Here is a 102,811-nt window from a genome sequence, read left to right on the forward strand (position 1 = left end):
ACTTTCTTGTCTTGCACCATGTGATGTTCAACTGGTAAATTTTTCCTAGTGTTAATGTTCACAGTGGGTGCCTTTGGTGGAATAGGCGGGAGTGTCCTCTGTGGTAACATGGCCGACAAACCAGTAGGAATTACATTGGGACATTTGCTTTCTGGTCTTTTAGATAGATTCCTCCATTTTTGTTGGTTTGGGTGAATTGGGGTCAGTTTCCTGTCTGGCACCATGTGATTAACTGGTAAATTTTTCCTAGTGTTAGAGCTCACAGTGGGTGCCTTTGGTGGAATATAGGGGAGGGGCTTCTGTGCTGACATGGCCGACAAACCAGTAGGAATTACATTGGGACATTTGCTTTCTGGTCTTTTAGATAGATTCCTCCATTTTTGTCGGTTTGGGTGATTTGGGGTCAGTTTCCTGTCTGGTACCATGTGATTAACTGGTAAATTTTTCCTAGGTGCCTTTGGTGGAATATGGGGGAAGGGCTTCTGTGCTGACATGGGTGACAAACCAGTAGGAATTACATTGGGACATTTGCTTTCTGGTCTTTTGGATAGATTCCTCCATTTTTGTCGGTTTGGGTGATTTGGGGTCAGTTTCTTGTCTGGCACCATCCTAGTTTTAACGGTCACAGTGGGTGGCTTTGGTCCAGTAGGGCAGGCTGGTTTCTGTGGTAATGTAGGTAAAAAACCAGTAGGAACTGCACAGAGACTGCTGTGTCCTACTCTTTTAGATTTCTTCCTCATGTCCTCTTTGTTTTGGCCAGCGTTTGGTGTGATTTTTGGCAGGTGTGTTTCTTCTTGCCTTCCCGCATTTGAGAAATGATGTAGCTCATATGTTACATAAGTCAGCCAAATCGTCGATGTTTTACTGCTTTCACCAGATGCACTGGATTTTTCTGTCATTTCAATTCTGTTTTTTTCCTTCCTTTCAGACATTTTAGGCATGTTTTGGTTGGGTGTTTTTCTTTTGTTTGGTTTTTTAAGTGGTTATTCCCTTGTGCTAAATGTTGCTTTAGTACAGATGTTCTGTGTAAAACAAAGTAATATGTGTATATAAGGTTTGTCTTGTATTTAAGCCTTTTCGCATTCTATGATCAAAGCCACATGCACTGTGATGTCATGAGGCAGGTTCCTTTGATCTTCTATTATTCCATTTACATAGTTAACAACACTGTAACTTGTTTATACTAAATTGTCAAAGTAGTTTAATTCAGTTCAATTCAATGATCTTACCTGGTATTGTTCTTTAGATACATTTTGATCAAAATTTGCTTTTATGATTTAAATAGATTTTTTAAATAATAATAATTTTTTACATATTAGTGATATTATCTGCATTATCTTTGTGTGCATTTAAATCAATGTGGGTACATTATAAGTCTTGGGCATTCACTTTCTTTTAGTTTACTGCAAATTTATATAATGTCCAGCATTGTGCATATGCATATGCATTGGCCAGATGAAGCCTATTCGAGAGCCCTCGGAGCGCCTGCTTGCTGCTGTCCTGAAGTCAAAGTAAACTTTGTCATCTCCGCTATATACAGTACAGAGACGAGACGACAGGGCTCCAGTTACATCAGTGCAAGTAAACAAATAATACATATAAGATGAGTAAGAAAATAAATATAAACTTTAGAGCAAAGGGTAAAGGGATCAATAGCAATTTAAAATTTATAATTTTGCAGTTTTTATGATTTAAAGTCTCACACACACCGGGTCTGTCCAGTGTCCTCCCCCGCCACCAGGTGGTGATCAGTTGACAGCTCAGCCCCTCTCTTTACCCGAGTGTCCAGAACATATGGTCGCAGGTCTGGTGATATGATTACAAAATCGATCATCGACCTGCGGCCTAGAGCGTCCTGGTGCCACGTGCACGTATGGACACTCTTATGTTCGAATAAGGTGCACAGAAGTCCAATAACAAAACACGGCTTGGGTTCAGATCAGGGAGGCCGTTCCTCCCAATCACGCCCCTCCAGGTCTCACTGTCGTTACCCACGTGAGCATTGAAGTCTCCCAGTAGGACAACAGAGTCTCCAGGGTGGAGCACCTTACAGCACCCAACCCAGGGACTCTAAAGAAGGCTGTGTACTCTGAACTGCCACCAGGCACATAAATGCAGATGACAGTCAGGATCCATTCCCCAACCCTAAGGCGCAGGTAACAAACCCTCTCATTCACCGAGAAGAACCCCAACGTACAGGCAGCAAGCCGAGGGGATATTACAAGGGCGTAGATTTGGCATGGACGGAAGGGACATGTCCCCACCAATATCCAGTGATTATTGAATCGCTGGATATTGAATTGTAATTTTAAATGGTTTAAAAGCATGTAGAATAGCATATGTATGCAAGTATATTTGTCCCCTTTTATCAAGAAGCAAAGACAAAAAGGAAAAAGAAAAGAAACAGGGCAGGGTTCGGTGGTTGAATCATCCGTCCCCACCAATGCCAAAACCAAATCTACGCCCTTGGGATATTAGAATACCCACCCCAGCCCACCGCCTCTCACCAGGGGCAAGTCCAGACTGAGACAGAGTCCAGCCCCTCTCCAGGAGACTGGTTCCAGAGCCCAAGCCATAGAAGTTTTGCATTACTATAGCATAGCATAACAGTTTTGAACCACTTATTGCTATTCATTATTACTAAAGGTTCAAGGATGTATAAGCCATCACAATGAGAAGCATATAACACACGTTTCTTTTTTTTTGAGATTTTTATTTATGAATTTAATTTGGGCCAAATTATAAAAAGTAGTTGCCTTAAGGGCACTTTAATATTGTAGGGGGTTTACCCTACAATATAAAGAGAACCCCAACAATCACATGATTCCCTATGAGCAAGCACTAGGCGACAGTGGGGAGGAAAAACTCACTGTTAACAGAAAGAAACCTCCGGCAGAACCAGGCTCATTGAGGGACAGCCATCTGCCATGACTGGTTGGGGTATTTTATTTAGTGCTGTCAGCGTTAATCTTGTTAAAATGATGTTAACTCCATAACTGCGTAAACGCTGCAAATCTCCGTAAGCGAGCTAAGGCGGATCGGCCCGTGCATGGGGCTGCATGGCGTCCAAGCGTTAGTGCGGTTAGCTCGTTAACGCGTTGACGCCTTGCAGCTCGATGCACGGGGCGATCCGCGGTAGCTCGCTAGATTAACGAGATTAGCGCTGACAGCACTAATTTTGTTCAATATGACTGTTCTTATGTCACTAAACTCTTTTGTTAACGTGGCAGATGATAGTTTGACTGGGAGCTTAAGGTTACGGAAGAATCACGGATGTACTGCAGCACATCAATGCATACTTCCGTGAATTGTTTCTTTAAAAGTTCAATGTCGATTTCTTCATTCAGAATGCATTTAGCATCCTCAGCAACTCCTTCTGCCTCTGTCTTAAAGGTATTTGATGTGTCTTCAGGTGCATCTGAAGTGGCTACCTTCTTTTTATGAAATCCTTTTATCACCGCTCTCTTGAACTTTTGGAAAGGTGTTTTCCCTTTTGGTTTTTCCTCATGACTCTCAGAAACCATAGATTCCAGTTCACTTCCAGCACTGACATCCTCTGAGTGGTCCTCACAGCTTGACAAAGAACTGTCAGTGATCGGTTGACCAGCCTTTGTGTTGTCAAGTTCGTCATGTTCTGTTGGCAAGTCTTGAACTGTCTGATCCGATAATGTCTGACTGGATGTTTTCTGTGTCATGTCAGGGGGGTTCTCTGACAGCACTGGTTGTGACAACTGCTCTTTCATAGTGGCAGCATCCTGCGTAGCCTCATCATCAGTCAACGTTGACTCAGGAGAGGCACTTGATTGACAAGCACTTTCATCGTCAGGTGCCTCTGAAGAGGTGGTTTTCTTTTTGTGAAATAGTTTTTTCACTGCTCTCTTGAACTTTTGCAAACGGGTTTTCCGTTTTGGTGTTTCATCTTGACTCTCAGAATCTGTCGATTGCAGCTCTCTTCCAGTGGCTATTTTCTCTTTGTGAAATCGCTTTGTCACCGCTCTCTTGAACTTTTGGAAAGGTGTTTTCCGTTTTGGTTTTTCCTCATGACTCTCAGAAGCCATAGATTCCAGTTCACTTCCAGCACTGACATCCTCTGAGTGGTCCTCACAGCTTGACAAAGAACTGTCAGTGATCGGTTGACCAGCCTTTGTGTTGTCAAGTTCGTCATGTTCTGTTGGCAAGTCTTGAACTGTCTGATCCGATAATGTCTGACTGGATGTTTTCTGTGTCATGTCAGGGGGGTTCTCTGACAGCACTGGTTGTGACAACTGCTCTTTCATAGTGGCAGCATCCTGCGTAGCCTCATTATCAGTCAACGTTGACTCAGGAGAGGCACTTGATTGACAAGCACTTTCATCGTCAGGTGCCTCTGAAGAGGTGGTTTTCTTTTTGTGAAATAGTTTTTTCACTGCTCTCTTGAACTTTTGCAAACGGGTTTTCCGTTTTGGTGTTTCATCTTGACTCTCAGAATCTGTCGATTGCAGCTCTCTTCCAGTAGCTATTTTCTCTTTGTGAAATCGCTTTGTCACCGCTCTCTTGAACTTTTGGAAAGGTGTTTTCCGTTTTGGTTTTTCCTCATGACTCTCAGAAGCCATAGATTCCAGTTCACTTCCAGCACTGACATCCTCTGAGTGGTCCTCACAGCTTGACAAAGAACTGTCAGTGATCGGTTGACCAGCCTTTGTGTTGTCAAGTTCGTCATGTTCTGTTGGCAAGTCTTGAACTGTCTGATCCGATAATGTCTGACTGGATGTTTTCTGTGTCATGTCAGGGGGGTTCTCTGACAGCACTGGTTGTGACAACTGCTCTTTCATAGTGGCAGCATCCTGCGTAGCCTCATCATCAGTCAACGTTGACTCAGGAGAGGCACTTGATTGACAAGCACTTTCATCGTCAGGTGCCTCTGAAGAGGTGGTTTTCTTTTTGTGAAATAGTTTTTTCACTGCTCTCTTGAACTTTTGCAAACGGGTTTTGCGTTTTGGTGTTTCATCTTGACTCTCAGAAGCCATAGATTCCAGTTCACTTCCAGCACTGACATCCTCTGAGTGGTCCTCACAGCTGTCTGTTGACCTGTCAAGTTCATTGTTTTCTGTTGGCAAGTCTTGAAGTGTTTGATCCAATATCGTCTGACTGGATATTTTCTGTGTCATGTCAAGGGGGCTCTCTGACAACTCTTTCATAAAGGCAGCACCCTGCACAACTTCATTATTAGTCAACATTGACTCAGGAGAGGCACTTTCCTCATCAGGCGCCCCTGAAGTGGCTATTTTCCTTTGGCTAAATTGTTTTTTGAATGCTCTCTTGAACTTTTCCAATCGTGTTTTCCCTTTTATGGATTGCAGTTCACTTCCAGTGGCAATTTTCTTTCTGTGAAATCGTTTTATCACTGCTCTCTTGAACTTTTGAACGCCTATTTTTCCTTTCGGTTTTTCATCCTGACTCTCAGAATCCATGGATTCGAGTTCACTTCCAGCACTAACAACCTCTGCATTGTCCTCACAGATATTTGTTGACAAAGAGCCATCAGTGATCAGTTGACCAGCATTTGTCCTGTCAACTTCGTCATTTTCTATTGGCAAGTCTTGAACTGCCTGATCCGATATCGTCTGACTGGATGTTTTCTTTTTCATTTCAAAGGGGCTCTCTGACAGTACTGGTGCTGACAACTCCTCTTTCATAGTAGCAGCAGTCTGCACAACCTCATTGTCAGTAAACATGTTTTGAGACTTACCACTGTTCACGGTGTCTTTACCTGAGTTGGGTGTTGTCTGACTAGATTTTTTCTTTAATATGCCACAAGAGCTCTCCGCCAGGCGCCTTTCAAAAAACGTTGGCAAGTATTGTTGGATTTCTTTTTCAACAAACTCATCAGCATTCACAGAAGAGGCATATTTGGCTTTCCAAAAGTCTTTATGCATTTTTAGCGAATAGAGATCTCCTGATACCTTCTGAAATACCTCTGAGAAAACAGTGTTTTGTGAATCATCAATATACTTGTTGTTGTCATTGCCCGATTGACCTGCATTTGTCCTGTCAAGTTCATCGTTTTCTGTTGGCAAGTCTTGAAGTGTTTGATCCAATATCGTCTGACTGGATGTTTTCTGTGTCATGTCAAGGGAGCTCTCTGACAACTCTTTCATAAAGGCAGCACCCTGCACAACCTCATCATTAGTCAACATTGACTCAGGAGAGGCACTTTCCTCGTCAGGTGCCTCTGAAGTGGCTATTTTCCTTTGGTTAAATTGTTTTTTCACTGCTGTCTTGAACTTTTCCAATCGTGTTTTCCCTTTTATGGATTGCAGTTCACTTCCAGTGGCGATTTTCTTTCTGTGAAATCGTTTTATCACTGCTCTCTTGAACTTTTGAACGCCTATTTTTCCTTTCGGTTTTTCATCCTGACTCTCAGAATCCATGGATTCGAGTTCACTTCCAGCAATAACAACCTCTGCATTGTCCTCACAGATATTTGTTGACAAAGAGCCATCAGTGATCGGTTGACCAGCATTTGTCCTGTCAACTTCGTCATTTTCTTTTGGCAAGTCTTGAACTGCCTGATCCGATATCGTCTGACTGGATGTTTTCTTTTTCATTTCAAAGGGGCTCTCTGACAGTACTGGTGCTGACAACTCCTCTTTCATAGTAGCAGCAGTCTGCACAACCTCATTGTCAGTAAACATGTTTTGAGACTTACCCCTGTTCACGGTGTCTTTGCCCGAGTTGGGTAGAGATTTACTGGGTGAGCTTACTTTCTTGTCTTGCACCATGTGATGTTCAACTGGTAAATTTTTCCTAGTGTTAATGTTCACAGTGGGTGCCTTTGGTGGAATAGGCGGGAGTGTCCTCTGTGGTAACATGGCCGACAAACCAGTAGGAATTACATTGGGACATTTGCTTTCTGGTCTTTTAGATAGATTCCTCCATTTTTGTTGGTTTGGGTGAATTGGGGTCAGTTTCCTGTCTGGCACCATGTGATTAACTGGTAAATTTTTCCTAGTGTTAGAGCTCACAGTGGGTGCCTTTGGTGGAATATAGGGGAGGGGCTTCTGTGCTGACATGGCCGACAAACCAGTAGGAATTACATTGGGACATTTGCTTTCTGGTCTTTTAGATAGATTCCTCCATTTTTGTTGGTTTGGGTGATTTGGGGTCAGTTTCCTGTCTGGTACCATGTGATTAACTGGTAAATTTTTCCTAGGTGCCTTTGGTGGAATATGGGGGAAGGGCTTCTGTGCTGACATGGGTGACAAACCAGTAGGAATTACATTGGGACATTTGCTTTCTGGTCTTTTGGATAGATTCCTCCATTTTTGTCGGTTTGGGTGATTTGGGGTCAGTTTCTTGTCTGGCACCATCCTAGTTTTAACGGTCACAGTGGGTGGCTTTGGTCCAGTAGGGCAGGCTGGTTTCTGTGGTAATGTAGGTAAAAAACCAGTAGGAACTGCACAGAGACTGCTGTGTCCTACTCTTTTAGATTTCTTCCTCATGTCCTCTTTGTTTTGGCCAGCGTTTGGTGTGATTTTTGGCAGGCGTGTTTCTTCTTGCCTTCCCGCATTTGAGAAATGATGTAGCTCATATGTGACATAAGTCAGCCAAATCATCGATGTTTTACTGCTTTCACCAGATGCACTGGATTTTTCTGTCATTTCAATTCTGTTTTTTCCCTTCCTTTCAGACATTTTAGGCATGTTTTGGTTGGGTGTTTTTCTTTTGTTTGGTTTTTTAAGTGGTTATTCCCTTGTGCTAAATGTTGCTTTAGTACAGATGTTCTGTGTAAAACAAAGTAATATGTGTATATAAGGTTTGTCTTGTATTTAAGCCTTTTCGCATTCTATGATCAAAGCCACATGCACTGTGATGTCATTAGGCATGTTCCTTTTATCTTATCTTTCAACATTATATGATAAAAGTCACATGCACCATGATGTCATGAGGCAGGTTCCTTTGATCTTCTATTATTCCATTTACATAGTTAACAACACTGTAACTTGTTTATACTAAATTGTCAAAGTAGTTTAATTCAGTTCAATTCAATGATCTTACCTGGTATTGTTCTTTAGATACATTTTGATCAAAATTTGCTTTTATGATTTAAATAGATTTTTTAAATAATAATAATTTTTTTACATATTAGTGATATTATCTGCATTATCTTTGTGTGCATTTAAATCAATGTGGGTGCATTATAAGTCTTGGGCATTCACTTTCTTTTAGTTTACTGCAAGTTTATATAATGTCCAGCATTGTGCATATGCATAGGCCAGATGAAGCCTATTCTAAATCTATTAGTTTAGAAACTCTTTCCCACTTTGCCTATCCTGCAATAATAACAAATTAAATCATAGATAAGAAATGTTATTGTCCATATCCTCCTGACTGTTTTTTTTAATCCTGACTCCACTAATGTAAATTACTCCTTTTGACTGTAACAGTTTAATTGGGATTTCAATCATTTAGGTGACAAATACTAGATGGGTAATTCATGTCAAATTATTTTCATATTCAGTTCACATTTATTTGTGAGCTGGTATAGTTGAAGTTGTTATTAAAATGCATCTATAATTCATCCTTGCCACTTTGCACTGAAATTCATTCTGCGTCTTTCAGGCAGTTCAGAATAGGAAACACATAAATTAAACAGTGAAGTATAGTATAAAAATGTGTTTATTTCTTAACAATAGACCCAGAGTAATACATGCATTTATTTTTAATGCATTTATTTCATATTCTCATTCATATGTGCAGTTAGTCCATAGAGGTTGAAGAATTTTCTTGATGTTCTTGAGTGGATGCTTGTCAGAAACAGTTCATTTCCTATCTTGGTGAAATGAACTCCATCAGGTACAAAGATTGTCTTGTCAAAAAATCTCAAGCAGGGATGTGCAATAACCACTCTGTGAAAGCAGTCGACAGCCTTTCTAATGCTGGCGTTCACAGTCTTCCTGTCCTTGTTGATCTTCCCTGGACTTCCATATCTCCACACTTGATGCTCGTTAATGCAGGAATATACATGACAGAATGACAGAATAACAGAAGAAAGCTGATGAGCAGACATGAGTCCCAAATCGTTGCCACCTGCGTGGATTACCAATATGTCAGGTGGGCTCTCTCTGGATAGTTCTGGATAAAAACGAGGAAGGACGCCTCTCCAGCGGTTGATTTTGCAACTAGGAAAACTTGTACAGTATCAAGTACATACATTTGATTGTATGTAAGTGTGACTGAGACTCCCAGTCAGCGTCCAGCTTCAGGGAATCAGTTCAGATGTTAAAACCAGTGTTCCTGTAACTGTCAGATGTATGTGACACAGCATCAAGTGAGATCATTTTTAGAAATCGAGATCTGTGAATATCTAGGTGAAAATATCTTACTTACAGGTGTCTAAAAATATCTGTGCTATTTACAACAACATGTCTGAGTTTATTCTGAAATTAGCCACTGACCTGTTGTAAAGTGTGTTTCTTTTAAAATCAAGAGGAGCCTTTTAACACTGGAAGAATGATCGTAGCGTATGCGTGTCTGCCCCCAACTCCTCCTAGACACATTAATCATTCTGGATGAAACTTACTACATAAACTGCCCGAGGTACCAGGATTATCAACAAGGATACAGCTTTTGGAGATTAATTTTTACACCAGCCTGATCTTGAACCAAATGACAACATGCAATATAATTTATAATTTTGAATATAGTGGTCCCTCGCTATAACACGGTTCATCTTTCGCTGCCTCGCTCTTTCGCAGATTTTTTTGTACAATTTTTCTTTTTTTTTTTTTTTACAGGGCATTGTCAGTCAATCTCAGGCCGTGTCTCCTGCACAGTACAGAATGCGTTCAGCTTGTTAAATTTAGATAAATCTTCAATCGCTAGCAGTGTGACACTGAAGTGCTGTACTGTATATTTGTAAGTTTTCTCCCCAGCAAACACAACAATGTCGACGAAACGTTTTGCACCGTCAAAGGCAAACGCAGGTGCCTTTGGTTTCATTCTATAATACTGGACTTATTTTTCTATGAAGGTTTGAACTTTGTGTTTAAACAAGAGAGAAAAGTGTGAAAATGTTCGTGCCTGTCTGAGAAAAGTGTATAAAGTGTGTAGTGACGGGTTTTTTACAGCCTTAAAACATCTATAATAATTGTACAAAAAAATGAAATAAATAAAGTTGGCTTCTTCGTGGATTTCACCTATCGCGGGTTAGTTTTGGAACGTAACTCCCGCGATAAACGAGGGACCACTGTATTCCTATTCCTTTTGCCCCAGTGTTTCATTACCTTTCTGTTAAATCTGTGTTTGTTCCCTCATTATCATTGTTTCCACATTTTTCCCCACAATCTTGGAATCTTTGTTAACATCAACAGTGCACAAACTCTCAGCAGGCAGACTGCTGCTCTGTGATGTCACAAACATTCTACAGACTTCAGGTGTTTGTTATTTTATAAAGTTTAGATTCATTGGTCACTTCAATGTATATATATCTCCATATCTAGGGTAATATAATTAAAATAATAAAACATAACTTGATAAATTAACATGTCTTTTGCCTCATACATGATTGAAGCAAACAAAATTGGTGTAATTAAGTTTATGTAAATGAGGCTAAATAAGTAGCCCCATATTTGGAGTATAAATCAGCCCATTCCAACTCATGTTTTCAAAAATGCTTAATTCCAACCTCTGATTCTTGGTTGTTGGGTGTTATGTAGGTGACTTTGACTTTGAACCCCTTCCCCTGCTACATCTGACAGGGAATATAAATATGACATGGCTATGCTTGCTGGGGTGCCAGATCAGATTCCTGAAGAAAACTAACCTTCAGAGGCCAAATACTTGCCAAACTGCAGGGAAATACGGTCAGATGGATTTAATTATTTTACACTCACACATCATATTCGTGGTATTAAAGCTCTTCTGCGGTCCACTCTAAAATAAAGCAGAAACAGCTTGTTGTTCGCCCCCTGCTGTCAGGGTGTCGGTTGAGCAAACATGACACTCGTTTCATTAATAACTTAGCAGATGCTGTAAAAGAACAATCAAGCACTTTTACGACTTCAACCTTTTTTCTCACTATGAGGAACCCTGTAGTGACGTGGAACCAGCAGGATATCACTTCATCACACTAATACATGTAGTGTGAAGAAGTGAGGAATTTGAAGAGGCTGTGAATCATGGGATATGATGGGAGAACAAAACAGCATTTTAAGAGACTCGAGAGAGCTCATCTGCACACATACAGCTTTTTAAAACCTTATTTTGGGATCAAGTCAGTAAACTTAATCAGGTCTTATCAGGATTGACTGGTCCTTATATACATGCAGGTTTGATGAATCACTGGCCACTGAAATTTAACTATATTTAGGTAGAGAGTTATTTAATTTGGCTTCCAAATAAATGCCCAAATAACTGCCTGCAGGCACTTTCTAAAGGAATTTGCTCCCAAATGTTTTCAGACAAGAATAACAATTATTTTCTATATTTTAAGTTGTCATACATAAATTAGGCAGTGTAAAATTCATGAATGTTTAATACAGAACAATTAAAGGACAGCGTTTACTTGCACGAAAATACAATAAAAAAAAACTCAAAAAAGGGATTTCAGATCAAAACAAGACATTAAAAATATGAAAGAATATTGCTACTGCCTCCAAAATAATCTTTATGATGCTCTTCACCGTCTTCATCACCCTCTCGCCTTTTTCAGTACTTTCTGTAAAGAAAGAATTGAAACATCTTGAGTGAGCTCAATTTGACACAACACTGAAATTTCTAACTCCCGTAAAATACTTTTAAATTATCTTTAATACTATAAAGAAGAAGTGCCAGCACACTGAGGGAATAACATTAGAGCTGTTTTATGTAGTTTCAATTACAATGATTAAAAGAAAAACTTATAACTTATAAACTATGATAGCTTTCATTATTTTACAGTAACAGAAACTACCTCGCGTCGATCAATTCTTTAAAAGCCTTTGAAATGCTAACATGTGATTTGAGTGAATGATTGTGTGTGCAGAGAAATAAACTTTTTTTTTTGGTTTATTTTAATATTAAATAATGTGTATTTTCTGCTGTAAGGGCTGATTTATAGATCAGTTATTCAATCAAGACCCCTTCAAAAAGGGAAAAAAAATGTAGTTTGCTCTTTTACATTTAGTGCTTTACAGTTATATACAGTGATGGAAATATTTAAAATAATTAAATCTCTAATTTTAAGGTTGTTTAATTAAACGGAGAGACACAGAACCAAACGATTAATCGGGAATCAACAGATTATCTAATGGTTTACTAAAGAATAGTAAATCTCTAATCACTGGTTGATTAAATGATTGTGTTGTTGACGCAGTGCTGTGGACATAAACCAACCTTGGAGACTGCTCTGACGTGCTGAGCTCTGATCGTCGCGGATTTCTCCTCAAACGCTTTGGCCTTCGCCTCTTCAGCCAGGCTGTTCAGGAACAGCAGTGTCAGCAGTTCGATCTGAGCACACAAGAGCAAAAACCAGCTGTTATGTAGCGTCACTCATCTACCGGTCAGCTGCGGACAAAGCGATCGCCTACCATCGCCTCTGACGCCGGCCTCACGTTTATGTTGCCCTTCGCCTTCGTTTTAATTGTACTTTTCAGTCTGGGCGCTTTGTTCAGCATGTCGATGAAGTTTCTCTGTGAAACAAAAAAGGCACACCCCACGAAAAACGTTTGTTTATGTTTTCTAATCTCCCGCTTGGTTGACTTCCGGTGTAGATTCTTCTTCGTGGTCTTATTAGCCGTTTACCTCTTTACTTGTTTCATCCGCGCCATCTAGAGTTTCATACTCATTACTGCGCAAAGCAGTAAATGCTTTCTCACCTTGTATATTAACATACCAACACATAAATAAATAGATAAATAAAAAAAAGGGGCAGAAGATTTAAGGCAAACATGACAAAATATTAGGGTTGAGACTTTGACTGTTTAGATAGATAAAAGTAAAAGTAACATGTCCATGGTGGAGATCTTATAATTTGATGTAGAGAAGTTTATAAATTCAACAATAATAAAATAACATAATGAAAAATGAAGTTAAAGAATTTTTAAGTAAGTGAAAAGACTGGCATAAAAAAAATATGTACAGTACAGGAAACAGCAGCAAGAAGATATAATACATACATTTGTAAATGTGTGTAGAAAAGTATGTCCTGATAGGTGTGTTCACCTGTCACAAAAAAAATCTGTTTGGTTTGTTTGTTTTTTATATTACAGTTTTTCTGTTTTTCTTTTAATTTTAACTAATTTTCTTTTTTTTACCTCTACAAATGAGGTATCTTCTGTGTAAAAATGCACAAATGTGCATACATTTCCAATAAAGAAGCAAGCTATATATAAGCTATATATACTGTGTGTTTTGCTTGGCGTACCCGTAAGAGTCAGGTCTCAAATATAATACACTTGGCACTGGGGGGTTAAAATATGTTGGGGAAAAAAAGTTACAATAAATATGTTTAGAAAAAGGATTAACATGGTTCACATTTTGTCTGAGGTCAAATGTCATTTATACAACAAGTGCATGTTTGAATATTTTGTGCAGGGATTAGTTTCAAATTCATCAGTGGCACAGAAAATGTCCTGCGTTGCAGACTGGCAGCGATTCTACAGGGTGGGCCATTTATATGGATACACCGTAATAACATGGGAATGGTTGGTAATATTAAAGTCCTGTTTGTGGCACATTAGTATATGTGAGGGGACAAACTCCTCAAGATGGGTGGTGACCATGGTGGCCATTTAGAAGTCGGCCATCTTGGATACAACTTTTGTTTTTTCAATAGGAAGAGGGCCATGTGACACATCAAACTTACTGGCAATGTCACAAGAAAAACAATGGTGTGCTTGGTTTCAACGTAACTTTATTCTTTCATGAGTTATTTACAAGTTTCTCTTTGTTCACAGCCATTGACATGTCGAAGAGGTTAACACGTGAGGAGCGGATCGAAATTGTGTTGATATCTGGTGAACGCAATAACCGGGTCATTGCAGCAGATTTCAATGCAAGACACCCTACGAGACCACCCATCTCCCATGCTACAGTTAGCAAACTGCTTGCTAAGTTTCGTGAAACTGGTTCAGTGTTGGATTTGCCAAAATGTGGACGCAAGAAAACTGTCCTAATGAAGAAACATCAGTGGCTGTCCTAGCTTCATTCAGCAAGAGCTCACAGCGTAGGACTCGCCGCATGTCACTGGAGAGTGGCATTAGTCGAACATCCCTTCGGCGGATATTAGCTACTCACAAATGGCACCCTTACAAACTCCAGCTACTGCAGCATCTCAACGAGGATGACCCAGATCGGCGCACAGAATTTGCAGAATGGGCAAAACAAAAATTGGAACAGGACCCTCAGTTCACGCAGAAGATTTTGTTCAGTGATGAGGCAAACTTTTATGTGAATGGTGAAGTTAACAAACAAAACCACCGCTATTGGTCTGACACTAACCCACATTGGATGGATCCCTCCAAGACTGTTGGAACAACAAAAGCGATGGTTTGGTGTGGTATATGGGGTACAACGATAGTGGGTCCATTCTTCATCAATGGAAACCTCAAGGCCACTGGATATTTGAAACTGCTACATGATGATGTGTTTCCCTCTTTATGCACTGAAGCTGGCACGTTCCCTGAGTTTTTCCAGCAAGACGGTGCACCACCACATTATGGGTGCCAGGTCCGAGCATTCCTAGATGAACAGTTTCCTGGAAAGTGGATTGGTCGTCGTGGGCCAGTTGAATGGCCCCCAAGGTCTCCCGATCTGACCCCCTTAGACTTTTATCTTTGGGGTCATCTGAAGGCAGTTGTCTATGGTGTGAAGATAGGAGATGTGCAGCACCTGAAACTACGGCTACTGGATGCCTGTGCTGGCATTTCTCCAGCAGTGTTGCTATCAGCAGTGTTGGGAAGGTTACTTTTCAAATGTATTCCACTACAGATTACAGAATACATGCCCCAAAATGTATTTTGTAACATATTCCGTTACGTTACTCAATGAGAGTAACGTATTCTGAATACTTTATTACTATTACTGAAGGTCCGCGGCGGACTCTGGCTAATACCTCGGGTTCCGTGTCGGGCTCGTAGCTGAAAAATAGCTTTACTTTGTTGTTTGGGTCAACTTTGCTTGCGAGTGACAGAGAGAGGCGTTGAAAGGCTGCTCCAACGGAACTTATTGTTTCAGAGGAAAACACGAACACAGTGTACAGTCGAGTCTTAATAGCGTACTTACAACTGGGCTCGTCAGGCACTCTTCTTGGCTGCAGTGGTTATTATTATATTTACATGCTTCCAGCTCCCGTTTCTGCTCGATGACAGCTCGTACTTTCCCACTTTTCTCCCTCCTCGCGCTCACAGACACATAACGGGTATGGCAGTCCATTCTCGCTGCAGCACGGACTACACTGCCCATGAGGCTACATTCTTTAGGGCTATGTCTGTAGCATTCTGCCTATTAGCTTAGCACAACAACAACAACAAAAGGCGCTCTCTCACCCAGGAAACAAACAGTCGCAGAGAGCGCGTCACCCTGTAACCATGGTAACCATAACGCTGCCGCCTGCAACAACAGAACATAGCTGTCAAACAAAACCCAAACAGTCCTGACATTGGTCCTGACCCGCGACAATATGAAACAGGAAAATACCGCCGTGTAATCCATTTATTTCAACAAAGTAACTGTATTCTGAATACCACCTTTTTAAACGGTAACTGTAACGGAATACAGTTACTCATATTTTGTATTTTAAATACGTAACGGCGGTACATGTATTCCGTTACTCCCCAACACTGGCTATCAGTGTGTGAAGAGTGGGAGAAGAGGGTTGCATTGACAATCTAACACAATGGGCAGCACATTGAACACATTTTATGAGTGGTCAGAAACTTGTAAATAACTCATGAAAGAATAAAGCACACCATTGAAACCAAGCACACCATTGTTTTTCTTGTGACATTACCAATAAGTTTGATGGGTCACATGGCCCTCTTCCTATTGAAAAAACAAAAGATGGCCGACTTCTAAATGGCCACCATGGTCACCACCCATCTTGAGGAGTTTGCCCCCTCACATATACTAATGTGCCACAAACAGGACTTTAATATCACCAACCATTCCCATTTTATTACGGTGTATCCATATAAATGGCCCACTCTGTATTACATTTTCATGCAGTTGCTACATCCGGTGATTATATTTGCTAAATAATATAGCAAATATAATCAAATAACTCCATTATCTGTGTTAGCAGTTCAGTAGGAAAGCGGTGAAATTATTGCACAGGAATGAGAGATGGACACGCAGGATGACAAAATTACAAACTGTAAATCTAAACCAATCAGCAGCAACGTTAAAATTAAAACCACTGGCATAATAGAAGATCCTTAGGGGTCATGTTTGAGGCACTTTTGTTACCAGGGAGATCCACGGGGGATGGGGGTTGGTGTTGCTTTTGTGGCTTATCTCAGTGCATGGAGAACCTTGAAATGTTTAGGGAATTCACAGCACTGGTGTATCTTTTGTATGCATTAAACATTTTGTTTTTCTCAGCCATTTTGAGCTGCTAACAAGCACAAACACAAAGTTTTCATCATTATTCTGTTGTCAAAGTATAATTTGCCCCATACTTACCCCATACAAAATATGAGTAACTGTATTCTGTTACAGTTACCGTTTAAAAAGGTGATATTCAGAAATAAGGGGATTACGCGGTGGTCTTTTCCTGTTTCATATGTTAAGCTATGCCCTCTCTATTTTTGCTAATTCCACGCCGGTGGAAACCTAAACACGCATTAAGAGGCTCTAATGCCTGTGTCTCAATCTCGCGGTCCATGTCACCCCTACTTGGGGCCCGCTTAATGACTTGAAGAAATATTTTTTAAAATTATTATTCAAAAAATTATTTAATATGAAGGCAATAGGCAGAGTGTTACAGGCATAGCCCTAAATAATGTATCCTCATGGGCAGTGTATTCCATGCTGCAGGGAGAATGGACTGCCATACCCGTTATGTGTCTGTGAGTGTGAAGGAGGGAGAAAAAGGAGAGTCGAAAAGTTCAAGTTGTCACCAACCAGAAATGGGAGCTGGAAGCATGTAAATATAATAATAACCACTGCAGTCAAAAAGCCCAGTTTTAAGTAAGCTATTAAGACTCACTGTGCACTGTGTTTTCCTCCGAAACAATAAGTTCTATCGGAGCAGGCTTCAACACCTCTCTCTGTCTCTCAATAGCAAAGTTGACCCAGACAACAAAGTAAAGCTAGTTTTTGGCTACGAGCCGGACACAGAACCCAATGTATTAGCCAGAGGTCCCTTTACTACTGTTCGGAGCCGCGGAACTGTTTTATATGCGCACAGAATTGTTTTCTGCCCCTTCGGACAGGTGCGTTAACATTTGCCTCTGAACAGGAAGTTACCTGGATGACAACGTATGCAGAAGTTCTCACTGAAGCAGGAAGCACACTCTGCCTTGCACCCTGCAGGCCAATAGGAAGCAACATAACCTGTTTGGTTTTTAAAATTTAATTTTGTTAGTAGCACAGAGAAATCAATTCAGACCACATAAGTGATCTGAACCAGATGAACACTGTAAACCTATTGAGCCCTCAAAGTCCTACAACTGATTGAACACACTGGGCTACATGTTGAACATAGCGGATAGAAACAAAGTACCAATCCTATCAAGCTAGTATCGAGCCAATACTAACACCAGAATTAGTATAAATACATCAATATTTTGATTGATCTGCCCACCCCTAGTTTTAGTTTCATGTTGGGATTTCTCAGACTTCTTGCTTGTATGCACACATGGGATTACTTCAAAGCAAGTATTGTCTGTATAAATACCATGCTTTCTTCTCACATTATCAAGGCTTCAGAATCTTGAGTCCAGAAACCCTTTATGGCAAGCTGGATGAGGACCTAAACACAGGATTCACAGACACAGAAGGATGAACTTAAAGTGGCAGCTTCATTGCGCTGTGCAGATACTCAAAAACTCACGAAGAAATAACCTAAGATAGAAACTAAGAACTTAAACACTGGAACACTAGGAGCCAGGAACTGCAAGCAATGGAAACCAGACTCAAGAAGATACTCACGCAGCACGTGGGGTAACGATATGACAACAGAGAAAAACACAGGGCTCAAATACACCAGAGAATAATGAGGGAATGGAAAACAGGAGGGAAAAAGCTGGGACTAATCTGACATAACAAGATGGGAAGGAAGCAAAAGTGAAAACACTGAACACAGGACATGAGACCGTCAGACAGAAACAGACTAAACTTTTTAAACAATACAATATGTTACAGATTTTACAAATTTAAGAAATAACACTAATATATACAAATAACTCAATTATAAATATCAACAATTAACAGAGGTGAGGTCACGGCGTGTCGCTGAAATGAGTTTGTCCGTGTCAAAAATTAGTTCTTTTGAAAATTTGTACCCATCTGTGTCAGAGTGCCCTGCAAGTTGCGAGCTATGTGTGAGGGCGAACGTGTGCAGGAGCTGTAGAGCAGATCTCTTCTTTCACCATGGCCACTGCCACCTTACCTGCCCGCAGGGATTTGAGCCTGACGTAAAGCTGATGTGGTGCACCCCCCAAAGTTATAGTTTTCCCTTTCTCAGAAGAGTTCAATGCAGGGCTCATGTATATTCCCAGTGTTATACATTTCTCCTCTAGCTCACTGTGAGGTTGGGGAATGGACACACTGGGGTGCATGTGTTCAGAAACAGAGCATGTGGACCCACCGAGGGGACAGAGGACACGCACCCGGCCAGTCCTGCACTTTCCAAGTGTATATGGTAACCCCTGCTCACACTTGTCAGAGATCAGGAAGTGCCCCATCAGAAAGAGACTCAGGAGCAGCCTGTAATGAGTTAAAAGAAGCCTCTACTAAACCATTTGATCTCATCCTTCTTTTGGCTGCCTTTTAGGGGTCACCACAGTGGATCATCTCACCCCCTTTTTTTTTTAGCATCCTCCTCTATCATGAATGTCAGTTCAATTCAATTTTATTTATATAGCGCCAAATCACAACAACAGTCGCCTCAAGGCGCTTGAATGTCCTCCTTCACTACATCATTGAATCTCCCGTGTCTTCCTTTTTTCCCCCCTCCTGCCTTGCAGCTCCATCTTCAGCATCCATTGTTGAATTTATGCACTATTGTCTTCTAATTTAAAAACAAGTAGAAACTCATTCATCTAAAAGAAGCCAGATTTTTCTATACAGTCCAACAGTTATGACTAAAGTGGATGGATATGACTAACTTTATTAAAGTGCTTGTGTACACCTTCATCTGGACATGCTTGTATGTTAGCTATTAATTTCCAAGGTTCATCTGTGGTTCAGTTTATGCCTCACTAAAATACTACTCTTTTGAGGACTAAAATCAACACAAGAGCCTGGGGCAAGTATGGGGCAAATTATACTTTCACATTTGACAGCAGAATAATGATGAAAACTTTGCGTTTGTGCTTGTTGGAAGCTCAAAATGGCTGAGAAACACAAAATGTTTAATGCATACAAAAGATACACCAGTGCTGTGAAGTCCCTAAACACTTCAAGGTTCTCCATGCACTGAGATAAGCCACAAAAGCAACACCAACCGCCGCCCGCCATGGATCTCCCTGACAACAAAAGTGCCTCAAACATGACCCCTAAGGATCTTCTATTATGCCAGTGGTTTTAATTTTAACATTGCTGCTGATTGGTTTAGATTTACAGTTTGTAATTGTGTCATCCTGTGTGTCCATCTCATTCCTGTGCAATAATTTCACCGCTTTCCTACTGAACTGTTAACAGAGATAATGAAGTTCAGAGAATTTGATTATATTTGCTATATTATTTAGCAAATATAACCACCGGATGTAGCAACTGCATGTAAATATTATAGAATCGCTGCCATTCTACAGCTGCAGGACATTTTCTGTGTCACTGATGAATGTGAAACTAATCCCTGCACAAAATATTCAAACATGCACTTATTGTATAAATGACATTTGACCTCAGACGAAATGTGAACCATGTTAAACCTTTTTCTAAACATATTTATTTGTAACTTTTTTTCAACATATTTTAACCCCGTAATGCGAAGTGCATTATATTTGAGACATGACTTTTTTAGGCTTTATTAGTGTGATTTTTTTTTCTTTGCCTGGTAAACCTAAATAAAGACATTTTTAAGACAAATAAAGCTAGATGTAGCAAATATTATGCAAATTTAAAGGCATATATGCAAATTACTTTTTTATTATTTCTTTAAAAATGTGTTTGAGCCGCGTGTTAACACCATAGGGAATGAGTATTCAGTATGACCATGTATATCTTTAACTTGATGAATAAGAATTGATCAAACAATAGTTTTGGTTTTTTTTTAACTCTGGGTTCAGTTTTTTAGAGTTCTGGTAGCATGGTTGCGCCAAGCACAACACACAGTAACTACAATGTCTAATTAAAAGTGGAAATTTTATACCTGAGCTGGACAAATGTTTGTTGTTGTTTTTTTTGTTTTTTTAGTAAATCGCAGTTAATTAAAAAATAAAGTTAGTTCTTTTTTTATGGTGTACAACATACCAAACCATAAATATATACAGGTTTAATGAAGCCCTCTTTTACTGTGAAATACACTCCTTTTTTGCGTAGTTTGTGCAGCCACACCAGATCTACACAACATATGTATCACCGCTGGAAAGTGTTTGCAGCACATCCAGCAGTACTGAAGTTAGCTGGGCAGGGCACAGAGCTCAACTAACGTAGCAACACAGTCATTTCCTGCCACACATAACTTCGTAACCAAATATAAATGCAGCTGTGGAAATATCTCAACCTGGCCTTGAGCTGAGGACGCTTCTCGAGGCATCCCGAGTTCAGGTGAGTGTATTTATAGGCACTGACAGCTAGCAGGCTAGCTACATACACTGCTGGAGCTAGCAGGTTAACTTTAGCTGAATGAATGATTTAACTTATCCGACTGTAAATTGGTTACAGCCACAAAAGCAATGCCAGAGTTTAACATTATGACAAGTAGTTTAATATCTGTTTATACAACTTGCGGCTAGTAAAGGACTGAAAAGCTAACGTTAGCACAACAGTAGCCTAGCTGGGTGGCTACATTAGCTCTGCCAAACAGAGAGGCCTTTGTTGTTCTATTTGCAGACCGATAAAGTCACGAGAAGTATGCTGGCCTGTCTGTTGCTTGTAATTAGGTATTTAGGCTTTCAAAGCTACAGTTATTTGGGAAGTAATGTTCAAAGGGGGATATTTGCCCTGAAAACAGTTTCGTGCTATATGCGAACGAGGGCGTTCCCAGAAGTGTCAGCAGAGCAGCGCATGCTAACTTGGGCTGCATCCCCATGTTTTTGTCAGTAAATCTGTTTAGCTTGTAGCATGCATGTCCCATCAGATGTGCTGTGACTCTCTCCCTGCAGCATGGCAGACTGTGGAGAAGTGGACCTCTCAGCAAACGCCCTGCGACCCTCTAAGCTCATAGAGGAAGTGGGAGATGCTGCCTCCACCAGCTCCAGCACTACCCCGGAGTGTGCCATCTGCCTGCAGAGCTGCGTCCATCCTGTACGCCTCCCGTGCTGCCATGTCTTCTGCTTCCTGTGCGTGAAAGGTGCCTCCTGGCATAGCAAGCGCTGTGCTCTCTGCCGACAGGAAATCCCTGAGGACTTCCTGGAGCGGCCCGTTCTCCTGTCACCTGAAGAATTGAAGGCAGCGGCTTCTGGGTTGAGCCGAAGCAGAGGGGTAGGAGGTGAATCCTGCGGAGACTATGCATGGTACTATGAAGGACGCAACGGTTGGTGGCAGTACGATGAGAGGACAAGCCGAGAGCTAGAGGAGGCCTTCGCCAAGGGCAGAAAGAACACAGAGATGCTGATTGCGGGGTTTCTTTATGTGGCTGATCTGGAAAACATGGTCCAGTACCGCAGAAATGAGCATGGTCGCAGGCGCAAGATAAAGAGGGACATTCTAGATATCCCTAAAAAGGGGGTGGCGGGATTAAGGTTAGACCCTGAACCTGCCTATGTTCCTGCTTTACCTGTCATTGCTCCGGCAGCAACAGAGCGTGTCAGCTCAGCTGATGGATCGGACTCTGCTGGCCAATCGCAGTCTTCCTTTCCTGTTATTGTGCCTTGTCCCCCTGTTAGACCTCAAACACTCCTGGGGCGTCATCATCTCACCAGTCCTCTGTCTCTGGCACCTTCGACCCTGGAGGCATCTTTTTCTCAGCTTCTAATCAGCCAGCCTGAGGGTGAAGAGGTGGAAGGAGATGACGAGCTGCAGACGTATGAATTTGCATCTGGCAACAGTGAGAGTGAGGACGAGAAGGAGTGCGAGAGAGATCGAGCAGAATCAGTGGCACGAAGAAGACATAGGCAGAGACCGCTAAGAGAGAGCCAGCCAACCAGAGTCCCTCCAAGAGGCAGGCCTTCCAGCTCTACACTCAGTCTCCGCTCACGTAGTCCTGATGGGCAGTGCACTATGACAGAAGTGTGACTGGAACATTTGAAAAGTTCTCAAACTCTACTCAGTTCAGCAAAAAAGTTTAAAAACCAGTATGCATCTTCAAAAGATCCCATGGAAGGAGCAATACCTTTTGAATGTGTTGTTACCTGTGTCACTGGGTGGCTATTAACGTGTTGATTGATGTGCCAAACATCATCCTGAAATTATTGTTGGAATAATTAAATTTCTCCCTCCACTTTAATGTAAACTTCATTCTGTCGGTGGCCCTGTGTCTGTTGAGCTGTGTTCAGACCAAACTCATGAGAATGTAGAGAGAAGTAAAAGCGAGAAGAAGGATTACAGGCAGTAGCTGGAATCAGGTCCTGCAGTTTTGAGAGAGTTTGGAGAATCCAGTTTGAATCTTAGCAAAATTTCCACTGAAGTTGTAATGCAAGTAATTCAGCTTGCAGACATGCATACTTTCCCCAGTTCATGTCACCTGAAGCAAACTAGCATTTTTACATAGATGTTATATGAAATTGCTACTTGTGGGATAATGTAATAGCTAACGTCATCATATCACCTCTGATATGGGTTAATCTCTCATGTTACCTTTGTTGTACTCCTCTCTCATATGAGCAGAAACAACTAAAACCTTAGAAAGGAATAACATTTTTTTAAGGTCGTTGTTATAGTTGTAAACAGTTTTCAGTCTGCAGTTCATGGCTCAGTGGTGGTTATGCAACAACAGGCTTGTTCCTAAAACAAAAGTGAGGTGCTTTGGAAAGTTATCCAGTCTATAAACCACCACAAGCTCACTGCCTTATCATAAGATGTGACAGCGTAATACAGCCTCTTTGAAATTCAACGATTCTCTATTTACCAATTTTATGAGCTCATTGTTAATGTGGCTGATTTATGTGTATCTAAATCTTTTCTCCATTTTTAGTTATGGTTTAAAAAAATCAAGCCTAAATGTAGCACAAGTTACAGAGGATTGAAACTGCTTACTTGCTGTGATGATTAGGGTTTTTTTTTTTAAAGCTTAATCGGGATCTAATTATTAGCTATTTAAATTTCAGTTTGTGTGTGTGTGTGTGTGTGTGTGTGTGTGTGAGTGTGAGTGAGGAGGGAGGCCATGTGTCCCCCTGGTTTAGTGTGATAGTCTTATTTAATAGTGATGTGTTTTTTCTTTTGTTGTGAGCACTGTTGGGTGTTGAAAAGCTATTGGCAGAACCACTGGAAAGTGTTGGGTTATATATGTAGAGAGACACATTTGGATTTCTATTTCTTGTCACAGGGCTACTATCAAAGCTTTGGCATTGACGTGTACTTGAATGAGCTCACACTGTCCTCACAAGCTCTGTCACCCTCACGACGCCTTCCCTCCCCCTTGGGCTGTTCTTATTTCAGCTTTTAAGGTTTTGCTGTACCTGTCTTACTGAAGTCTGAATGTTTCCCTTGTGTTTTTGTCAAGTTATTAAAATTGTTTATCTGTGATTTAAAGTCACATGATGGGGGTGTTCATTTTCTTTTATAATGGATGAATATGTAATTCAGTGCATTAGAGGATTGTGGGATGACTGGAAGCTCTGATCCATGGACTTGTTTGCAAGGAGTGTCCTGGATTTAATCTGTTTCAAGTGCTTCAAGAGTCCACAAGATGGAAGTGTTGCTCAGATTTCTGAAACCTTTAAGCAGCTCCATACAGACTGGGTGGTTGAAACCTTGCCCATGACGCAACTAAGAGTATTTTTGTGCCTATTGTGAATAATAACATTTTTAACATTGGAATTACTAACTCAAGCATACATTGTACTGGAAAGTGGCTGAATTCAGCTGCAGTTTTTGTCAAAGTGAATACTTGAGTTTTTATTTAACATTTATTTGTTCTTAAATGCTTAAGAATCTTAAGTGGACAGAAATGTTCAGTTTGTGTGTTTAAAATCATTACTGCCTTTTCTATAATCCATGAGCAACACGGGAATTTATTTGTATAAATTCTGGGTTCCCTGCACATTTTTCAGTAAAATGGAACTGATCCAATAAAAAACATCAACTTATTCACAGCCTTTAAAAGGTACAAACAGACTAACAATTAACACCACTGCACTCCCACTGTATCTCCATCAAAGTATTGCTCACACTTGGTTTGAAGCATTAGTCTGTATGCATCACTAAAGGCTGTGACTTAAACACTGGGCTCCAGACCATTCTGTCCTTTGGATTTATTTATATGATGCTCTGAAACCCCACCAAAGCCGCTGAGCTGCAGCATTTGCCAAGTGAAGAAAACCGCAGGCTTGATGTGTGCAGTTGGACTGTGACTTGAATTAGAAACATGGCTCTGTGGGCCAGACTTTGTCCTGTGTCTTTTCAGAGCTTTCACAAAGCTGTGTGCACTTTTTATTCAGTTGCGATGGTGGCCAGATGTCGTGTTTCTGTTCCTGGGTAAAATAATTTTCATCTGCAGCCTGGAAAATAAGTGAATGCAATTTTTTTTGTTTTTGAAAAAAAAGCACATCTTCATTTTTTCAGCAGTTTTAGAAAGCGTTCAGACACAATTTTGTATATCGAGTTGTAAATGGGTAAAAACTTCACACTCAGTTTGTAGTTTTTAGTCATGTTAACAGTTAAACAAAACAAACTTCTAACCATGATAAGTGACTATGTAAGGTGTGTTTTGTTTCAGGAGGTGAGCAAGAACTAGCTGTCACTCTAAAAGGGCTTCAGGAGTCCTCTGCAGAGACAGGAAAACCTGCTCATAGATAACCACCATCATACAGGCCTTTATGGCAAATAAGCCAGATAGAGGATACCCTGATTGGAATACAAATGACTTGCCATTCATATGTGTTGGCAGGCTCCATCCTGTTTCTGGCAATACTTAGCACTAAAGAAATACAAGAAAAATATGGAATCACCACATTTAGAGAATGTTCATTTAGCTGTTTGACTTTATGAAATAAACAAAGCCAATATGACGAAAACATTTTTGTATTCAAATGCTGGACATTCTGACTTCATGAAAACTCAGCGTTTTGACAGAACTGTAAGAAATGTGATCAAATGAAAACCAGAAAACAGAATGAAGATAAAGCATGGCCTGTGAATGTTCAAAAGTTAATCATAAATTCGTATTGGCTGAAGATTTTAATCTGATAAAAACAAAAACATCCATTCTGGCTGCAAGTTTATCCATCAACTGCTCTTTGAGAAAGTTGGACTCAGTTTGATTGAGAAAATTGCTTTTATCATTAAAGTCCATACGTCAACCAGGGGTGTCAGGCTTTGATGTTTTTCTGTTTTTGTTCATAATGGTTTAACTTTGGATCTGGACAGAAATATTCCATTAATTAAAATAATTATATATAATAGTTGTTCACAGATCATCTACCTCCATCTCACCCCATTCCTAGCTTCCTATTCTGTCACTCTGACCTTCTGCAAGTCCTCCTTCACTGCATCCATGAATCTTTTCATCATCGTTTGCCCAGTATATCCACTGTCCAAACCATCTCAGGATGCCTCTCTAACATTCCTACAAACCGCTCAACCTGAGCTAAAGTACTCATTTTTAATCTCGCAATCTTGACTGAACATCCTCCAAGTGTGGTGACTGCAAATTGTTGCCAGGAGTTGCATCACCAAGCATCTTCAAGCTGTGCAGTTCAGCAAAATGCGCAGGGATCCAGCTAAAGAGTTTCTGAAAGTGCAGTTATCAATATAGCAGTGAGCCTCACTACAACACTACAGTTGAGTGCATATCAAGAAAGTGTGCCTGAATCCTGTGGTGCCAAGAGATGTACCCCCCAAAATTAAAGCTTTAAATACTGCGTAACATTGACAGATGGATGGTAGACTGGGCCTTACCACCTTCTGAGGTCAGTATATTTCCTTTTCTTTTCCCTTTTATGTGTATTGCAAAAAATAGTATTCATCAAAGTATCACGTGTTGCTGAGAAGGTAGTTTATGGTGAGTTTTATGATTTTCTTGTTCTCTAAAAATAGCTTCCAGCTGTAGCTGACAACCAAACCAATACAGTAAATCAGTTTTCGACATAACTGAAACACAACGCCTGCTTGGAACCGAGAGGCTCCGCAAGCTCAGGAGTATATCTATGGGTGCTTGTCACCACAGCCAGTTGCATTCACATTACATGCAATTTGATCTATTGTTTCTATGAAAATATTGATTCCAGTAGCTTTAAATTTTTTGGAGACCTATACCTGAACACAGCTGATACTTGTCTTGTGTGTGTTCCATTCATTTACACATGAAGGCTAAACTGTGTCAAGCACTTAAAAAAACTTGCATTACCTCACCACTGTAGCAGTGTATTCTTTTCTGACTGATATATTTTTGTACACGTTGTTGTGCAACAGTCAAAACATCATAAATATAATCACTGAACAACTGATGTGATGCACATGAATAATAACGTATATCTTACATCTTACATTGCAAACAGAGACTGTGTTTAGATTGAACATATATTGAGGAACATCTGCTGGGGCGGAAGATGAGATGTGGCAATAGCGTGAAAATAGCATGAAGGACAAATGAAGAAGAGCAGACATGATGTTGACGAAGAAACAAAGATGTCTTTCTGAATTCATTTTTTTTAAAAACCTGACTGTGAGTCTCATTGCATCCATGATGAGAGGTCATGGCTACTTCTGGTCTGGGCATGCACTATATGATATGGCCATTGCTGAGTGCAGGCAGACAGACAGGAGACAAGCCTGCTATATGTTTTCAGACACGTAGCTGCCCTCTAACGATCTCATGTGAACCTCATATGCTGGTCAAATGCCTTCTGTAGCCTAACTTTTCACACTACATAAAATACATACCCTGTCTCCAATACATCCACAAATAGTCTTGTCATACTCACATCTCTCGCCACCCTGAGGCCCAAAGTGGAGCATTGTTGTTGTGGGGATTATTTCTAACCTTATTTTGTTGAACATGGTGGATTGGTTGAGTCCATTAAATACAGGCTCAGGTTTTCTTATACAAATTCTATTGCATATTAAAATGTTTATTTTGTAAGAGAATAAAAAATGTTAGTACACTGTTTAGACTGTTACAAGAACCATTAGTATGTGGCCTCTGTCTTGCAGCTGTGCATGATGTGTCTATGCATATATGCACAGTAGGTCATCAGTATTTCTAACCATAATGCAGAGATTCACAGACAAGGTACCTCACTCATGCAGGAGCCAAGAATGACTTCACTTCTACTGTAACGCTCATCGACCTAACACCATTAGCCTATCAAGTAACATGCCTCACTAAGCCCAGTGCTACTGAACCATTTATAACAGTGACGTATCACATTATTACTATGAAGATCGTAAAGTTTATATTATGAGTCTTCTCCATTTCTAAAAACAGTTTAATGTGATTGCACGCTGTATTTTCCGTTTGGTGTCTATGTGCTACCAAATGAAGGCTAAAGGGAGAACTAGACAGGTTAGTACTGAGCTGACAGTTTAAGGTACTGATATTAGCTTTTGCACAGGAAGAAATGTTCTTCAGAGATCTAGCTGCTCTCTAGTTTATACAGTGGGGGAAATAATTATTTGATCATCCAATGAATTTGTAAGTTTGCCCTCTTCTAAATAAATTAAATGAAAAATGAAAGTTTCATTTCAATGGAGAGAAACACAATATCAACCAAAAATCCACAAAGTAACATAAAAGTTAAATAAATTCATCTCCCGTGCAAGATTGTTCCTTCTGGAGTGAGAATGATCATGAGAAAGGTGGTAGAACACTCTAAAACTCCCCTGTAGCTTGTTAATGATCTAATGACATTTGGGATCGCAGTGACCAAGAATACCATTAATAATACACTAGACTGCAATAGACTGAATCTGACAGTGGCTGCAAGGTCACTCTGCTTGTAGGTGAACAAATAAATGATTCAGACAGAGCTTGGAAGAAAGTGCTGTGGTCAGATGAAATCAAAATTGGGCTCTTTGGTTTTAGAAATGCTAAGTATGACCCAAAGAACACCATCCCCACAGTCGAGCATAGAGGTGGAAACATGCTTTGGTGTCGTTTTCCACTAATGGTACAGAACGATTTTACCAAAATCAGGGGCCAATGGATGGAGCCATGTAACATAAAATCTTGGTTGAGAATCTTTCTTCAGGGGAAAAAGTCCATGACAACATTGTACCAATGCATTACTGCAGTCAACAGCAGCAGCCAGGTGCATGTACCTGCAAAACAGGTGATATTCCTTGGTGATGTGTATGTCCAGGAACATTTATCTGACGCGAACATGGGCACATGAATGGGCCACAGGCCAGTCCTGCGGCCATGTTGCCGCTCCCAGCTGACCTCCAAATTAAAATTGGTCATTCGTCACACGATAAATGGACCACTATAGTCACCTCTGCCAAGCAACACCAGCTAATCCCACGAGAGCGCCCCGCTCTTGTTTTGAAAGACGACCCTCGTGGGTCGTCTTTCAAAGGGGAGATATTTGGGCCCCATTCTATTTTAATGAAATTGGAATTTTCAAGAACACTTTAGGCTCCCCCCTGGCTGTCCTTAATGGTCCAACCTCTTGTACTGCTGCACTCATCATCTGGCATTTGAGACGGCTGGTTCAATGGACAGATGCAGGCACACTGACAGTTTGGACAGGTGGACGAAGATAGAGCAGAACAAACTGTGACACCAGCTCCAGTCTAACGGGACATTTTGTGCCATATGGTTAAAAGGAGCACAAAATGGAAGCGTAGAGCAGTGGAATTTGAAATTACACCTCTGGCCTAACAGAGTTGACCCTCAAATTCATAATTTAGGCTGTCAACACTCCTGGGAGATGTACAGCAGCTTTGAAATCCATTTTTTGCGTGTTACCGATACAGGGATTCGAGAGGAGCAGGCTCAGCAGCTGCTGAAAATGTGTGAATTCTTATCACCCAATATCTTTGAGAGACAAGAAGATAACTTTATTTACACATGTGTGACAGAAAATTTCAGGTTCGCATAGATCTCTGAAAGAGCATTCAGCAAAAGGTCTGGAAAGATTGAACAAAACAGGTGTCAGTCGAACACTGCTTGTTTCTGCAGCTGTGCGCTCACGTGTGCAGTGGCAGGTGGATGCCAATGAGAGGACAGAGACATGCTTGTTGTTTGAGACATGCAAACATTTCTTGTCTGTTAAATTTTAACACGAGAAATCCAGCTATATAATGCAATGAGAGAGCTTGTGAAAACGGCTGTAAAACGGCTCAGTTTCAGCTGATCTGTCCTCCTTTACACTTATTTTGGCCCTGCTGCTCTCCTGTTCACAATTTTGTGAGATGAACTCACAAATTAATGACTGTCAACTATTTTGAGTCTGTTGCAGGAGCAACTGACACATGCTGGGGATTTCATTGAAGACTCCCCAAGCCCAGCTTTAGAGAGGCGGGACAGGGGTGGAGAGCAGAGGACAGAGGACAGGTGGATGTGGCTAAGAAGTGACAGGAAGGAATGTGAGATTCTCACATTCTTCAGACATCTAAGAAAACATTATGTCATCAACCAGGGACTCAGTGAGATATATTTAACACTTGTAATAGGCATTTTTCCACAGCGGAAATCCTGGCATGCGTTCTGTGGAAAGGTAACATTAAAAACGACCACATTCCTCTTATGTGACCCAGTTTCTTGGTCTTCTTGTTGTGGGTGCTGAAAAATTACTGGAAAAAAAGAACTAAAACCGGCACATGTGCACATAGAACATCATCAGTCCTCCTAGAGGGATGGAAGACCATTTCTTCTAGATAATCCCTGTTTTAGATGAGCTCTGGCATTAAAAGTCATCACATGTACAGCAAAATAGTTGTGTGTGCAAATTATGCGTATCATAGATCATTTTAACCATATTCTGATTGGATAAACAGAGGTGTTTTAACAATATTGATGCCTCAGTTCCATCAGGAAGACATCTGTAATTTTATTAATTACACCTTCGCCATCAACTGGTAGAGGGAGATGGCTGCCCCTCCCTGAGTCTGGTTCTGCCGGAGGTTTCTTCCTGTTAAAAGGGAGTTCTTTGTTCCCACTGTCACCAAGCATTTACTCATATGGGGGTCATCTGATTGTTGGCGTTTTCTCTCTATTGTATGGTCTTCACCTTGCAGTAAAGAGCATCCTGACATGACCATGGCTGACTGTGATATGCTGTAAAAACGATGCCTAAGAGTGATGCTTCTAGCAAGCAGGATTTATTTTTGAATAAAGCTAATATTAACTATAAAACAGACTATAAGTTGCTCCTATAAAATAAAGGCTCAGTTTTCCAGACATTGATTTAGACCAGTTGTAGATTGGTCTGTAAAACTTTTTTTTTTCTTTTACCTTTTCTTTTTAGTCCAAGATTACGCTCAGTCCAAGTCTGGAAAAATGTCTGAAAGACTGATACACGTGTTTTCTCTTAACAGAGGTGAGGATAGATGTAAATGTTTGCAATCACTGCCACAGGTTCGATTCTCTAAGGGGGTACAAGTGCTGCCTTGTCTGGGCTGCTCCCAGGATCTCAACACACACGCATACACACAATAGCAAATCATTGAAAAGGGCAGTTCAGCACTGTACATGTGTCATGAATGAATGTGTTTGGGCAGGACTGCACTTTTATAGCATATAATAAAAGTTGCATAACTCGTAAAGTAGTTGCGTAAAGTAGAGACTGTCCGAGGTGTGATGATGTAAAACTAAAAGTATCTTTTAGTGGGCGTTACCCCCTTGGGTGTGTTAACTTGGTTGCTGACGTCAAGTAAGCCAAGGCGACACTTCAGCTGTCTGCTCCTGTGTTCTCTTCCTTTCTCCCCACTGTCATGTGTCTGCTTCTGCTCACATGAATAGCCTTTCCAGTGGAGAGCATGTTGTGCCAGGCTCTGCCATGCTGTGTCAGTCTGATAGCAGTGTCTTTCATTCAAGGAGGCAGGGATAAAAGGGGAGCAGGCTGGACTAGGAGGGTGAAGAAGGAGAAGACGTACATGGCAAAGAACACTGCTTTTTCACACTTTCTACTGCGGATTTCCTGTTTAAAAGCTTGCTTATGCAGGTGGGAGGTCGAGTTAGTAGGGGGCCTGATGAGGGTAGCGGAGATGGCCAGCTGTCATGCAGCATGTGGAGGTGCCAACCTGTAAGACGGGCTGTCATTTACTCACACAAAGAACCTGGAAGCAGAGGCGGGAAGACCAATGAGCAATGCTGTAACAGGGATACAGGAAGAGAGATGTAATTTTGATACCAGACAGAGGAATGATAAGGGGAACTATTATGATGTGCCTAAAAAAGCAAAACACACACAGACACACATAAATGAACCCAAAGAAAATGAGTGAGGGGCAAAATTATGTCTCAGATGAGCAGTTAAAACCCCGAATCTAAAGGCATTTCTACCTGAGGAGGCAGAAAAGGAGATGAATAAGATAAAAGATAAAGAGCTAAGGAGACAGAGAGAGGAGCCAAAACTCCCTTCCTGCTCTTTATTTATACTCCTAAAGACAGCAGGATAAGATTTCTGGCACCAAAACACACGTCACGCTTGCTATTTCTGTCTGAGGTGCCACATAGCACTGAGAGGTTGGGTGACAGGCATGAAGTGAATCACAGGCCCAAGAGTCTTCCACGCACCCATGCAGCTTTTTAAATGACATTTCACACTTCAAATACCCTGTATAATGGGGCAAAAGGCGTAGCAGGGCACGAACATATGTGCATACGTCTAAAAATTATATTGGTTGGTGCAGAAACTGTGTGATATGAATGCTTTTTTTATGTAATGCAAATGTTCTTTCAGCGCCAGTGTGTAAACTTGTGAGTGTGTCAATGTGTTTCCTTCCTCTGCCCCAAAGCAGGTGTCAGGTACCCCAGAGGTTGTTGATGGGAGAATGATGAGGTGAGAAACACAAAGCATGCAACGTCATCTCTGCCTGTGCCGCACACTGAATATCCCGATAACGGCAAGTAATGTAACTGCCCTTGAACGGACGCTGCACGGTGTTTATGTGCTTAACAGCATCATAATTTCACGTTTTTTTTGTTGTTGTTTTTTTTAAGAACATGATTAAACCCAACAAATCAAAACTGTGTCATATGCCAATCTGGAAGCTGTAAAATGTAATCACATAGCTTGTTTCAACTAGCTTATGTCACGTTGAAGATGGCGGGCAATTAGCTCATTTGCAAAGCCGCCTAGCTCTGGACGAGCTGCCATCTCACTGGCATGCTGAGATTGGATATCAGCAGGCATCAGCGGGCAACGTCCTGCAATATGAGCCAATATTAATGGAGTGAGACAATGCAATCCTTCAACGCAGAGAGAGACGAGTCTTTAAGTCAAAGTACTGTCATATTTATTACCAAGAAAAAAATACATTAAAGGCATATTATAGTCATTTGTCACAGCTGTTATTTCAACATCTTAAATATATTTTGACAATATGATACAGTACAACACACTGTTGTTGACAGTTAGAGGAGTGGCCGCTGGGAGAACGGAGAACGGTCGATAATACAGCAGCCGTAAAGATCGAACACATGGGCATGCACCCTCAAAACAGGGCTGCATGCTTCGTCACATTACACAGAAAACACCTGAAATACAAAAAAAAAGAAAATAAAGAAGTTTATAGATACGATGCAGGATTACAACAAAGCCGATATGGTGATGTGTTGGCAAAGTTTAGGCACAGAAGGATTTAAAAGCCACAGCAGCACTGGAGAATGTAGTGGATGTGTTTTATCTCACAACAAAAATGAAGCATTTGTGTGCAGCGCTCTTGTTTGATAGAAATTATTTACAAAGAAAGAGGAAGGGAACAAGCTCAGTTCGAATGGAACTATTACATAATGACGGTCTCAGTAGGAAGAGAGTAAGAAATAAGAAGCCGGTGCTTCATGGCAGGGCTTGGGGTTCTGGTCATGGGGCTAGGGGGGCGAGTGAGTGGGCTTGGCGGGCGGTAGATTGGGCCTGAGGGGGCGGTGATTCTGGCAGGAGGGGTGCGGCTGGCCCATCTGGAAGGAGGTCGCTGGTTGGCCGGCCGTGCAGGGCGAGAGAAGCTCTTCTTAGGCGTGGCTGGTGACAACTCAGCTTGGTTTGTCTGGTTACGAACACAGCGGTACGCGTGTTAGGGTGTATTACAGTTTTTTACAGGTTTATTGAATTTATAGTAAAAAAAGAAGCAGAAATGTACCTACCTGCTGTGGCTCCTGTCTGTAGGGTTTGTATCCTGTTCTGGGATTGGAGCTGTACTCGTGTTGGATCTCCAACATGTCCAGCAGTTCAATGAGTCCTTCATCCCTCAGCTGGCCATAACGAGCCGACTCCTGTCCTGACAGCGTTCCCCTATGGATTACAGAGGGAGCACTTGAAACCCTGTGCTCCATTTTGGGCTCCGCTTGCTCGACTGTAGCCTTTCTTGATTTCTCTCGAGCCAGTCCTCCATCTCTGTCTGCCCCACTGTGAGCCCTGGGTCTAATCTTTGGGCTCCCTGCCACCTGTGATCTCCTCTGAGACTGCTGGGGACCAGACTGGGATCCTTTGGAACTGCTGTACCCTCCTCTTTGATCCTTGTAGTTCTGCCTTCCAGGGTCTAATGCTAACCCCCGATCTTGGCTGGGCTCTATCTCTGCTGTCAGCACGTCAGAATCCGTTTGGCACTTCTGGGTAGGCACGCGGGTGGGCACCCTGCCGGCGACTGCAGCGGCTCCCAGAGTTCTGCGCTGACAGCTGGGAGTGGGACACTTTGCATCTGGAGCTGGCCCCCGATGGGTAACCACTCCAGATTCTGTCAGCATTTTACCTTCGTTCTCCTGCAGCATGGCTCCAAACTTCCTGAGAACAGAGGGGCTGCTGCATTTCCTGTCACCCATGACACCTGCACTGAAGGACTTCCTGTCCAGAGCGGGAGATTCTGCGGTCCCTTGCAGGTGCGAGCGTGCTTGCACAGAAGGAGCATCCCTTTGTCCAAGAGGGGGCTTGGCTGAGTTTTCTTTGTTGGGGGAACTCTCTCTGCAGGGGTAGTTTCTCATGTGAGACACTCTGTTCTTTCTGTTTTCAGTCTCCTCGAAACTGCCGAAAAACTGTTCTTTACCAAGCCTGGTTCGGCACAGAGAAAATAACTCAAAACAAGGCACAAAAATCATCTCAGACTATAAAGAGTTGATGAAAAACATATACAGCCTCTTACCTTTTATCTCCAGATCCTCTTTCGATCTCACCCTGGCATGCAGCGATGTCCTGGCTCACTTTGATTGTGTCACTGAAGCGCTGAAAGAGATCAGAAGTGACATAAAAATAACCCTGTATCAACATGCTGCTGTTATATTTGCTGGAAGATCATTGGCAAGGTACCCTCTACTGTACCTTTACCAAAACTGAACCCCACCACTCGATATAGCATAGCTCAATCTATTCTTATCTACTGTACTTTCATGTTGCACTTGGCAAGTTGGCTTTCTTCTCCACTGCTGTCAGGTATAGGGACAGAATGTGAAACTAGCTCCTATCTGGCAGCTTGTCTGTGTAAGCAGACTTGCAGGGAACTGTAATCAATATGCTCCTGACCAAAGCCCTACTTATACTTTTACTGATCGGGTTCCTTCGGACGTGCAAATGCCAACGACATGAGGCACATGGAAGGGAAATAAGAGAATTTCTTTCCTCTACTTACCACGTGGCGAGCTCCATTGTTCTTCCGGCCCATTTGTTTCCCTGTCCCCAAATAATCCTGCAGCAGGTCGCCAATCTCTGAGACGCTGTTGGCGTGGCAGAAACCGTAGCCGTTCTGATGAGTCACAGGGTAGCTGTACCCACTGGAGCTGCAGCCGTTACTATAGTGATGTGGCACAGTTATAGCTCTAGTGTGGCTCTCTCTGTGATGGTCAGGCACAAAAAGGCCATTGCCATGGTGACCCAGGCCACACTCTAACGGGGTGCCATTTTTCTGGTTGTCAGCGGCGATATCGTTTGCTCCTCTGCGGGCCTGAACTTCATTATACAGCTGGAAAGCAGCGATATTAATGATTACAAAACTACTAACTTAGATTTCTGACAAGCTCGTAATTCCATTACGCACATGCATCTGTTTCAATTTGCATCTTTGCAATGTTCAATACTTTGGAATCCATTTTCAGACAGTGTGTGTGTGTCCAGCATATCTGTCAGCACATCACAGTTTAATCAGCTTGTTAACATTTGTCTGCATCACTGCTCCAACAAGGCCAAGAGGTTGTGTCGGTTTGTGTGCTGCCAACAGTTTATTATGGAGCACAAACACACATGTTACTCCAATTAACACACATGCTAGGGGCCACAAAAGCTCCTCACTGAAAACACAACATGTACCACACGTAGTCATGTTGAGAGATAACTGATACATCTTTCTGGGAAGAAAAAACAACAACAAAAACAAAATAACTCCACTTTAAATTAAACATCGGGACCATCATTTATCACAAAATCAATCTACTGAATTTTACTTTTGCACTTCAACACCGGTAGGTTGTAGTATTAGTAAGTACTATTTACACCCACTGACCCAGAGTCTGTAGAAATCTGCACGTATCTATTCAGTTAATACTGCGTAGATACATCGACTGTGCTGATTCAATGTGTGATTACGGATCAATTTTGGCTAAGTTTAACCTGAGATTGGTGCAGTTCCTCAAATGACCACTTGAGGCTGCGACCCAAAGTTAATCCCCATAAACAACAGGTGTCGAACTCCAGGCCTCGAGGGCCGGTGTCCTGCAGGTTTTAGATGTGTCCTTGATCCAAGACAGCTGATTTAAATGGCTAAGTTGCCTCCTCAACATGTCTTCAAGTTCTCCAGAAGCCTGTTAATGAACTAATCATTTGATTCAGGTGTGTTGACCCTGGGTGAGATCTAAAACCTGCAGGACACCAGCCCTCGAGGCCTGGAGTGTGACACCCCTGCCATGCACCCATGTTAAACTGCACAACTGTAGAGCAAAAATAAATATGTTTTATCAAAAGCTGATATACACCTTCAGGAAAACTGCACACGACCCCAGTACAACCCACCAGTTACATGAAATGTCCAAATTAGCCTTTCATTATTCAATAATGCACCTTGGTAATGCTAGCAAGCATGGTTAGTGACGCCAAAGGTCAGTTTGGCTCCACAGCAATACAGCGATGATCACAATACTAAAGCTGAGGTTTCAAAATGCATGTCCACAAGCTAACGGGTGACATCACAGTGGACACTGCCATATTTTATATACAGTCTGTACATTTAAAAGTCCTGCATTGTTTATGTAAAGTCTCACCTCTTCGATTTTCCTCTGGATGTCCTGCAGCTGGTCCTCCCACTCCTGCATCTCCGAGTCGAAGTTGTCCATCAGCTCTGGTCTCTCTTGCCCCCAGCCACGACCACTGTGCTCAAGCCCTCGCTCCAGATCTATAGCTGCCATGACAGGCTGCTTAATAGCCAGACACTCTTTCAAATGACTTTCCCCCTTTCTCCTGTTTCACTTTTCGGTCAGAGGTCACCAAAGGGTTGCAAGCAAGGGGCAGAAGGATTAATGGCCTGGAAACACTAAAAAGTCAAAGAAATAGAAGACAGACAACAAGCGTTGTTGGTTAATTTCAATGTGTTTCAATGTATTTCTATATAAAGTAGCCCAAAATCTAGTTTTGTTATGGAGTTTCTGACACTGAAATCAAAAGGCTGATCAACCCATTTCTACTTTTCAGTCAAGGCTTTTTACTTTTATATCCTATTCATCTGGGTTTGGCTTGAATACTTCTATCCTCAGGAAGGTCAGATATTTACAGCTGCTTTTGGAATTCTTCACCAATAATTACAGGCATGTTAGAACTACCAATGCAGCACGTGTAGACAAAACTATTACACGACAGTGCCACAGCCATCTGTTTCAACTCTTGGTCAGTTTGACCTCCAGCCTGACCCGGCATTTCAAAGAAAAAACATTTCACGCATGAATCAGAGTGCCCATGTGCACACATGATGTCACCTGTTAGGCATTTTGCTCTATCCACCCTATATCCTACACCCACCTATCATGTTTATACTGATAATCATTACAATAAGAATTGCTGATTTAAAAAACATAAATGTACAAAAATCGTAAAACTGTGACAGAGTCTATTAGTAAGAAGGTTAAAAAAATCATTATCTCTTCTGCATCTGACCTTTAAAGAACCACTTAAAATCCTACTTGAGCTCAGTGCTTCTTAAGTGGGACTCAATATTAAAATCGTCCTCCTTGAGATTAAACTGCGGAACACCTCAGATGCATCCAAGACGGCGAGCCAGTTCCCTAAAACCAGCCAAGAGCAAGAGCCTAACTGCTGTGGTAAACTGAGACAGCAAGGCTTCTCTGATGTTGTTGTTGTTGATGATGCCGCCACTCAATATTACAAGTATCCTGGTAGAAAATGCCCGAATTTACCAGCCACTTCCCTCCCATCTGTGATGTAAGAGTAGAGATATTAATAATCTTGTAACTATGCATAGTAAAGTGACTGCACGTCCTGTGGACAGGGGAGAGGCACAGGGGAACAGAAAGTATGCCCGCCACTAAGCCAAAAGAAAAAAGATAAAACTGAACATGACTCAGAATAAATCTTTAAAGAAAACATAAAAATCATGTTATTATTTTTTTTTAATTTTCATTTTGTATATGTTGATAATTAAAACTAAATAAAATAAAATAAAAAAGTTTTCCACTTTAGTAATTTACAGCTTTTCTTACCTACCTCTACGTAAAAGTTTTATCTGCCCTCGGGTGTAACTCCTCAGTCTAGTCCCTGGTCTCTTCGGTCCTTTCAACCGTTCCTGCTCGCCAATTATTTTCAACTGCCCTCTCTCCGCTGCGTCCCCCTCGCTTTTGCCTCCACTGTGTTACGTAAAAAACCCCCCAAAAAAACTCGGGGGTTGAATTTAAAGGATCCCCTTGTCCTCCTCCTCGGGGAGCGTTGAGCTAAAGGGTAAACAACTTCTGTTCCAGCCGGGGTACCCACACTTTATACCGCTCCCGGGTGTTTACGTGGGGCGGAGGTCAAATATCATAATGTCAAATTTATTCCAGCATTTGAAGTCTCGATGGGACAAACTGTCGTCACCAGCATCCCTGCTATAATTACCGGGGCTCGCGGAGAGAGGGGAAAGTGTTTACATAGCTATTTCAGCTGCTGCGGTCTCTCGACCAATCAGCTTCTCTGTTGCTACTCTGCTTTCGGACGCTTGGGCAGATTTTGCCTTGTGACCGTGCCCAGCTGCAAATCATTTTTCCAAGGGATGCCAAATGAGTGCGGGTGACACGGTGTGAGTAATAATGTGTCACACTGAGTAATATCTTTATTGGAGACAGTCACAAAAACACAACAACAACACACAAATAATAATAAAAATAATAAAACAGCATTTACATCTAATTTGTGGAGATTTAATATTTAAAGCTTTAATATATATTTAAAAAATACTTCAAACTAACAATCAAGCCACACACTCAGTAGAGGTATCACATTATTTATGCTTCAAATGGTGCAAAGAAGTAAAATATGCACATTCTCATCCCATGTCCTGGAGTAACCTAAAGCTGTGACTCATTCTGCTGCGGTGAACATCTGAAGACAGTTGCTACTGTTCATCTGCCATGCCATCAATTACTAATAGCAACCCCTAATCAAGACCCTGTTGGGAATTTTGGGGTCGTTGACCCCTTCTTATTATGATAATCAGAATTCCTTCCAGTGTGAAATCAGTCTTAGTCTTCCACCTGTTGTGTTCCCAAATGAATAATTAAGCCCTTCAGGAATTCGGGGGTGGGACACAAACAAACTTTCACCTTACTTTACTTTGAGGCAACAACAACAGCAGGGCGGCACAGCAAGTGTTGTTCTGCAAATTAAAGACGAGGTCGCTGCCGTCATGACCTGTTACAACAGCTAATGTACTAAGTAGCACTAAGTTGTTCAGATTGCATCCAGTCAGAATAAAACCTATATGACCACACTTTATAAGCTATGAAGTCTTCAGTCTACTCATACTCATAAACCAGAGTGATCACTGAATATCACTTCAAAAGGCTAAATTTCTAGGCTTTCATGGCTTTCATTTTGGCTTAAACAAGTTCTGCACAAATATGCCAAAATATCTCCGTTAGCTTTAAATCCACAGTTATTACCCGCACAGAGAGGAATGAACTACAAAAAAACTGGACTATTTATTATTATGATTCAAACAGGCACACATCTTAAAATGTCCACACACACAAACACACACACAGGACATATTATATAACTGGACTCCTTGATGATGTCTGTCATGCTGCAAGTTTGTACTACAATAAGTCTCTGAGGTGGCAGTTTTTAACCCCGTGGACACTTCCAGTGCTCACAAATGAAGCCTACGAGGAGTTGCAGCTCCTCAGATGGCCATCTGAGACTGTTACAAAAACTAAATCCCCACTGTCCGCTTCATTAAAATGCTTAATTGCATTTAGCAGAAATAAACATTTTTACAGTCCAGTTGAAAACAATTTTGTTCTCTGTAAGACAAATTTTCCCATTTATGACAACTTAGGGGCGTGAATTATTATTATTATTATTTTTTGCAATTTAACCGTTTAAACATCATTAAGACTTAAAGCATTATTAGGTTAGAGTTCCACTAGCTATCTGCAATGTGTAACCTGTCTGTAACTTACCGTCTCGAGCGCCTTATGCAGATGGCGATGCGTGATGATAATGCAGATTCCAGTGCTGAAGCTGGCCACACTTCCTCCAATGTGAGTGCAACCTCGGTAAGTGCTGAGCTTTTACTGTGCTGTCGGTTACCTTGGCAACAAATGATGCGGGGATGGAAAGAAAAAAAATCAACGGAGGGAAAACAAACCAAAGGATGACGTGTGTTAAAGGGAGGTGTGCATCACAGAACAAAGAAAAGAGTGAAAAGAAAGACGAGCTTGAAGATGGTGGCGTAAGAGAGGGATGAGAATAACACGAGTATGAGGATGAGTAAAATGATTGGCTGGAACATCTGGGAGAGGGAGGAGCGACAAACCGACAGAAGAGAAACACGGGAGTATGGATAAAGAGAGAAAAAGGAAGAAATAGAGTTAACTCTCGAGGATATTTTACGTGCTCACATGAGATATTTCAGTTCTATTCTCACCGACAGCGGCTCCTCTGCCTCCCTGTCCTCTAGCTTCGGCACTTCCAGTCTGTCTATGAAGGCCTGCAGTTCCTTTCGAAAGGCTTTCATCTGGGCGTTAATGCGATATAGCAGCTCATGTTCCCTGATTCTGCTCCCATCATCTTCCCCACCCTCCTCGCCGGACCTCCCGAACATTAAGTCGCCATTTGAAACGTAGACCCTCGCCTCCGAGATGATGGTCGCAGTATCGGCGATGAGCCTATCAATGGTGCGAACGAGCCTCTCCGCTTCCACGCGGATGTCTATCATCTGCTGCCGCTCACGCAGGGTGCACCGGCCACCAGGCAGGAAGCGGGACAAGGCGGAGGAGGCGGCGCCCTCTGGCCCAGTAGGGGTGTAGAGGCCCCGGGTGGGCGTCAAGCAGCGACTGCTGCCGTTATTGTTTCTCACCTCATCTGAGTCACTTTCCCCACCAACAGGACCCTCGCGTTTGCGGTGAGGAGGGAGCAGGCGGGATGAGGTGGAGTCCTCGTCGCTCTCGCGGCGACCACTCGTGGTGCCACCGGCATCGCTCTCTGCATCGCTGTCCCGTGGGCTCGGCCGCAGGGAGAGATGAGAAGCCAGATCGTAGCGTTGCATGTTGGAGAGGAGCACTCGGTTCTCATACTGTAGCTGCATTACCTGATGGGAAGAGGCGGCAGAGAGATGAGAATTGTTTTTAGATGTTTTGGCCAAGCAGTGACCTCTGGGGTGGAAAGATAAAACTATAAATTGCAGGCTGGTTCCAAAAGCAAGTCAATCCTCATAGGCTGCAGTGTTAAAATACCGGGCTTTGCAGCAGGATTGAACATGTTACAGCCTGGTACAAAAAATGATTTGAGACTTTATGGGCAATTTTCCCCTGTTGTAAAAACTGTTCAGTTATTTTACCCACTTAAAGTCATGCAGAACTGTGAAAGGTGCATGTAAAAATGTCTTGTCTCTCCCTCGCTCCGTATCTCTCGCCCTACATCTCTCTGTATGTCTTGAGTCTCTTGAGTTTTTGTGTTCGTGCTACTTCCTGTCTTATTTTAATAGTCCTTGTCTCATGTTCATTGTGTCAGTTTTGCTTTCACTATCTCGTTATGTCTAATTTGTTCCTGCTGTGTTCCCATGTGTTTCCACTTCCCTGATCACCCCTCAGTGTATGTATTGTCTCAGTCCTTTGTCTGAGTGTCTGTCTGTCTTCCCCTGCGTCTCTCAGGTTCTATGGCTGAGTCTCAATTCAGGGGCTGTATCCTTCAGAGGCCGCATTTGAAGGCCGATTATGTCACAGCAATGCAACGAAGGCTATCCCAATTCAAAGGCTGCTCCAAATGCGGCCGACAAATGCGTCCTTCATTTCCCTGAATTTGAAGGATAGGTCGGGAGTATCCTTCGTGGCCCAACCTGTCCCAGAATTCATAGCGCGGCCCAGCCAATTCCAGTTTCCAACAATGGCAGCAGCTACTTAGTTGTAATATTACTCTTATTACTCTTTGCAATACTGTACTAATTAAATTAGTATTTTGAATATTTTTATAATAATATAAAAATACTTTTCATACGCGGCAATGGTTTAGGAGCGCGGCTAAAGCAGCCCCTAAATTGAGACACAGCTTATGTTTCCAGTGCTTCCCATGTTCTAGTGTTTTTCCCAGTTTAGATTTCAGATTTAGATTTCAGTTCAGTTTCCTTATTTTGTACTGTTTTGCCAATCAGCCCAAAGAATCTGCTCGCCTTTTGTTATAGTTCTGTTCCTGCTTACATTATCTGCAAGTAGGTCCTCAATCTCTGCTCCACAAAATCTGCTGCTGCAGATCATAACAAAAACCCAACTGATTTACCAAGCAGGCTGATACTATCGGCTGATTTTAAATATTTGCAGATCTATCAGCATCAATATTTATAGTAGCCAATAAATGAAAGCTAAAAAAGAGAGGAAAGAAGAGATGAGAGGGTACTCTCAGGGTACCTTCCCTGATGGCAAAACACGTATTTGGAACCACATACTGTTAGGGCATTGTGTTTATGTTTTTCTGAAAGAAAAAAATATTAATGGCTATATCAGAATATTGGATTTTTAAAATATTGGTATCGGTATATTTAAAATATCAGTATTGTTAGCAAATATCTGTGTTGGTAGTGTAAAGTGGTAATGATATCAGTATCAGTCTTAAAAATTCTATACTGGCTGGCCTAATCAGACAAAGATGCTAACACTCTAAACTAAAATGGTTAGCAGAGAAAACATCAACTTGGTAAAATTCATGATTCTGTTGTTATTACTACTACTAAAGAAAAACTAGCATGGCTGGGGACTGTCAGTCTTGGGAATTAGTTACTAATTAATATCTAAATGCATATATTTACACTAATTATAAAAGCATTAAATTAATTACAGAGATCAGCATCTTATGTCAGTGTTTAACACCTTTCTTACCTTGCCACTTAGATCATTAATCTGCAGCCTTGCAGCTTTCAGCTCCTCCTGGAGGGCTTCTGCCTTTGCTCCATCAATGCCTGCTCCTCCTGTAACTCCTCCTCCTCCATGCCTGGCACCTCCTTCATGAGTGCCGGCTTTGAAGCGTAACTTGTTCAGCTCAGCTGTCACCCTCTTGTTCTGTTCCTCAGCATCAGCCAGGTTTCTCCTCAGGAGCTCTGCCTCGTCCTCCACCAGCTGTAGCTGTTGTCTGAGCTCTGTCAGATCATCCCCCAGGCCTCGGCCTGCACCCGGCCCACCCGTCGCTCCACAACCCGAGCCTCCACCGCTCTCTCCTTCTCCACGGAGGTCATCAAGCTCAGCCCTCAATCCACGGTTCTCAACCTGTAAGGAAAAAAGGGAGATGGGTGCAAAAATCACATGATCTTTCATTCAGAAATTTCACACAGTCTGCTCTTACCTCTAACTCAACTATCTTTCTCCCAAGGATGTTGGCTTCCTCCTCCACCAGCCGAAGGCGTAGCTTTAGCTCTGACTCACGTGTGGTGGGTGGCCCCCCAGCCTCCCCTTTAGGGTGGGTACTGTCAAGTTCTCCATAGAAGGAGCGGTATTTCTGCAGCTCTTGCTCTAGCCGGTCCTTCTCCTTGTCAATCTTGGCTGTTTTCTTCCTCATAAGCACAGCCTCCTCTTTGATGAAAGCTAGCTGGCACTTTAGGTCCTCATTGTCCTCCTAAAACACAATGAAAAACAAACTGTATACACTCAAGTGCATTGAATTTGTTAAATTGTTAAGAAGGCTGGTTTCTGCATTGAGACCTAAGACTTAAGATTAAAGTGAAGAGCAGATTTTTTAGCCACAGTCTTTCTGAGCCAGACGGTTATCTCTCATCGGACTCAGCGGATTCTTGGCATGTAATAAGTCTAACAAAATTGCTCCAGCTCTGCAAACCCTCAGCTTTCACTAAAACTTTGTAGCTGGAGGTGAAAAGCCAAACATTTGACACAACAGGATATCACAGAGGCTCATACGCAAAATCTCAGGTGTGGACCCTGAGAGTTTGCAGGGTAAAAGCTGTTTATTCTTTGGCCTGACTGCTCCATACATCGGCATTTTAGCTCCAGGTGATGTCTAGAAAGTGTCCAGGCTGCAGTGCATGTTTAAAAATAGCTGATTCAGGACTAAATATTCACACATCAGTTCACATGAGACTGCACATTTTCCTAAGAGAACTACCCCCTAACAATTATCTGCATCAGTTTAGGCAAGGTAAACATTTATACCAAAAATGTATAAATATACACAAAATAAAATAATTATTTTTAATCATAACAGCATCTCACCTCAGTGGGAGTCTGTGCTGCTTTCTTGTCACTCTTCTGGACGTCCTTGCTTCCTCTTCTCTTTTGAGACTATAAGAGGACATTGCAATTGAAATTAAATTATGACTTCTTAATGTATGCATGAGTATACTTGTATGCATACATTTACTGGCCACTTTGTTAAGTATGCCCACTCAACTGCTGATTTAAGCAAATATCTGTTCAGCCAATCACGTGGCAGTAACTCGGTGAATGATCAATGCGACCTGCTGAAGTTCAACTAAGGTATACCTAATGAAGTGGCTGGTCAATCATTTAATATTCATGTATGTGGACATTTATGACACATTACATTTAATGCTCCTCTGATGTATGGTGATGGATGTGGGGAAGCGTTTACACACCTCTTTGGTTTTTTCTAGTTCATTCTGCAGGGCTTGTTTGGTCACTTCCACCTCTATGAGCTTCTGTCTCAGCTTTTCGTTCTCCTCCTCCGTCTTAGTGCGTTTCTCCTCCACTTTTTCCAGCTCATGGTGGAGCCTCACAGACACATCCTTTGCTACCTGTAATAATCATAACCTGAACCTGCTGTTTTGGAGAAATAACTAATAATCTGTTATACTTGATTTTTACTGCTGTAAAATGCATAATAATTGAACTAACGTGATGGTTCGTATTAGCCTACATTAAAACCTCCCATACATAACATATTGACCTTAACACACAGAGTCATCTCCTCCCCTCCCCTACCTTTAGGTCCTGCTCCAGACTCCTGAGCAACTCTTCATCGATCTCTCCTGTCTGGGCGTAGCGCAGCCTCTTCCTCTCAGCCTTCCGCAGACGATACTGCAGGATTCTGCAGTTTTTATTGGCTCTCTCTAGCTCACGCCTCATTTCCTGGAGCTGGCAAGTGTCTTCTTCATAGAAAGTGTCTCGCATCTCGTCCATCTCGGCCCTCATTTCTTCAATCTCACACTAGCAGAATCATAGCAGACAGAAGATGTGATTGCTACATGTGTCACACTGACAGCAGGAGGTGTATATACTTCGACAACAGGAGATTTTATTGGTTCAGAGTCTGACTAGTAGCTCCAGATGTATTACAGATTTTCAGTTTCAGGTTAAAATATACAACCTGACTTAAAAACAAAACAAAACAACATTTTCCAGATGTGAGTCTGATCATCTTTATTACTCCACAGTTCATTTCAGGGATATATAAATGCAACATTGCAAACATATGAATTCCAACTGTGGCATTGTGGGTAGTCCCTTCTAAACACAAGATATAATCGATCCTTATTAATCAATAGCATCAGGATCGATATCCAGTTACAATAGCGAATGCGTTTTCACTGAAGACAGAGAGGCTGTCCTACAAACATAATCGACCCCATTTGCTATTTGTCATTTCATGACAATTAAGACGTTTCTGAATTTTGTCATTCTAATATGATTTCACCTCTTTAGCCTTGGCCTACAATTCAGGTTAGGTGAGATTATGTATTTTAAAGTATTTTTATTTTATTTAAAAAAAAAATGTTTTTGTTAAAGTCTATCAAACCTTGAGATCTTCGTTTTCCTCCAGCAGCCTCTCCATCTCCTCCTCCAGGGCCTGGTCCTGCTGTGTCACGGACCCCGCCTCTGTCGCCTCTGCAGCCGGCTCCGGCTCTTCCACGGCGGCCTCCGACGTCCCAGTGCTGTCCGCTTTGGCTTGCATCTTGGCTCCCCTCCTCTTGAGTCTCTTCTGCAGGTGGAAATGAATCAGCTCAGCCTGTAAGCATCGCCCTTTCCACAGACCCAAACCGAGGCCCGCTCCACAGGCCGCGGACACGTCGGTTCTCTTTCCGTGCCCGCTTCTCTCAGCTGGCTTCCTCTCCTTTTCTCTCAGCGAATAAGCTCTGGCGGAAAACAAAGGCTGTGTGGAGTCACCTTTAAAGCGGGGTAAGACAGAGCCTAGACTCGGTACTGGGAAATCTGCCGGATCTTCCTCGACAGCATCCGCCCTGTTTGGTCTGACAAGCTCAGCTTCAGCACCATCCGGGTGAACAGCTGCCCCTCCGCGGCTCTCGGGCTCCCTCTCCCTTCTGTCTGCGGTGCTCAGGCTGTCCCTCAACCCAAAGTCCCCGCTTCTCCCTGCACGATCAGGAGGCCTGGAGCTGCCCGGGTGTCTGGGAACAATCTTTAATGCCCCCTCCTGGGCTGTAGCCGGCGAGGGAGCCCGGTGCTGCCTCCTCCTTCTGCCTGCGTTGTTGTCTGCCGGTGCTGTGGACGAAGGATCTGCAGCGCCGCTCACGGTCGGCTTCATTTTTTCCACCTCAAGTAAACTCCACGCACACGCTGCATTTGCGTGCTTTTATAGATGAAAAACGAAGCAGCCCTACAGAAGAATTTTCTAAAAATCTTAGCCTGACTGAAACATACGCAAAACATTCATAAAAACTCTAAAAGTTCAAAGTTGCCTCCAGTGAGCCACTAGATGTCGCTATTGTGCCGCTGCTGTCAGCGCCCCTATCCTCTCGTCCCAAACAATATGCATATGACCTGAAAGCTTTACCCACAGCCAGTGAGGGCGGGGAACACATGAGCGGTGCCACGACTCTGTAAAAGTATTAAAAATAATAATAAAACAAATGCGTTTAAACATTTATGTAGAATTTTACATAGTGGCCGAATCCTTACCGCGGACCTCTGAGAGAGGAGAAGCTGACACGGGGTACCACCAGGCACTGCAGGGCAGGGGCACGGGGGCGTAAACGTTAGGGTGGACGTCAGAACAGGAAGTAAAACAGCCTCCCCCGACAGCCTCGTGCTTATAGACATATCCCACTCTCTTCCTCTGTCTCATATTCAGAGCATTATATTGTTGTACTACAATATGTTGCACAATGTTAACAAGAATGTAAGAAAAAGACTACTCTTGGTTGGTTCTACTGGACAATAAAACATGTTTTTGAATACAGTCCACTTCACTGATACTCAAACAGGCATCGATTTCTGGGGCTCCAGTTTGCTGATAGGGCTGGTGTAATCCTCCAGTGGGTCCAGCTGCAAAGGTGAACTGTCAGATTCCTGACACATCCAGTCCTGCTGTTATTTATTACTCCTTTGTACTTGCAGTATTGTGTAAAAGTCTCAGTCAACCCATAATTTCCTTTTATTTTGCCTCCAAAAAGCTAAAATTGTATCTTTAGGCACTTGTTGCTAACAGCCTATTGCAAAAACACAGAAGTTGTTCCCATTTGCTTAGTTGAATCTGTGAAAAGTGCCAATGATAACCACATTTAACGGACATAAAATTATACTTTTGCACCAACAAAGTGATTCCCAAAGAACTATTTGGCAAACACTTGGTATATCTCTTCATGGTGTGCAGTGTGTGCTTGAAAAATTTGAGGAAACTGATCAAAGTAAGGAGTAAAAAAGAAGAAGTGGCAGGTCTAAAAAAAACAGCAGAAGATGAACAGTATCTGAAGGTCATGTACTTAAGAAATAAGAAACAATGCAGTAAAGACCTGACTGTTCACTTAAGGTTAATCAGAAATGGTCTCAGTGAAAGTGTGGCTGTCAAGAAGCCATTTTTAAGGGAAGGAAACAGGGAGAAAATGCTCAAACATGCCACATTACACAAGAACTGGACTGAAAATCTTTGGCAATGGGTCTTATTGAGTGATGACTATATCAGTTTGTATGAAGGAGGTCAGGAGAGAGGCAGGGAGGGTCTGCATCTATATGTGAAACAGTTTCAGCAGGTGGTGTTAAAGGTCTTTTAAAAATTGATGGAATTATGAATGCAGAAAACTACAGTCAGAAGATCCACCGTGCAGCACCATCTGGAAAGTATCTGATTGACAATGGCTTCATTTTTCAGAATTCTTCAGCATGACAATGAATTCAATCCTTAAACTGTTCAAAATTTGCCTCTGAGAAGCAATATTATGTAGCTATTAAACTGTTTGCCCTTACACAGACCTTCATCCTATTCCATTTTTTATAATATCCAATTAGGTTCCTGAATTGCTGAAAATTAACCGCACTGGCTGTGCATTTTTCTCTCTCACTGGTTTTAAACTGTTCTGAATTGAAGTTTAACTTCCTTGCACAGCATTTTATTTGGTTTATATTTACATTTATAACAGGTTTGTATCATTGGGCTCATCCTCTCACCTCTAAGTAATCAAGAAATATAACCGTGGCCCAACAGAGGGTGCTCTACATACACAAAACCGCCTATGCAGAAACCCAGAGGGTAATCTGCCTCACAGATAGAGAGAGAGAGCCAGTAAAACGCTGACTGTTTCCACTCTCTGTTCAGCTAGAATGAGCTCCTTAGTCATATAATTGCTAATGAGATGAGTGAGACGCAGGTCAGGTTTGCAAGGATTTAACCCCCCTCCGGAAAACTGACCCTTCACCCTTCCAGCAAACTGGCCCACTTGGGTCTCTCAGCTATAACTTCTATTGTCTTTGTGTAAAGGTTTGTATGTGCCACAAAAGGAAAGAAGACATTCAGGAAGCAGCAGTGTGTTTTATGAATGCATATATTTTAAGTTCCACATCAAACTGTAGAAATAGTGGTCAATTTTATGCATGTGCATACATGTTTTTTCCGCTTCCTGCAGCAACAGCAGCAAGCATGCAGGTTATAGCGTCCTGTGCTAAATGCCTTTGATAGAAAAGCCTTGGCAATTCTGCAATCCTATTAGTCGCTGGCTTAGATCCTTCTGTGTCCCCAAGGAGGACAAATATACTTCCTCTCACTCATCTCACCCAATCTATCATTCACATCTACGGCCTTCCACCTCCTTCTACCTCCATGCTAACGCCATCAGTGGAAAAAAAAGATAAAAATAGCCACAGGTATACCGTTATAAGAAATTAGGAGTTTAGGAGTAGGGCATGTAGGCTAGGAAGGAGGGATAAGAATGTGGGAAAATTATGTGAGGAAATAAAGAGAACATGCAAAAATACAACAAAGGATACAAAAGAATTGCAATTGACTTTCCAGACATGCAGTCACAAATGACGGCCTGAGAATGAGCAGAGGCTGCGGGACACAGGAAAAGGCATGGACGAGGAAAATGATAGGGACTAAATAATTGAATAGATGCCATTAGTGACTCATGGTGTGGCGAAAGAGTGGGCTGTAGTTTGCTTGTTACAGGATGATAAAAAAAAAATGTGAGTGTTATGGAAAGATCACGCTGTGTCACAAGAATGGCAGAGTCATAATTCAGGCTGATGAATTTACTATTTCTTTTCAAATATCTCGAAGTTGTTAAATACACATGCTTCACACTGTAAATCAACTATTTTCAAGGCCAAATATGAACTAATCCACACAGTTTGAGAGTTGCAGTAGCAACCTGGTGGCAGATTAGTGAAGGCTTCTCTTTCAGTGACCTGCTTTCCTGAGTAACCTATGGAGTGACGTGGAAATAAGCTCTTTTGGAGCTAAAGCCAATTTGCCCCCAAAGATTAGGGCAGATCTGTCTGAGCAGGCCAAACACACATCCTACCTCTGCCTATCTCTCTCTCTCTCTCACACACACACACACCTATAAGAGCTCTTTCCATTGTACAGATGGAAATAGGGGAGATGAAGTAAGTAGGACAAAGGGAGAAAATTGGAGGATGGAGGATGGGAAGACTAGCTTCTGGTAGTTTAGCAGATGATTTGCAGCTGAATGCACAGACGCTCACGCCAAAACTAGCACAAAGACACACAAACACAACCTATGGGGTGCTGACATTGTCTTTATTTCAGTTATATGTGCAGCCAGGGAAAGCTGTGTCACTTCTGTTTTAATAAGACAATCCTTTTCCTTAAAAAAAAAAGACGAAGCTCTTCTCAAGACGACTTTCCCCGTCCGTTCTACGTGGCAGTGAGACAATACTGAGCTGTACATCAATCTCTTATTCTTGCACCTCAGCTACATTGCACAGCAAAAAGAAAGAACGACCCACAGAAATGTGTATTATAACAAAGATAATCATAAATTAGCGTTGACTCTATAAAAAAAAAAAACTACAATTTCACCGCCCCCCTCAAAAGTATTTAAAACCAGGTTTTTAATCCACAAAGCACATAAAGAAAATAGTGTATCACTCTGTAAATGCAGCACAGGTAAATAAAGTCAGAGAAGACAGTGAAATTTGAAGTCTGGTAGATGGTGCAGGTGACTGCAAAGAGCTGATGGCAGATAATGTAGAGACATGTTTTTTTTTGTTTCTTTGCTAGCCATGTTAAGGTAAACTAAGTATTTGTAAACAATGATTACCCCCCAAACCAAAAAAGAAAAAAAAAAGAAAGATCAGAGTTTTGTATGTTGTTTTTTCCTTGTTAACAGTTTAAATGAATTGATACTCATTGAAAGCACTAGAAAATAAATTAATTTAGCTTATTAAACACTATTAAGCTTTTAAACAGTACTGGAATCCAGAGTACAAAAGTTGGAGGTGGATTCCGGTTGAAAGTAAGTGGATGCTGAGCAGGATGCGGTTCCTCTAATATTTTGGTCCTACTATGGTCCAAAACAGAGCTGGACAGAGGAACGGGGGGGTGGGCCTACATGAACAGCAATTTTCTTTTCTTATCTGGATTTAATTACAAAAGAAAACTGTCATGGAGACAACCGACACTCTCGTCCCCTCAAAACCAGAACCATTTACAGACACACCCAGTGAACACACACTGCTAACCATTCACTTCATCAAGTTGGTCCCTAATCACATCCATCCACTTTATTTGCAGGGATGATCGTCTGGTTTGAACTCTGCTTATCCCTCCCCTCCCCTCCCTCCTTCTCTGGCCCATAAAATAACTGTCTGCTTTTCGCAAAGCAAGCCCCGTTTCCTGCTTTACTCCCTTTTCGCTCTTCCTTTCTTTTGCCTCTTTCCGTTGTCCTCCTCATCGTCCTCCTCCTCTTCCTCCACTTTGCTATGACCGTTAGCCACCACAGAGGAGCCGTTTGTTATGGGCTTCCCTCCCTTCCGAGAAGAGGCAGGCTTGCGTCGATAAGCGTGGTAGTAGAAGTTGGCGAAGAGGATGATAAAGGTGACGGCGTAGCCAATCAGAGCCCACTGCATCCAGCAGGGGAACGGACAGCCGGTGTAGAGGGAATGGCCGGCGTGGCCGATGGTTACGTGGAACTGGATCTGGTGAGTATGTAAGAAAAAAAGATTAAAAAAGACACAGAAGAAGCAGTCTGAATTTGGAATTCAACTACCAATTGAAATTGGAGCTATCACTGAAACAGGCAGAAATCAGTAACAAACGAAGATCTGTCAGATTAACTGCTTAACACTAAAGCCTACATATTTGTGTTTCTCATGCATACAGCTGTTTCAGAGGGCTGACTTCACTCCTGTTCCCAAGTTTAAGCCCAGTGGGTCACCACGGTGGATGAATCAGCATATCTGATTTGGCACAAATTCTACATCGGATGCTTTTCCTGATGCAACCCTCTAATTTATCCAGTCTTGGGACCAGGGACTAGCCTGTGATCCCCTGAGATTGTGTCTCTTCCCAGTATCAAACCAGGGATCCACCTTGTGCTAGACTAATGTGTTAGCTACTACACCATGGAACCTCTAGAATCAATGCTAATAACATTTATTTCCTAAAAGCCTATTATCACTATATTAGAAGTTTATAACAATTAAATAATGTTTCATACTGATATGATACCCAATTGTATTAATCTTTAAAATGTGAAGATCTAAGAGGAAAATATAGTTACAGATTTAAAAGTTGATTTTTTAATATAACATTATATTAAAACCTGCCTGCCTGCCTCCTTCAGTGGCAGGCTGCGGCACCCACGATGTGGGACGGAAAGATTTCGCAGGTCTTTCCTCCCTACTGCTGTCAGACTCCACAACAAAGACTTCAACTGATCAAACACACACATCCACACATGTGCAATAGCAATAACACTAAGTGCAATACTCTTCTCTGGCATCGTTGTATTATACTCAATTTTATATAGCATTTGTATTCTATTTTATTCAATTGTATATAGTATTTTATTTTTATTTTATTTTATTCTATTCTATTGTGTACAGTATCTCATAGATATATTATTCCAGTGTTTTTTCTCTAATTTTTCTATGCAACTTTGCACTGTCCACTGCTGTAACAAAACAAATTTCCCACACGTGGGACTAATAAAGGTTATCTTATCTTATCTTATCTTATCTCATCTTATCTTATCTTATTAATATTCCCTATGTGTAGAATAAAGAATACACTGTCAACCAATTTTCAGTCATAAATGTGGCAGACTTCAAAAGACTCATTGCTGATGGAAAGGTCTAATTAAGTCTGTAAGAGTTCAACAAATTCAGATATAGTTAATTAAATACAAGCAAAAAATTAATTAAGCGCTCATTCGTAGCACATTTATAGCAATTCATTATTAGCTTCATAAGCTCTGCGTTTCTGCGTAAAGTTTATTATAATTGGATGTAGATGCAAACTATATTTAGGGGCTTCACATATTAGCAGATCAGTGGATCTTTAGATGATAACCATTGTCACTAATAATCACTCTGAGGTAAGTGAAACCCAAAGTTTGTTTCATTGTCCTCACAATCAGCTCAGGTAATTCGGAGAGGTAAAAAACACCAATCACACCATGTTAGTATAAAAAACTGTTGGCTAAACTTTCACAATCAATAACGTCAAGTTGTTTGATATATGATGCATCCCTAAAGATGCCACTTACCATCTGGATAATGGTGAGGTATTTCTTCCACCAGAGGTACTTCTGCATCTGAGGTCCCAAGGCAGCCAAGCCATAGTACCCGTACATGAGGACGTGGATGGAAGAGTTGATGGTTGCACCAAAAAATGCTGTGGAAACAGTTACATTTATATCAGAGGTGATGGTGGCTGTGTTATTACTAAACAGCTGTAATGTGCCTGTCTTCCAGCTCCAAGTACAAAGACAAGCTTTAGTCTGATTCTTTCACTCACATTGTCCACCAGGAACCCATTTGATTCCAATCCACCAGAGGATGAACATGGTGCAGTGATGGTAGACGTGGAGGAAGCTGACTTGGTTGAACTTCTTCCTCAGTATGAAAAAGACAGTGTCTAGGAACTCCACTCCTTTGGAGATGTAGTACCACCAAAGAGCCGAGGCTATCTAAAGATATAAAATGAGGCAAGGTGAATTATCACAGCACACCGAGGTGAATCCTTCACATAAGTCAATAAACCTTTTGAGACCATGCATGGGGACATTACATTTGACTTCTCTGACTTTTTTGCATCTTATATTTCACTCTTCTCAACATAGACCTGTTACATCCCTTGCATCCTAAACAAGACCTCAGCTCTCAGGAGGTTAAGGTCCTATGTAGGTCATATTTAACTATTTACAGCCTGTTTCTGATTCCTTTTCTGAAGATTTCTTCAGTGAAATATTGCTGGTAACAAATGTTCTGCAAATAATGATTACATGGAGTTAAGATCATTGTAAACAGAGCCAATGGCAACTGTAGACAACATCAGAATCCCACATAAAATAATATATGTAATTATATATTTACATAGTTATTGGTACAATATATATTAATATTTCTTTAGTGGTGAACTCTAGCTTATTGGTATTCTTCCTAGTACACAAATAATGAAGCCGATTCCTTGCCTGCGTTTCCTTTGTACTAATAGAAAATCTTTAGATGACAGAAAAATGTAGCAACTGAGGATCTTTGGAGAGATCAGCAAATCAAATATTTTTAGCAACCACTTTATACTAACACAGCATGTCAAAATCTCTCTCTCTGTTATCCTATTTAACTCTGTCGCAGTACAAATTACTCCCCTTGTGACACACAGTACACAAGGTTGCTCTCTAAGCCATCTTGCTCTGGCATCTCTTATCCTTAAGGCCATCATGAAAGAGTGAGGCCTAAAGGTGGAGATGGGGCGGAGCTTAAGGGTGGCGAGACTGACTGGTCCCGCCCCTCTGAGTGTTGAGCCAAACCCTCTTTGTGCTGAAATCATTAGAGAGATACAGTATCTCTCAGCCCTCGCTCTCCTTCATGCTTATAGTGATATATGTACAGTCAAGAAATGTGGCTCTTCTTTCCTGTGTCAATACTGCAGCCCCACTGCTTTACAAAAGATTAGTAAAAGTAGTAAAAAAAATTAGTAAAAAAAAGTGTCACATTAATGTTATTTTACCCTAACTATGTCCAGTGCAGAGGTAAACTGTGTGCGAAGGATGTTCACAGATTGCTTTTTAGATGTATGTGCGTGTGAGGGCGGGAACCTACCCTGACTTCATTGACATCATTTGAGTAGTTTACAGGCTGACAGAGGTAGCTGTACCCGGCTGCTCTGGAGGCTAGTAGGAGCTGATGAGAGGACACAAAGTCAGAACAAGGATGAGAGCAGAACACCAGATCCTGCCTGTGATCTGGAGAGACCGACAACTACTGCAAGTCACTCCTGTTCAATTACCCTTTTTCATGTAAGCGCTGCTAAAACATTAACAACACACAGAGAGCAGGACTGAACATGATATTCTGTGCAGATAGGACCTTCAGTTTATCAAAAAATATATGAAGAATGTAAGCAGACACAAATTTGACTCAAAAAGATCAAATTAGTGAAAGAGACTATGTGCTCCTATAATTCACATGAATCTCCCCACTTCCTTTTCTTGTAGAATCGAACGTGTTTTGCAGATGTATTGCCATGTATACAATACAAGACTTTGGTAATGTAAATTACTAAATATGATGCCTACTCATTTAAAGTCACATAGACAGTTAAAAAATATGTATATCCAAAAATCTAATTTCTCCTACGTCTTATGCTTCTAGTTGACTGGATATATGACGCACCAAATAAAATATGTCTTTATTTATTCAATACAAAGGCTTCCACACTAATCTTACTGGCTGCCCTCCAGGTTCTTCTAGTATGGAGTAAAGGCAGTTCAATCCACATGATGGAGTTACAAGAGAAAATGGGTGATCAAGGAAGCTACATTAAACCCCCTCAGGTAAGAGTTTTGATAACTCTGAGCGGACTGAAATGCTGTTATTTGGTGCATTCAGTGACAGATGTTCATGCTGTGGGCTTCACTGCAAACATGTTATATGAGCATTATTGCTAACATCAAAAAAGATAGCCACAAAATACTGCAGCCACTTCTGACTTGTGCAAATAATGGTTATTTGACAGTAAGATTAAGTTGAAATATTTTCTCTTTATTAGGGAAAGAAATAAAATGTTCATTTGATTAGATCCACAATCTTTATAGCTGGAAACTGAATTCACAGACCTGCAGAATCTGTGTCATACATACATTTCCTTTAATAAGCTCTAAGGTATATTTCATGTATATACAAAATATATAGTGCTTTGTAAAGTATTTTTTATGTTTGTAAGTTTGATGGACAAAAATTGTATTTTCAATTCAGATTCTGCCCAGAATCTGCCAAGCCCCATATTGTGGCTCTTTTAAGCATCTAGTACCTCCTCTTTAAGCTATCATCGGTCCTTCAAAGGCCACAGTGGCACTCACCTCTTTGGCGATGTAGAAGTTCAGGACCACCATGCTGAAGTTGTAGACTATGAGGGTCTTCCTGAGTGTGTAGGGCTGGCGATCTTGCATGTATTTAGGTCCTGCCCACAGGAAGATCAAGTACAGGCAGCTGATAGCCAGAGTAGGGAAGGGAGAGGACATCATGGGCCAGTGCTGAACCCTCTTGTCTGATGGTAAAAGGGTTACAGTTAATTTTAAGGGTCGGGAAAAAAACACAAGTTACAGCTGTAAATATCAGGATGGATTCAACTGAATCATTAAAAAACGTATGTTGTAAAGTTGATCCACAAACCCTCATAATCTTTATTAATCGCTTGATATTTTTCTGGGGACCAAGCTTTTTTTTACTAAGGACACGGACTACAGAAGTTATAGTTTTGCATTCATTTATTGGCTCTATAAAAACAGTACAGAGGATGTAAGTTGAAGGTGAAAATACTCTTCCTGGTTCAAAAATAAGCTGAAAAGCTTACTTATGCATTTCCTCTTTCACTTGATACACACACGTAGCTGTAAACACACTTGCAAAGCATCAAGTATGTTTTCTTTTGCAGTTTTCTGTGCACTCCATATACCATCAGCAAGTGCATCTATACATACACAAATGACTGCATGATGATGAAAACAAGAGACATTGATCACTTTTGGTGAAGTTATAATAATCCATTATTATGATTATGCAGCCACTGTTGAACAAACCATGTTGTCACCCCACAGATGTGCATATGTAGTGGAAACTGCTATTGCGTGTTGTTTCCAAGCAAGAGATCCCAGCTTACCTGCTATAGTAAGGCTCCATTTGTAAAACTCTACAGTGTCATTCACAAGATGCGTTACAACCTCCATGGCTCTGCCTTTGGTCTAGATTACACTGTGGTGGAGAGAGAGAGAGAAGAGCAGAATGTCAAAATCAGCTAGAGTTACTTCTCATGGCAGTCTTTGCATTTATTGCTAATATATGCACTGCACTTACACTCTATTGGTAAATGATGTCTGGACTAGTGTCAAACATTTCAACAGCTCAAATAATATATTAAATGCATGTTATGATAAATGCTTGGTGAAGTTTTTTTTTTTTTCACTCTTTTCTCCATTGAAAGTGCACATTAGTCACCTCTTCACCACAAACCTCCACAGGAAGTTGATTATTATGATTGCTGGGCACTCCCATCAGTTACAGATAACTACAGAAAAATGGATGGAGGATACTGAGTAATAATGGGCACACAAATAAAAAATGCACACATATGAGACAGTAATAATGCAGAGGGCAATTTGCACCCCATTGATAAGGCAGCATTACATAACAAACCCTTTTTATCCACTTAAGAGCTGGGAGCAGGTGTCTCTATATTAATCTATAATTAATCCTATGCGTCAGATCAGCTGCCCTTTAAATAATTAATTGCCAAGTGTACAGTAACTACTGCCCACCAGTGAGTGCTCAGTGGAAGGAAAGCGTTGAGTGTTGAGCACAGAGTTGCTCATAGCTTTATCAGGATAACTTTATTTGCAGGATGCATCACATCCAATCCAGGGTCCAGGGTTTAGCTGAGCAGCAGAGGGCCGCGGAGGGAGATCAGATAAGAGAGGGTTAACCGGGTCTGTGCAAGAACAAAAAGACTGGGGCGCATGTGTCAGCAGGTTTCGCCCTGACCGCTCAAGAGGCTTACATTCAATTGATCAACGAGCTTAGATGTGGGCCTAAGAACAAATGCCCAACCATTTGACAGCCTGCCGGATGGTTATCTGCCTACATGTGCTATGACATACGCAAAAAATAAAAATAAAGAAAGAAAGGAAAACAGACAATACAACCTGCACACTGCACAGCAGTGATATTGTCATTTTTGCAATGATGGGGATTTAAAACAATAAACAGGTCGCCCTTTTTATTTTAAAAGGGGTCCAACAAGTGATTTACTCCAGGCAGCTTTATTCGGATGGTGGTAACAGGTGGTAGCTGAAAGACACTGAGGGCTGATATTATAGTTCTTTGTAGCCTACAAGCCATAGAAATGTGACTAAAAGATTCTTCGTCCGCCAGCGTTTAAATACATTATTTCTGGTGTACAAAAGGCTCGACCCCTCTCTAAGTAACTCCAAAATAGAGCTCAAAACTGGTAGTTTTGATGTTTAATAAACTCACAAGAACAAAGTATACTCAAAAACGTATTACAATAACACTTAAAACCCATGCAGTATTTTTTTAAAGATGCATTTACTTACGTCCTCGATATTTAAAAGCGTATAATGACATCCGGTGGCAATATGATGCCCAACTCCTGTCAGTAACTGTTTCGCTCCCCCTCTTCTTCTTCTGCCCTTACAGCTTATCAGTTCATTCGCTGCTCCGGTTCAAATTCGACATCAAGCAGCAAATTTGGCAAGAACCTAAAAAAAGAAAAAGAAAAGGCAAGTGGAAACCTATGACTAAGATTTGCCCGTTAAGCAGTCGGTCCGTGCCGGCCGCTCAGCCGCATCTTCTTCTCCCAATCTCCTGGAAGCAGGGAAGCCAGAGCGCATTGCGCATGCGAGAATCGGCTCTACTGTCTCATGCGCATCAGGCGATGGCAGCTCACCTCGTGGCCGTGCTCGCGTTATCGCACTTGTGATAAACGTCAGCATTTACTAACCGTATCTATAAACAATTAGATAATTAAGAAGGAAACTAGCTTCGTTGCTATTCATATATCTTAATAAAAATAGATAAATGATAATAACTTTCTATCCACAGCCTAAACCAACTATATACATCCTAGAGGTTTGGCTCTGCAGGTTACCTTGCTCGTAAAAACGTCTCTGTCGGATTTCTCCACTAGATGGTGCTGTTAAGCTATCTTTAAGTTTTCAATTCACCGTCCGCTTCAAGACACCGGCTCCTTTGCCGCTCGACCAGGAGAGTTTCTTCAGAAGGAAGGCTGGCTTCTGTATTTTGGTGAAGCGAAATTCCCCATTTCCCTTACCAAAAATGTATTGCCAAGGCACAACATTAGTCACCGAATTAGTATGGCTATATGTCACTGTCTGAGTTTGTTAGGTTAGTTGTCACAGCCTAACCTACAAGTGAAAATTAGTTTTGACTAGTGTGTCAGGCTGTGCTGTTTTGGAGAATCCAGTACATTTGAAAAGGCTCTATTGCTGTGCCAGAGCCATTTATGGGCTTTTCTGTGAGGAAGGGTGACAGATCCAGCTGGACTGCACTAACCTGGCCCAACCACCAAAAGGCTGTAGGCATCCAGAACAGTGAAGGATGTGAACGTATCCTGTGTCTGTTTGTGTTTGAACCAAGCTACAAGGAACAGGTGTAATGGCTCAGATTAATGCCTTTCTCTCCAAATACAACTTGTAAACTGACGTCCTCTGTCCATTTGTTTCGATATTGCTGCAGTACAATTGTATATGCAGTAAAAACTGCATATACATTCACAGGTCTGTGAAGTTAATCATGTCTACATCTGCAAGATGCTGTGTCACTAATAGACACCTTAATATTTAAATAGTTTTGACTGCTGTCTGAATTTGTCATTGATCATTTGAACTATATACAAAATAAACTGAACAGTAGATTATGTCTAAACAATGCATGAAACAGTGTGCTTCCTCTGGTGCAGTTTATTCAAATTTGCCTCGATGGTTTATTTGCATGGCTCCAGTTGCACTGTAATTATGGTGCTTGCAGTTATTTGCTTCGTTAACAGGAGATCTATCATTTCTAAAATTGACATTCTTTGCAGGCCTGCCTCCCCCCACGCTCCCTCGGATGAGATGAATAACTGTTTTTGTGTGCTTTCTAATAGTTTCAGTGTGTTTTTGTGATTGCAAAAAGGACAGAGTTACACCCCCCCACCACCACCACCCTTTTTTGCATACTTATTCTTTGAGTATTGCAAGAAAGAAATATAGGAAGTTGCTCATATTCTTCCTTCCTTTAGACATTTCAGCATTTGCAATCGATAGTGCATCTGCAGTCAAACTGCTGCTGTTTTTTTCTTCTTCTTCTTTTTCATCTTTTAGGTGGTGCAACATGTTGGACGCTAATTGTATGTGTTACAGTGTAGTTCGTATGAAGTGTTTCATACGATATTAAAACGCAAGATTCAGGAAGCAGTTTGTGAAATTCACAGGTCAGGATGTTTACCGTGGGTTTAACCTCAGTTGCGAAAACGCACACAGATACCATCCTGCACACACATTTGCATTCCAGTTTGGTTGACACTGACATTTTCTGTGCACATGCACAACGTGAAGGAGGCAGTTGGGGTCGACTGTAATCAGAAATGACTACCAGTGTGGAGGCACATCAGGGCAACTTGGAAGTTAGGCTTTTGGATGAAATGTATTTAATATTATCATTTGACATTCCCAAATGTCCTGCTAAGTCTAACTAAACTGTGGTTGCTTTGCTTTATGGGGTTTAAAAATGTACATGTTATACTCCATAAACGTTTAAGTAAAATTATTCCATAATTACAATCTAATGTTATAATCATACAGAGGAGCATATCCTGTTGCAGACTTCATATTCAGAAAGCGTGAATGTGAAGTGAAGTGCTCTGAGGTTCTGAGTGTGTGACACTGGCTACGTAGTAGGGGTTAAAGAGAATATATGCTGACTAGACTTCCTGTTTTCACTCTTCCTATTTTCTATACTCATGTTTGCTCTGCCTGTCATCTCACTTCACGCATGGCCAGCTGTATATCATATTGTGCTTTCGCAGCTTGTAAAGTTACCGTCTGCTGATCTCACACGCTTTTATCGCACTTTATGGGCTTCATATTTCATGAAACATCTGGCAGTGCCATTTTCAAAAGGGTAAATATTCCACTGTTTCCAAACTGAGCAAATGCCAGAGCACAGCCATCTCTCTCAGAGATATATTAGTCTATGATTTATGCTGGAACACACTGTGCACAAACCACCGAACTCTCTGGAAGGGAAATTTCCTTCTGTAGGGCACATTCACAGCCAGCAACCTGGGATAAACTATTTTCCACATACCTCTGGAGCGGCTTTTAAAAAAAAGTCTTTTGGGAATACTGCTTTTCCAAAGCGTTCTCTGAACACAGGGAGAGTTTCACATCCTTGAGGCTCTTGTAACTGGGATAGGTTGATGTCAAACCTGCCAGCATGAAGTAGCTGTTTACGTTTATTTGCTGGGAAAAAAGTAAAAACTGGAAGACCCTAACTGTAAGCACATTGTCATCCTCACGTTGACAGAGTTAATTATGATAACGTGTGAGATGAGTAGGGCAGATAGGAATAAGACTGTAACTCAGTCAAGATGTATTTTTGAGTCCGGCCTCTTTTTCAGCACGTGCGGCCAGGAAATTACAGGCCTAGGGAGATTTAGCTCATAGAATGTGCATATTACTTTTCTCAGTGGTTTCTGTGTGTGTTCTTTCTGTAGGTGTGCGGTCACTGCATCCTTAAGCAGGATTAAATCACCGCATTTCATATAGGCCAGTGCTTTTGTTTCAGGTTAAACACGTGTAGCAACTTCTCACATGGCGCAAAGTGCAACAGTTTCCCATAAACAACGCAGGTTCGTGCTCCTTTAATTAGCTCTCCTGCCCTAGCTCCGGTTTCTCCAATTACATCTAATTGCATTGAATCGTTTTCTTCCACTGTTTCTGTATAATCTGGATCGGGATAATCTTCCATCAGAGTCTTTCATATGGTTTTAATTTAGGACGGCATATCCATCAGGCTAAGATTTAAATGGCTTCGTTCAGTAGCTGATCCCTCTCTGTGTGTAGTGGCTCACTAGATGTGGCATTAGGTCACAGCTTGTGCCACTTTGGGGATAACAGGGCTTTTTTTACTGCTTCCCATAAAAACAGGAATTGAGCTGCACACTTATATATGTTCTCTACATCTGCGTGCACACACACACACACACACACACACACACACACACACACACACACACACACACACACACACACACACACACACACACACACACACACTTGTCCTCATTTGGCCTTTAAGAGAACCCCTCCCCCATTGCATTATGTGGCCACAAGTGCCCACATGGAGAAACATATCGATGATAGAACAACCTTTCTCCTGTTTTTCTTTCTTTCTTTCTTTCTTTCTTTCTTTCTTTCTTTCTTTCTTTCTTTCTTTTCCAGTTTCCCTTCTCTGAAACCCAAGCCATTTTCATTCATCATCATCTTTCAAAGACAGAGTTTCTCTTCTGTTTTTCTTCATGTTGACTTGCACAGCACTTGGCCATCCACACAAAGTTATTCTTAGAGGCTAAGGACGCAGTTAACATTGTAAAGAGACACAAGCAGGACTCAATAATTAAAAAGAGAAAATGTTTTTATTATTAGAGTGACAAGTGGGGTCATTTAGAATTTATAATAACATCTATTAAATTACTTTCATTAAGGAAAGTTAAATGTTATTTATACTTACACTATAGAAGCACAAATGAGATATAAGATGTGGTTTTTCTGAGTTACTTAGAATTAAAAAAAAGGAAAGAAAAACTTCAAATATTACACGTCTCATTTAGAGAGGACCAACCCCATATAATTTAAAATGCCAAGTATTGTAATTATCTCCAGTACTGATTCTAAGACCAGACCAGTTTAAGTATAGAGGCAGAACTGACTGCTTCAGCAATCCTCTTACGGGATAAGACCCACAGAGTTAATGAAATCACATTCGGTTCTTACTTTTGTGGAGCAGAACGTAAAGTTCACGTTAAAAACATAAAGTTTAAATGTTGCATTAAAAGTGACTTGTTAAAAATGTGTCTCAGAAATTGCAAAACCCTGAGAAACTTCCACACACTCGGAGACAGGAGACATGCAGAAAATGCTAGGCTCTTATTGAAAGACAGATATCAGTGGGCTGTTGCTGCTATCACATCTAGGAAACTGGCAGGCAGATAAATTAAACAGATTCCCTGCAAGCAAAGTGAGCAGCTCATTGCTCCTGATAGCATTGTGAAAACACACTATATGGTCTGCTATAATATTTTCATTACCTATAGTACAGCCTGTCAGTCACTGCTGAGTGAGAAACCGCAGACATAATACAGGAGTTGTCTCAAGGTGCTCTGTGGGAGGGGGCCGGGCTGGTTGGCTTGCTCCCTTCATTTTTGCCTTTGATGAAAACTGAGTCTTGGCTCTGAGCTGCAACTTCTTCTAATAATGAACACCACACATACCATAACCTGTGCAGTGATCTTAAAAGAAAAGTTCTGTTTCATTTACTTAATGAAATCTAGACCTGTTCTTTTGATTAAAGAACTGCTGGAAGTTTCAGTAGTATACAGCAAGAAACCCCACTTATTGCTTCAGCCATACCTTTACATTATACTGACAGCGCGATTACATCCTGTGAAAGCTACTACACTTACTTTGTATGCATATATACAGTCACATTTCATGAATGTGTGTTCACAAAGTGAACAGTATTCTTCTCTACAGCTGTAACACATGATAATATTTTGAGGAAAAATATTTTCTCTGTAGACTAAAGCTAGCTGGAAGCAGTTACACGTGGTTCACTGACTTGGCCTTACTACAGGAAATCTGATTCCCAGGATTTTGCCTCATTGCCACCAAGTCTACCCATATTTTGACTGGGCAGAGCGAAATGTGTCATAGTGCATGGTGGCTGGTGTGATGTAAATCCATAAAAACAAGTATTGCCACTCAAAACAGGAGTTATTGGATCAGTTTTAAGAAGCAAAGCCAGCAGAGAGAGGGCCTGCAACTGTGGGGTGGAAAGCAAGAGTCAACATGAGGCACTTCCAGCACAGTATGGTCACTAATTATATTTACAGCTGGTTCAGGACCAGCTCTGCCAATAAGCCCATAATGGGGATGTGGTTAATGGGCAGGCAGGCTAACAGGCTTTAAGTTTGTTTAAAATCTGCTGTCTACTCTGAGTTTTCTTTCCAGCAAACCTACCACTAAATCATTGAACAAATAAGAAGTACCATATATGCTATATTCTTCTTCCACAAAGTTTTAAAGCCACTAATTAATGTGCATATTTAACTATGTTTAGGGGTGAAATGACACAAAAACATGCAATAAAGCTGTGAATCATGCTGTGATTCACTTTACAGACTGCATCAAACTAAACTTACCATAAGCTGTATGTGACAGATGAACACCATGATGGCACTGGTTAGTTTAAATCATATTCGGACGAGAGGATTGCGCTGCCATCAGCTAAATTGAGCCCTGGCTAGCTAGCTCAGTTAGCAGAGTGCATCTACAGTATGATTCACTGTGATATGTAATGGAATTTAGGTTTATCTGTTGAAAAAAACCCTTCAAAACCCAGACTGGCTTAGATAGCTTAAAATATCACACACATAGTGCTGAAATATGTGAAAATTTATTATTTTGGTAGACGTGCAAGATCCTTATTCCAAAACAGCAACTTTCTCTAAGCAAATGCTTACTTTTTTCTATCAGTCTGGTGCACGATCAGCATCAAATATGTAATGTATTTCACAGATGTAAATTACAAACAGTCAAGAGAAAGCTTTTTAATATTGTTATTTATTCTTACAATAAAACACCTTCTTTATGCATGTTAATTCAGTTGCTAAAGTCTAGCTTGTTTCCATGTTAGCTAATGTTAGCTTTGTTTCACAGCTCCAGAGGTTATATAATGTTTAGTAGACCACAGAAGGTACAGAAGACTTTATGCAACAGCTTTCACTGATTAACACTCCTTCATAAGTAAGCTGACCTGAAATGGTCATGGGTTTAGATTACCACTGTCAGAAATTGCAATTTGGAGCTGTGACTTACAAATCTATTAGTATACCTTTAATAACTCTTCCAGTGTGAATGCATTACATACTTCAGCCCTGCTTATGTTAGTACGTAGTATGGAATTGGGACGCACTAGCTCTAGGTAGGCACTGCAGGTATAGAGGTAGTTAATCCTCTGCCTGACTGAGCTCAAAGTCTCTCAGCGCTGTCACGTTCTCTTAATGTTAATCTAAAGTGGATCCACTGCCAAGGGGCTGACCCACTGCCTGCAGCCCTACTGAGGTCAGTGTCTTACGTCACTAGGAGAGGCTGGAATGCCCTTTGATAATTACTGCCAATAGCCCGGATTTAACATGCCCATGACCTTTGATAACATTTAGAAACCACAACCACCATCACACTTTGTACCAACTTGTTCAAGACTGTGTTCAAGTCAACAACTTACTCAGACTCAGTCACTCAGACATGTCTAAGCTAAGTAAAGAGCCTGTATTTCAGCAGAATAAGTCAGATATGTGGGTTTGTTTTTCTTGATGTGCTTCTAAAAGGTAATGGCTCCTATATTTATCAGACCACACTTTTCTTTAGCATGATTAGTGTGGCTTTAAGGAAGATTGTGTGGACTGTTGTAAGGTTGATCCGTGAATCGTGTATCTATCCAAGGAGTTGATTCTTGGTGAATTTTTAATTCCAGGCTACGGTTTTTACTTAAATAACTACTGGATTCCTTCAAAAACTGGTGTACACAATTTACAGATTTATAGATGGTGTATGTTAATAACTTTGTCACATCCTGTTTCTCTTATAAGAAATTTTTTTTGTAAAATCACTCAGTAGCTACTGGATGGATGCATAGAAATCAAAAACATGAATATTTTCTTCACGTTAGAAAGTAATAACATTTGTAATTTTCTGACTTTTTAAAAAATCTGTTGCTCTCTCTACATGTTTGAATCTGCTCAGTAAATTTTGCACAACTTAAACTGTATTAAATGTTCATTTTTGTTTGTTTGTGTTAAAAAATGACAAAAAATTTCATCAGCAATTTAGTGAGTCAGTTGCTGAGCTAGATGTTTGCGTGTTTACTGTTCTGGCTTGACAAGAGCGCCAGAGTAATGTTAAATCTCTAATTATGTTGAACTCAGATACTTTCCTCTAAAGGGAGAGAGAGAGTTTGGTTTAAAAGAGGAGAAGAACAGAAGAAAGAAATCTCCAAATTTCTCAAGAATTGAACTTTATATTTGAGGAACTATAATTTACTGTATCTAGGGCTACAGTTAGATCCATAACCATGTCTCTGTGTTGGACATAGACCTGTACTTTTGCATTTGTACACTGACACAGTGGATTTTAAATCACACAATTAAGATGTGACTGAAATGCAGACTTATTACAAAAGTAATATAAATATATCTATCTATCTACCTCTCTCTCTCTCTCTCTCTCTCTCTCTCTCTCTATCTATCTATATATATATATATATTTTAAAAGTACTGAGATGCAAAGTCCTCTGCAATTGCTGCCTGAAGTCCATGGATATCATCAAATGATGTGTTTCCTCCTTTGAATTGCCACTGGGGCTGTGGGTCTCTCTGCATTTATGATTGACTGACTGTTTTATTTCAAACATGTAAATACTACTAATAAAGTAACAACAAACTATATTGTCAACAGAAAGTAAACACAGGTAAAAAAAACTAAAAAAAAAAAAAAAACCCCATCAAGTTGTGGTATATAACTCTACATAAGGGTGTTAATGCTATTTAAATTCTTAAACAGAATTAACAACTTTAATGTTATGTTGTCATGAAACGGCTGTGTGCGGCAGGCAGGAAAGGACCCAAATGTAGACTTGTGGAGACGGGACTTAGAACTCATAAAACTCATAGCTTTATTTGCTAGAAGGAAAATAACACGAAACTATACTGGGAAATTATAAGAGCAAAACACACGGGGAAACACACAATAAACACACAACCATGAGGGAGATCACAACACAGGACCAAGGGAGATGCGGACATAAATACACAGTAGAATAACACAAAAGGCAAAGACACAAGGGGAGCCTAAATGTACAAAAGCTAACATAGAATAAACTCAGGACTACCCAGTGAACCTAAAAATCATAAACCATAATACAAAATGTCACCAAGACCCAAAAATACTGGGTCAAAAGGACCCAGAACCCAGAGCCTCTAAATCCCTGTACTTTGTGAAAATAATCTCTTTATATTTTGTTTTTTAACTGAGTAAAAACAAAATGACAAAGTTTTATCTTCAGTCTTAACATGCTCTGTTGTGTTAAAATCATGTGACTGACATGGTCATTGAAGAACAATCCAATATTTTTTTTTCTCTTGACTTGAGAAACTCTTGGGTTGGTTTTGTTGTTTGCTTTGAATTATTATCAATTTGCATTGTGAAGTGCTGTGTGATCAATTTTGCAACATTTGGCTAAATCTGAATAGAGAAAGTAGCCCTGTATTCATCCTGCTACTTCTGTCAGCAGTCACATCATCAATAAACATTAGTGACTCAATTCCACTAGCCATCATACATGCCCATGCCAAAACATTGCCTCCACCATGTTTGACAGATAATGTGTTATGTTTCTGATCATGAACCGTCTCGCTCCTTCTCCATACTTTTTTTCCCACATCATTCTGGTACAAGTTCATCTTGATTTCTCCGAAGATTTATTTATTTCTCAATTTCAGAACTGTGCAGCCTCTTTTAGACGTTTTCTGGAAAAGTCTAATCTGGCTTTCTTTTTCTTGAGAGTAACCAGCAGTTCGTATCATATTGTAAACCCTCTGTATTTGCATTCATGAAGGCATCTCTTTATTTAGATTTCAACAGTGTCCTCCAGAGTGTTCTTGACTTGTTTGTGAAGTTGTTTTTCTTAACCATGGCAATAATTTTCCCATTATGCACTTCAGTTGTCTTCTGTGGTCTTTCAGGTCTGCCAGTCAATTAGTCCAGTTGATTTTGAGCTTGAGAAAGTAGGGTAATATGTGCAAAAATGCCTGTAATTCCTAAACAGTTAAAGCATTTTTTTTGTAAAACCCTCTGAAATAAAGCTTAAAGCTTACATTTCAATCAACCATTTATTGTTTCATGTAAAATCGACTTTGGTGGTGTAAGCAAAACTTCGAAAAGTGTGTCTTCGTCCAACCAATTATTTACCGATCGTGGCTCAAGAGTTGGCAGTTCATCTTGTAATTGGAAGGTTGCCGGTTCGAGCCCTGGCTCGGACAGTCTCGGTCGTTGTGTCCTTGGGTAAGACACTTCACCCGTTGCCTACTGGTGGTGGTCAGAGGGCCCGGTGGCGCCAGTGTCCGGCAGCCTCGCCTCTGTCAGTGCGCCCCAGGGCAGCTATGGCTACAATGTAGCTTGCCATCACCAGTGTGTGAGTGTGTGTGTGTGAATGGGTGAATGAATGTAGTGTAAAGCGCTTTGGGGTCCTTAGGGACTAAGTAAAGCGCTATATAAATACAGGCCATTTACCTAGTATCATGGTGCTGGGTTTTTTTGACCTGGAGTTATCAGTTTCAGTTTTTGGTCTTAGTTTCAAGTTTTCTAGTGTTATCTATAGCAGATATTCATGGTTGGGTTTTTGGTTTACATCCTATTCTTAGATTTCTTAGATTTTGCTATCTTCCTTTGTTCTTGATTATATTATATTATATTATATTATATTATATTATATTATATTATATTATATTATATTATATTATATTATATTATATTATTCAGTAAAAGGACTAGATGTTACAATCCCTGACAATGCATTGCTTTAAATGGAGAAAATCTTGGGGGATGGCTGTTATGAGGAAAAGCAGCCCAGAAACTTTACCAGCGGCACACATCGTTGTGCGCCTCAACTTTCGTTCTTTTACCCAAGCTAATCTGCCATTTTTCCTTGGTTAGGTTTAGGGATTAGAGATCTGATCTAAATTATCATATTAAAATTTGGAACACATCGTCAGTAGTGGACCTTGGATTCATCGGTTGTTTCGGCCATTATCACTAGACACCCTCATCCAAGGAGGCCCTGCCAGGGTTGAGCAGGCCCCGGAGTGTGTCACTGGTTTATGTTAAAATTGTTATTTCTCTTCTTCTTTCTGCTGTTTAGTTTTCTACAGTTTAGTTTTCTACAGTTTATTCTATTTATTCAATGCAACTGAGAAATACTTACCTCTTTAACATTTATGGAGCCTCATTTCTTCAAAGGGACAGAAAAGGTGATAGAGAGAAGTAATACAAGTAAGTCAGACAAGATAGGAGAGAGCAGAGAGGAGAGCCGGAAGGGGGGCACCTGATATGGCTTTCCACACCTCCCCACCGGATAGGGCTGTACGCTCTACCTCCCCACTGCCTCCCAGAAAAGGGAAGAAGAGCAGAGGGGAGAAGAGCGGATCATTTTTCTTTCCTATTCTTTCATTCCTCCTTTTAGTTTCACTACCATGAGGTTAACTGCACAGTCCCCAGGAGGCCCAGAGACAGCTGTATCAGTCAACCAGCAAAACTTCTAATGTTATGTTTTACCCTTTGACACCCCCTGTTGAGGTAGGCCCACCACGGGTCGGTCAATCCTTGGCATGTGTATCGCGGTTAGCTGACTGCCTTAGCTGCCCAAGTGATGTCAGCCCTTTTTAGCCATAGCCAGTGACTGGTCCTCTCAGCAGTGTTAGCTAAATCTCTTATAGCCTGCCGTTGTGCCTGTCCTCTGATCCCAATCTCTCTAAGCAGTTTTGCTGTTGTCTTGGCAGCAAAGCCCCTGCACCCCACTTCCACCGGGCGCACCTTGATCTTCCAGCCTCTGTCCTCTGCCTCAGCTGCCAAGTTGGCATACCACAGCTTCTTATGCTCAAATGCCTCCTCAATTGCTTCCTCCCATGGTACCGTCAGCTCAATGACATACGCAAGTTTTTTAGACCAAAGGACGAGGTCTGGTCGCAGAGTAGTTGTTATGATCTCTGTGGGAAAAATTAGCCTCTGATCCAAGTCCACTTGCATCTGCCAAACCCTTGCAGCCTTCAGGGGGCCCAGGTCTGGGGTTGAGGGGCTCATCCTCGGCTTTTCTCCCTCCGGGACAAATACTAATGAAAACTGACGCTCCTCTTGGTTCGTGGAAAGTTGAGCATTGATGGATTTTCTTTTGCGCTCAACTTTCTCGGCTAGACACCTGAGGACCTGGTTGTGTCTCCATGTGTATCTGCCCTGAGTAAGGCTAGTCCTACAACCAACCAAGACGTGCTTGAGTGTGGCTGGGTCCTTTCCGAACCACATCTGCAGATTTATTGTTATATTGTTCTCTGAGTTAGGTGTTCTCATGTTTTAGTTCATTCCAGTTTTACTTTGGTTGTCTCTTGTGCCTTATATTCAGTTTTATTTCCTTTTTTTGTTTAATTAGTTCAGCTTTGTTTCGTCACGCTCCGGTATCCACTTCCCTTGTTTACGTCATGTGTTTATTTAAGGCCTCAGTTTGTCTCAGTTCCTTGTTGTGTCATACTGTTTGCATGAGTGGTTTCCCTGGCTGGAATTTTGGATCCATTTTTTGTTTACCCTTTGGATTTTCAGCTTCATCTAAATATAGATTTGTCTTTTTTTTATTCACTCAGTCTTTAAGTCTGCATTTTTGTATCCACATTATCCACTCATATGACACCTCTAGCTCTATAAACTACAAAACCAGCCTACACTAAAGTGAGATTGATGTAAGAGTCCAATAAAAAAAAACTGAGTAGACTGAAGAAAATATACAAAGGAGCAATGGAGTCAATAAAGAGTTGTCATATATAATTTTGATATAATGGTGTCTGCACTGACAGTCATTAAGTGTATTAGTATATTTCACTATTAAGTCTGACTCAGAAACTATGTTTTAACAGACATTTAAAAAAGAAGTGGGCTTTTATACAAAAATGCATCTCCCTTTTAGATCAGCATAAGCTGGCTTCTTTTGTGAGTCACTCTAAAGAAAGTCTTTGTTTTCTGTGGTCGTGATGTAATTTAAAAGTTTGAGCAGACATCATTAGAGTTTTTGTCTTTGTCTTTAAAAAAGTGACTTTAATTTGTTTATCCACCAACCACGCTTTGTAGTTTTTGTTTGTCTAGTTATTTTCCAGTCGTCCTAAAGACTATTTAGATGTCCCACAAACACATTTACATTGTAAATTTGATGACTGCCATTATGTTGTTCTTGCAGTTACAGTTTAAGAAGAAAGGAATAAAGTGCAAACACACACAAGGAATGTTTGCATGCTTATTTGTGCATGCCTTTTATTTGTGCGTGCTCATATTTTCAAGCTCATTGCCAGCTGCTTGACTAACCATACACTTTACCTACATACAGTAAATCTGTCTCATAATATTTAATGAGAGACTATGTACCACTAATAGCTCATTTTAATTACACTAGATATGTATCTTAATTGATCCTTTCCTGACCAGCAACCAAAACTTCTGTTATGGTTGAGTGATTGTGGCTGGGAAAGATATGATTAGCATCCTTTTGAATCCCATGTGTTTTATTCAGCAAAAAATTAGTATCTACATGAGAGAGTTGGCCCTAAAAAGCAACATAAAAGGGCTAGTCACTTAGTGAAAAGCACTTATTGGGTTTCTTGTTTTAATTAAAAGAGAAGAGAAGACATTATTACTATCTCTGTGTCTTTATTTTAGCCAGCTACAACTAGCAGTATAGCCTGGCATAGCACAATAGCTAACAAATAACACTCACTGGTCACTTTGTACAACTGTTCAGCTGCTTGTTAAAGGAAAACATCAACAATCTTTTTAAATTTACCAAGACTAATAAGAGTCCAGGGCCTGATGATATATGTGGCCAGGTGCTAAATACGTGTGCTGAGCAATTATGCAGCATCTTTTCTTACATCTTTCTCTAATCACTTCAGCAACAGAAGGTTCCAGAGGTGTGGAAAAAGTCAATTTTTGCTCCAGTTGCAAAGACCACAAAACCTACATCACTAAATGATTTAAGGCCTGTTTCTTTAATGTCTCTAGCGATGAAATCCTTTGAAAAGCTCATCAAGAAGGAGATTCTGGAGCAGGTAGAAAAGCTTGATCCACTGCAATTTGCATACAGGCCTTGTAGGGGCGTTGATGATGCTGTGGTGACCAGTGTTGGTCAAGTTACTTGAAAAAAGTAATCAGTAACTAATTACTGATTACTTCCCAAAAAAGTAATCCCGTTACTTTACTGATTACTTATTTTCAAAAGTAATTAGTTACTTAGTTACATTTAAAACATGATTTGCACCCTGAATAGGTAATAAAGCGACAGACCCAATTCTACTTTTTCTGCATAATCCATCATATAAAATGTAATCAAATGAAAACGTCTCTTTTTAAAACTTCTTTTATTAGTTTTAATCTTTTAACTTTATGCATCAAGCAAACATTAAATTATATGCAACATTCACTGACTGGAAGAAATTTGTTTAACATTTAAACCTATTTTCTGCACATTTCTGCACATAAAATAAAACAGGTTTTTGTGTTTACACTCACTCTTTCAAATAGATGCACGTAAAACAGCAGAAAATAAATAAAATCAAAGACTCAGCGGTCCTGTTGCTCTATTTTCACCTGTATAGCAGGAGTGGGGCAGGCGAAGGTTTGCCCTGGTGCAGGTGTGTCGTAGCAGTTACTTGTAACGCGTTACTGCCCATCTCTGGTGGTGACTTTATTAAATTTCCTATATTGCCATCTGGATGGGGCTAAAGCCCAAGCTCAGCTCCTATTTACAGACTTTTCTTCAGCTTTTAATACTATCCAGAGACATCTCTTAGCTGATGAACTTCTTAACAAGTTTAAACTTGATTTCAATCTTGGTGGTAGAATTTGAGACATTTTAACTGACAGATCTCAGTGTGTGAGAAACAACAAGTATTTTTTCAATCACCTGAATTCTTCTACTGGTTCACTACAGGGATGTTGTCTCTCTCCCCTATTATATATTTTGCATACTAATGACTGTTGTAGTACCTGGGGTTATGGACATTTCAAATACAGGGATGGCACAGCCATTGTAAGCCCCCTTCATGGTGAAGGCCTGCTGTGGATGAATTTGTTTCTTGGTGTGATCAGTCATTTTTAAAGATCAGCAATCTGAAAACTAAGGACATAGTAACGGACTTCATGAAACCATCCCCCCATCCTGGACTAACAGTAGTAAATGGTGCAGCAATTGAACTGGTGGATAGTTCAAAGTTTTGGGGGGTTGTTTTTGATAATGTTCTGTCTTTTGACTCATATTTTGTTACAATTAAAAAGGTCCAACAATGCCTGTACTTTTTAAGGAGATTGAGAGTTTTTAACCTTTCATCTGAAATGGTGATCCTTTTATAAAAGTTTTATTGAATCTGTTTTAGTGTTTTTTATCCATTGCTTGGCACGATAATCTGTCTTTGACCAGTAAGACCAGACTTGGTAACCTGGGTAAAGGAGGACTCGGGTCCAGCTTGTGGACCTTTGTAACAGGCAGGTGTTGACGAAGGCAACCTCTGTCATGTTATGTTCAGACCATCCTCTCTTTAGGGATTTTCAACTGCTTCCCTCAGGTCATTGGTATAAAGTGCCTGCAGTGAAGACCAAGCGACAGAGTGTCTTTTATACCTGCTGCTATTATCATGCTTAATAACACATTATTGGACATTACTGATGTTGATGCTACTGATGATGCTGTTCTTGTTCTTTTTTTTTTTAGATTTATGTGTGTGTTGTTTGATGTGTGGTCATGCTGCAGATCAATAAAGTTACCATTGACCACGGACCACCACTGACCATTTACCGTCTCTTAGTTACGCTGCAACACGTCAAGGCTGGTAGGGTTTCCCATGATGCACTGAGTGTTTCATCTTCAGTAACCTTTTGTTTATATCTGTTTATACACCTCTGCGTTTAATTATTAATTATTATTATTAATCTCTGGGTCTCTTCCACAGCGTGTCTTTATTCTGTCTTCCTCCCCTCACCACCCAAACAGTCATGGCTGTGCTGGAGGATCCTTCTTGTTATAAGGGAGTTTTTCCTTCCCACTGTCGCCCAAGCGCTTGCACAAACTCAGATAATCTCAAACTGTTTTCTTAAACATTGCAGTGAGTTCACCTTCCTCAAATTGCCTTCACAGTCAACAGCTCTCAGTCCAATGGAGCACCTTTGGGATGTGGTGGAACAGGAGATTCATATCATGGATGTGTGGCTGACAAATTTCATGCCAATGTGGACGAGAATCTTTGAGATATATTTTAAGCCCCTTGTTGAATCTATGCCATGAAGAATTGAGGCAGTTCTGAAGACAAAAGGGGGTCCAAGCCAGTACTAGAAAGCTTTACCTAAAAAAAAAAAATGGCAGGAAACCAAAAGCTTATCAGTATGATTTGGAAAAAAACATGTTTTTTTATTTAGTAGATGCTGCTAATGTAAAAGTGACGTTGTTTTTAATCTGCTGCTGTTGGTTTACAAAGCACTGAAGGGTTTATGCTGAAAATCTTTCTGATCTGTGGATATGTTATGACCTTTCTGGGACAGGTTTTCTTTCTACTCCCTGAATCAAAACTAAATATGGGAAAGAAGCATTTAGTACCACATGTCTGGAACAAACACCAAGAAAACTTGTGTTTTCTCCAACTCTTTAAAAAACAAATCAACTCTTAAAGCTTCCCTTTTCCAAGTTTCTTGTTTTCTTTTTGTTGTTCTTTAGCTTTTGTATATGCCGTATATTCTCCTAAAATGAGTCTTTCCCTTTAAGTAAAGTACTGAGTTGCTTTGCTGTTGAATAATGCTAAAAAAATAAACTTACTTTTCTTGGAGACTCTAGGAAGTTAATACACACAACCAAGAAACAGTACCATACATAACCCATGGTCTGTATAGTTTGACATTTTTAAACATTATCATTGAGGAATTTAGCACATTGAATTAGTCTTTAAAGTAATTAGTGAGCTTCAGAGGTGCTGAAAGTCAAATGTATTATGGTCAGAGTAAGGCTGGTCCCCAGTGTTTAGTGCTGCTCACGCTCTGTGTGCTGATGTGAGAATGATGAAACATGTTTTAAAAAGCCACATGAATGCAGCAGTGTCACTGTGAGTGTACTACAGGAAAACACAAAGTACTTGCTAGGCTCTCACTGAGAAGAAAGTAATGCTTCCTTGGGAAAAGGGCTGACTTCAATTTGCATGCTAAGATCTTTTTTTTTCAGAATGACACACAATAGTTTATGTATAACATCCCAGATTCTCACAGCAGAAACAGTCCTTTCATTCAAAAGTGTTTCATTTTCTTCACGAGTTTTACAAAACCACACTAAATGATATATATATATATAATACTAAAAGAGATGATATCATTAGTAGCATTTTTAGCATAATAAACATGTAAATAAACTGCTGTCAGTCTGAATTGGAAACATGTGCATGCTGATATTCAAGCATTCTTTGTTAAAAACGCTCAGTCAGGTCATTACAACATCAGCCAGAACAGTTCCTCAAGAATTATTGGATAATTACGAGACCTCTGGCAGAAACAGCAGGCAGAACGGTTCATTAGAGAGGCCGGTGTTGTTGAGAAACAAACAGGGTTACTTGCACAGATACGCCAGTGGCTCGAAGACCTGGCTGCTTTTTTGAATTAATTTTCTCACCTTAGCCCCCTAAAGCATTCTCTCTTACGAAGTTTTAAAAGGTGAGAAATACTGAGTTTCTTTGTTTTCTAACTGGATGCATAAAAGGTCAGAACAAACTTTACAAAAACATAGCCAGACACACAAAATGCCAATCAATTCTTCAGTCAAAACGACAAGAACACAGAGCTTTCCATTGCAAATGTGGTTACAGAAACCACATCCCCACATGCCTACACACACGCAGACGCACATGCAACCCATCCAGACACCCCTTTGAGCTTCTTCACAGATGATTCATCTGCGGTCTGATGTGGTTAACAATGACCAGTGTTTCTGTGTTTGTTCAGATTCCGCCCTCACAGCCACACGGGACGATACAGTGAGAAAGATGCATTTTGCTGAGTCATCAACAAGTTTTCTTCATTCCCACGATTTTTCCTGATGTTGCTGACTAAATGAATGAAGCAATGTTTCTCTGCGGGAACAATAGTTACAATTCTTTGTATCACATGTAAATTTAGAATAGATTTCCGGTTACAGCCATTTACCAGGTAAATATCATATGGAAGTACTGCACTGATTCAGAATTGTATTCTAGTAGCTATTATTGTAATGTCAAACTGCTAGCCTAAAAAGTGAAGCTAATGCACCTTGATAGTGGATTCCATCTATCGTCCAGCAGGGGGAGACTCCAAAGGAAGTCTGGGTAACACTTTCTAATATGTGACTAAGGGCATAGTCCCATGTCATGAAATGGATGGATTTTATTTGACCCCTCACTACACATTTTATACACTTTTCTCAGACAGGCATGAACATTTTCACACTTTTCTCTCTTGTTTAAACACTCTCAAAGTTCAAAACTTCGTAGAAAAATAAGTCCAGTATTAGAGAATGAAACCAAAGGCACCTGCGGTTGCCTTTGATGGTGCAAAACGTTTTATCGACATTGTTGTGTTTGTTGGGGAGAAAACTTACAAACTTCAGCACTTCAGAGTCACACTGCTAGTGATTGAAGATTTATGTAAATTTGACAAGCTGAACGCATTCTGTACTGTACAGGAGACACGGCACGAGATTCATTGACAATGGTCTACAGCCAATCAGGATGCAGAACACAATGCGCTGTAAAAAAAAAAAAAAAAAAAGGATGCAAAATTGTACAAAAAAAAAAAAAAAAATCTGCAAAATTGGCCATGAAAGGTGAACTGCGATAAAGCGAGGGACCACTGTATTGCATAACTTCAGGTATTTTACCACCTTATTCTAGTGTGCCTACCTTTAAATATTTTTAGGTAAATATAAGTACATTGTAATTTCAAATATAATATACTAAAATTCCTTTTAATTACAGAGGAATTACAACTTTAGCTGTATTAAAAAATGTTATCCAAGTCTGATTGCATTAAAGCTGATAATTAGATGACCTTGAAGTTTGTTGCCTTGGATCACAGTTTAAAGTCTTTTTCAGCACAACATGATAGTAATTTTGTAAATTATGGTCCTCTTTAAAGTTAAATGGAAAATAAAAGAGGCTAAGCTCCTCACCCCCACTCCCCTTTGCTCTTCTCTAGCTCTAACCTCTCATCCAAACATAGTCACATTTTGGCAACAGTCAAATTACCAAACTTGAGGTTACAAAATAATCTGCTTCTTTGAGAAGGTCTGTGTGAAGCAGGATCAGTGTTTTCAACAATGGAAAATAGCTAAACGCCTGATCAAAATCATAGAGTATAAAAGATGGCGCTAGCTACTGTGACGTAAGTCGCTGGTTTCTGAAGTTCCATTTTGATGTCTCAAGATGAGCAAAAAGCCTGTGAAATGAGAGGGTGGGCCTGACTGTGAAACTGCACGTTCACTGGCAAAAGACTTACCAGTTAGAGGTTGTTTTGAAACATAGCATGACCAAGATTTATAAAACATCTTAATTTTTTTCTTCAGTATGACCCAAATTGAGTGACCAAACCCATAAATGGCATTCAGATAGAATGCAGGTTTATGCATTTTTACGACCCAGAAGCTATGTCCACATTTTACACTGTCTACACTCACAAATGTTGCAAATGTCTCCAAATATTGCAATATGCTATTGTATGTTCATTGCGTAATTCGGACACATTTACATTCAGTCCAGGGCATGGCAAACAGTCCAGTTCAGTTTGCCATGCTCTTTGTTTCTGTCATGGTGGCCGGGGTCTTGGACCCAGGGGTTTTTGAAGGTCTTTTGGTATGATTCATGTTTGCATTTTGTTCCCTTTGGAATATTTTCTAGTGTTCTTATTTGAAAACTCTGTTAAGTTACTGATGACTTTAGGTTTATATTTTTGCCCTGTCTTGTCGTGTTCCCTCCATCAGTCTCATTTCCTTGTCTTTCAGCTTTACCTTGTGTCAGGTTAGTCTTTAGTATCTTACTTCCTGTTTTATTTTAGTGACTGTTCCCTGTGTCTTTTGTTCAGTTTCACTTTCCCCAACTCATTATTTCATTTGTCCTCAGCTGTGTCACTACCATACTATTCTCACTACCCCATAACCCTAACCCCGAGTTCATATATTGTCTCATTCTTCCTTTGCCTTTTTGTTAGGTTTCTTTATATTTCCTACCTCTAGTTTCCCTGCCACTCCTAGTGTCTTTGGTATTTTTACATTCCTTGGTTTTACGTTCCATGTCAGAAACATTACTTGTGGACATTGTTTCTGACATCTCTGGACTATTTGGCTTGACTCTGACTCGCTCATCTTATGGTTACTTCTGTTTCTTGTGTTTGCATCTTCATTAAGGCAGTCCACACTCCAGACTGCAGATCTTGACAGTTTCAGCATCAGATGTAACTGTTATGAAAAAAAAAAATTCAAATATGTGTTGTTTGCAGTGAAAATCCATGTCAATTTAAGTGAAAAGAGAAAATCTGGAAACTCGACTATCCATTTGCATTACTCTCTTTTTGTTTTATATGTATATATAATAATAATGGATTGGATTTATATAGCGCTTTTCAGGTCCCTCAAAGCACTTTACAATTCCACTATTCATTCACTCTCACATTCACACACTGGTGGAGGCAAGCTACAGTTGTAGCCACAGCTGCCCTGGGGCAGACTGACAGAAGCGAGGCTGCCATATCGCACCATTGGCCCCTCTGGCCATCACCAGTAGGCGAAGTGTGTTGCCCAAGGACACAACGACCGAGACTGTCCGAGCCGGGGCTCGAACCGGCAACCTTCCGGTTACAAGACGGATTGCCAACTCTTTAAGCCACGATCGCCCCGTGTATATATATATATATATATATATATATATATATATATATATATATATATATATATATATATATATATATATATATATATATATATATATATATATATATATATATATATATATATATATATATATATATATATATATATATATATATATATACACACACACATATATATATACATATATACATATATATATATATATATATATATATATATATATATATATATATATATATATATATACATATATATATATGTATATATATATACACACACACATATATATATATATATATATATGTGTGTGTGTATATATATATAAGAAAACATATATATATATATATATATATATATATATATACATATACATATATATATAAGAAAAATAAAACCACATGTTCATGCCCACACATGCACTCAGTGCAATGTCTGGAAGAAATTGGGTTAAAATAAGAGACGACTGGATATATCTGGATATATTACATCTGTCAGTGCTGCTTTGTCTTTATTCTTCCTGATAATTATTCAGACCAGTGGTAAAATCTGTTGCACTTCCTACAAACATCCCTGACAAAGTCAAGAGTGATGCCTTTGAACCTACAAACTAAAGTCTGTGGAGAGAAAAAGAGAAAAAACACATTCAACTTGTGTTACGGTCAAATGCGCATTTTCAAAACCCAGTAATGATCGTAACCAGAGATAGGCCTTTTTATCTGATCAGTCAGCGGAGCATGCCGCCACAGGGTAATTTAGTATCTGATTAAAAACAGATCAGTCACAAACAGAAAGGAAGTTTTGCAGTCATCTCATAACATGAAAATAAATTACAATAATTATAATAAGTTTGAACATTAAGCTCTTCTACATCAAATAGAAATTCATTTTGTCCTCATATCCTCTGCCCCTCAAGGGACTGTGGAGTTTTTCAGGTTTCTGCATTTTGCTTTCTGCAGTGATTGCTGGTTACAGTTAATCATTCGATTAAAGCTACTAATGACAATACTTATCTTTACTAAAGAATTACATCCAAACATAATTCCCTCCGCTACAGAGGTTATGTTTTGGGTATCATTCGTATGCATGTCATTCTGTCTTAAAACACAATACCACGATAGAAGTTTTGAATGAATTCTGATAAAATATTATAGAGGTGCAGACTGGGGTCATGCTAATAATCCATTAATATTTGGCTTAGATCCACCAAGGTTTTCAAGGTTAACCATTTATTGGTCGAAAATTGACCAAAAGCCTTATAATTTAGAAACTATAATTGTTATAAGTGTGGCGTGTATTGTCAACATGTAGAAAGCACTATATAGTATGTATATATATATATATGTATATATATATATATATATATATATATATATATGTAAAATATCATGTCACATTTGACCTCTGACCTCTCCTTCAAGGACAATAGATTGTTCTGAAGATCAGTGTTCTATATAATGCTCTATAGAGCTATTTAAAACTAGGTTTCTTACAGCTTTTGTTTGTATTGACAATGTATAGGTATATCAACAATGATATATGGATATTCTAAATATCACGTCACCTTGGGCCTCTGGCCTCACTTTTATATTTCACATCTGCCATTTGTTCAAGTTGTTCCCAAAATATGTTAAATCTTTAAAGATAGTACTGTCAAGCGAAACAAACTGCTCCCTAGTTAGTTATAAATATAGTGTAGTATAATATTATATAATAAGATCAAGTTAATCGTGTCCAGTTATTTAAAAGTCAATACCTGTTTTCCATTACCTACTACTACATGTTTGTGTAATCAAAGTAAACATCTTTATGCTGCCTTTATCTGATTTTTACTGAACTACAAACTTTGTAAATTATCATTAAAAAAGACAAAGAAAACAAAAATGGACATTAAAAAAACAGTTTAAACTACATGCTAAATACTGCTGCATGAGTGAGGTGTGTGCTCTCGGAGTGCTTCTTTCCTTCTTTATAAAGGTTTTTATAAAGTTATAACGTTTAATCAGTTGCTCTGTGTCTTTCTGCCATTCTTCTTTTTGCATATTTCTAACAGCATCATCAACGAATGGACAACTCACAAAGAGTCCCATGTCCATTTCTATATACAACCTGAGCTGCCATGCCTATGACCTGCCTGCCACTCCAGACACGTGGCCATGATGTCAGTCTAGAAAGCCTTTCAGTGCTATAATTCATTCATTCAACTTCCAAAATCTGAACGGGATCTAACATTACAGTTAAAGTGTAAACCTTGTTTTGCATCTGTAAAAATTATATTAAGATGGAAGTGCTGAGTGCCAGAACTGAGGAAGCATCTGCAGCCCATAAGGGACCTTTCTTCTTTATTGCCCTATTTAAAACATTCTTTGGCAAAATAATCACAATTCAAGAATTTCAAGTTACTTTGGATCATTTAAAATAGCAACATTGCTCAACAAGTTGACAGGATAACTTATGATCTGCAACCATAATCAAAATTCAAACGTTTCACTTTACTTTGGATCATTTAAAATGGCAACATCGCTCAACATGTTAACAGGATAACTCGTGATCTGCAACCTATTCAAAGTAATCTTCTAACACTGGTCAGACCATGCCATAGTACCTTTGGCAGAAGCTCTGTGAATCTTACTAAATGATCAAACGTCACAAAGTGGCACAACATCGGAACTCACGTTGAGCCACATCAGTCATTTAATGGGATCCAGATGAGGCGCTGAATGAGTAAAACATTCTGTAACATCAGATATGTGTTTGTGTTTTTGCACAATGACTTGCCAAAATAGACCAAAGTTTTAGAATTGAGGTGGTCCTTTGTGTTTGGTCTACTCATTTTAGGTTCAGTTTACTCAACTGGCAGAATGCAGGACTAGAAAGATGTGGCCCCGAACTTCAAAAGTGTAAAACCAGTGGTTAAAGTATGTTTTTTCCCCTCTTTTGCCCTCAGTCTTCTTGTTCACAGATACCTGTCTTGTTTGCCATCAAAGCGAGGAATAAAGGAAGAGACTTCTCCGGAGCAATAAATGATGTGTGTTATACTGACAGATGACAGCACAAATTGTGACCATGTGCTGAAAGAAGGTAGAAGGCTGTAATTTTGGGAGAAGAGGGGAATTACTCCTATCGTTTTATGACTTTTCACATTAGCTATTATAGTGTAATTTATTATTCTGTCAGTAAGCGGCACATAGGAGAAATTCTTTGGTAAATGATGTATATTTTACTTTGGAAGCAGAAACAGGATGACCTGTAGTAAATTGAAATGTGGAAATTACTCAGAGGATGTGAACAGGTTTTCATGTAAAGAAAATATCTGCAACCATATTTACTGCAGATGTTGAGCTTTGCTGTCAAAAATACTGCAAAGGTTAGTTTTATCACTTTTATTCTTATTCTTCGTCTTGCTTTTCTTTTGAGTCATTAAGCAGAATAATTCTGCTTAATGACTTGAAACAAAAGAAGAGAAATGGGGGATTTAAACAGAAAGCAACCTAAGGCTATGCATTCAAAATGTTAGTTGCATCTTTTTGTCCTTTACCTGGCAGTTGGAAGAGGAGGGCATTCTCAGAGTTGTCTATGATTTCCTTCTGTTTCCTGTGATCAGTGGTTACAGTATCACCTCAATTGGTCATTCGTTGATGTTTTATATTATCCTTGATGCGGTTTCTCCATTTTTTGTTTTGCGCCATTCCATTCATTCAGCACAAGTTACCCAACAATCAAAGTCAGTGTTGTTGTATTTGATCTTCAGCTGGCGACTGCTTGTCACATTGCAAGTATACCACCTTATTTCATTATTTCATAGGTGGTTTAGAAAGGACACCCCGAAATTTTTTCCGAAGCAACGTTTTTGGATGTCCTGCAGTTTACACATGTCAGTTTTGAGTAAGGTCCACGTCTTGGATCCATCGAGAAGAATCAGCAGGACGAGGGGTGTGAAACAGGCAAATCTTAGTGGTGATGCATAAGTGCACAGCCCTAAAGACTTGCTATCTAACAGGCTCTGTATCTGAGACCAGTCTTAGAAGCCATCTGCTAATCTGACTTACTATCTGGGGGAAAAAGTTAAACGGATATGGGATACTATGTAACCGACACCTGGTTCAAGACTTCCTTTTAAAATCTGTTCAGTGTTTTTTATTTTAGCCCAAACTGTGATCTTGATCTGTTCCTATGCTACAAATAATTGTTTTGGTGGCTACCACTGGAAACGAAATAATTTAAAGAAAAGGGAAGTTTTGTGCAAGAAAGCCAAACTCTTTTTGAGATCATCTGAGCTTTGTAACATGGTGCATTATCCTGCAGTTCATGGTCACCAACAACACTCAGGTAGTCTGTAGCAATACTCAAGGGGTCCAAAGTGTGATAAGAAAATATCCTCCACATCATTACATCACCACCACCAGCCTGAACTATTGATACAAGGCAGGATGGATTCATGCTTTGAATTTATTTATACCAAGTTTTGACCCTGCCGATCGATTGCTGCAGCAGAAAATGAGACTCATCAGACCAGGCAACGATTTTCCAATTCTCTACTGTCCAATTTTTGTGAGCCTGGTTGAAAGGTAGCCATAGTTTCCTGCTCTTAGCTGACAGGAGTGTCACTAGATGTGGTCTTCTCTCGCTGTAGCCTATCAAGGTTTGACGTGTTATGCATTCAGAGATGCTCTTCTACATAACTTAGTTGTAATTAGTGGTTATTTGAGTTACTGATACGTCCCTGGGGAGCACAGTGTTGCAGTTAGCACTGTTGTCTCACAACAAGAAGGTCCTGGGTATGTGTCTATGAGTTTGCCCTGACTGGTGACCAGCCTAGGTTTACCCCACCCTATGACAGAAGGGATAGGCTCCTTAAACCCTGAATTGGAAAGAAAATGGATGGATGCTGTTTTCTGTTTGAAGCACTCTTTGGCAACTGGCATCAACTATGGGATTTTCTCCCACAGAACTGCTGCTCACTGGATGTTTTCTCTTTTTTGACCGTTCTCTGTGAACCATCGAGATGATTATCTTAGAAAATCCCAGCACATCAGCATTTTCTGAAATACTCAGACCAGCCAGTCTTGCACCAACGACCGCGCCATGTTCAGAGTGACTTAAATCACCTTTTTTCCCTGTTCTGATGTTTGGTTTAAACTTAGTTAGTTGGTGGTCTTGGCCATGTCTAAACATCTAAATAAATTGAGTTGCTGACATGTGATTGTATGCTAATGAGCATTTGAACACATAAGGCCAATGAGTGTATAAATCTTCATATCTCGAAAATGCTTTTTATATTAGAAAACTTTCACTATGTTCTTGTCAGGCAAGACACCCATGAATACATACTGTATGAAAACTGAGAGCCAGGATGTGCATTTTTATGTACAGCCATTTTCCATATTTCAGTTGGAAAATGTTTGTTTTTAAAACACAGGCTTTTATTTTAATAGCTCTGAATCCTGCCAGTGAAACATTAAACCTGCTAAACATATTAAACATGTAAAAGAGTTTAATGACCATTCAGGGAAAACTAAAGCAACAAAACGTGAAAAATTACTTTCCAGAAAAGATGCACTAAAATAAAAATGTCTTCAAGAATTTATATATTTATCTGAATTTTTTGCAGCCGAAGCTGTATGTTTTAGGACCACTTTGGTAGGTTTCAAACTATCACCAGATAACAGTAAATCACTTTACACAAGATGTACACCCCCCCCCCCCCCCCCCCAAAAAAAAAAGCCAACAACCATATTGTAGTACTGTAAATTGTAATAACACCATAAATGTCTGCTTTTTTCTGAGGTGGTGTGATGTTTTTCTGTCTTTGTAAGAGAAAAGTGGTTTAGCAGCGATTTCAGCACCTTTATGTTTCAAATACTTTTATTTTCACTGCTTCAAACATTAGCGAGGAAAAGCTGTCTCATGTTTTTTGAGTTGATGAATCATCCCCGAAATTATCTAATTTCTCTGATAAATGTCGCCCTCATCTCTCCTTCCTTCACCCCTCTCCGGTGATCTCATCCTCGTTCCCTCCTGCTTTAGGACCTCATTCATTTAGCTTAAGAGGCAGGAACTCATAACCTTCTCTTTCAAACTTTTTTCTTGGTAAATTTTCAACAGCAGTGCCACACACACACACACACACCTACACACACACACACACACACACACCTACACACACACACACACACACACACACACACACACACACACACACACACACACACACACACACACACACACACACACACAAAACAGCTGGTTACAGGCTGCAGCACCTCACTCGCTCACTTTTATTTATGTGTGTTTTGTGATGTCATTATGAAATTAATTCCTTGTTGGGTTTTTGTTGGACCTTAAAGGAAATGCTTGCTGTTGGTCAGATCTCTTGCTCTGCAGTATCTTTGAGAACTGTTGTTGAGCGATTAGGCCACAGTCATGTCAGTTACACTCTCTCTCCCCCAAATAAAATGACATGTGCATAAACGGAGCGAGGGATGGAAAAATACAATATATAAAAAAGCATTATAGTTTTCATGTGTATAAATAGACAACTCTCCAACATCTACTCCCCCCTGAGGATGAGAAGAACATGTTTTTCTTTAAGCGATAAGGCTAAACGATAAGCACAATACAACTAGCTAATACAGCTTTCATAAACACTAGACAGGAAGCCGAAGTCTCAAACGCAGCTGTATCCATTTCCAGATGTCACTTGAACCCCGTCTCACGTCTCCTTTTTGTTTCTCTATATAAGTTCAGCCTGTATCACCCTGAATTACCTTTATCCCTGCTGTCAACCCCTCTCTCTCTCCTCTCTGTCCCCACATATCTGCTCACCAGCTGCGCTCAGATGGCCAAGAGGAGCAGGCTGGATGGGTTTTTATAGAGTGCACGCTCTGACGCACATGCATTCACAGGGTGTTGCAGAGCGACCTGCTAAAGCAGGGATCCAGGTCTTTTGTCCCATGAGCCTAGAAACTCTTTCTTCCTTTTCCCACTTCTTTTCGCCATTTGAGACCATATCAATATGAAACCGATGGCGCTTACTTGCAAGTGGCTGCTGACAAACTTAGGTTTTGGTCAGAGAAGGTCAGGAATTTGGCTGTTTCTCTGCTGCTAATCGGATTAGTGTTTCTTTTTTTTTTCTCGTTTTGCATGGCTAATATGAAAGTGATTAGACATCAGCTTTTGGTCCAGAGAATGAGGAAAGTTTGAATGGCATTAATAGGCCTACTATTTGTTCTTTATCTCTATGTATAGGATTAATATGCACATACGACTTGTCACAGCTTAGAATAAGCAAGACTGGTCTTTATAACACATCCACTAACAGCTGACTGTCTAACCCTGCTCTTATTTAATCTTATTCCTTTCAAGTTCTTGCACTGTTCATATGCAGTTTACGACTTTAAAGGAAGCATTTTAGGGTCCGCGTCCACAGACTGTGCTGGCAGTGTCTATTCTCAGTACAAATCCTTTGAAGTTTAGCATCGACTTCATTCAGAACTCTCATGACGAAAAGGCCATGTTGCCTTCTTCTATCTCGTGTTCACTGCAGTTTTGGAAGGCCTTTTCTTTAGCTGAGGAAGAGGCCGGCTTTTAGGATACAAAAACTGTCAGCAGTGTCAGCTAATCTTGGCTCAACCACAGCAAGTATTTATGATCTAATATTTAAGAAGAGGTCTTTTAACCGAGCAACAATAATCACTTTAACAAAGAAGAAATAAATGAGGTCATGGGTGCTTACTGCACAAAAATTGCTGCGTGCTGACACAAACCCATACTGTTTGAATTTCTTCAGTCTTAACTAGCCAAGTGTAATAGATTTTCTTTTTATCTGCTGAAATGACAGCAAAATATTTGATCAGCACGGATGGGAAAAGTACAGAACAGAAATACAGATACTTGTGTCAAAAAACAACAATGGTTTCAAATTCTTTATGCAAGTAAAAGTGAAAAAGCACAGGCTCTGACATGCATTCATAGAAGCAAAAAAGCAGAGGACAGTTCTACCCGCTAACTGCAGCTCATGCCATATTCATATCCTAATGAAATAATATTTATATATTTCAAAAAACTTTATTTTAACCTAAATTGTAAGTCCAGTGAATGTGTTAACCCTGAACATCTTTTGTGTAGAACATAAACAGCTCTATTTGCAGTTGCCTAAGTCGTAGATAGGTGATTTTGCCTCCGTATCTAAACAGAAAAAGTGTAAGCAAGAATTAAAGTGGGATTTGGCAGATGTGGGAACCCTAAGATTGGCTGTAGCAGTGCAGCATGAGTAAAGAAGTCTGAACTCCAATAGATTCCTGGTGTGGAAGCTGTGATAAGCTGAGCTGTGTTGCTGCAAATTGCAAAGGAAATCCCATCCCAGTATTAAATTTAGTGCTTATATTTAAAATGATGTTAGTTTCTTTAAGGCAGCGCGGTGGCGCAGTGGTTAGCACTTGTAACCTCACTGGAAGAGCTTCCCAAGTTTGACTCCACCACCTGGCCGGGATCTTTGTGTGGAATCTACATGGGTTCTCTCCGGGTACTCCAGCTTCAACTCACTGTTCACACACATGCAGTTAGAGGTTTTAGGTTAAATGGTAATCTCAAATTGTCCGTAGATGTGAATTTGAATGCAAATGATTGTCTGTCTCTCTGTGTTAGTGACCTGTCAAGGGTTTACCCCGCCTCTCAATTTATGGTAGCTGGGATAGGCTCCAGCCCTCCTGTGACCCTAATAAGAACGAGTGGAAGAAAATGAATGGATGGAAGGATAGTTTGTCCAAATAGCTTTAAATTCCTTCACAATCACTGCAAAACTTTTTGTAAACCCCCCTAAATTAAAGCTGAAAATGTGAACTTCAATTGCATATTGACAATTTGATTCAAAATCCACTGTGGCGGAGGCAAAGCTTTAAAAAACTTGTCATTTTCTAAAAACGTATGGACAAAATTCTTCTACAGGTTTGCCTGCACAATCAGGACCTCGAGTACTTTCCTAACTGTCTGTGACTGGACAAAAAATCTTATTTGAGGCAGGGGTGTCAACAAATGTTGACTGGTTTCATTTTTCACATGTAAACACAAAAACTACAGTCTGAGTCTCCAAACTGTGATGTTACCATGGTGACAAGCGAGTAAAACCATGAGCTGCCCTGCTGCAGAGTTCTGTAGCTGTCTTTTAACATAACAGGATGGGTCATGTGAAAACCACACAGCTGACAGGTGGGTGTCTCTATGTGTGAAAATGCTAGTCAGTCAGGAAGGGGTACATGAAGTTATAAAATGGGGGGAAGGAAGGTGAAAGTGAGGTCAAGGGGTGGAAAGACTGAGCAGGTTGGAGGATGTTAAGATTATGGGCCTCGTGTGTAAGCATAGCTCTAGTGTGGCATGCGAGAATACGTCTGCATGTATGCACACGAGGATAGCTCTTCCACAACCAGCCCCTCTTGAATCAACCTGAATTTCACAACTTTATGATGATGAATAATCGGCTCAGCCAGTCAGTCAAGACATGAGAAAGCTGACACACTTTTCTCTCAGCAGTATGTCCCCTTTTGTTGTACCCTCACCTTTAACCTTAGACCTTAAAGCCTTTGCCGGGGTCAGTTAAGAACCGACAGTCGAAGGGCATAAATCTGGTATTAGAAAGACAAGCAGCTCAGTGAGCTAAAATGCCGGACTTCCCCTTCACTAGCATGGGACTTTTAAAAGATCACATCCATCAGCTGGTGGGAACCAGCTTGTCTAACAAAAAAGAATAAACAAATAAAAAAGATCATATTATGAATGAGGTAATTTTATCTGAGCGTGGCCTATGTAAAGTTTACATAGAGTTTACTTTTCCTCTCATTCTGTATTCAGAGAAATAAATTCTCTCGTTTTCTTTTTACTTTTGATTTACTTATAAAAAAATAACCCTCATCTGTTATTCAGGCAGGGATGAGGTTATTGAGAGCATTATTTTGCCAATTATTGCATAAACGGTCTCAGATCAGACCCGGTCAGACAGAAGCAGCAGGCTCAAAAAGCAAAAATAAATAAATAAATGAATAATTAAAAAGTCAGGATCAGTGGGAGATCTTAAACACAATCCAGATGCACCCTGGTAGAATCATGGTTTGACTGAAATCATTATTAAAGATGTTTATCTACAATAAAACTCAAGAGGTCCTCCATCCAAAAAGTCACAGTGGTCAATTGTACCTCCCATTGGAAATGACATGTGCCCGGTAAGAACCTCTCCTGATCCTAAGCATGCCATAGCATCTGGCAAATATGGTGGAGGAAATGTTACAGCACAGACCAGTGGAACCAGTTTACTCATATTTATTGATCATGTACCTCAGTCACATCTTCATAATTTGATTTAAAATCTTCTGTGATGGTGTACAGAGGCTAAACTACAGAAACTGTGCCTTTGCCCAAAAGCTTTGGAACTTGTGTTTTTAGCTGATTTTCATATCCTTTCTCTTTGTACAAAAACTCTCAGTCTTTTTAAAATACGGTCAACAACTCTTCAAACTTCACCTTTGAACAGGAACGAACCACAAAACATCCTCTCCGAGCATCAAGCACTTCTTCATAGGAGTACACTAGATCAGCACAAAAAACAAGCACAGTTCTTTCCTCAGCATTCATGCCATATGTCTGTAAAAAAAAGAAAAAAAGATCCAAAACAAAATAAAGAAGAAACAGTTTCTCCGTAGATCCCTAAACCAGCCTTGATTAACCAAAACCACCTATTATATGATGCAGGAACACCAAGGATTCAAAATTGAAAATGCCAAAAACAGTCAAAAATACCAGAGAAGGGGAAAAGGGATCCAAGAAAAGGAAAAGGCAAAATGAGGGGGGAAAGGAAAAAGAAACAAGGCAGTGGTGTGTGTGTTTGTGTGTGTATATGTGTGTGTGTGTGTGTGAGTGTGTGAGTGTGTGTGTGTGTGTGTGGGGGGGGGGGGGGGGTGTCAGGGGGTAATTTTAATTTTTCCCTTCATAGAAATGTAAACATGTTGGTGTGTATGGTTGACTGGATATTGTCTGACCATTGTGGTTACAGCATGGCTAAAGTTTAGTTGCCTGCAATTAAATTACACATCATTATGCAGTTAGTTGTTCTGTTTTGAAGATTTTTCTTCTGTAAGTGCTCTAAAAGAAACAAAAAATAAAACAAAAAACAAAAGAAAACCCAACCAGATACATCTGTTTTGCAACTGGCCAACACTGAACACAAGCAAATATATTACAGGAACCATCAGGAAGATTGGTGGTGGCTGAATTGGAACCACTGGTTTGTCTGACAGGCCAGAAAGAGAATACTGACATTGGCACTGTAAGCTTCTGTGACAAATTAACGGTCTGAGAAACTTAATAAATCCAGGCTTGATATTTGTTTTGCAGACATAGCAACAAACGAATGAAGACATTTTTGTTCTGTTTTCTAGCGTGAAACTCACCCTCAAAGTGTCCATGTGACTAAAACATATAAGTGGCATGCAGAAATGTCATATTCCTCCCTTATGTGTTCTCGGTATGTTTATCTTTCTCCACGCTGAATATCTGAGCTTCATATGGAGGTCAAGCAGCTTTAAAAACTCAACTTGCCTGTATGATTTATGGATTGGAACGTATCAGCCGACTCAGACACTTTGTTTGCACTGCAAACATGATCGAGGACGTGCACATGCAGTAGCAGCAACATGTGCACACAGGACTCACTGTTACACAGACACGGTCATGCACTGCACGACTTCCATGTATGCAAGCGCTTGCCAAAGACCAGGAAATGGGAGGTACATTCATCTCTGTTTGACAAATAAGCTCTTCTCTTCTCCTCTCTTCTCTCAACCAGTGCTAATTCAGCATATTATCTTGTAATCTAACTCTATTGATGGTGACAAGATTAGTCTGCTACAGTGACAAGTGACATTCTAGCTAGACTTTGATTAATATATGATCCTTTTAGCTGATTCTGAAATGACTAACACTGTCTGCTGAGTAATTCATCTCCCAGTATTGGCTCACATGCATATACTGATTGAAATTACAGATTTAGTAATTACATCTTTAACTGTAATTCTGCAGCCTAATCATTATGAACAGATCTCTGAATATGCTAATTTAATCCTGTCTCCTCCCTTAGTCACGTTCCTGCAGCCTACCTCTACTCTACCTCTTCATCTATGAGCCTTACTTACAAGTTATCTTGCTCGCTAAAGGGAGACACAGTGCCAAAGATGTGCTTTGTTAGGTTTAAATCAAACACACGTCTGGAGGCTAGTTGGGAAAAATGTGTGTTTCCTGACCAGTTGGTAATTATTTGCTTGAGGTTGCTGGCTATTGCTTTGGTCTCTAGTAAAGTGTAGTTGTCTGTGGTTGGCTGCCTACAGTTTGCATGGAACAAACCAGCTCATCTGTAAACACTTGCTAACTATTAGCTGTGCCGCAGGGAAACTTGAAAAAGTTGAACGCAAGCTCAAAATGATGAATGTTTGCCTGCGAATTAAAAGTTGTGCCTCACCACTGCAGCTAACACGTTTCAGCAGACACATTTCTACATTATCTGATATCCCCATGTTGGTGTTGTTCCTGCATCATCACAACAGTGTTGGTCCAGGATGTCACGTTCAGCTGTGTAGAAAATAGAGACAGGGGACCAAAATGCAGGTCTCGCAGGCTGGTTTGGAATATACAAGGTTTTAATTACTGGAGCTGAGAGAAATAAACACAAATGACTGAGTTAAACAGGGCACACACGAGGAGTTGACGATGACATGACAAGGAACAGAGATAAACTTATGGCTTAAATAGGCAAGATAATGAAAGGATTGGAAACAGGTGAAAAAACAGCTGAAACAAATCTGACTAATGAAAGAGAGGAAGTAACACTAAACATAACGCCCACGGGAGAAAAGACTGTCACAATAAAACAGGAAACAGACACAGGAAAACTAAACAATGACAACAAGACCAAAACTCAAAACACTGTCTAAGCACTCAATTAGCATTAGCCAAGAAGTTAGGTAATGCTATTGAAAACAATGACTAGCAAACAAACACGTGAAACCTAAATATGGCTAACAGCAAATCTAACCTGATAATATATTTATTATATTGTATAAATTAATAAAGAAAACACTTGGAATGCTTACAATTTGTTCCAGAAGAGAGTTTTATATAAACAAGGGTATTTTTTCTTCCACACATTATTTTTCAGTTGCAATGTTTATCCAGGCCAAACATTATTATGATGATGGAGGAACAACACCAACACAGGATATCAGATAGACTATCCATTTTAGGTCACTGTCTGTTTTCAGTTTAGCACTGTATGAACCTCCAGCACCCATTTAGGGAATTTACATTTTTCCTTAGCGACCTGTGGTTACCATGGGCTCATTGGCTAGTCCCTAGGCCTAGGTTACTGGGACTTTATCAATCTATTTCACCTACTTTCACAGCACGATGATAAATAGTGCTTCTTTTGCAGTAATGCTGTCTTGCATTATTGCTAAAGTTGACATGCTGAGTCAAACCCAATACACCAATACATAATGTCAGCTTTCTTTGTTCTCAGTCTTTATTTGAAGCAAAACATTTCAACTCACTTCTATTTCTGGAAATGAGAATTCTTTGGTAATATCTAATCACTTAAAAAAAAAGCTGTATTCCTATGAAAATGCAGAAGCAGTAGGTAAGCACAAGAATTTTTGGGACCTGAAAGTTTTTAGTTTCCCAGTAGTACTGATCAGTGGCTTTTGAGGCTGTGTTGGCTGCACGCATGTAAAAAAGAGAAAAATGACATGCACTGGCTGAAGCTGGAATAGAAAAGAAAAATTTTGTCCCCAGTGTACGTTTTCTCTTAATCGGATCTTCATTGAAAGCTCCACAAGTGTACCCGCGTCAAGGTCATCAAATGGCAGCTGAGACTGAGCACCATCAGACACCGATACATAAATACTTTCACAAGTTTTGCAATGGCTGATATACAGTTTTCACAAAAAGTCTATTTGCACAAAAATTCAAAGGACTGGTTTATTTTTTTTGTGTGTGTTTGAAGTCCAAGAGAAGCAGGCCATGTAGTCAAAGGGGAAACTCGGGTTTATCGAGGCTGGTGGGACTTATCTGGCAAGGGTCTAACAGTGTGAGTCAAGCAGCACAAATACCTTTTACATTACCTAAACGCATGTCACGATGCTTAGCATCAGCATGATAACATCAATGGTTGCACTTTAGACCCCTAAAGATTTATTTGTCACACAAAAAATCTTAAGCTTTCATGTTTCAGATGTTAGATGCATTCAAGTCATTTGCAAATGTGTTGATGCAGCAGCTGAATTTAAATAGCGACTTATCCAAGCTGTAGAGCTTTGGATGAGTTTGTTTTGGATTACTGTGGACAGGAACAATGCTATGTAGCTAGAAACAACAAACCCCAAGTCTACAGACTTGGACAGTCTGCTTGTGATTTTTCTGAACAGCAGCGCTCATCAAAACACTTGCTGTTTGGAGACGATCTGTTGTGACTAAGACTGTTTCTGTGATTAATTAGAATCCTGCTTCACATGGTTGCTATAACACTGTATCCTCTGTCACGTTTTTATTTCTACAAGAAAGAAAAGAAGAAATAATTAGTGATTTTAGTGAATGTTCAGGAAGCACATACATTACCAGTGTCACACACAGCCAGAGCTGATGATATATGATGCTGTAAACCTGAAAATTAAACATGCCACACATACCTTGCACATTCTTGAGGCCAGTTTTAACTTTCCATTTCCCTATATAGTGACAGTGCTATACTTAACCACATACAGGTGTGCTCTTGGCACCAGCAGCGAGCTGGCAGGTGTGTTTGCTGCTACAATGTGATAATGACTATCATTACACCCCAGGTAAGAGCAGGCTTGTTAGCAGCAGGCCGAGACGGAGACAAGAGGAAAGCAATAATGCCTTTATCAGGATGTGAGTGCACAACTGGCATTTCTGCACCTTAATCACACACAGAGTCATAACACATACTTATGCAGAGGTACACACACAGCAAAGCAGTAAGGAAGAGATACACAAACAGAAACACACATAAATTAGGACCTTGCTGATTTAAATTTAGCTCCAAATGAACCCTTCAGAGGTATCACTGCTGAAAATAAAATGATACCCGTTATTTTCCTGCAGGAGGAGAGCGCAAATTAGTGTTTTATAATATAACATAATGATGAAATGCAGACCTTATGCTTCTTAATCACGTAGACTTTTAGAAAACTCTTCTACAAAAAATAAAATTTTTAATGAATGCTGCAAAAGTCATGTTTTTACATTAAACTTTGACGCATAGTTATATTTCATATATTTATATGGGCTCACCTCAGAGTTATCTCAGCTCCTTTTCCCCCACACATCACTGCAGAAAGTCACACTCCTGCAGATCCAGGTAACTGTAGTTAGAAAGCAAATGGGTAATCTCTCAGGCCTGCTCTCTGTTTCTGCACTTCACCATATGGGGTATATCTATCACAGCTTTTCACTGCCTCCTTGGGTGTCGTAAACAAAAAGAAGCAGATGTGTGCGAATGTGCACATGCATCGGCAAAACACACATTTTGAATGATGGTACTCGTGAGGGCTTAACTGGCTATCTTAACGTTCTAATTTGAGTAAATGCTCACTTTGACCCTGAATTCTAAGTCTGCATGTAGGCTTTATTATAAGTCTAAAAGGTTTCCTTGGTTTTCTATGGTTAAAGAAAACTTTAATTACTTCAGAAACACTACTGCACACATACATGTGTTTGAGACCTGTTGTTCTGGAGTCAGTCTGGGGAAAGCTCCAAAGAAAGCATTATCCTCTAAGTGATTTTTCAAAATGCCATGGATCTAGGTCCAAAACAAAGCATATTTCAGCACCAACTGCACCAGTGATAAGAGCATGAATTTTTTTCTAAACACCCACAGCATATAGTAATGTTGATTATAATTATACTGATTTCATCAGGACGGGCTTGAACGTTTGAAGTGGGCGACTTTTTAGACTCTTAGCAGCTTGTTTTGTAGCTGTAGTGCTTTCAGAGTTGGCATGTGGTGAAATGGTAATGCATCTGTAATACTTTATGTGACAAGTTAATGGTTTTTTTCATTAATGTACTTTCATTATACTCTGTCTTTTCTTCACTTCTCATTCCGACTGCTTGCAAGTTAATTGGTATTGTAGTGCATTGTGCAGGTTAGTGTGGGTGTGTGTCTTAGACAGCAATGCACCAGATGTTATTTTATAGGACAGAGGAGGCGGCTCTCTCATGGCTAGTTGTTGCAGCCTTGGTGATTACAATGTAACTGTGTCTGTGGCCACACCAGCCAAACACAGTCTCATGTACAGACTGGGGGAAACCATTTCAAATACAACGGCCTTAATGTGTTTCGATTAATGGCTTTATTAATCTCTAACAAATATGTTTCTGTGGTTTAGTGGTTAATGCATTACATGCAGAACATCATCGGTTTGATTCCAGGAGGAATCACAAACTCAACCTGAGGGAATAATAAGGTAGAGTGTACTCTTAGTGCCGGTCCCAACCCTGGATAAATGGGAGGGTTTCATCCGGTGTAAAATATGTGCCGAATCCTTTGCAATTAGTTTTTAACTCTCACAGTTTCCAATAAGGCACTGTTTATAAGTATGTTGTAACAAATGGATTCCTCTGTGGCAAATAAATGAATTATTCATGCATAATTTAGTTTATAACTAAAACAGAAGCCCATGGGCAGTTATAAATGAACTACTAATTTTGGTTCAGTATAATTATAGAGAACATTTAGCCACACTCGTTTTTTTCAAGGACTCTGGTATCTGATAGATATGCAGAGGTGTCAATGCCGGGCATCACTTTAGTCAACACATACATATACCTGCAAAAGACCGGTTGCTGTTCCATTCATGCATTCCAGCATGCTGTTCCAACACACCGGATATGTGTCCTTTTCCAATCTTCAAGTGTGGAGGTGTGTGTCAGTACAAAAGATAATATTCTACTATCTAAACACTAATCTAAGAAGTAGATTTTATTTGTTGGCCTTTAAAATTGAACGGCTATAATTCTGAATCCCATAGACCCATGGCTGACCCACCAAGGAAGTGCCACTGAAGCACACCTTGTACTGATCACTTACAGAATGTCAGTATTTGACACCATGGGATGTGAATATGTTATAATTAACTGTATAATTGAGAATATTACAGTACTATGCAAAAGTCTAGAGCCACTCCTTTTTTCTTAAAGTTTTGCTTCCAGTAAACCATACTTACTCTTGAGCAATAGTTCTCCAAACTTTCTGAAAAGACTTTCCAGTCCAGTCCTTGTACCTGACATTTTCATTTTTTTTTCTTAAGCCACTAAACACTGACCTATGACCCATCCCAGCATAAAAAAGGGATGAACCAATGTGTCTACACATAACAGACAACTTAGTAAAGAATCTATATTAAAATATACACTTTGTACATATATGCAAGTCATAGATACACAGTTTTTTACTAACCGCCTGTCACAGGGACATATCTATTTTTCCATTTCTTTAGCTGAATCTACAAAAATGCCAAAGATAACACAGTCTGACAGCCATAAAATGTTATTTCTGCTGATTCCCAAAGAGCTACTGTCAGGCCTATAGTAAGTCATGTCTTTAAGAAATAGGAAAAAATCCAGCACCAGCCTTTTATAAGAGCTAAGAGTTGTGTATGGCAGATTAGGTGAGCCGTCTAGTGTTCACCAAAGCTTCATCATAATTGGTGTCAGTGGAAGGGTGGCTGTCAAAAAGACATTCTTAAAAAAGGAAAACAACAGGCTTTATAACAGTGAGTGTCACGAGTCATCTGTAAAACACAGTGGAGGCTCTGTCATGGTTTGGAGTTACATTTCAGCCAGTGGTGCTGGGAATCTTATGCAATTATGAAGAGAGAAAAGTACCAGGAGATTTTGGTCCTGTCCTGATTGTGGACAGACAGAAACACACAAAGGTGGACCTAACTGTCGTGGAACAGTTCGTAGATTTTATTTGCAACCTGTGGGTTGAACAACAAAGTTGATTTAGCTGCAAATCTGAATTCAGAGCACATCCCAAGTGAGGCTTCCCAAGACATAGTACTGGGAAATGATGGTTTCTTTGGAGTCTGAGACATATCCCTTGAAGAAAACTAAATTGACCAAAAAACAAAGCCAACCTAGCCAGACGATAGGTTCATCTACGCCAAGTTCTTATGGTCGGTCCAAACATCCAAAGGTTGCTTGGCCTCCTTCAGTCAGTGCCCCCATTCTTCCGCAGGTCTCAGTTACCTACATCATAGTTAAGCTTGGAAGAAGGAAAGAAAGAAAGAAAAGAGCACTGATACAGCATTGCCCTACAATGACATCAGAATCATCAATTTCACAATAAACTGAAGGCTTGGGTCAGGCTGAACAAGTACAGGAGCAGAGGCGAATTTCTCCTTGAGACACTTAAAGGCTGCTTCTGAAGACCAAAGGACAATTTAGGTGAGTTTAAATAGAATTTTACTTCAATGAACCTCTTGGAGAAATGAGCTGAGAACCTTTGTCTTTTTTGCACACATTAGGACTGGGCTTAGATTTTCTCTGCATTGGTCTTCAGCTGCCCACCTTTCAGACCATAAGCAAACGATATATGTAATTCTTATTTTACAGCCATTACACAACTTGTTTTCAACCAGACTCTGAAGTGCTCTTCTGATGTGCTCTTCTGATGTGCTGCCCGTGTCCCTCCAGGTACATGGAAAAAATCTAAATGTCATCCAAATATACAAATACAAAAAATTTAAATAATCCCTGACAGCATTATTTACTGGGCCTAAATAACTGCTGCAGCATTTGTTGAACCAAAAGAGATCAGCAGATAATCATATTGCTCAAGATCAGTTTTACATTCATCCACTTCTTAAATGCGCATCAGGTGATTTCCACTCCTAAGATCAAGTTAAGGAAAAATCTTAGCACTCCCCCACAGGTTGAAAAGCTGAACTGATTAGTTGTTAAGGGTATTTGTTTTATAGGGTTATGCTGTTTAGTCTCCAGTAGTCCATGTATAAATGAAAGTTTTGTCCTTTTTCTCTAAAAAGAAAAATCTTGCTCCTGCTGGAAACAAAGATGGCCGAATTACATCTATACCAAACAACTCTCTCATGTATGTTTCCGTGGCATCCCTTTCAGTGTTTGACAGCTTAAATAAGGGGCTACCTGGAAGGGGTGCACTGGCTAACAGTACTATGCAACAATCATAGGATCGCTGTGGGGTCAGGAGTTTATCATCTTTAAATGCTGATACTTTCATTTTTGTTAAAGTTCGTGTGATAAGCCTAAACCTCACAGGCTGAAGCAGAATTTACATGAAAGGAATTTATGATGTTTTTTTGTTTTTTATCTGCTTCATGCAACCATGAAGACTAGTCGTTCTCCCTATGGATTTATGTCAAAGCATGTCTGGCCTCTATTGGGAAAACTAGCCAATTATTTTCACTGATGCAGCAAAATCACCAATTTGTCTCACTCTCTCTGTCTCTTTAGTATTTCTGCGTTGCAGGGAATCAGTTTGTGTTTCACTGGAGTCCAAGTTATTTACACAACCAGGCATAAACACTTAAGATCAGGGATGAATCTGATTTAGTGCTTGAGCCAGCCAGCTGTTTGGCATCTGATGTCACGGAAAATTCTCTCAGTGGTTCGTTTGTTCGACAAATCTAAATTATTATTATTGTGTTGCCTAATAATCAAGGGGATCAAGTTTTGCTTATGGCTGGTATTCATAATCTCTAAAGGCAACATCGTCCCCAGATGTCTGACACTGAACGCTAGACACTCGTTCATGTTTTCGTGTAACACAAATACACAGACAGACAGGACGAATGCACGAACACAGACACGTGTGCCCATACACACTCTTCTCGTCTTCATCCTGCTTTATCTCTCTTGTTCTCTTTCACACGCGCACGGACTCAAAAATCATTGTTTCTCACAGTCTAGTCTGGCTGTTGTTTGATTTACTGGGTGACCTCTGACCCCAGCTGGGCTGAGCTGGATGGATTCTCGGCCCTGCTGCAGCTCCAACTGGTTCGTCTCCAACATGACCCTGCCAGACCTGCGTGCATGTGTGTGCCTGTGTTTGAATGCCTACACACACATCTTCATTTGTTTTCACGTCACTCCGTGGTCCCAAAACCTGCAACATTTATATGCAGTTCCTTTCTTGAGGTCTGTATATTTTTATAAAATTGATGTACTACATATTTGTTTAAATTACTGCTTGTTTATATGTCTCAAATCTGCACCTGTGCTGCCTCTACATAACAGCTAAACTAAATAAAGTCGTCTTCATGTGCGACTTCTCATTCAATGAAAACCTCCTGTCAGCAGCGCACCCACAATACCAGTGTTTTAGAAACTGCTAAGTGACCTTTTGGTGTTATTCATTTCCTGTTTTTGTGAAGCCTTAATTAATTAAAGATGGCAACAGTAATTCGACTCAGTCTGACCTTTGCCTGTGAAAATACTCACACAAGAGGCTGAGAGCATAACAGTGGGGAGAGATTCATTAAACCACTCCAGGGCCAAATAAAAGTATTCTGAACCAATTCATTCAGTTAAACAACAGATAATTCATTTTAAAACCAGAAAACTAAAGAAAATGACTTCATTTCGGCTTTCATCCACGTTGGCACTTTAGCCCGATTCCTTTTCATACTGTTTCGAAACATTTAACGTGTCCGTTAAAAAAAATCGTATTCATTTAGAAACATATCTTTTGAAGAGGCTCACTGTTTAGTTGCCCTCAACATGACCTTCACTATAATGTGGCTAGCGCTAAGCTATACGCACTATATGAGTTAGAGCCTGGAGAGCCTGAAAAGAAGAGAGTGGTGAGACATCTTATATCTACCTAGACTCTGAGTAATATCTAACTCTGTAGTAAACAAATCTGTCAGCGCTTGTCTGAACACATAAATCCACATGTATTTTTTTCTTTATGCTTCTTTGATGGTGCTTCTTTAACTCATAGATGTGGTATTTTTTAAACATAAGTCTCATCTTTGAAGGCAGCTCATAGCTTGGCGTTTTTGAACAGATGTGGGATTCCCGCTGCTCTCTCCTTCTCATGCATCTTGAACTAATAAGGTCACTGTGGATTACAGCTTCTTAAAGGAACAGTTTGACATTGTGAAAATACGTTTATTCACTTTCTTGCTTGATGTTAGAGGTGGAAAATATCTCCATTTTAATATCTGTATGTGAACTCTCATGTAATAGCTCAACACAGGACCAAGAGTGGAAGCTGAGAAACAGCTAATCAGGTTCTGTTCAAGAAAAAAAAAACCCAGGAAAACAAAAAAGAAAACCTCTGAATTTTGTTGTTTAGAGACAAAGTCCAGACAGGAAATGATTCTGACTGCTGGTGAGAAAATTCAAAATTACTTTTTACTCAAGTAAGCATTATAATCCTACTCAAATAGGTTAAAAGTGAGCTAGTTGCATCATAAAAATACACCACTTAGCCATAATATTATAACTACATGTTTAATATTGTGTTGGTCCCCCTATTGCTGTTGCTCATCCATCGAGGCATGGACTCCACCAGACCCCTGAAGGTTTTCTGTGGTATCTGGCACCAAGGTGTTAGCAACAGCTCCTTGAAGTCCTAAAAGCTGAGAGGTGAGGCCTCTCAGCCTTTTTGTGGGTTGGTCTTGTTTGTCCAGCACATCTCACAGATGCTTGATCAAATTTAGATCTGAGGAATTTGGAGGCCAAGTCAACACCTCAAATCTGAAATATCTTTGTTTTGTGGCAGGGTGCATTATCCCAGTGAATGCAACACAGTTGCCTTCTTCCCATGGTGGATACTGGTGCCAGCTGTTAACCAGCTAAGCGAACCACACGCACAAGGGCATTCATGTAATCTAAAAGAAAACATGATTAATCAGACCAGGCCACCTTCTTCCATTGCTCTGTGGACCAGTTGTGATCCTCACGTGCCCATTGTTGGCGCTTTTGGCAGTGCAGAAGGGTAGGCACGCACTTCCTGACTGGAACAAACTGTGATGCATTGTGCATTCTTACACCTTTCTATCAGAACCAACATCACCTCTTTAAGCAATTTGAGCTACAGTAGTTTGTCTATTGAATCGTACCACACAGACCAGCCTTTGCTCCCCACATGCACCAGTGAGCTTTGGGCACCCGTGACTCTGTCAGTGATTCACCACTGTTCCTTCCTTGCACCACTTTTAATAGATACTGACCACTGCAGACCAGGAACAACCCAAAGGTGCTGCAGTTTTGGAGATGCTCTGATCCAATCGTCTAGCCATCACAATTTGCCCCTTGTCAAACTCACTCAAAACCTTATGCTTGCCAATTTTTCCTGCTTTTAACACATCAACTTTGACCTTAATAAATCTCACCCACTAACAGTTGCAATGATGAATAGAATCAGAGCTATTTATTTCAACTGTCACTGCTCATATTGTTATACTTGATGAATATTTAGAGTACCTACAATAAACGTACTCATTATGTCAAATGGTAATTTCAGAATTCGATGCATGCCATTATTGGATCTCAATTGTTGATTCATTGATGTGTATGTATATCTTTATACTGCTTTTTATATTGCTAAGTAGTTTGATGTATAATAATGCAGTCTAGCTCCAAAATAATAAGCAACTAAATATTTCAAATAACTGGTATAGAGTACAAACTGAAGTATTTGCATCCAAAACATAGCTGTATAGAATCATAAAGTCATATAAAGTCATCATAACATCATATAAATATTTAAATAAAAGACATTAAACCTGTACTACAATAAAATACTTGAGTGAACATACCAAGTTACATTCTCCTATCCATTCAATGGAGGTGGTGGTGGTGGTGGTGGTGAGGGGGGTTTAAAAGTATTAGTAGTCATGTTCTGTGGCACCCCATGGCCCCCATCTAGACATGGCCCTGTTGTAACAAGCAAGTCAAATATGACATATGCAAGTTTTTAAGGCTATTCTATTTAAGAGTGAGCCAGCCGTCAGATTTTTTTTTCTTTTCTTCTTATTTTAGTGTACAAACTCTTTTGTACACTGAAGAAACACATGGTACAGAAGGGTTGCTAACATAGTCATTTGACATGGCAAAATAGTAATTTTTAGTCAGCTAAAGGCATTGCTATTGTTTCAGTCCTTGCTTCCATAATGTATGACAGCTTCTGCTTCGTCTCTGTGAGATTTAAAGGGCTGTAAAGTGGCTTCTAACATGTTCAGAGACAGCCAGGTCAGTGCTTTTAATGGTTTCTAGCCTTTATTAGAAACTGTGGGAGGGACTTGCTTTCTGTTAGCAAATAACACGAGGGCAAGTATTCTCCACACAGAGTCTGACAGCAATTTATGAACTAGTTTTGACATTTTATCCCACTGGTTTGTTCAATAGTCACTAAATGTAATTCACTCATTTGTTTTCATGGGCACCATTTGTAGTGCTTCTGAAGGGACCTGAGAAGGTTAAACTGTTTTTGTGCTTTTTTTTCAATTAATATTTCATGCATTCACAAAAAATGCTTTCAACTGGAATACAAGAAGTGCTGCTATCAAAAAAGGGAAATTAATATCCATGCATAGAAACAAAGAGGTGGCATTTTGTTCCTATTTCATGCTCTGCAGTGAGACTGGCAGCTGTCATTTCATTTAAGATATCGTTGTAGAAGAAAAGAATATAAAGATCTGAATGGCTCAATGTTTGATAGTTTCAAAAATAGTTCGTTTTTAGAGCATTTGTTTTCCTTACTGCAGTCTAACCGTGACTCCCTTCAAAAGAATTGCATGGCATACTTCCTATGCTCAGCCCACCTGTCAAGCTGCTCTGTTATAGCACGCTAGTAACACCCTTCCTAAGCTTATGGTGTTATTGGGTTCGCTATTTTCCTCGTTGTGCAACACACTAAAGGCCTCAATCTGTTGTTTTCTTTAAGCCCGTTGATAAGGAAGTGGACTCCTTCTCTTTTCCTCTTTCAAGCGAGAGTGACCTAAAAGACGGGATGAGGCAGGTACGTGCTGCAGCACAATAGCCAGTAAATCTCTCCACAGCAGCCACACTAGAGCCCTGAGTGCATGGTTATGGAGGGAGGCTAATCAG

At 40.3% G+C, this 102,811-nt stretch overlaps 5 protein-coding genes across 5 annotated transcripts; 1 reads left to right on the plus strand and 4 right to left on the minus strand.

The window, feature by feature from the left end:
- Positions 1-11,503: 11,503 nt before the first annotated feature.
- Positions 11,504-12,725, minus strand: LOC134643604 (centromere protein W-like). The gene is made up of 3 exons (XM_063496066.1): positions 12,549-12,725; positions 12,355-12,468; positions 11,504-11,698 (listed from the first exon to the last, which is right to left on the minus strand). The coding sequence occupies exons 1-3, from the start codon at positions 12,633-12,635 to the stop codon at positions 11,672-11,674; spliced, it is 228 nt and encodes a 75-aa protein (XP_063352136.1). The 5' UTR covers positions 12,636-12,725; the 3' UTR covers positions 11,504-11,671.
- Positions 12,726-20,697: 7,972 nt separating this feature from the next.
- LOC134643721 (E3 ubiquitin-protein ligase rnf146-like) lies at positions 20,698-23,980 on the plus strand. The gene is made up of 2 exons (XM_063496254.1): positions 20,698-20,892; positions 21,450-23,980. The coding sequence occupies exon 2, from the start codon at positions 21,451-21,453 to the stop codon at positions 22,519-22,521; it is 1,071 nt and encodes a 356-aa protein (XP_063352324.1). The 5' UTR covers positions 20,698-20,892; position 21,450; the 3' UTR covers positions 22,522-23,980.
- Positions 23,981-32,836: 8,856 nt separating this feature from the next.
- On the minus strand, positions 32,837-38,821 carry LOC134642937 (uncharacterized protein KIAA0408-like). Its single transcript, XM_063495034.1, has 6 exons — positions 38,241-38,821; positions 36,788-37,056; positions 35,167-35,496; positions 34,684-34,763; positions 33,692-34,592; positions 32,837-33,594 (listed from the first exon to the last, which is right to left on the minus strand). Exons 2-6 carry the CDS (start codon positions 36,929-36,931, stop codon positions 33,337-33,339), a joined length of 1,713 nt encoding a protein of 570 aa, XP_063351104.1. The 5' UTR covers positions 36,932-37,056; positions 38,241-38,821; the 3' UTR covers positions 32,837-33,336.
- Positions 38,822-40,208: 1,387 nt separating this feature from the next.
- LOC134642936 (microtubule cross-linking factor 3-like) lies at positions 40,209-47,210 on the minus strand. Its single transcript, XM_063495033.1, has 9 exons — positions 47,105-47,210; positions 45,987-47,023; positions 45,173-45,397; positions 44,827-44,985; positions 44,444-44,512; positions 43,563-43,832; positions 43,103-43,486; positions 40,660-41,322; positions 40,209-40,524 (listed from the first exon to the last, which is right to left on the minus strand). Exons 2-9 carry the CDS (start codon positions 46,728-46,730, stop codon positions 40,414-40,416), a joined length of 2,625 nt encoding a protein of 874 aa, XP_063351103.1. The 5' UTR covers positions 46,731-47,023; positions 47,105-47,210; the 3' UTR covers positions 40,209-40,413.
- A 2,951-nt stretch (positions 47,211-50,161) lies between these two features.
- Positions 50,162-58,503, minus strand: LOC134643762 (very long chain fatty acid elongase 4-like). The gene is made up of 7 exons (XM_063496303.1): positions 58,219-58,503; positions 56,769-56,860; positions 55,969-56,156; positions 54,710-54,790; positions 53,403-53,574; positions 53,152-53,279; positions 50,162-51,580 (listed from the first exon to the last, which is right to left on the minus strand). Exons 2-7 carry the CDS (start codon positions 56,833-56,835, stop codon positions 51,284-51,286), a joined length of 933 nt encoding a protein of 310 aa, XP_063352373.1. The 5' UTR covers positions 56,836-56,860; positions 58,219-58,503; the 3' UTR covers positions 50,162-51,283.
- Positions 58,504-102,811: the final 44,308 nt, after the last annotated feature.

The sequence above is a fragment of the Pelmatolapia mariae genome, linkage group LG15, assembly GCF_036321145.2.
Source record: "Pelmatolapia mariae isolate MD_Pm_ZW linkage group LG15, Pm_UMD_F_2, whole genome shotgun sequence".
In the NCBI taxonomy this organism is placed as follows: Eukaryota; Metazoa; Chordata; class Actinopteri; order Cichliformes; family Cichlidae; genus Pelmatolapia; species Pelmatolapia mariae.

Bases quoted from the DNA above. Each gene is read 5' to 3' on its own strand.
- LOC134643604 (XM_063496066.1), bottom strand. From the start codon at position 12,635: ATGCTGAACAAAGCGCCCAGACTGAAAAGTACAATTAAAACGAAGGCG. The intron at 12,469-12,548 runs GTAGGCGATCGC...TTGTGTGCTCAG, and splicing joins GGCCGGCGTCAGAGGCGATG to ATCGAACTGCTGACACTGCT. The intron at 11,699-12,354 runs GTTGGTTTATGT...CTTTCTTTACAG, and splicing joins ACGTCAGAGCAGTCTCCAAG to AAAGTACTGAAAAAGGCGAG.
- LOC134643721 (XM_063496254.1), top strand. From the start codon at position 21,451: ATGGCAGACTGTGGAGAAGTGGACCTCTCAGCAAACGCCCTGCGACCC.
- LOC134642937 (XM_063495034.1), bottom strand. From the start codon at position 36,931: ATGGCAGCTATAGATCTGGAGCGAGGGCTTGAGCACAGTGGTCGTGGC. The intron at 35,497-36,787 runs GTGAGACTTTAC...GCTGCTTTCCAG, and splicing joins TCCAGAGGAAAATCGAAGAG to CTGTATAATGAAGTTCAGGC. The intron at 34,764-35,166 runs GTAAGTAGAGGA...GATCTCTTTCAG, and splicing joins ACAATGGAGCTCGCCACGTG to CGCTTCAGTGACACAATCAA.
- LOC134642936 (XM_063495033.1), bottom strand. From the start codon at position 46,730: ATGAAGCCGACCGTGAGCGGCGCTGCAGATCCTTCGTCCACAGCACCG. The intron at 45,398-45,986 runs GTTTGATAGACT...TGATTCTGCTAG, and splicing joins AGGAAAACGAAGATCTCAAG to TGTGAGATTGAAGAAATGAG. The intron at 41,323-43,102 runs GTAAGAAAGGTG...TCTTCCCATCAG, and splicing joins TTAATGATCTAAGTGGCAAG to GTAATGCAGCTACAGTATGA.
- LOC134643762 (XM_063496303.1), bottom strand. From the start codon at position 56,835: ATGGAGGTTGTAACGCATCTTGTGAATGACACTGTAGAGTTTTACAAA. The intron at 53,575-54,709 runs GTAGGTTCCCGC...TTATATCTTTAG, and splicing joins ATGATGTCAATGAAGTCAGG to ATAGCCTCGGCTCTTTGGTG. The intron at 53,280-53,402 runs GTGAGTGAAAGA...CTGTTTCCACAG, and splicing joins ATGGGTTCCTGGTGGACAAT to CATTTTTTGGTGCAACCATC.